The sequence below is a fragment of the Taudactylus pleione genome, unplaced genomic scaffold (assembly GCF_031769625.1).
Source record: "Taudactylus pleione unplaced genomic scaffold, aTauple2 ptg002478l, whole genome shotgun sequence".
In the NCBI taxonomy this organism is placed as follows: domain Eukaryota; kingdom Metazoa; phylum Chordata; class Amphibia; order Anura; family Myobatrachidae; genus Taudactylus; species Taudactylus pleione.
Genome location: NW_028286861.1, coordinates 4,526 through 140,034, shown reverse-complemented (window position 1 = coordinate 140,034; position 135,509 = coordinate 4,526). Strand labels below are relative to the sequence as shown.

Here is a 135,509-nt window from a genome sequence, read left to right as displayed (position 1 = left end):
CAGATTAATCAGGACTTTGTCCTGCCTGTATCCTCCTGCAGTCCTGGATAGCAACCCAGGGCAACCTGCCTTCCTACTATAGATAAGGGAATGATTTAGCAGAGAGTCTTCTCCAACAGCTAACAGGCTACAGAGCTCTATTGGGGCCTAGTAGACAGGGCAAGCAGAACTCCCAGCGAAAATTGGACGTGTGTTTAAAAGGTGGAGGTAATTCCATCTCTGGGTGGTGGGGTGCAAGTTCCACCACTGTCCACATTAGGGGTGTCGCACACAATTTTTTTTTCTTTCTGGAAAGGGTTCAGACTCTGGGATCCGATATATTTCAGGTTTTCAGTGCATGAGGGTTGTCAAAACCCAGGTTTCAGCTGACCTCCAATGTCCATTCCTTACTAGCCTCACTTTCTCACAAAATATTAAGTATTCCTTCCTGTGGTAGCAGGAGGGGCACCATCTGTCTACAGGTGAGGCATTACCAACAGTGGCGTAACGAGGCCAGGGTGAGCGGGGCACGTGCCCTGGGTGCCATGACAGGTCCGGAAGAGAGGAGCGCCGCCGGCCAGGGCAATGTAGAGTGTGTAGATGTGCTACACACTGGGATCGAGTGTGTGATTCCAGCACCAGCAGTCCAGTGAGAGGTGTCCCCAGTGGGACACATCAGTGGCCGGCGCTGGGACAGTGGACCTGATTCAGCGGGCGATCACAGCTGTGAACGCTAATTGGCAAGCATTTGGCTAATGCTTGCCAAAGCACCGCCGACATAAAGACTCCCACTGCTGCTATCTCACATCCGTCCACTGTCGGTCTTCTGTATAAACATCGGTACCATTGATGCACATCGACCACTCACGCAGCATTTACAGCTGGTCTGACCTGATGCAGACACTGCAAGTGTCTTAGCACACAGTGGGCTCTCAAGCTGCATATGCAATCGCCGTGGCTGATTTAGCAGAAGAATGCAGCAGAGGACTGGAGAGTGGGAAAGTAAAAGAGCTAACGAAGCTCTCCACTGCAGCCTCTCCCGCCAGACAGGTAAGCCTTCTATGAGGCCTTCCCGTCATTAACCCCTCCCTAGACCACCAGGTTGTCGGGCACTAGACCCGTGGTTGTAATCAGGCCTTAGGTCTGTGGCACTGATTAGTGGGCATCAGGCCCATGCTCCTGTAAGTGACCTTGGGCAATAGAACCAGGCCACAAATTTTTTTGGAGGGGGCGCCATTTTTCGATTTGCACTGGGCGCCTAAACTCCTCGAACACCCCTGATTACCAATTCCTAACTGGTAGGGAATAATCATGGAAGACTGTTTCAAGGATTGTGGGACATAACGTTTTGGGGCAAGAAAAGCATCCAAATCAGATCCAGTAGTCTGAACATTTAAAAAAAATTTTTTTGCAAAACAATAAAAAAAAAGGACACAGAGGAAATCATTTATCAATAACAAAAATGTATTTTTTTTGAAGCTTGCCATATTCTCTGTACATTGCAGTAATAATTGTTTAGAACTCACATTAATCTCCTTGTGGAAAGCAGTGATGGATTTTTGTAGGCATTTCATGGGAACAAGCATATCCTGAACCACGTGGTGCTGCTCATACAGCCTTCGGATGGTCTCGCCCTGGGTGAGCTTTAATAAGGAGATTTTTGGAGGAACCATCCAACCAAACAGGTACCGGAACACTGGGTGATTACCCAAAGGAATTATGGCCCTGATTCAGAGCCGGACGCTCTGACCAGAGCGCTCGCTCTGAATCAGGGCCCACCTCCATAATTATGGAGCGTCCTCCTGGACGCTCGCATAGCTGTGGGTCACCACCCACAGCCTATACAAGCGTGCAGGATGATGGTTGCGATGGTCTTGACCATCGTGACCATCGCCAGTGCGACCAGAAGCCTGTGGTTGAGTTTCTCAACCGCAAGGCCAGGAGTGATTTTGGCTCTATCAGAGCCAAAATCACTCCCACTGACATCACTAGTGATGTCAGTGGGGCCGACTTCTGACGGTAGGCGTCCCCTTGGGAACGCCTCCGTCTGGCAGGCATGCCCCTGGCACGCCCAACAAAGGGGGCGTGCTGTCAATCAACATCGACAGCACGCCCCCTTTGATCAGACACTACGAGCGAAGGAAAGTCCTACGCTCGTCGCGTCTCGCGCATGCGCACAATGGAGCTCCCTCCGTCGTGCGCATGCGCAGTGCACACCATCGACCCACTTGCGAGCGGACAGCCACTCGCGAGTGGGTCTGAATCAGGCCCTATGTCCTAAAACAAAGGGAGAACAAAAAGAAAAGTTTATTACAAATTTTTTGACACACGGTTAATAAATAATTTATTAATAAACGATAAAGCTCTTAATACTTCTGTAACGTTTTGGAACAGGCGATGTTTATCGACATGATATTACAAATCTAGTCCTACTAGCAGCACTGGTACAATCCTATCTTTCTAGAGCACTTGTGCACTGGCGGAGCTGGACACCTACCTGCAACTCCCAGAAGATACTCCGTGTGTGTCTGTGATAGTAATGCCGTAGGGGGATGTACTCTGTTCCACTTCGGTTACTCTTCAAATAAGACTTAACATGTTGGAAAAACCAAGGTTTCCAATAATTTCCAATATTATTGATCTTTAAAATGAAATAAAAAAAAGTTAAGGATTAGGTTTGGGTCAAAAAATAAGACAATTTATAAAAGAATATTAGATATGGGAAATCCCTAAGCAAAACATTACAATATGCTGGTATTACACCTCTCCAATGTTGAAGTAGACAGGACCCGATTCAGAATTAAATGTGAGTCAGTTTCACAGACAGATCTTACAATTTTTAGCAACAGGAGCTGAAATGTATCTATAGGTGATTCTGGGCCATGCAAATCTCAGTCACGTTTTACTAGAGGTTGAATGGGTGTAACTGGGTAGCAATTGGGCATTCGCATGTAGACGAGGTTTACAGAGGGGCGTGTCGTTGGCGTATATGCAGAATTGTGATCTAAGCAGTGTTGAGCATTTGCAGAGGTCCATCTGATAGCAGACGGATCTTTTACACCATTTATAGGACTGACGCTGATAGTGATGACGGCTACGTTCACGGTAGGATGGATAGGTGCAGTCGTATAGATGCGCCCAACTCTGAATATGGGACAAGATCCGGATTTATCTCCGGGCACACAATGCAGCTGCACTTGCAACCAACTAACATTAACTCTAAAACAAGTCCACAGTGAGTACATTTAACAAGTACATAATGGTAACCCATTCATAGTCATTGGATCTCACAAATAGTAATTGTAAAGCAATTCTATAAGCGGCTTTAAATTGTCAGAATACCCTTTAATAATTGTAATGCTCTCTCTGCATTGACATGTAGGATTTACTAAGAAAGCAGAGGCAGAAACTTGGGGGTAGATTTACTAAAACTTCTAAAAAGTGCAGGTGTTGCCTGTAGCAACCAATTAAGAGTGTAGCTATCATTTAACTAGTACATTGTTGGTTTTTCTGCACCTATGCTATTATTAACCTCAATAACCTTAATTTCCACTCATTTCCAGTCTATTCTGAACACCTCATATCTCACAATAGTGTTTTTATGTCCAAAAGGTTGCACCGAGGTAGCTGGATGACTATGCTAAGCGACACGAGTGGGCGGCACAAACACATAGTTCATCTAGGAGTGACACTGCAGTGGCAGACAGGATGGCAGTTTGAAAAACTAGGCCCCAAACAGTACATAATGCAAAGAAAAAAAAGAGGTGCAAGATGGAATTGCCCTTGGGCCCTCCCACCCACCCTTATGTTGTATAAACAGGACATGCATACTTTAACAAACCAATCATTTCAGCGCCAGGGTCTGCCACAAGACTGTGGCTGAAATGATTGGTTCGTTTGGGCCCCCACAAAACAAGCTGGCAATTAATCTGTCCCTGCACAAACTGGCTCTACGGAGGCAAGATGTCGTCCTCATCCTCCTCATCCACGATTCCTCACCCTCTTCAGTGTTGTGTACATCCTCATCCTCACAGAGTATTAATTCGTCCCCGCTGGAATCCACAACCACAGGTCCCTCTGTACGTTCTGGAGGCTGGTCTCCCTGGAAGAGTTGATAATTCATTTTATGAACATCTTCTTCTCCACATTTTGTGGAAGCAACCTCCTACGCCTTTCGCTGACAAGGTTCCCGGCTGCACTAAACACTCTTTCGGAGTACACACTGGAGGGGGGGCAACTCAGGTAAAATAGAGCCAGTTTGTACAGGGACCTCCAAATTGCCTCTTTTTCCTGCCAGTACAGGTACAGGACTGACATGCCTACTTGGATGCTGTCACCGATGTAATCCTTTAACAGACAGACACAATTCACAAAGACAGAAAAACAAGAAGAATTTTTTATTTTTTGTGGAGCGCACTTTGAGGGTTACACCACCCTTTAAGAAATGAGCCAGCCAGCCCTTTACTTATGGGACACAGGCGCACGCTTGGCGCTGCTCCTTTGTTGATGCACCTGCAACCACAGTGCACACAATTCACAAACACAGAAAAAAATGTTTTATTTTGTTTGGAGTGTACTTTGGGGGTTACAGCACCCTTTAACGGTCAAGCCAGCCGGCCCTTTACTTATGACACAGGCGCACGCTTGGCACTACTTTGTTGATGCACATGCGGCTACTGCGCACACAATTCACAAACACAGAAAATATTTTTTTATTTTGCTTGGAGTGTACTTTGGGGGTTACAGCACCCTTTAACGGTCAAGCCAGCCGGCCCTTTACTTATGACACAGGCGCACGCTTGGCACTACTTTGTTGATGCACGTGCAGCTACTGCGCACACAATTCACAAACACAGAAAATATTTTTTTATTTTGTTTGGAGTGTACTTTGGGGGTTACAGAACCCTTTAACGGTCAAGCCAGCCGGCCCTTTACTTATGACACAGGCGCACGCTTGGCACTACTTTGTTGATGCACGTGCGGCTACTGCGCACACAATTCACAAACACAGAAAATATTTTTTTATTTTGCTTGGAGTGTACTTTGGGGGTTACAGCACCCTTTAACGGTCAAGCCAGCCGGCCCTTTACTTATGACACAGGCGCACGCTTGGCACTACTTTGTTGATGCACGTGCAGCTACTGCGCACACAATTCACAAACACAGAAAATATTTTTTTATTTTGTTTGGAGTGTACTTTGGGGGTTACAGAACCCTTTAACGGTCAAGCCAGCCGGCCCTTTACTTATGACACAGGCGCACGCTTGGCACTACTTTGTTGATGCACGTGCGGCTACTGCGCACACAATTCACAAACACAGAAAATATTTTTTTATTTTGTTTGGAGTGTACTTTGGGGGTTACAGCACCCTTTAACGGTCAAGCCAGCCGGCCCTTTACTTATGACACAGGCGCACGCTTGGCACTACTTTGTTGATGCACGTGCAGCTACTGTGCACACAATTCACAAACATAGAAAATTTTTATTTTTTTTGCACTTGGGGGGAGCACCCCTGATGGACAGAGCACCCCCTGGACAACACTACAGCACCCCTTTAGGACTGGGACTCTGCACAGGACTTTGGAGTGGACACAGCCCCTATGGACAACTGACTGCACAACACAGTCCAGCCAGCCCCTATGGACTTTGGAGGAGTGGACACAGCCCCTATGGACAACAGCAGCACAGCACAACACAGCCAGCCCCTATGGACTTTGGAGGAGTGGACACAGCCCCTATGGACAACAGCAGCACAGCACAACACAGCCAGCCCCTATGGACTTTGGAGGAGTGGACACAGCCCCTATGGACAACAGCAGCACAGCGCAGCACAGCACAACACTACACTGCACTATACTACACTACACTACACAGCCCAGCCAGCCCTAACTCCCACCCTCCCTCTTGACTATCCACAGCCGAGTGAGAAAATGGTGCCGACGCGGGTACCTTATATAGGATCCAAAACCCGCAAGACCCGGAAGGCGGGACGATGACGTATTGCCTCGATTTCAGATCTGAGTCAGGCGGGAAAAGTCGAGTCTGACTCGGATCGGGAGGGGTTCGGATTTCAGAAATCCGAACCCGCTCACCCCTAATATATATATATATATATACACACAGCCACATATAAACGGAGATAACCATATATATATATATATATATATATATACACACACATAGCCACATATATACACAGATAACCATATATATATATATATACACACATAGCCACATATATACACAGATAACCATATATATATATATATATATATATATATATACACACAGCCACATTTATACCAACACTGAAATATAAGGAACATATGTGCTATTATTACCTTGTTATGGTACCACGTTATCCCTGAGCCGGGTGCTCTCCTGTGATGTACTTAACAACTACCTCCACAGCCTGCACTCTGCCTGTCTCCACCTCAGCACTCTCCCCAATCAGTTCCCTCTTACAGTCTCACTAATAGCTCGATCCCCACAGCTCCTGGACCTCACCTAACAGAGAGGAAGGAAAGGGGGGGTGGGGGTGTATTCAGCATGCGGGACTCGGGAGCCGGGCATGCTATCCTGATGGGAGATGGTCCTCGGGAAAATGGCTGCCACTCCTTAACTCTTGCACACACACCTGTTACTATACATATTCACACTCTAGTGCCCAGACCTCCCCCTAGTGCTTGCTTCAGCGTGACATGACCAGCTGCTGGATTCTATGGGGACGCGGAGCGCTGTCCAGCGGCAGCGGAGTCTGTGCTGCTAGGAGGTGACTTCTAGGGTGGGGCGATCGCCACAATCGCCCCCCCCCCTGGATCCGCCAGTGAGCCATGCTGCAGCACAGATGGTTAAATCAAATTAACTGGGATACTAATTAAGTCACCTGTGCTCAAGTATGGCTATCATTAAAACCAGGACTGTTAGTGTGCCTTGAGGACCGTGGTTGGGAACCCCTGGCTTAGTGAATAGACCCCCTTGTGCCAAACCACCACTGCTTCCACCGCCTATATTCCCAGCCCAGGGCTAAAACTGATCTCGACAGGACTTGGACATTGCGGTAGTAGACGGGGCTGACAAAGTGTTCTGCTGCTGCCTGCATGTAAATCACGCCATCTATTCAGCACCTAAATTAGACCCAAACAGAGCAGACGAAGATGGGTACCAGGCCAATCTCAGGCAGAACTGGCTAATACGCTAGATTGTAAGCTCTCATGAGCAGGGCCCTCTCTACCCTCTGTCTCAGTTCTGCTCCTTCTTTAGCTGCCTCATATGTTGTGGTTCTGCTGTAGGATTTTTTTTTTTTAATGTATGATTTGTTAAACCGACCGTCCGTCACTGAGAAGTTTTGTGTCTCCTTACAAATAACGGATAACCTCCGGAAAAAAGGGGGAGAAGGACAAGCGCCTGATAGTGTAATATACAGTATTAAGTAACAATTAGTCCAAATTAGGTATTCCGATGTATATGCGTGCCCAGGGGCGTTTTAAGAGAGGAGGGGGCCCGTGTGCACTCCTCGTGCGGGGCCCCCTCCTCTCTCCCTGGTGGCTGGCAGCCGACTGACGCGGCTGGCCAGCCACTGGAGCATTAGTAGACTCCGGGCACTAGAGTGTGCCCGGAGTCTACTGCGCATGCGCAGAACACCGGAAAAATGGCCGCGGTGGCCATTTTTACGGTGTTCAGAGCAGCAGTGACACCCGATGTGGGACCTCGGACAGGTAAGTTTAAAAAAAAATGTGGGTGCAGTGTGTGCGGTGCGGGGCCCCCCTGGACCCGGGGGCCCTTGTGCCCCGCACACACTGCACCCATTATAGATACGCCACTGTGCATGCCATGTATACACTTGTCAGTTAAGCATATAAAGCAAATCTAATGCTGCCCATCCACTAGGCGATTAAACCTAGTGATGGATCGATAACGACGGTCGTTATCGCTCTGTCGCTTGGTAATCGCCTGCAAATCGGGCAGTAAAATGTTAAAACGACCAGCGATACGCACGCCCGCTGGTCGTTTTTAACATCAGTCATCGCCCGAACATGACGGTCAATCTGACGACCGCCATCATGTTGCCAAGTTCGGGGACAATTGATCTGCATACACTGAATGTTCAGTGTATGCACTTCACCCCGCGGGAGACGACGACGTCGTAATCGTGCCGTCATCCCCGCATCGTGTAGTGGATGGACAGCATTAAACAATCAGCTTCAGGGCTTCCCACCAGGGAACAACTTCAGATACCTCCTTCCGCTTAGATATACGTTCGTCACCAATGATATCACAGCAACGATTTATGGATATCTGACGCGTATACTGCTGTACTGCCAGTTGCAGACGGTCTGTCTTCGCTCTTCAAATAAAGACTGCCTGCGTTGCCAGCTCTCTTATTTTCTCCTATCCCACAATTCTCCTTCTGGTTGTTACTGATAGGCAGAGGGAGGTTGGATCTCATCTCCTCATCTCACAGCAACAACAAAATGGCTGCTGTGGAGGATAACCTACAACTGAATGGACAGATGTTCCTCTGACGTTCCGGCCAATGATATGGCTATATTCTGGACAGATAACTTGCTAAGCCTGAATTTAGGAATCAGCGTTTGCACTGCTCTATAAGAAACCAAAAAGGCAATTGCAACTTGCACCAGTTAAAAGCCAATGGCCGATCAGTTAGTAAAAGTGCACGCAAAAGTACCGTATGCCATCGAGCCATGGGGTCTGATTCTGAGCCGCACTCCACGCCGATGTTCCCGGAGTACAGTGATTTTCTGCTACTGTGCATACGCAAAAAAAAACCCTAAGAACTCTTACAGTGCATGCGTTCCACTGTGTGTACTCAGAGAGGGGCAGATGACACGGAGAAGCAAGGTATCAGAATTGTACTGGAAATTTGCTGGGCGGTGACTGTGAGGTGGCTATTCACAGACACGGAGATGGTCCATCTTGTGAGCGTGTTATGGGAGTGTCAGGGGCGTGCCACTGAACTGATTGCACACACAGATGCTTAATCGCTCACATTGGCGGCCATTGGTGTGGATTAACAGATAGACAGTAAAAAGGTCGACAGTGTCTAGATAGACACCAGATGTTAGACAGTCAATAGGTCGACACTAAATGTCGACATGTAAGAAGGTCGACATGTACAAATCGGCGACAAAAATTGTCGCCACATGATTTTTTTATATTTATTTTAGCCATAATCTTCACCCTAACCCTCCCTCCTGGTGCTTAACCCTAACCGTCAGGGTAGGTGCCTGAGCCTAACAGTCCCTTCTAGTGCCTAATGGTGCATACACACTGTCAGATTTTTCTTTATTTAAAAAATCGTTCAATCACTCATATCTGAAGGAAAATCTGACATATCTACAAATAGAAAGTATGGTGGTCGCTCAAATCAGCTTAATGATATTGCCCAGGTGCTTGTAAAGGGCGGGGTTTACACTGAACCAGAGAAAAAAAAGGGATATTCCCTCCAGCACACTGCAGCAATATTGGCAAAAATACTTGAATCCTACATGATAACAGAAGTCAGAGGTATTAGTTGCATACATTTGCGTGAGGTCACTGGTACCTAGTGAATTAGGCTGCAGTCTAGCAGACGGCTTTCACTTTGAGATATTCCGTTTGACATTAGCTGAACAAGAATATAACACCAGAGCACAAATACATAATATTATTTTTTATTATTATTATTAATAATGAATATCCTGCAAGTAAACACGTCCGCTAACTAACGAGTGACATGCAATCAGGAAGCCTGATTAGAGAAGATAATTACTGGTTTCTGAATATCAATGCTACTCTTTGGGAAATATTAATTGAATAAGTCATGGTTTACTTAAAAGTAAGCGCCATCTGGAGACGCCTCGAAAACGCTTAGTCACAAAAAAATGAATAGATGTGAGCGATTTGTCTGAGTAAATAAAGCAATATAATTATACTAATGATTAAGGCTATTAGTAAAATAGCTGCAAACTACAGCAAAACATGATGCACCAAGCTATAAAGCATGCCCATCTGCTCTAATGATTAATTTGGCATTAAACAGAAGGATGAAGTCCACGCTTGCACTCTACGTGAACATAAGGCGTGGACAACATTGCACATCTGGGTCTGGTAGTGGAATGGACATATACAGATTATGGGGGCAACCATGCTGGCTGGACCAGTATGTACCTAATCATTTACTAGGAACCAGTGACATCATAAAGGCACTGCCTAATATTCATGAGGCCTGCCTAATATTCATGAGGCCTGCCTAATATTCATGAGGCCTGCCTAATATTCATGAGGCCTGCCTAATATTCATGAGGCCTGCCTAATATTCAGTGAACAAGTAGATCAGCATGCAAAATAGCTGCATTTGTCATGAGGTTATGTAACAACTGCACAGCATTCTCATACCCCTTTCAGGCATACACCAAAAACCCGGGTTTTCGCTATATGTGAACAGAAATGACCCGGGTCGAAGTCCTGGGTCCATGACCCTGCTCTGTACCAGGGTTTTCCCGGGTGAACCCCTGGTAGGCTGTAGTGTGAATACATCCAACTCAGGTTTCTAGACCCGGGTTTTAAGAAAACTTTCTCATTGGCTGTTCCGTGCACCTGCAGATGACATCAACTGCAGTCACCCGGACCACGACAGGGGAGCAAATTAATTTAAGTGTGTATTATTTTACGTTTAACTTTTTTATGTGAAAATTTTGTCTTTGTATAGACCAAGACTTATATTCATAATTATCTTATATTGTAATGTAAACATTTATTGGTTTTCAATAAAAAAAAAAACACATTGGAAACAAAGTTTGTGGCCTTTACTCTAAAAATGGTAATTTTTATACTATGTCATTACTGTGAATAAAAAAAATAAAAATAAAAATGTTCCTTTTAAATCCATACCAAATTTCAGGGCAGACCCGGGTTTAGTGTTAATGTATCCGACCCTGGAATTTCCCGGGTTTTGGTGTAGTGTGAATGGGGGTCTCATCGATTTTGTCCCTCACTATTCTACCTTCTCCATCCATCGACTTCAGCTTTGTCCCTCACTATTCTATCTTCTCCATCCATAGACTTCAGCTTTCTGCCTCATTATTCTACCTTCTCCATCCATCGACTTCAGCTTTCTGCCTCATTATTCTACCTTCTCCATCCATTGACTTTGTCCCGCACTATTCTACCTTTTCCATCCATCGACTTCAGCTTTGTCCCTCACTATTCTACCTTCTCCATCCATAGACTTCAGCTTTCTGCCTCATTATTCTTCCCTTTCCTTCATTATAAATCATTATTCTACCTTCTCCATCAATCGACTTTGTCCCTCACTATTCTACCTTCTCCATCCATCGACTTTGTCCCTCACTATTCTACCTTCTCCATCGACAATGTGCCTCACTATTCTATCTTCTCCATCCATCAACTTCAGCTTTCTTCCTCGCTATTCTACCTTCTCCATTCATCGACTTCATCTTTGACCCTCACCATTCTACCTTTTCCATCCATCGACTTCAGCTTTGTCCCTCACTATTCTACCTTCTCCGTCCATCGACTTCAGCTTTGTCCCTCATTATTCTACCTTCTCCATCCATAGACTTCAGCTCTCTGCCTCATTATTCTACCTTCTCCATCCATAGACTTCAGCTTTCTTCCTCATTATTCTACCTTCTCCATCAATCAACTTTGTCCCTCACTATTCTACTTTCTCCATCCACTGACTTTAGCTTTGTCCCTCACTATTCTATCTTCTCCATCCATCGACTTCAGCTTTCCTCCTCGCTATTCTACCTTCTCCATCCATCAACTTTGTCCCTCACTATTCTACCTTCTCCATCAATCGACTTCAGCTTTGTCCCTCACTATTCTACCTTCTCCATCAATCGACTTCAGCTTTGTCCTTCACTATTATTCTACTTTCTCCATCCATCGACTTCATCCTTCACATTTCTACTTTCTCCAACCCATCAACCTTAGTTTTGTCACTTAGGATTTTACCTTCTCCAACCCATCATCATCACCTTTGCCTCTTACGATTCTACCTTCTTCAACCCATAGACTCCATCAACCTTAATTTTGTCCCTCGCGATTCTACCTACTCCAACCCATCAACTTCAACATTGTCCCTCACAATTCTACCTTCTCGAACCCATCAACTTCATCCCTCGCAATTCTTTCTCCATACCAACAACTTCAGTTTTGTTGCTCACGATTCTACTAATTTTTCTGAAAACTTCTAAAACAAATTATAAATAACCAATACTTAAAATAAATTGTTTTTGCAGCAGTCACCTACAAGCAACTGTAGCAGCTATTTTGTCAACCGATACACAAGAACGCCGTTACGGAACCAGCGACACCACTGAGGAACTTCACAGCTATCCCGTATTGTACCTGTAACACTCTTTTGGTAGTGTCTACAAAGCACCACGCAATGACCCACAGATAGCACTACATGTAAGGAATGAGACTGTGCTTTTGTGCACAAGTTACTCTATGCTATAATCCTATCTCGCTGCGGATCTCACCTTTTCTGCAGGGTCTGTGCTCGCTTTGTCAAACTTTGAGGGTTTAGGAGCCACGATGGATAGCAGCTGAAAGAAACCAAAGTCAAGTAATCGTTATCACGAGATATAGGTCGCTTCCAGGTATTTTCAAATCAGAGGCCCTGCGCATTTTCAAGAAATCACACACTACAATTATCGGGGCGTTTAGTGGATATCGGGTGGGTCGCTCCGATAATTGCATTCTAGGGTGTAGAAGTTAATTTTATTTATTTTAAGTTAAAAAAAAAAAAAGTATCAAAATCTGCACTAATGGTTGTTTTGATGCCATCTAGTGGTCAGTGTTAGAAAATGCCAAGTCCAGACAAGAGATAACAGGCCTGATTCATTACGGATCGCAATATTGCGCACTCATGCATGCAGTTCAACTGCGATAACATGCAAATCCATTGCAATCGCAACGCAAACTCAGCACTATATAAGGACGCCCACTTTACATTGCACACATGCGTAATACTTAGCAGAATAGCGAAACCATCGGTACAATCGAGTACCATCGCAGACTCATGCACATTTGAACAAGCCCTGACCTTACTCAGAAATTGCTAACAACCACGCACACTTTGAGACCATGTATGGTAATGGACAATTTATGCACGCCCCTGCAACGGTGTGCGAACTGGCACACCTGCGTTTCCCTGACCACCACCCCCAGTCACCACCCAGAAACGGTGCTTCCTGTCAGTCTGCGTAGCCTCTGCGATCGCAGTCCCGATCACAAAAGCTAGTTTGTGCACTGCAAAGCATATGCATGCGCGGACGCAACAACCAGGCGACTGCGTGCGTAATCGCCGTTGCGTACGGTAATGAATCAGGCCCAATGTTGGGTTTGTATCATGGAGATGACCAATCCAAGCGCATTCCGTATCTGAAACCCCTAATCCTGGTTTCCCCGGTTAAAATTTTTTAATTCTGTTACCTACACATCTCAATTCATATGTTCAGACAATAGTAGCCGTTTAGCATGTATGGTACACAATACACGTACAGGACCAGAAAGCCGTTTAGCATGTATGGTATACAATACACGTGCAGGACCAGATAGCAGTTTAGCATGTATGGTATACAATACACGTGCAGGACCAGATAGCAGTTTAGCATGTATGGTATACAATACACGTGCAGGACCAGATAGCTGTTTAACATGTATGGTATACGATACACGTGCAGGATCAGATAGCAGTTTAGCATGTATGGTATACAATACACGTGAAGGACCAGATAGCATTTTAGCAGGTATGGTATACAATACACGTGCAAGACCAGATAGTTTAGCATGTATGGTATACAATACACGTGCAGGACCAGATAGCCATTTAGCATGTATGGTGTACAATACACGTGCAGGACCAGATAGCCATTTAGTATGCATGGTGTACAATACACGTGCAGGACCATATAGCCATTTAGCATGTATGGTATACAATACACTTGCAGGACCAGAGAGCAGTTTAGCATGTATGGTATACAATACACGTGCAGGACCAGATAGCAGTTTAGCATGTATGGCATACAATACACTTGCAGGATCAGATAGCCGTTTAGCATGTATGGTGTACAATACACGTGCAGGACCAGATAGCAGTTTAGCATGTATGGCATACAATACACGTGCAGGACCAGATAGCAGTTTAGCATGTATGGTATACAATACACGTGCAGGACCAGATTTTGGGAGTAGCCTCAGTCACATTCATTTCATCCTTGACCCTTCTCTCACTGGTTGTGAGCCACAGAAAGAGTACAGGGTGGGACACACTCCCACCTATAATGGTAGGACCATTTACCATGTATATAATTTAAAAGACTATTTCTGTGCAAACTATCACTCATTAACGTGTGGAGGCAGCTAAGTTACAACTATTTATTTTATGTACTTCCCACCAGTGTTCCTCTCACGGCCAGGTCTGTTACGCATTATTTTATGTACTTCCCACCAGTGTTCCTCTCACGGCCAGGTCTGTTACGCATTATTTTATGTACTTCCCACCAGTGTCCCTCTCACGGCCAGGTCTGTTACGCATTATTTTATGTACTTCCCACCAGTGTTCCTCTCACGGCCAGGTCTGTTACACATTATTCTATGTACTTCCCACCAGTGTTCCTCTCACGGCCAGATCTGTTACACATTATTTTATGTACTTCCCACCAGTGTTCCTCTCACGGCCAGGTCTGTTACACATTATTTTATGTACTTCCCACCAGTGTTCCTCTCACGGCCAGGTCTGTTACGTATGCACAGCAACCCAACAAAATATAGAGCTCCCTTGCTCAGGGACGAATAACTAATACGCCATTTGATACAATGATCTCTCAGCATTTGGCGCTTTCTCACCCGTAGGGCAGCCGATAAACTCTGGATGACGAAGACGACGGGAATTCCAGCATTTTTAATGGCCTCCACAGCTTCATCGTGTCTGGTTTCTCTCAGATCTACACCCGACACCTGGAAATTATATTCAGAGGCAAATTATACACCTCAAATACAGGTTCTGTGTCACTATTCTATCATAGGAAACATTTTTAACAACTGAAACACATAATCAGTTTTATTGCAAATTTAGTAATGTACAAATTAGTACCAACATTTAAAACAATGCAACTGGAAGGGGGGAATGATCTACATAATGGCCAGACAGGGAGTACAATAATAAAATGCAATAATTCTAGATACCATAGCTTAAACTAATATTTAAATTCACTAGTTGATAACGAAGGCAGAGGTTTTACGGTACTCTGTGTTCGTGGGATGCAATTCCCACACTTGTCTGGGGTAAAAGAATGGTGAGAATGGTAACATGATGGTAACAGGATGGTTGTAATGGTAACAGAATGGGTAAAATGGTAACAGAATAGTTAGATTGGTAACAGAATGGTTAGAATGGTAACAGAATGGTGAGAATGGTAACAGAATGGTTAGATTGGTAACAGAATGGTGAGACTGGTAACAGAATGGTTAGAATGGTAACAGAATGGTTAGAATGGTAACAGAATGGTTAGAATGGTAACAGAATGGTTAGAATGGTAACAGAATGGTTAGCACCTGTAAGTAACACCAGCGGCGATAGAGGCAGATAATTTATGTAATTGCAACTATTCTCCAACAACTTGGTTACCTCTCCTACGGTCTCTGCTATGACTATGCTAAATACTAACAATACAATTATGTCATACAGAAGATTATGGAGATCGTCACAAATATTGGGGGTTGCAAAAAAAAGCTTTGAAGGGCCGCAGCAGACTAAAAGAGCCCTGTATCAGAACATAAGTCATCCGACAGGTCCTTATACTCCTGGCAAGAGACACATGAAGAACATTGAACCTGGTAAACGTCTCAATTGACATATGTAATACTTTAATATTTACAGATATTTTCAAACTTCGCTGCTAAGCAGATGCATGTAACCACACCCTATAGAGTCCTGCACTACACGATTAAGCTTCCTTGCAATGCAAGATGCTACCTAAATGAAGTTTGTATATTCATCATATTCTAAAAGGTCCTCCCACAAGTCAAAAATATATTGTTGGGTTATTGGGCTTCGCTTCTGACTAATTTTTCCCTATTGTTTGTGCGCACTTGTGTGCCTATGGTCGGGGGATTAGATCATAGGCTCCACAAATTGTACTGTACAAATGGTTAGATTGAAAAATACAGAAACTGTACAGGAACAAATCTTTAAAGCCTTGAAACTTAGGGTAAGTTGGTAACTATGCCATGGAAGTCCCAGGGGTGAGGAACCGGTAGGCGTCCAGCTCAGTGGAATAAGACGGGAAGGCGACGTCACCAGGAGGAACAAAATTTACAGAACTGTTCCACAAACTATTAGTCCCATGGTGCATTTACAGTGCATCCGGAAAGTATTCACCACGCTTCACTTTTTCCACATTTTGTTACATTACAGCCTTATTCCAAAATGGAATAAATTCATTTTTGTCCTCAAAATTCTACACACAATACCCCATAATGACAACATGTAAAAAGTTTTTCGAGATTTTTACAAATTTATTTAAAATAAAAAAAACTAAGAAATCACATGTACATAAGTATTCACAACCATTGCTCAATACTTTGTTGATGCACCTTTGGTAGCAATTACAGCCTCAAGTCTTTTTTGAATATGATGCCGCAAGCTTGGCAACCTAACTTTGGGCAGTTTCGCCCATTCCTCTTTGCAGCACCTCTCAAGCTCCATCAGGTTGGATGGGAAGCGTCAGTGCACAGCCATTTTCAGATCTCTCCAGAGATGTTCAATCGGATTCAAGTCTGGGCTCTGGATGGGCCACTCAAGGACATTCACAGAGTTGTCCTGAAGCCACTCCTTTGATATCTTGGCTGTGTGCTTAGGGTCGTTGTCCTGCTGAAAGATGAATCGTCGTCCCAGTCTGAGGTCAAGAGCGCTCTGAAGCAGGTTTTCATCCAGGATGTCTCTGTACATTGCTGCATTCATCTTTCCCTCTATCCTGACTAGTCTCCGAGTTCCTGCTGCTGAAAAACATCCCCACAGCATGATGCTGCCACCACCATCCTTCACTGTAGTGATGGTATTGGCCTGGAGATGAGCAGTGCCTGGTTTCCTCCAAACATAACGCCTGGCATTCATGCCAAAGAGTACAATCTTTGTGTCTCATGGTCTGAGAGTCCTTCAGGTGCATTTTGGCAAACTCCAGGCGGGCTGCCATGTGCTTTTTACTAAGGAGTGGCTTCCGTCTGGCCACTCTACCATGTAAGCCTGATTGGTGGATTGCTGCAGAGATGGTTGTCCTTCTGGAAGGTTCTCCTCTCTCCATAGAGGAATGCTGTAGCTCTGACAGAGTGACCATCGGGTTCTTGGTCACCTCCCTGACTAGGGAGGTGACCAAGATCCCCCGATCCCCCGATCGCTCAGTTTAGATGACCGGCCAACTATAGGAAGAGTTCTTGTGGCTCCGAACTTCTTCTTTTTATGGATGATGGAGGCCACTGCTCATTGGGACCTTCAAAGCAGCAAATATTTTTCTGTACCCTTCCCCAGATTTTTGCCTCGAGACAATCCTGTCTCGGAGGTCTACAGACAATTCCTTGGACTTCATGCTTGGTTTGTGCTCTGACATGCACTGTCAAGTGTGGGACCTTATATAGACAGGTGTATGCCTTTCAAAATCATGTCCAATCAACTGAATTTACCACAGGTGGACTCCAATTAAGCTGTAGGAACATCTCAAGGATGATCAGTGGAAACAGGGTGCACTTGAGCTCAATTTTGAGCTTCATGGCAAAGGCTGTGAATACTTATGTACATGTGATTTCTTATGGAGCATACACATGGTCAGATTTGTCAGATCTGTCAGATGAACGATTGAACGATTTTTGACCGCATTAAAATGAATGGAATCGTCCAAGTCTGACTGCAAACACATCAGATGTCAGATATAGTTATCTGACCATCGGGAACGCGCATCATTCAAATCGTTCATCTGACAGATATGTCAGATTTTCCTTCAGATATGACCGATTGAACGATTTTTTAAATCATTATCGTTCAGATCTGAAGAAAAGTCTGACCGTGTGTATGCTCCATCAGTGTTTTTTTTTTAATGAAATTTGCAAAAAAATCTCAAAAAAACTTATTACACATTGTCATTATGGGGTATTGTGTGTAGAATTTTGAGGACAAAAATTAATTTATTCCATTTTGGGATAAGGGTGAACATAACAAAATGTGGAAAAAGTGAAGCGTTGTGAATACTTTCCGGATGAACTGTAGCTGTAAGTTTTGAACATTTCAATTTTGGAATTTACTCTTAAATTCTCCTATTCCCAATCCAACCACATCACCCGGTAGAATGAAATGATCGTGGCAGTTCTGCAAACCATACTGCAAATTTACAAATACAGTGCAGAATTGAAAAGGAAAAAGCTGGATAATGGGGCAATTCAATTAGCGGCCTGGCCGTGAAGTGCTGGCCGTGAAGTGCTGTCCAGGCCGTGAAGTGCTGTCCTGGCCGTGAAGTGCTGTCCACGGCCTGGCCGTGAAGTGCTGTCGCGACCAGCAACATCGCTAGTTTCTCCTTGCACCCCATAGAAAACTAGCGATGCTCAGCCTACCCTAATAGGTAAATAGGAACGCAGCCAAACATTGCGGGATGTGTACAGCGGCACAGCGTCTCCAATTCAATTGGTCGGTAAGACTGTATTGTTTGTATTTGCTATTACACTTACTTCTAGAATTTTATCTCCAGTCTTCAAGGCATTGGTTCTCCCCGCGGGACTGTCTTCCAGGACCTGCTTAATAAAAATCCCTTTCAGCTCCTCCCCATTTTTGAGGCGTTTTATAACGGTTTGCCCACCAACAATGCTGATTCCAAGGGAAACTTCAGGCTCTCTCCAAATTTCTACCCTGAAAGGAGATCAGAAAACAGGAGATGGTTGGACAACAGTAATGCAGTTATTGGAAGTGGTTAAAGACAGGGACGCACACTGACAGCTATGACATACACACGTGGGGCGCTCCAGTGGCTGAATGTTGGGGTCTCCTCTCCTTCCCCTTCTTCCCGTTCAGGTAGTTTCCTATAGATAGAATAAAAGTGACAAATGTAATACAGAGTACAAGACAGCAGTGCATCTTACTGCAAATGCCATTACTGCCATGCAAGTACCATGTACCAGTACATCCATGCCCTGCACCTGGGGCGAAGCTGGGAAGATAGAGAGCACTGGGCATCACAGGAATTTTTTGAAGTGGCCACTAACTGACTTCCATCGTTTTGTGCTGTTCTGCATAGCACGGCTATAGGCTACATGAGCTATCGTATACTACTGGAAAAGAAGGATACAACCGTATATACTCGAGTATATTTTTTGTGCTGAAAAAGTACCCCCATGGCTTATACTCGAGTGAAGTGTAGCGCTGACCGGACGGAGTTCAGTAAGTGCTACACACTGCCAAACACACAGCCGCCGGAGCCGGCAGCTGCGTGTTTGGTGTAATCAGCAGCGGCTGAGAGTCTGTCAGACTCTCAGTGGCTGCTGCTGCTCCCACTGCGGGAGCCATCTTCCGGCTCCCGCAGTGGGTAATGGGAGACACGTCGTCATGACGATGTCTCTACCATGCAAAGCGGCCGGAGGAGTGGATAGCGGCGGGACCAGGAGTGGGAGTTTCAGGTAAGTGATTTTTTTTTTTAATTCTTATCACGTCTCTCTCTATTGGGGGGGGACTACAGGGGGCACTACCAGGGGGCGTTTACTACAGGGGGCACTACCAGGGGGCGATTACTACAGGGGGCACTACAAGGGGGCGATTACTACAGGGGGCACTACCAGGGGGCGATTACTACAGGGGGCACTAAAAGGGGGGATTACCACTGGGGGCACTACAAGGGGGGGATTACTACAGGGGGCACTATAAGGGGTGATTACCACTGGGGGTACTGCCAGGGGGGGATTACTACTGGGGGCACTAAAAGGGGGGGATTACCACTGGAGGCACTGAAAGGGGGGATTACTACTGGGTGCACTACCAGGAGGGATTACTACTGGGGGCACAACCAGGGGGAATTACTATAGGGGGCACTACCAGCTGTTGCCATTTCCCACACTAGGCTTATACTCGAGTCAATAAGTTTTCCCAGTTTTTTGGGGTAAAAGTAGGTACCTCGGCTTATATTCGGGTCGGCTTATACTCGCCGTATATACGGTAATACAACATTAAAGGCACTGTACCATCATTAACGTAATGTCCAGACAAGTTATTATCCTGCTTTAAAGAGACACAGAGGAGAACACATTTGGTGCTTCTTACAAAGTTCGTACAGTGAATATAATGGAGAAAATAACTTCATATTAACTGCTGGCTCGTAAAATAAGTTATTAGACTTCCAATGAAAACCTGGGAAGAGTAACTGTGCAGCCTTTGGCTAATCACTATTGGTACCTGCGATATGGGACCGTTAAAGTGCCCCCCCTTCGTCTACACACAGTGAAGACCGACAATTTTGGGGCAATATTCATCACCGAGGCAATAGGCAAAAAAGTGCCTTGTGCCTCAGTGATGTCACTGATCATTAGGAAATAGCTAAATCAAATATGGGCTCTTCATGCAAAATGTTCCAGGCGCCCTGCAAGTGTGTAAGCGACATTAAAAAATGCACAGTACAGGCAACATTATTAACCATGACAAGGAATTAACGCTGCTACTACAGAAAAAAAAACTTCCAAAATACTAACAGGAAGCAAAATTACAACAAAACTCTACATCTATCTATGTTAAACAAAATTGAATCAAAGACGCAGTCTCACAGCTTTAACATTTAATGCGATCATGCCCAATATATTATTAAGTGTGACACCTACTGTATTTGCCTGAATGTATAACCGTTTATTAGATATCTAGATAGAGCCAGGAGCAATACAGGTTGAGTCTCCCATATCCAAAATGCTTGGGACCAGGGGTATTTTGGATATCGGAACATTCTGTATTTTGGAATAATTGCATGCCATATTAAAATATCTTAGCTATAGGGCCCAAATCTAAACACAGAATGCATTTATGATTTATATACACCTTATACACACAGCCTGAAGGTCATTTTATACCATATTTTCAATAATTTTGTGGCTCAAACAAAGTTTGTGTACATACATGAAATTTATTTATGTGTCATATACACCTTATACACACAGCCTATTGGTCAATTTATACTTTATTTTTAATAATTTTGTGCCTTAAACAAAGTTTGTGTGCATTGAACCATCAAAAATCAAAGTTTTCACTATCTCAGTCATGCTTAAAATATTCCGTATTTCGGAATATTTGGATATGGGATACTCAGCCTGTATCAGAAATGCATTCTAGAGAAGGCAAGGCAGACAGCACCACCTAGAGGAGACTAAAGAGCCAACAAATTACAACTAAGGCCCGTATTCAATTTGAGGCGAAAAGTCCAGACTTTTCGCCTGCTGGACTTTTCGCCTCCTTCACCTGTTTTCCAGGCAGAAAAGTATTGCGCGCGTGCCCACTATTCCCCGTATTCAAAGGACGCGAAAACGAGACCCGGCAAAACTGGGAGCGGCAAAAAAAATGGGAATTTTCGGGAAAACATCCTTGGACCCACCTAAAGATGAAGACATGGGGGTTCACTATGGGTACCCCCGTTTTTGCCTGCTGAAGGGAAGTCGGGTTTTTAAATAGCCGCGGCAGGTGCATAAATGCGGCTTTGAAGAAGGTGATACAGAAGAGGATTTAGCAATTTTTGGGGGGGAAAAAATAACTATGCCCATCAAATTTGGGGTACATGAAAATGGGTGCAAGCATATTTTTAACTCCCTAAAATGATTTTTTAAACATTCTTCAATAATATACCTGCCGCTACCACCCGCAATGCAGAAAACACCTTCCGCATATAAGGGAACCCCTGTGGATTTATTATCGCTATTTTAGAAGTGTGTTCGCTATTTTTTTACAACCAAAATTAAAAGTTCATTTTTTGGGGTGCCCCTTTTTTTTTTTTTTTACATACATTAATTTGAGGGGCCATTCCCAGTGGTGCAGGCTATTTTTTTTTTAAGCCTGCACCCCTAAACCCCAATTCTGCACTTTTTTTCACCAGCTAAAGGAAGGAGAAAACTTATCCCTGTTTTTTTACAAAGACTTTTCGCACCTATGAAAAGTCTTTGAAATTGAATACAGGGATAATGCAAACAGGCGAAAATGATAACGGGTTTTCGCCTCAAATTGAATATGGCCCTAAATGTGCAACTTTTTTAAAAAATGTTTCATTTCAGTAACTCTCCAATAGTCATTTTGCTGCAAATGGAGTACCCTCATTTTAAAGTAGGTGGACAAAGATTGGTACAGTAATTTTAATAAAGGAAATTCTGTTTGAACTAATAATGATGCACAGTGATTCAGTAAAAGTTGATGCACTAATGTAGGGAGGAAAAATAAAGATTACACTGAAAGGATGAATAGTTAACGTGCCCTATTTATACCAACTGTGCATACTGTACTTAGGGGCAGATTAATACTACATCACGCCATAGACCCAAAGCCAAATATTTATTTTATGCCTGATAACCCCCTACTTTACACCATTTATTCTGTATGACGCACAATAAGCCTCATGCTTCCAGTATTTGCTGCTGCATCTCCCCAAGTTCATTGTAATATTCTGCACACCAAGATCATTTACATTACTCTGGCAGTCTGAATGGGTCCGGACATTGTGTACAGCAAGTTCCACTGACAGGCGTCACTTGGAGACGTGTTGGGGGTGCTGTCCCTCCAGGAAGGCACCTGAGCAGGATATTTATTTGGATACGTGAGTGCCGGGGTTTGCCAAAAAGTCTATTATATATATATATATATATGTATATATATAAAAATTATCGGCACTCACCAGGTAAAGAGGCATAGAAAGGTTTAATTTACCATTAAAACAATAAGGTGCATAAGATCAGTCGACGTTTCGATCCCATTTAAGGATCTTTATCGAGACATAACAGCAGTTCCCAATAGCAAGACAGCCAAGTGCAAAGTCTATATATAATATATTTTTATATATATACATATCTTGGAGCTGTGGCTGTACATTGTTGATATGTCTGATTGTCGCTATCGTTGATATGTGCTATTGGCTTGAAAAAGGTCTGGATATGACCGAAACGTCGCTATGCTATTTCAACTTTTTGATAATATTGGAAAAAATCATCTTTTTGCTACATCTGACTGGTGAGTGCCTCCATTGGGATATAGATATATATATACACACACACATATATACACATATATATATACACACATATACATATATACACTCACATATATATATATATATATACACACATATATATATATATATATATATATATACATATACACACATATACACACACACATATATACACACATATACATATATACACACATATACATATATACACACACACACCTGTGAATGTTCAATGCAGCTCTTTATCACAAATATACATTTAAATTCCGGCAGGACCATTGTACGCGGACCCAAAAAGGGATGGGGCTTCAGAGGGTGGGTGTGGCTATTGTGCACTAGGGTGAATAAGAGGCACAGACAGTGTAATGGTTAGCGTTACTGCCTCACAGCACTGAGGTCATGGGTTCGATTCCCACTACAGCCCTAACTGTGTGGAGTTTGTATATTCTCCCTGTGCTTGTCTGGGTTTCCTCCGGGTACTCTGCTTTCCTCCCACATTCCAAAAATATACTGGTAGGTTAATTGGTTCCCAACAAAAAATGAATCCTAGTGTGTACATGTGATAGGGAAAATAGAGTGTAAGCTCCACTGGGGCTGGAAATAAATAAATAAATGAAATAAATAAATGGTTTCCACAGATTATTTTGTCCTGATTTCTCCTGGATAAATGTTAGGAAGTATGACATAAGGCAAGCTGTACCTTCGGTAGGGATTTCCATTGAATGCAATAGTGAGGGGGTATATTGTGCTTGTGTGGGCGCTTCCAGGGTCAGAGCAAGCCTAAACTATGACTGTGATGAGTATCCCTAGTATAAAACTCACAGGAAGGTCAATACTGGCAATGAAAGGGTGTCATCCCATTGAGTGCTCTGCCATCAATAGCTGAAGGTTTTGAACTATAGTCGGACAACAATTTATGGCTGAGACATCAATAGTTCGCAGCCACGCATGCGCAAGCCTCTGAAACCAATGGTAAAACTAGGGGTGTTAAAATGGTAATTGAAGGCTCCATAGCAAGAGTTTGTAAGGGGCCCTTTGTACCACCCAATGGTGAAAAATATATAACACACTTAACTTTGAGAAGGAAGATGAGCCCCCCTCAGCTCTGGGCCCCACTGCAGCTGCATCCTTTACACCTATGGTAGTTACGCCCATGGGTAAAACCATCTACCTTTGCCAGCTAACCATTGATGGTCAACCCTAATTTTTGCCACCTACATAGGAGACCCATGGGATTTCAGGTACCTTTACCATAAGGGTCTTGTGTTATTATTTATGGTCCAATTCCAGAATTTAAGCAAAGGCTTTGTTCTGTCTCTTTCTGTGTGATCGATCAGGATCTACGAGATCTGCTTCACTTTCCTGCCAGCCCTGATTATCACCTTCACCAGTCCACTATCTGCTCCCAAGGGAGATTACTACAATAGGGGCTAGAACAGGGCAGCCAGTCCGCTAATAAACTGCACTAGAAAAACATTGGCCCTCATTCAGAGGCGGTCGCAAGAAGCGATCGCTCTCTCTGAATGAGGGCGGCCGCTTCCTTTTTTTTTTAGTGTGGCCTCCTGGTCGCTAGCTAAGCTGTGGGTTACCACCCACAGCTTAGCAACCGACCAGGGTGATGGTCGCGATGGTGAACACCATCGCGACCTGCAACGAGACCCTAAGGTTGGGTCTTGGCAAACGCAAGCCCCAGGGAGCTTCCTGCTCTGATTGAGGTCAGTGCGGCCGCCCACAAAACGGCAGGAGTTCCTTAAGGAACGCCTCCATTTGTGAAATAACCCCTCGCCCCCAAAAAACAGGGTGAGCTGTCGATCAACATCGACAGCCGCCCCTTTTGTAGAGAGCTCTGGAGTGAGAGAGATTCTCTCTCGCTCCGGGGCTTGCGCACGCACAGCGCGGCACATGCTGCGCATGCGCAGGGCTAACCATCGACCAGGTTGCGAGCGCATCGGCGCTTGCGACCGGGTCTGAATGAGACCCATTGTTTCTTATTGTCAATAACAACTTTTTTTTTTTTTTCAACAGTTTCCAAAATTGGCCCCTACAGTGTATCACCGGTATAGGGGCATATTCAATTAGATGCAAAAAGTCCCGTACTTTTCGCTGACATCACTGGTTTTCAGTGCGAAGAAGTATCGTGCTCGTCCCCGTTTATCCCCGTAATCAAAAAGAAATCAGCGAAAACGGGACCCGGCGAAACTGTAACATGCGAAAAGTGCTGTCAGATTTGGGGAAATCAGCCTGACACCCCCCAAAAGATGCATCGACATTGGGGATCACTATAGATACCCCCGAATAGCTCTGCTGAAGGTATTTGGGGTTCTTAAATGGTCTCAATAGCTGCTATTTAGTGTCTTTGCATTAGTGGTGAAGAAAATTATTTAGCAGGTTTTTTTGGTGAAAATAAGTAGTCCCAGCAAATTTGGGGTACATGAAAATGGGTGCTAGCATATTTTAAAGTTGCTAAAGTGAACTTTTAATAAACGTAAAAAATCCACCTGCCGCGACCACCTGCAAACTTAAGAACACCTGGGGCATACTTGGGGACCCCCTGGAGTCTATTTTGCTAGTTATTAAGTTTGTAACTCAACTTTGGACTTTTTCACCCCCAAAATGAAAACACTTTTTTGGGGTGATCTAAAGTATTTTTTAAACTTTTTTTACGCAGTTTACCTTTGGGGGACTGTCCCAAGGGTGCAGGGAGGTTTTCCGAGGTTTGCACCCCAAAACCCCAATTCTGTACTTTTTTTTGACACCTATTCATAGGCAAAACTTTTCACAGGTTCAAATACATTGGAGTTTCCGCACCGGTGAAAAAGTCTCCAAAATTGAATACGGAGGAAACTTTTCGCATGGCAAAATGTCACTCGCGATGCAGTTTTCTGCGAAAAAGTTTTTCGCACCTAAGTGAATATGGCCTATAGAATGGTCGATGTAACCTCCATAGCTGCATCAGTCATGTACCCAGCATCCCAATGCACCCGATTTAGGGGACTGTCCCGCACATCAGGACTATTGTCCCAATTCCAGGAGAACTGTGCCCCACTAATGGATTCCCCTCAATGCTGTGTGTGTGAGGGACAGGTGGGTGGGCACAGCAAGGGTGTTTGTAGAGCAGTATAGAGAGGACTGGGAGTGACCCAGCACTTTGGAAACTCTGGGTATACCCAAGGGGCACATGGCCCTGTTCTATTCTCACACATGGTCCTGAATACTATAATATATAATCTGTGAGGATCTGCCACCTCTTTATCTGGCCTAAGTTGTGTTTTTTCTGTCATTTATGTACCTTGCAATGCCCAAATAATTCTCCCCCCACCTTCCCCCCAAAAATTATATTACAAAAATCATATAACTAGGCCATTCCTTCAAGCTATTGTATGAAGAGGCGATGATCACAAAGAAGGCAGTACAGCAGCAGGATTTACTGTAAACTGAGCATAGGGAAGAGAAGGCAAACAATGGCACCTCTCCTGAACGAGAGCTCAGCAAGCAGATTATACTAGCACCAACAGAAGTTGTTCAATAGCATGAATAATTATTATTATTATTAATCATTTCAGTTTATATTAGACAAATTATAGGGTTACAGTTCTTTTAAATATTTTTCTTACGGATACAACTTTGGTAAAATAGACGACAGCTCATTAATTCTCAGCTTGGAGGTTTGTCCTACACGCTCATGCTGTAAGCAGATCTACTTGTGTCACTCAGAGTCTTCAGATGCCCTCCTGATTAGGTCATAACAAAATAAAATAAAATTCTACCCAAGGGAGATGAGAGAGCATAAAACTCGATTGGCAAAAAAGACGTTAATGGCACTGCACGATACCCTTCTGAAACCGAATTTATCATTCCATTACCGAGTCAGAAGTAGGGAGCTCATTATATCGTAATAAAATTATACACCTTCTGAAATGTTGTTAACGAAAACACAATAATGTTTTATGTGCCATCCTTACAAAAGCCAAATAGATCAAGCCTCGGAAACCCTTGCCGCTCTGTTGCCTCTTCTAGATCGTCAAATGATTGATCAGACTTCAACAGAATACGCATAAATATACCGGCACCTCCAGATTTTATACCCAGTTTTTAAACTGAGAATATGCCAAGTTTAATTTCAGTCCAAAAAAAGAGTAATAAAAGTACAGAAGCCTTTGGCCCATTTTTATTAATGATGGAGGAGAGACAAAGATACAGTTACAGAAATTGGCTATTAATGGTTGGTGTAAGGTTCTATACCAGGGGTCTTCAACCTTGGCCCTCCAGCTGCTGTGGAACTACACATCCCAGCATGCACTGCCATAGTTTTAGCATGCTGTTATATCAAAAAGGTGGCAGTGCATGCTGGGATGTGTAGTTCCACAGCAGCTGGAGGGCCAAGGTTGAAGACCCCTTTTCTATACTATATTACTGGGTACTTTGCACTGAAATTTGTCTTTTTGTGATCAGTCTACAACAGAGGTTTTCAAACAGTTCCCGATTTCCAGGTCACCCAGCAGGTGCACAGGTGTACTCATTACTCACTGACACACTTTAAACGAGCCACAGTTGGAGCTAATTATTTCACTTGTGATTCTGTCAGGAGACCTGGCAAACATGACCCGTTTGGGGTCCTGAGGACCGAGTTTGAGAACCTGTGCTCTACAAAGATGATGTTCAAACAATTGCTTGAAGAGCCTTCAAAATACTACAAAACTTCTCCTACTAATAAAGTGTGTTTCAATGTTTTTATTTGGATGACACGTCAGGCCTGAGCCAAGTCTGTCCCTTACAGCCAATATAAAAAGGCTTCAGGGAGATAGATGTGTCCTCCTAAATCTATCCTCAATACGCCATGCAGCGCGACATGCCTGACGTGAGGGAGCCGTCAGGTCCTGTGCAGCACTGGTCGCATCGGTAGTCTTTTTGTGCCGAAAATGCAGATCCTACAATGTGACCCCTTCCACCTGGTACAAAAAGCTCTGCTCCTGGATTTCTCTCTTAATTGATGACTGCAGCTACTTGTGGTGAAACACCTGCCTCATCTTTTAGCTAGCTCTACACAGGTGTCTGTAATCATTAATTAAGAGAGAAATCCAGGAGCAGAGCATTTGTACCGGGTGGAAGGGGTCATGTTGGAGGGTAGGAAAATGCATCTAAGGGCCGTATTCAATTAGGCTGCGAAAAACCCGTTATTGGCGATACTTTATCGCCGATGACGTCATTTTCTCAGTTTTCACTTTTCCCCGTATTCAATTTCAAAGACTTTTCACAGGTGCGAAAAGTCTTTGGCAAAATCTAGGGATAAGTTTTCACAATAGAATAGGTGGCGAAAAAAAGTACAGAATCGGGGTTTTGGGGTACAAACTAAAAAAAAGTACCCTGCACCCCTTGCACTGTCCCCCCAAAAGTATTCTGTGTAAAAAAAAAAAAAAAAGAGTTCCACAGGACAGGACACTCCACAAAATGCAAAATGTATTTATTTTTGGGAGCAAAAAATAAAAATTGGGGTGACAAACCTTTTAAACTAGCAAAATAGACTGTGCGGGGGTCCCTAAGTTTGCCCCAGGTGTTTTTTGATTGCGGTTTGTTGCGGCAGGTGGATTTTTTCACTTTAGGGACTTAAAAATATGCTTGCATCCATTTTCATGTACCCCAAATTTGATGGGACTAGTTATTTTTCCCAAAAATTTTTTGTCAAAGACGCATAAAAGCACCTGTAGAGACCGTTTAAAGACCCCACATACCTTTAGCAGGGCTATTCGGGGGTACTCATAGTGAACCCACATGTCAGAGCATCTTTTGGAGGGTGTCAGGCTGATTTCCCCTAAAATGACAGCACTTATCGCAGATTTCCTTTTCGCTGGGTCCCGTTTTCGCCAAAATGCAACGGAATACGAGGAATCGCGTGGACAAGCGCGATAACTTTTCACTTCCAAAACCTCCTTTGGCTCCGAAAAGACCGGCAACTGACTTTTCGCCTCAAATTGAATATGGCCCTAAGTCGCAATGCAATGTCACTAGGAAGCACCAGGAGACTGTGCTGATTAATATAATATGTGACACTTGTATATCTGTGTCTGCGACTGAGAATGTAAACGGTGCTTGGCGTGGGAAAAATCAGTGGTCGCTGCATTGTCGCACTTTGCGCGCTGATTGAGACAGCCAGTCGCACACAGAAATACAAGTGTCACATATCAGACTAATCAGCACACTGTCTCCTGGTGCACCCTAGTCGCATCGCATTGCGACTTAAGGTGCCCACACACATACCGATGTCCTCACGATACGATTTTATGGCCAATTTCCTCATGAACTTTCACGGAAGCTCCCTTGCCGTCGTGATCACTATTTTGGAAAGAAGACACCCAATATGTGTTGCGATCTCACGATCTATCGGATCGTACACATCGTGAGATTGGCCATAACAAATCGTGAGTTTAAAAAAAAAAAAAAAACAGGCTCTTGACTATTAGTGGGAAATTTAAATAGCCATAACAATGGGAGGGGCTATCTAGGGAGTATAAAAAGCAGGCATCCTTTAAACTCTGTGTACATTCTGCTCTGCTACTAGATGAGGCTAGGTGTATTCCTGCTGAATCCTGTACATTGCTACTGTGCTCTTTGTATTTGGCTTGCCTTTTATAAAGGTTATTCTACCTGCAAGTGTGAGGTACCTACCTGCATTCTAACCTGTTCCTGAATTCTGTACTGATGCATCCCTATCGGTATAGAGTGTTGGTCGCTGAAGCTGGCGTCCTGGAGATTAGGAAGAGGGCCCAGCGAAGAAGGACGAGAGCATGCTGGACCAAGGAGTGGCTGCTACAAAGGGATACCCGCTCTCACATGTCCCTGCTGATGGAAATCAAGGAGAATAACCCGGACGACTATCGGAACTACCTGCGCATGGATGACGCCAGCTTCCAAGAATTGCTGCATCTGGTGACCCCCCACATCCAGAGACAGGACACAAGGTGGCGGAGGGCAATCCCTGCTGAAGACAGACTGGTGGCTACCCTAAGGTACCTGGCTACAGGAAGATCACTGGAAGACCTAAGTTTGGGACACTCATCTCACCTCAGTCTTTGGGCGTCATCATTCCGGAGACCTGCAAAGCCATCGTAAAAGTGCTACAGTACCAGTATTGCAAGGTAAGTTAAAAAAAAACACCACACATTGGTTTCTTGTGCAAAGAATAATTTTTATTTTTATTTTTTACTCAACATAAAGCAAAAAATTGCCTTCTTTTAGTACAATGTGCACTGACCTGCAGGCAACTGAAAGTGTGCACTAAACTGTGTGCAATATACTTTTTTTGTAACAAGTTCACAAAAGAACATTATCACCAAATTTTATGAATCCCAATAGGTAGCCGGCTGTATGTGATAGGGTGGGTCAGACGCAAGTTTGAACAGGCCAATACACATATGGCACAAGTGTACATTGTGGCCCCAGCTTCCAGCAATGTGCCATGTGCGTAGTGACCTTGTCCAAATAGCGTCATCACCACCCTATCCCATGCAGCAAGCACCTATTAGAATTCATAAAATTTGGTGACATTAAAAGCAAGACAGAAAAAACAACCAAATTACTTATCAAATAAATTTACATCTCTGTATATTGGGGCGACTCATCTGCATCCAGCAGAGCATTATACAAGGTCGTGCTGGTGCTTGGTGGGGGAGTAATATCTAACTGGGCGGGGGGGGGGGGCGGACATACCTATTTGGGGCAGGGGAAAATAGCATTGGATCTGCAATGTATGTAGAATTTGTGAGATTTTTGCTCATATAGCGACTCAATAGGTCGTGGGTTAACTTTAGAAAATTTCTTTGGATATCTGTATCCATATTTCTCAATGTGCTGTTCACATGAGCTGTGAAATCATCTATTGCATCTGGGGGTTTCTGCAGAAGCCGTTCTGCGTTTTGTAAAATATTGTCCTCACGTTCAGTAAGATTTTCCTTTCTCCCTTGTTTTTTTTTCTTTTTTTGGGGTTGTTGAGAAGATGAGGGTCCAGGTGGAAGTGGAGTTTTCACTTGTGTGCTATTCTCCGGATCACTGTCACCACCGAGCAGACTGAGGTCCGGTGTGGATGCTAAATCAGGGTGTTGGGTGGGAGTCTATATAGGAAAAAAAGATATGAAAAAAAATTATAGTCATGTTTTAACCCCTTTTTTACTATTTTTACAGTTTCCTAACATCGTGGAGGAGTGGACCAGCATCGCGGAAGATTTTGAACAATGTTGGAATTTCCCTAACTGCGGAGGAGCCATCGATGTGAAACACATCCGCATCAACCCACCTGCCAACACGGGATCATACTACTACAACTACAAAGGATTCTTCAGCATCGTTCTCATGGCAGTGGTGAATGCCAACTACAAATTTCTGTTTGTGGATGTCGGCAAGAATGGCCATGCTTCAGATGGTGGGTCCTTCAAAAAGACGGCTTTCTACCAGAGACTCGCCAACAAAACCCTCAACTTGCCCTCACTGGACCAGACAAAGCACGGCCTAAATTACGTTTTCGTTGCAGACGAGGCTTTTGCATTACATGAACATGTGATGAAGCCATTTGCACACAGGGGCCTGACCAGAGAGAAAAGGATCTACAACTACCGTCTATCCCGGGCACGACGCATTGTGGAAAATACGTTTGGAATAATGAGCAACCGCTTCCGCATTTTCCACACCACCATCAATCTACATGTGGAGAAGATAAACTGGGTCGTGATGGCGTGCTGTGTGCTGCACAACTTTCTGCGAAGAAAATCTACTCAACGAGGACCTGTCCCAGCTAGAGCAGAAGATGTAGGACCCCTGGAGGACATTGAACATTTGACATCTGTGTCTGCACCACCAATTACAACAACATCCACCGCACGTGCCAAAGAAGTGAGGGAGGAGTACATGACCTATTTCAATGGACCAGGTGCTGTACCATTGCAGGAGGACTGTCTGTGAACTACTGACTAAATTGGACATTTGGGATTTAACAACAAAAACATTAAGGATTTTGGTTTAAACTGTGTCACTACTTACCAAGACTTCTGCAACCTCCTCTTCTCCCTCACGCTCAGACATCAAGATGATAGATTCCCTTTGAGGCTCTTGTTCACTGATGAATGACATCATATGGTAGTACCACAGTGCAGGAGTATATATTTCATCTGTGCCCGCTCCTGATTTTTTGGAGTCATCCACCTTCTTTTTTTCTTTGATGTACACTGTCCTGAGATTTTGAATCTTTTGCCGTGCAGTTTTCAGGTCTGCATCAGATATGTATTTTTTCGTATACACCAAAAGTTCCTCTAGTGCGGCCAACTTGTGCGACTTATTGTGGTACTTCCGAGAACTGATCTTCCACAGACACTCTTTCGAGTGCAGGATTTCAATGAATCCTGTAACGAATTCACGTTCAGAATCCATGGACATTATCTATGAATAAGAAAAAAAAGGAGATTTAAATATTTGTGTATATAGTTTTGTTAAATGTAATGTTGTTATAGTTCACATTTTTAATGTTTTAATATTATTTTTTTTACAGGTTTTTAAAGGTTTGTTATGGTATTCTAATCATGCTTTCTTTTACAGGAATGTGATGTGTTTATTGTTTTTCTTTGTTTGACAGTATGGGTTTTCCACCTTTGGGCCTGTTGTTGTGGTAGAACTACAGATCCCAGGATGCCCTAAAAACAGTTTCAAAGGTGGGTGGCAGGTCATCCTGGGATCTGTAGTTCCACAACAGCTGGAGACCGAAAGGTAGAAGACCCCCAGCTTTAAATAATGTGTTTTTAAATGTAATGTATGGTGATTATTTTGTAAAATACGTGTTTATTTATTTTTTTGTTATATTACACACATTGGTGTGTAGTGGGAGCTTAAATGCATGACCCAGCCACCGCCCGCCTCAATACGGCGGGCGATGGCTGGGTCATGCATTTATTACCTGGGGGCACACATTGGTGGGCAGTGAGAGCTTAAATGCATGACCCAGCCACCGCCTGCCTCAATACGGCGGGCGGTGGCTGGGTCATGCATTTATTACCTGGGGGCACACATTGGTGGGCAGTGGGAGCTTAAATGCATGACCCAGCCACTGCCCGCCTCAATACGGTAGGCGGTGGCTGGGTCATGCATTTATTACCTGGTGGCACACATTGGTGGGCAGTGGGGAGCACATATTGGTGGTCAATGTGGTTGTATTTCAACTGTACCAATACTCACCAAAACTTGTCCAAAACAAGAATCCAGTGTGCAGGCTCCTCAATGTGCGACTGTCTTGCTCCATACACGATGCTGCACAAGATGGCGATGGGGCGTGTCCAGGCTTCTGTCAGTCAAATTCCGCATTGTGTGATGAATCGTACGATTCATCATGAGGGAAAAAACCCTCACGATCTGCTTCCATCGTGTTCATGGTTGGCTAATCTGCCCTACAGCACGGCAGATCAGAAAATGCGATGTACGACGAGCGAGGACGTGCATCGGCATCGTGCCCGTGAGTATAAACTCACGATTTGTACTTTTTTTACCCGATTCGTCGTCACGATTCGTCGAAATCGGCCAGATCGTGTAAAATGTCGCTATATGTGTGGGCACCTTCAGTGTCTTCCCTCACATGCTGCCTGCAGGAGAGAGAGCCAGTCCAGGCAGAGCAGGAAGGGGCGGGGACTCGGGATAGGGACTGGAAGGGTGCAGGGAGGCGGGGCTTCACACTCAGCTTGCTGGGGAGGACAGGCAAAGCAGGAAGGGGCGGGGACTCAGAGAGGGGGTGGGGAGAGGGGATTTATCTGTCTCATGATCATCCCCTGCAGAGGAGAAGTATGGACAGGTCATGCAGAGACACTATAAAGCTGGGATGATGTCGGCACGACATGTCTCTTACGAAAACAAATCGGAATGAAATATCGGCCGGATCGTACGATCGCGTGTACACCCAATCCATGCCCTCCCGTAGTCGCATGCGATATCGTCTGGTCGGCCATGCTACTCGGTCAACCAGATGATATAGTTTGCGGCGCCATTGCAGGTAATCGGGCGTTTCTAGAGAGGAGGGGGCCCGCGTGCAGTCTCCGACACGGGCCCCCTCCTCTCCGCCCGGCAGCGCACTGAGCTGTGCGCTGCCAGTGCCAGAGTTATAGACTCTGGGTACTAGAGTATGCCCAGAGTCTACAGTGTCTGCACAGATCACCGGGAAAATGGCCACGGTGGCCATTTATTCTGTACTGCGCATGCACAAATGACGGTAAAATGGCCGCCGCAGCCATTTTCCAGTCGTTTTACAGCGCCGGACCCCCGCGCCGACATGGGACTTCGGAGAGGTAAGATTATGGGTGCAGGGTGTGCAATGCGGGGCCCCCCTGGACCCAGGGGCCTGCATCCATTATAGATACGCCCCTGCAGGTAATGAAGAACGGAGCAAGGGATCATTCTTTTGTTCATTACATCTCTCTAATGTGCACTCGCGGTACTATATCTCGACCTGTTGGGCCAATCTATTGTCCAGGTACACATCGTCCAGGGTGTAACCACCTTAAGTTGTGCAGTCTTGCAGCCTCTGCTTTGCTCTCCTATGAGAAGGGGCACACATCTTCCGCTAGCCAGTAGTCACAGTGACTGACACTGATAGGGGGGCCCACAGCTTACCACTGATCCTAGCTGCAAACTGCTTTGTCCTCACAAGCAGACATGTGTCTGTGACTAATGCTAGGTACACACACTAGACGATATATTGCCCGTTCCCGCAGATCGGAGCCACATATCGGGTACATTGTCTAGTGTGTACCCATGATATGTGCGCTCCCGCAGGTCGTTAGCGACATCGCCCGTCGAGGATGTTGTTAGGTCCCATTGCACTAGGTATACATCGTCTAATTTGTACCCAGCATAACAAGCCGTTCACAGGCTGTATCATCTGCACTCTGCGGGCCCCCCTCTGAGTACGGGCCCAGCACATTAGTACCGGCAGTACCCCCCTGATGCTGGCCCTGGGACTAAATGTAATAATGAGTATAGCTAGGAAAGCCAATCCCGCCTCATTTTTTTAATCCCAGGATTCGGGATTGAAAAAAATCTCAATCCCGGTAATCCCGGGATTGAGTTTATCAATGAAAATAGGCCGCCAGCCCCACAGAAAAAAATAATTATTTCATGGCCTCCAAGCCCCATCATGGCCCCCATATACAGAACAGTCACAGGAAGCCAGCCAGCCCAGCCCTCACACTCAGCCCACACTGAGAAGAAATTGTGAGCGTCTGTGTGTGTGTTACTGTCACACATTGACTCACCCTCCTCAAGAAGAACAATTACAGGCACAGCATAGTCATTTTGCAGAGTACAGGACCAGGCAAGCAGTGTGTCACCGTGGTTCTTTCACAGTCACTGCAGTCCTCAGGCTCAGACAGAGAGAGTCAACCTCCACTTTGAGGCGTACGTCTGCGCAGCATGACCCCTATGACGTCACACACAGTTGCATAGCTGTAGGAGGCCCGGGGGCAGCGTCTGAGCCCTCTGGACTGGTGCTGCCCAGGGTGAAAAAAGCCGCACAGCCTGCACTGGAGCATTCCGCAGTGGCCACTGAGTTAATCCCGAAAATCCCGTGAGTCGAGGCACCAATCCTGGAATTTAAATCCCAGACTTTGTAACTGTAAATCCCAGGGTTCCCGCTGATACCAGGATTGGCTTCCCTAAGTATAACTGATCTCTATGTGGGCTTGAAGGGCATAGACAATGCCGGAGAAAATGGATGCAATTTTATGGGCCGGATTCAGATATTTATGCGAACCTGATGGTTTGCGCACATCTCCAAAGGCGGGGAAACTGCGCATGTGCAGAATGGTCCCTGTGTCCTTGCACGCAGAGATTGACAGGCTGCAGCCATTTTGGGGGATGTGATCGTCACGATGCTGATCTGATCCTGCAGGTGTCGGATCTGAGATGCCGACAAGAGGCGTCTTTTCCTTCCTCTGCAGACATTAGACTATTTTTGCACAGCAGCTGCGTCCAAAGTCACAGCTACTGTACAAAATCGTCCATCTCTGAATCAGTCCCTATGATCCCTTTTTTAAATATGACCTGTGTGTAAAGCCCACATTTATTAACCTAGGATTTGTTATCTGCCTGCTGCTACCATAACCCAACAAAAGTCAAACCCACCAGTGTTGAGAGGGTTGGCACCAGGGAGTGAAAGTTTGGGTACACACTAGGCGACCCGCCTACACAATGCCTGATCATCCGATGGAACGATATATCTACACGATCCGGTGAACGACCATCATGCACGAATGATGGAACGACCCCGATGTCGGTGTGTGGGAGCACACCTAGGGCCTGATTCAGCAAGCATCGCACCTGCGATTACGCACGCAATGGGATGATTGTTGCGTACTGCACATGCGTATGCATCACAGTGCACGAACACTCCACTGCGATCGGGACTGCGATTGCAGTTGTCGAAGCCGGATGATTGGCTGAGACAGAGGGCCTGATTCAGACCCGCTCGCAAGCGCTATGGGCTCGCGAGCGGGTCGATGTTTGGCCACTGCGCACACCGGAGCCGGCTCCGACGCGCGCATGCGCGAGACCCGGCTAGCGACGGGTGCTCTGTTGCTCCGAGTCTCTCACCAAAGGGGGCGAGCTGTCGATGGTGATTGACAGCTCGCCCCATTTGGGAGGCGGGCATGGGGGGTGGCTGGCCAAAGGGAGGCGTTCCCGAAGGAATGCCTGCCATTTGGGGGCGGCCCCAATGACATCACGAGTGATGTCAGTGGTGAGCTTCCGTCTCTATTTAGAGCCGGAAGCTCACTGGGCCTTGCGGGAATGAGACCCTACCGCAATGGTCTCGTCGCAAGCCAAGATGGTCGCGATGGTCTCGACCATCGCGACCATCACCCGGCCACTCGTAATAACTGTGGGTGGTCACCCACAGCTATGCGAGCGGCCAGGAGGCCGCACGAAGAGAAAAAAAACGCCCTGATTCAGAGCGAGCGCTCTTTCAGACAGTCTGGCTCTGAATCAGGCCCAGAATCTGTTAAAATTAAAGTCTGCATGACGCCATTTTGCGAAAAGTCACACAGGGCCATTTTGCGAATCCCACATAGTATCAGTAAATATACAGCACTATGTTATTATTTAGCATTGTGCGTTTCCTACGCAACAGAACACTGTTAAAAGTCCTTACTAAAACAATACACACATTTATTAATACACATAATATGACCAACCCCGCAAAACACGTACCACGGTGTACTCCACAAACACGTAGATGCACGACGCATACTAGCATCTTTTATCTAATATCCCCACACTTACATATTGCATACTAAAAACACTGAAAGGTTCCCCAGCATTAAGGCCGGGCTTCGGTCAGCGAAGTTGAATAGATGAGGCTTGGGACTTCAGTGAGGTGAATGGGCAGGGGATAAGCTAAGGACAGCCGGGGTTAGTGGGTTGAATGGGCGTGGCTAGGGACTATTGGGGGAGAGTAGGAATTAGACTTTGCAATGCTGCTAAAGCTGATGGGACAGAAAAAAAGTAATAAACTGTCAGCACTGGCATTTTCGTTCATATGGGCCTATTTTCATTTGGGGCCTGGAGCTGTAGCTCCACCCGCCCCATTGTTAATCCGGCCCTGTATATAATAGCTATAGAAAAACTTTCTATAGCTCCACCCCCATTTCCTGAATCTATTTTTCCAGTTAAGCAGCCCTGTTATGTATATATCGATAGATATAGAATATATTGTATCAGCGGTACTCTCCTTCAATATTCTAATGTCATGGTGACGTCCTATAGCTCCTACTGTACATAGTGACAGGACATAATAAAATCCTTAAACAGGTGGCATATTGCAAGTATAAAACAAACATGAGGCAAATTAACCCACTTTACCCTGCCTCATGTTTCTTTTATTTGTACAAGTGCCGTCTGTTTAAGGATTTCCAAATATAACAATTACATTGGGTGCCAGGATGCAGTAGTAAATATATATTTGCAATATGCAGTAATAGACACTCAGAGCCTGAATCAATTAGCACCGAAAACAAACGTTTCTATCGCCATTTGTGAAAACGGGCGTTTCCGCCCAAAAAACGACAACAGGCGAAAAAAAACTGGAGAAAAGTTTTCTCCATCCCAGACCAGGCAAAAATAATGCAAAATCCCTATTTTTACCTAAAAATGTGGGGATTTCTTTCAGAACCCTGTGGATACCCCCTAATCATAAATTACCGTAAAAAAAAATTGTAAGTTGCGCACTTTAGCCAAAAAAGAAGCTCAAATTTTGGGCAAAAATAAATAAATTTGAAAATGGTTTGAACGTATTGGGTCTGATTTTTCGATGGGCGATATGGATGCGTCAAGTGTTTTAAACATCGCACGCAGTCGCAGCAGGCGGTTTTTTACGTTTTTAAAACTGTGTTTTTACAACATGAAAATATACTTGTACCCATTTTAACGTACCCCCAATTTACATGGAACAGTCATTTCCTGGAAAAAAAATAGCTTTCAATCTTTTTTCAACGGTTTTTTTTTTGCCCAAAATTTGCAACTTACGATTTATTTTTCTGGTAATTTATCATTGGGGGGGGGGGGGAGGGGGTGATAACCTGGCAAAAAAAGAGTCGGTCTGTTTGCATTTTTCTCTGTCTAAATGAATTTACAAATACACAAATGTAGATCTAATCTGTCCTGCGGCTGGAATCATGACCCAATAGCCGTAGTATATAATATAATTGTACTAAAAAGAGGTTCATATGGCTAGGACTTATGAGAGCTGCCCCATACTATTAATGGTAGTGCCCAATGCTCCTTTTCCATTATTGTGCAAGTGCTGCAGCAGCTGCAGGAGACCTGAGTGGGCAGGCAGGAGCCGGAACTCTCAGCACACGGGCGGCAGTTGGCAGCTGCATGCGCTGCTGTATAGGGAACCACCATCCTGAGCGTCTCCTTCCAGAGGTCACCCGCAGGAGAAGGCTGTGTCAGAGATGTGAGGGTAGGATTTAAGGTGGAGCCAGTGAGAGTGACAGGCTGTGGGCAGAGATATCTGGCAACTGAGGGGGCGGGGCTGGAAGTTACACTGGGCCCTATCAACGCTGATGAGTGGTCAGACAGAAGAGGACGGCTTCCGGCTGTGAGACGCACCCTGAGGTACAGTGCCCAAACTCAGTTACTTATCCTCATTGTATAAACCATACATTCATTTATTGGTATTGAGGTAAATTGTTGTATCAATCAACTAAAAGATTAGTACATATAGTGCAATGCACATATCAATACAATTACAAAAATCAATGTAAAAAAATTACACTTAATTTACAAAATACCTTTAGTGCAAAATTAACTGTTGCGTCACGGTGACAACACTTTACAAAAAATAAGTTGCCTAAACCTAGTGACCAGTATGGGAATTTCTTCTTGAAAGGCTGTGGTAATTCGGGAAGGTTACCGCATATATGTGATACGATACACATTTTTTAAACATTTATTTATATATATATATATACTATACACACACAGTATATCGCATCGTGCATGCAGCACAGTTCAGAATTCAAACACCAACTGTCACTCCAACTGCTGCCACTCAACACTGGCAGTTGGTGTGGCTCCCCTACGTCAACAGTGAGGGAAGGGATTGCGTTACTACAGAGGTGAGAGAGGAAATGTCAAATGTGTACTACGGGGTGAAGGGAATGAGTTACAACATGGATGACGGTGGAGAATGTGTTACTAAAGGGGTGAGCAGGGGTAATGTGTTTTACTATAGAGGTGAGGGAGTGGAATGTGTTAGTACATAGGTGAGGGAGGGTAATGTCTTACTATGGCAATGATGCATAACTATTAGAGATGTGCGGGTTCGGATTTACTCGGTTCTTTTTGCCACATTACCGCAAGTTCGGATTAGTTTGGATTTATCTTATTGGCTATCAAAAACACGTCACAGCCGGATAGCCAATATCATGCCGTTTTTAAAATCCGAGTAAAACCGATCCGCACATTTAGGATTAATGTGTTACTGGAGAGGTCTGTTTCCATCTTGGAAATGGAAACAGTAAATAGCTACCTGAGCAAAGCTGGGTACATCTGCTAGTGTCTTTCCGCTGAGTCCAGAACGAGGCAAAACATTATCTTCTGTGCCAAGATGTCCGTGAAAGATGACATTTTGCCTCGTTCTGAGATTTGATTTTGGGGGGATGATCCGATCCATAACCGAACCCCTCATCTCTAATATTTATCTTTGATATCCTGAGTATATCTTGTAATCGGACAGAATAAGAATTACAATTGTAATGCAGCTATTACTATGTGTATCATAATTATCCTTCTGTATTTTCATCATTGTAATATGTGACCTCTTACAGGGAAACTAATTGTCTCAAACCCTTATTCGGGTCCAAGAACCAAGAGCTTGCACTCACATTCCTGACTGATTTGCCATTTCAGAGGGCGTTTAATAATATGTGAACTTTTGCATTACAATTTATAGTCTTAAAAAATGACTGTAAGACAGAATTTCTATCTGCTATAAATATTGCAAAATATAGTTAGTATATACGATATATATATATGATGACCAGGGCCCTATCTGTGTGGAGTTTGTATATTCTCCCGGTGTTTATATAAGGGTTTCCTGTGGCTGTTCTGGTTTCTTCCCACATACCAAAAACATACTGCTATTTTATAAATGTACCCCATGGCACTGTTTCCCACCTCCATTCCTCAGTGGCCCCTGACAGTGCATGTTTTATGGATCTCCTAGATGGTGCACAGGTGTATTAATTACTGGCTCACACAAAAGGTGCAAATTATTTCACTTGTGATACTGAAAATATCTGTAAAACATGCGCTGATGAGGTTCCTGTGTACTGGAGATGGGACTCAAAATCTTAGTGTGTATACATTCTGAGAGAGGGAATGTAGAGTGCAAGCTCCAATTAGGCAGTAAACTGATGACAGTGACAAATAATCTATTTGTACAGTAACACATTACTTTATACACTGTACTTATGAATAAAACAATAATAATCACGCAGAAAAAAAGCAGAGGGGGGACCTGCTGAGAACCCCAAAGAGGAGGCCGAAGCGCCGACAAACATTGAAACAGCAGAGGGGGACCTGCTGAGAACCCCTAAGAGGCGGCCGAAGCGCCGACAAACATTGAAACAGCAGAGGGGGACCTGCTGAGAACCCCTAAGAGGCGGCCGAAGCGCCGACAAACATTGAAACAGCAGAGGGGGACCTGCTGAGAACCCCTAAGAGGCGGCCGTAGCGCCGACAAACACTGAAACAGCAGAGGGGGACCTGCTGAGAACCCCTAAGAGGCGCCCGAAGCGCAGACACACACTGAAACAGCAGAGGGGGACCTGCTGAGAACCCCTAAGAGGCGGCCGAAGCGCCGACACACATTGAAACAGCAGAGGGGGACCTGCTGAGAACCCCTAAGAGGCGGCCGTAGCGCCGACAAACAATGAAACAGCAGAGGGGGACCTGCTGAGAACCCCTAAGAGGCGGCCGAAGAGACGACAAACATTGAAACAGCAGAGGGGGACCTGCTGAGAATCCCTAAGAGGCGGCCGAAGCGCCGACAAACATTGAAACAGCAGAGGGGGACCTGCTGAGAACCCCTAAGAGGCGGCCGAAGCGCCGACAAACATTGAAACAGCAGAGGGGGACCTGCTGAGAACCCCTAAGAGGCGGCCGAAGCGCCGACAAACATTGAAACAGCAGAGGGGGACCTGCTGAGAACCCCTAAGAGGCGGCCGAAGCGCCGACAAACATTGAAACAGCAGAGGGGGACTTGCTGAGAACCCCTAAGAGGCGGCCGTAGCGCCGACAAACATTGAAACAGCAGAGGGGGACCTGCTGAGAACCCCTAAGAGGCGGCCGAAGCGCCGACAAACATTGAAACAGCAGAGGGGGACCTGCTGAGAACCCCTAAGAGGCGGCCGAAGCGCCGACAAACATTGAAACAGCAGAGGGGGACCTGCTGAGAACCCCTAAGAGGCGGCCGAAGCGCCGACAAACATTGAAACAGCAGAGGGGGACCTGCTGAGAACCCCTAAGAGGCGGCCGAAGCGCCGACAAACATTGAAACAGCAGAGGGGGACCTGCTGAGAACCCCCTAAGAGGCGGCCGAAGCGCCGACAAACATTGAAACAGCAGAGGGGGACCTGCTGAGAACCCCTAAGAGGCGGCCGAAGCGCCGACAAACATTGAAACAGCAGAGGGGGACCTGCTGAGAACCCCTAAGAGGCGGCCGAAGCGCCGACAAACATTGAAACAGCAGAGGGGGACCTGCTGAGAACCCCTAAGAGGCGGCCGAAGCGCCGACAAACATTGAAACAGCAGAGGGGGACCTGCTGAGAACCCCTAAGAGGCGGCCGAAGCGCCGACAAACATTGAAACAGCAGAGGGGGACCTGCTGAGAACCCCTAAGAGGCGGCCGAAGCGCCGACAAACATTGAAACAGCAGAGGGGGACCTGCTGAGAACCCCTAAGAGGCGGCCGAAGCGCCGACAAACATTGAAACAGCAGAGGGGGACCTGCTGAGAACCCCTAAGAGGCGGCCGAAGCGCCGACAAACATTGAAACAGCAGAGGGGGACCTGCTGAGAACCCCTAAGAGGCGGCCGAAGCGCCGACAAACATTGAAACAGCAGAGGGGGACCTGCTGAGAACCCCTAAGAGGCGGCCGAAGCGCCGACAAACATTGAAACAGCAGAGGGGGACCTGCTGAGAACCCCTAAGAGGCGGCCGAAGCGCCGACAAACATTGAAACAGCAGAGGGGGACCTGCTGAGAACCCCTAAGAGGCGGCCGAAGCGCCGACAAACATTGAAACAGCAGAGGGGGACCTGCTGAGAACCCCTAAGAGGCGGCCGAAGCGCCGACAAACATTGAAACAGCAGAGGGGGACCTGCTGAGAACCCCTAAGAGGCGGCCGAAGCGCCGACAAACATTGAAACAGCAGAGGGGGACCTGCTGAGAACCCCTAAGAGGCGGCCGAAGCGCCGACAAACATTGAAACAGCAGAGGGGGACCTGCTGAGAACCCCTAAGAGGCGGCCGAAGCGCCGACAAACATTGAAACAGCAGAGGGGGACCTGCTGAGAACCCCTAAGAGGCGGCCGAAGCGCCGACAAACATTGAAACAGCAGAGGGGGACCTGCTGAGAACCCCTAAGAGGCGGCCGAAGCGCCGACAAACATTGAAACAGCAGAGGGGGACCTGCTGAGAACCCCTAAGAGGCGGCCGAAGCGCCGACAAACATTGAAACAGCAGAGGGGGACCTGCTGAGAACCCCTAAGAGGCGGCCGAAGCGCCGACAAACATTGAAACAGCAGAGGGGGACCTGCTGAGAACCCCTAAGAGGCGGCCGAAGCGCCGACAAACATTGAAACAGCAGAGGGGGACCTGCTGAGAACCCCTAAGAGGCGGCCGAAGCGCCGACAAACATTGAAACAGCAGAGGGGGACCTGCTGAGAACCCCTAAGAGGCGGCCGAAGCGCCGACAAACATTGAAACAGCAGAGGGGGACCTGCTGAGAACCCCTAAGAGGCGGCCGAAGCGCCGACAAACATTGAAACAGCAGAGGGGGACCTGCTGAGAACCCCTAAGAGGCGGCCGAAGCGCCGACAAACATTGAAACAGCAGAGGGGGACCTGCTGAGAACCCCTAAGAGGCGGCCGAAGCGCCGACAAACATTGAAACAGCAGAGGGGGACCTGCTGAGAACCCCTAAGAGGCGGCCGAAGCGCCGACAAACATTGAAACAGCAGAGGGGGACCTGCTGAGAACCCCTAAGAGGCGGCCGAAGCGCCGACAAACATTGAAACAGCAGAGGGGGACCTGCTGAGAACCCCTAAGAGGCGGCCGAAGCGCCGACAAACATTGAAACAGCAGAGGGGGACCTGCTGAGAACCCCTAAGAGGCGGCCGAAGCGCCGACAAACATTGAAACAGCAGAGGGGGACCTGCTGAGAACCCCTAAGAGGCGGCCGAAGCGCCGACAAACATTGAAACAGCAGAGGGGGACCTGCTGAGAACCCCTAAGAGGCGGCCGAAGCGCCGACAAACATTGAAACAGCAGAGGGGGACCTGCTGAGAACCCCTAAGAGGCGGCCGAAGCGCCGACAAACATTGAAACAGCAGAGGGGGACCTGCTGAGAACCCCTAAGAGGCGGCCGAAGCGCCGACAAACATTGAAACAGCAGAGGGGGACCTGCTGAGAACCCCTAAGAGGCGGCGAAGCGCCGACAAACATTGAAACAGCAGAGGGGGACCTGCTGAGAACCCCTAAGAGGCGGCCGAAGCGCCGACAAACATTGAAACAGCAGAGTGGGACCTGCTGAGAACCCCTAAGAGGCGGCCGTAGCGCCGACAAACATTGAAACAGCAGAGGGGGGACCTGCTGAGAACCCCTAAGAGGCGGCCGTAGCGCCGACAAACATTGAAACAGCAGAGGGGGACCTGCTGAGAACCCCTAAGAGGCGGCCGAAGCGCCGACAAACATTGAAACAGCAGAGGGGGACCTGCTGAGAACCCCTAAGAGGCGGCCGAAGCGCCGACAAACATTGAAACAGCAGAGGGGGACCTGCTGAGAACCCCTAAGAGGCGGCCGAAGCGCCGACAAACATTGAAACAGCAGAGGGGGACCTGCTGAGAACCCCTAAGAGGCGGCCGAAGCGCCGACAAACATTGAAACAGCAGAGGGGGGACCTGCTGAGAACCCCTAAGAGGCGGCCGAAGCGCCGACAAACATTGAAACAGCAGAGGGGGACCTGCTGAGAACCCCTAAGAGGCGGCCGAAGCGCCGACAAACATTGAAACAGCAGAGGGGGACCTGCTGAGAACCCCTAAGAGGCGGCCGAAGCGCCGACAAACATTGAAACAGCAGAGGGGGACCTGCTGAGAACCCCTAAGAGGCGGCCGAAGCGCCGACAAACATTGAAACAGCAGAGGGGGACCTGCTGAGAACCCCTAAGAGGCGGCCGAAGCGCCGACAAACATTGAAACAGCAGAGGGGGACCTGCTGAGAACCCCTAAGAGGCGGCCGAAGCGCCGACAAACATTGAAACAGCAGAGGGGGACCTGCTGAGAACCCCTAAGAGGCGGCCAAAGCGCCGACAAACATTGAAACAGCAGAGGGGGACCTGCTGAGAACCCCTAAGAGGCGGCCGAAGCGCCGACAAACATTGAAACAGCAGAGGGGGACCTGCTGAGAACCCCTAAGAGGCGGCCGAAGCGCCGACAAACATTGAAACAGCAGAGGGGGACCTGCTGAGAACCCCTAAGAGGCGGCCGAAGCGCCGACAAACATTGAAACAGCAGAGGGGGACCTGCTGAGAACCCCTAAGAGGCGGCCGAAGCGCCGACAAACATTGAAACAGCAGAGGGGGACCTGCTGAGAACCCCTAAGAGGCGTCCGTAGCGCCGACAAACAATGAAACAGCAGAGGGGGACCTGCTGAGAACCCCTAAGAGGCGTCCGTAGCGCCGACAAACAATGAAACAGCAGAGGGGGACCTGCTGAGAACCCCTAAGAGGCGTCCGTAGCGCCGACAAACATTGAAACAGCAGAGGGGGACCTGCTGAGAACCCCTAAGAGGCGTCCGTAGCGCCGACAAACATTGAAACAGCAGAGGGGGACCTGCTGAGAACCCCTAAGAGGCGTCCGTAGCGCCGACAAACATTGAAACAGCAGAGGGGGACCTGCTGAGAACCCCTAAGAGGCGGCCGTAGCGCCGACAAACATTGAAACAGCAGAGGGGGACCTGCTGAGAACCCCTAAGAGGCGGCCGTAGCGCCGACAAACATTGAAACAGCAGAGGGGGACCTGCTGAGAACCCCTAAGAGGCGGCCGAAGCGCCGACAAACATTGAAACAGCAGAGGGGGACCTGCTGAGAACCCCTAAGAGGCGGCCGAAGCGCCGACAAACATTGAAACAGCAGAGGGGGACCTGCTGAGAACCCCTAAGAGGCGGCCGAAGCGCCGACAAACATTGAAACAGCAGAGGGGGACCTGCTGAGAACCCCTAAGAGGCGGCCGAAGCGCCGACAAACATTGAAACAGCAGAGGGGGGCCTGCTGAGAACCCCTAAGAGGCGGCCGAAGCGCCGACAAACATTGAAACAGCAGAGGGGGACCTGCTGAGAACCCCTAAGAGGCGGCCGAAGCGCCGACAAACATTGAAACAGCAGAGGGGGACCTGCTGAGAACCCCTAAGAGGCGGCCGTAGCGCCGACAAACATTGAAACAGCAGAGGGGGACCTGCTGAGAACCCCTAAGAGGCGGCCGTAGCGCCGACAAACATTGAAACAGCAGAGGGGGACCTGCTGAGAACCCCTAAGAGGCGGCCGTAGCGCCGACAAACAATGAAACAGCAGAGGGGGACCTGCTGAGAACCCCTAAGAGGCGGCCGAAGAGCCGACAAACATTGAACAGCAGAGGGGGACCTGCTGAGAACCCCTAAGAGGCGGCCGAAGCGCCGACAAACATTGAAACAGCAGAGGGGGACCTGCTGAGAACCCCTAAGAGGCGGCCGAATCGCCGACAAACATTGAAACAGCAGAGGGGGACCTGCTGAGAACCCCTAAGAGGCGGCCGAAGCGCCGACAAACATTGAAACAGCAGAGGGGGACCTGCTGAGAACCCCTAAGAGGCGGCCGAAGCGCCGACAAACATTGAAACAGCAGAGTGGGACCTGCTGAGAACCCCTAAGAGGCGGCCGTAGCGCCGACAAACATTGAAACAGCAGAGGGGGACCTGCTGAGAACCCCTAAGAGGCGGCCGTAGCGCCAACAAACATTGAAACAGCAGAGGGGGACCTGCTGAGAACCCCTAAGAGGCGGCCGTAGCGCCGACAAACATTGAAACAGCAGAGGGGGACCTGCTGAGAACCCCTAAGAGGCGGCCGAAGCGCCAACAAACATTGAAACAGCAGAGGGGGACCTGCTGAGAACCCCTAAGAGGCGGCCGAAGCGCCGACAAACATTGAAACAGCAGAGGGGGACCTGCTGAGAACCCCTAAGAGGCGGCCGAAGCGCCGACAAACATTGAAACAGCAGAGGGGGACCTGCTGAGAACCCCTAAGAGGCGGCCGAAGCGCCGACAAACATTGAAACAGCAGAGGGGGACCTGCTGAGAACCCCTAAGAGGCGGCCGAAGCGCCGACAAACATTGAAACAGCAGAGGGGGACCTGCTGAGAACCCCTAAGAGGCGGCCGAAGCGCCGACAAACATTGAAACAGCAGAGGGGGACCTGCTGAGAACCCCTAAGAGGCGGCCGAAGCGCCGACAAACATTGAAACAGCAGAGGGGGACCTGCTGAGAACCCCTAAGAGGCGGCCGAAGCGCCGACAAACATTGAAACAGCAGAGGGGGACCTGCTGAGAACCCCTAAGAGGCGGCCGAAGCGCCGACAAACATTGAAACAGCAGAGGGGGACCTGCTGAGAACCCCTCAGAGGCGGCCGAAGCGCCGACAAACATTGAAACAGCAGAGGGGGACCTGCTGAGAACCCCTAAGAGGCGGCCGTAGCGCCGACAATCATTGAAACAGCAGAGGGGGACCTGCTGAGAACCCCTAAGAGGCGGCCGAAGCGCCGACAAACATTGAAACAGCAGAGGGGGACCTGCTGAGAACCCCTAAGAGGCGGCCGTAGCGCCGACAAACAATGAAACAGCAGAGGGGGACCTGCTGAGAACCCCTAAGAGGCGGCCGAAGAGCCGACAAACATTGAAACAGCAGAGGGGGACCTGCTGAGAACCCCTAAGAGGCGGCCGAAGAGCCGACAAACATTGAAACAGCAGAGGGGGACCTGCTGAGAACCCCTAAGAGGCGGCCGAAGAGCCGACAAACATTGAAACAGCAGAGGGGGACCTGCTGAGAACCCCTAAGAGGCGGCCGAAGCGCCGACAAACATTGAAACAGCAGAGGGGGACCTGCTGAGAACCCCTAAGAGGCGGCCGAAGCGCCGACAAACATTGAAACAGCAGAGGGGGACCTGCTGAGAACCCCTAAGAGGCGGCCGTAGCGCCGACAAACATTGAAACAGCAGAGGGGGACCTGCTGAGAACCCCTAAGAGGCGGCCGTAGCGCCGACAAACATTGAAACAGCAGAGGGGGACCTGCTGAGAACCCCTAAGAGGCGGCCGAAGCGCCGACAAACATTGAAACAGCAGAGGGGGACCTGCTGAGAACCCCTAAGAGGCGGCCGAAGCGCCGACAAACATTGAAACAGCAGAGGGGGACCTGCTGAGAACCCCTAAGAGGCGGCCGAAGCGCCGACAAACATTGAAACAGCAGAGGGGGACCTGCTGAGAACCCCTAAGAGGCGGCCGAAGCGCCGACAAACATTGAAACAGCAGAGGGGGACCTGCTGAGAACCCCTAAGAGGCGGCCGAAGCGCCGACAAACATTGAAACAGCAGAGGGGGACCTGCTGAGAACCCCTAAGAGGCGGCCGAAGCGCCGACAAACATTGAAACAGCAGAGGGGGACCTGCTGGGAACCCCTAAGAGGCGGCCGAAGTGCCGACCCACATTGAAACAGCAGAGGGGGACCTGCTGGGAACCCCTAAGACGCGGCCGAAGTGCCGACCCACATTGAAACAGCAGAGGGGGACCTGCTGGGAACCCCTAAGAGGCGGCCGAAGCGCCGACCCACATTGAAACAGCAGAGGGGGACCTGCTGGGAACCCCTAAGAGGCGGCCGAAGCGCCGACACACATTGAAACAGCAGACCTGCTGAGAATAGAGGCCAAAATATGATAATTCTGTCAATGTCCCAATATTTATGCACCTGACTGTATATTACAAAATTCTCCGGTGTACATCCCTTTGTCCCAATTTAAGATGATTACCAGCTGTATAACTTCATTTATTTGGGGAAATAATGCTCAACGTATAGCTTATAAGACACTGTCGACCTCGAGGGGAAGGTGGACTAGCGTTGCCTGATTTATATCTTTACTACCTAGCAGCTCAGATGTCCCAGATGAGGGAGTGGGTTACTCCGGTGGATCGGGGAGATCTTCCCTTGGCTCTCCTTGCAAAAGCGGGCCTGAAGCTTTCCCCCTTACAATTTTTGTTGGCTTGTACACCTCTCTCACGGTGTCCACCATTGCTGCAACAGGCTCGTAGAGTGTGGCTGGCCGGGAGAAGCTATTGGGGGAGACTCCAATTGATCTATGTTCCCCACTTTGGGATAATCTCTCTATTTCTGAGGTCAGGGGATTACAGGGTAGAGAGGCTTCGAGGTCATATGAAGTGGTAGCTATTGGGCAGCTGTACCAAGATGGGGTTCTTTATTCATTTACGTATTTGTCCTCCAAATATGGTCTCCCAGCTCACTTCTTTTATAGATACCTCCAGATTCAACATGCTCTCTGTGCAGTGGAGGGATGCAGTTCCTAACTTTAGTGAAGCCCCAAAGCGCCTATTGGTGCGTACTCTGCCCTCTAGTAGAACAGTTTCGGTAGGCTATTCCTTACTTTTGTCTTCTGGGGGAGGAGGGAGTTTGGCTGGCCTTAGAGCCCGTTGGGACAATGATCTGGGTACTGTCTGATGATGACTGGAAGATTGTTATCGGGTCTCCTCAGGTGGCTACGGCATATACAATATTTCAGCAGATACAATTGTATATTCTGCAAAGGGTTCATAGGACCCCACTTACACTTTTTGAGTTTGGAGGTTCTGCCGTGGACTCCTGTCCCAAGCGCCTTGCTCCGTCTGCTGATTTCTGGCATCTCCTCTGGTCATGCCCCTGTATTGCTTTGTTTTGGACTAGTGTGGTTACTGGTGTGCGAGATACGGGTATTCATGTACCTCTATTAACTCCACGTATCTGTTTATTTGGCCTGGACTTGGAGGATTCACTCTCTGGTTCCCATAAATTATATGTTAATAACCTTTTAATTGTGGCAAGGGTTTGTATTCCCCTCATGTGGATGGCCCCTGATCCGCCCACCTTTGCATCCTGGGTCGCCTTGGTTAATTTTACAACATCCCATGAACGCTATTTGTATCAGAAACGTGGCTGTCCGAGTAAATTTAATAAAGTCTGGTCTTTGTGGCAGAGATCCCGTCACGCCCTCTCTAATTAATAGTGATTATGATTTATTAGTTTTTGTGTTTGGAGTGCCTCGTCAGCCGTTTATTTATAAGTGCTTTTCACACAGTATTTTTGTAAGTCATACATGCAAGAGTGATAATGTAAAAATTGAGTGATTGTAATTGTTCACCCTCTGCTTTAAAGTATGTACTATAGAAATATTATTTAGATGTTTGCCGGAATGTCAGATACTCTGCTACTGTACTGATTTGTATGTAATGCTGTACAATACTGATCGTTTATTTCTTTATTATATGTACTTTGTTTTTCTTTTCTATTGATAAAAGAAAATTTATTAAAAATATTTGTTTAAAAAAAAAAAAAAGCACATTGAGGCAAGAAAATCCCTCAAGTATTTCCCAGAAGGTACAAAAACTTGTACCTTCTCACTGAACCATCCCTGCAACTGTGTTTATTTTATTAAAGACAGATGCATGCATCATGGATCTCCCCGTGTCTATTTTTTTTTTAACAAATGACGCAGCTCGAACGCATGATGCACCGCATACTGAAAAGCACAGCACGATCAGCATACGACGGATAATATGGGCTGCACATCTGATCATACGATACATTTTAAGAGTAGCGGGAGCGCGCATCGCATCGTATCCTACCTTAAAAAGTACACGATTTCCACACGATTCATCGTACGACGTGTCGCATATCGGGCAATCGGCTTGAAATCGCACTAGAGTATGGCCAGCTTTACATTAAGGATGACCTATGAGTAATCTCCTGTACACACAGTACGATAACATGTCAGATTTCAATGATAACGATCCTATCGTTATTGTTAAAATCTGACAGTTTCTGGGCCCTGCTAACGACCATACGATGGACGATGCGCGTCCACATATGTTAGTTGACGACGAACTACCGTCGTCTGTGCAAGCAGGCAGACCTGGCCGATATCGACCAGGTAAGCCTGTTTACTATAGGGACCAGTGATTGTTGATCGGGGGTCATTATAGTAGTGGAGGGTCTGCTGCATGTGCTGGATGCCCGACCCAGCACATGCAGAACATTCAGACGATCGTCTGATCGTTATCTGATCGTTGCTGTCGTACCGTGTGTACGCAGCATAGCAATTAGAATGTAACACAATGTAACATTGTATATCCTCAAAATCTAAACATATAGGCCCTCATTCAGAGGCGGTCGGAGGATGCAAGCGGTCGTTCAGAAACTGGGTGGCCACTTGCATCCTGACCGGCCGCCTGTTTCGGTCGTTAGGCTGTGGGTTTACACCCACAGCTCTAATGACCGCTAGGGTAATGACCATCGGGGCTTACGACGAGACCCTAGGGTAGGGTCTCACTTGTCATAAGCCCCGGAGAGCTTCTGGCTCTGTCAGAGCCGGAAGCTCTCCACTGACATCACTAGTAGACCGTACGGCCGCCTCTGAATGAAGCCCATAATCTCTGCCAGTATATAAAATATTCAGTTTAAAGGCATTTGGTGTATTCTTTCATCAGGACAATATATGCCCACGAACTGTGTTATGCACTACATAAGGAAAAGAAAAACAATTATTATAGTTCATGCTACCAGACTCTTACAAGCTGAATAGGCTACCTATTACAATAGGTTTATTCCTATTAGTGTGTACTAAGTGCAGGGGCGGATTGGAAAACTTAAGTGACCCTGGAAAATTTTCATAAAGTGGCACACGTTGGCTAACAGTGATAGCAACCAGCACTATTCACTACTTGCATGGACGGGCCTACACCAAGTAGAGCCAGGGGGTGAAATGTCTGAAGGAAAAAAAATTAACTATTTTTTGTGTGTACTAAATAAAAATACACCTTAATTGTATTGTGGTTTCTCTGCAACGGGGGAACCTCTGAAGAATAGATCCTTCTTGGACTGGCAGTGTTCGGTATTCACTATCCATGCAGGTGTTCAAATGGTGCGGAAGCCGCCCGATTGCCTAGGAATAAAGCCAACATCATCATCATGCAATAGCGATTCAACCAGATAATCCCACAATAACAGAAGTTTTGGGGCAGGGCAAAATTTGAGTTTCTCTGATCTAACAATTTTATATTAATAAAATATATTTGCTAATTTGGTGCCATTTGTATATATGGTTTTAAGAATTGATGTTTTAATGAAGATTATTGACCCGCCGGCCTTTTTTTCTAATCCTACCAGCGGTCCGGGATGCGGTCATAATACCGACTGTGGGTATTCCGCTGGTCAGAATGCCGGCGCAGGAATCCCAACACCTGACAGAATCTCGGCGCTGGAATCCCAAAGGTAAGTAGTGGCATTGGGGGAGGGTTAGGGGTTGGTTTAGGCGCTAGGGGGAGGGTTAGGTTTAGGGTGCGGGGGTGGGAGGGGGAGGTATAGGGGTAGGGAAAGGGGGGGTTAGGATACAGACCAACCGATGTCGGTATCCTAACCCTGTCGGGATGCCGGCGTTGGGATTTTGTCCGCCGGGATCCGTGCCCAACCAAGTGGTCCTAATGATCGGGTGGGGGCGGAGAGAGAGAGTGATATATGGGAGGGACACTGGGCTAGAAGAAGGGACAGTGAGATGGGGGTGCACCTGTCTAGACGGGAATGAAGGGCAGTGAGATTGGGGGTGGGAAGGGGGAACACTGGACTCAATGGGGTGGGCACTGTTACTGGGCTGGCTGGGTTTTTTTAAGAGGTGGAGCAGTGATTGGGGAGATGGTTGTGGAGGGAAAGGGGAGACAATGGGATTGGGGACGGTGAAGGGGTCAGTGAGATGGTGGGGGTTTGAGAGACACTTGGCTGAAGGGGGGTGGAGACACAGGGAAGGGAGTACTTACCTGGGTTGTTGAGCATGCCTGGTCCCCGCAAACTCACTGGAGCAGCATCCGTAGCCACAGCAGCCTCCAGAGCACCTCAGCTGGGATTTGGGAGGCAGGAGCTGAGGTCCAGGAGCAGAGTTGAGAGTGGAGTGGCATGGCATGGTGTGGCGGTCAGGAGAGCCGCACCGGGCCATGGGGAAGGGGTGTGGCCTAACTGCGGGAGGCATGGCCACACCCCCTTAGAGAAAAAAACAACACAGTTTTGCAGCGCCACGGAGGTGGGCTTTGTGAGACCCGGCACATAGCCAGTGGAGGGGGGTGCAATCAGTATGATTGCTCTCCCCACAGGCACTGGAGACTGCTGTGGCTGCTGCTTTAATGTAAGAGGGAGGGGGAGGCAGCACCGGGCCCCTCCATCAAGGCAGGGGTCGGGTAATTAGTACCCGCTCCCCCCCCTCTCGGGAGCACTGGTGGCATTGTGGCCCGGTGGGGTGGGACTGCCGAGCCGTCAGTCTAAGGCAGCTGTCTGAACAGAGGCTGCTGAATTCATTGGAGGCAGGCCTCTCTCCAGCTAAGGAACATGATATGAGGGCGGGCCTCCTCCCGATCAGTGCTGACCGAAACACTGGACCTCAATCAGAGCCGCTCGCAAAATGCGAGCGTTCGCTCTGAATGAGGGAGGCCGCTACTTTTTTATGAGCCGGCCTCCTGGCCGCTCGCTGGGCTGTGGGTGACCACCACAGCTCTAGCGAGCAACCAGGTTGATGGTCGCGATGATCAAGACCCTACCTTGTATACAGCCTGGCTACACCCCTTCATCATACGCTCCCAGCCTAGAGTCACCTTGTATACAGCCTGGCTACACCCCTTCATCCTACCCTCCCAGCATAGAGTCACCTTGTATACAGCCTGGCTACACACCTTCACCATACCCTCCCAGCATAGTCACCTTGTATACAGCCTGGCTACACCCGCTTGAGAGATATGGTAAGAACTTACCCTTGTTATCTCTCTTTCTTCGAAGTCCACAGGGTTGACCTTTAGGTATAGCTGGATCTGGATCCACGGGCACCACACAGTTAAAAGTTTTAGCTCTCAGGATGCACTTGGTCCATCCTCCTTTTTACCCCGCCCCCGAGCCACAGGCACCTCAGTTGATAAGTAGCCAAGGCCGGCGGAGGAACAACAGAAAGAAGGAAGACTGGAACACACAAGAACCATACTCACAGAAAGTGAGATGGAAAACCAGTGACCAGTAACACAGCCCATATGAAGCCAGGTGCGTCAAGGCGGGTGCCCTGTGGACCCTATGGACTTCGAAGAAAGAGAGATAACAAGGGTAAGTGCTTACCATATCTCTCATTTTCTTTTTCAGGGTCCATAGGGGGTCCACAGGGTTGACCTTGGGGATGTCCCAAAGCAGTCCAATTAAGGATGGAGACGCTCCTGCGCTGAGAGTAGAATCCAGTGCCCAAAGGAAGCATCCTGAGAGGCAAAGGTGTCAAAAGCATAGAACCTCAGGAAGGTCTGGATGGAAGACCACATAGCCGCCTTACACAGCTGACAGGCGAGGCACCACGGCGAGCTGCCCACGAGGAGCCCACAGACCGAGTAGAATGAGCCTTAACAGAAACTGGAACAGGCAGGCCCGTCTGTGTATAAGCCTCAGAGATAGCCAAACGAAGCCATCTAGCCAAAGTGTGTTTGTTTTCTGGCCATTCCCTCTTGTGAAATCCAAAGAGTACGAATAAGGAATCAGATTTCCGAAGGGAACCGGTCCGGTCCCATAAATTTTGAGAGCACGGACCACATCCAAGGAGGCCTCACCAGCTGTGAGGTCTGGTGACTGAAAGGCCGGTACAACAATTTCCTGATTAATATGGAAATTAGAAACAACTTTAGGTAGAAAACCAAGATGAGTGTGAAGCACCGCCCTGTCCTGGTGAAATATCAGAAAGGGAGGACGACAGGAAAGCGCCCCCAATTCTTATACCCTCCTGGCCAAAGCAATTGCTAGGAGAAAGAGTCTTAGTCGTCAACCACTTGAATTCCACCGACTCTAGTGGTTCAAATGGAGGGCCCAAAGAACTACTGCAAAATCCCAAGGAGCCACTGGGGGGACAAAGGGAGGTTGAATCCATAAGACACCTTGGAGGAAGGTGTGGATATCCGTTAGCGGAGCAAGTCTACGTTGGAACCATACTGACAGAGCAGAGACAAGCACTTTCAATGAGACCAGGGTCCAATCCAGCTTGAAGGAAGGCCAGGACTCTGGAAATCCAAAACACCTGGAGGTCGTAACCTCTGGGATGAAACCATTGGAAATACCTATGCCACACTCTGTGATAGATCTTAGCAGAAGCTGGCTTACGTGCTCTAAGCATCGTGTTGATGACAGAGCTAGAGAATCCTTTGGACCTTAGGAGGGATGTCCCAAGAGCCATGCTGTCAAAGACAGACGACCCAGGTCCGGGTAAAGGCAAGGACCTTGAGACAGCAGGTCCGGTCGTTGAGGCAGCAGGAACTGTGTTGATGGAGAGACTCCAAAGATATGAGTACCAATGACGCCTGGGTCAAGCTGGAGCCACTAGCCGGACAGTGCCTCCGTCTTGTCTGAAATTGCGAAGAACTTGAGGAAGAAGAGAGACTGGAGGGAATAGGTACGCAAACTGGAAGGTCCACTTCACTGATAATGCGTCTACAAAGGTTGCCTCGGCATCTCTTGTTCTGGACCCGTACACTGGCAGTTTGTGACTGTGCCGGGAGGCTATGAGGTCCACCTTTGGGAGGCCCCATCTGTTCACTAGGAGTTGAAATGCCACTTGGTGAAGAGACCATTCCCCGGAATACACGTCGTGACGGCTGAGGAAGTCTGCTTTCCAATTGAGAACTCCCGGAAGAAACCCAGCAGAGATGGCTGGAAGGTGACCCTCAGCCCACGTTTGAATGTGTGACACTCCTGTCATTGCTGCCCGACTTTGAGTGCCTCCTTGTGAGTGATGTAAGCCACTGTTGTGGCATTGTCGGACTGAACCTGTACAGGTTTTCCGTGAAGTATGTGCTGGGCTAGTTTGAGGGCCCAGTAGACACCTCGAAGTTCCAATATGTTGATTGGCAGGGTTGATTGGACTGATGTCCAACGGCCCTGAAAGGAATGCGGACTGGTCACTGCGCCCCAGCCCCGGAGACTAGAGTCCGTTGTTAGGATTACCCAGTCCGGGATCCAAAAGGGGCGAACCCTTGATTAGAATAGATGTCTGTAGTCACCAAGATAGAGACAGAAGCACCTCCGGAGAGAGCACCATCGTTTGAGCTTTGATCCGATGTCTTAACCTGTTCCATCTGGAGAGAACTAGCCTCTGCAAAGGCCTGTAATGGAACTGAGCATATTCCACCATGTCGAAGGTGGACAACATGGATCCCAGAACTTGCATTGCTGAGTAGATCGACACTCGGTGACTGTGAAGACATCTGTGCACTCGTACTCGAAGTGTGGAGATCTTGTCTGATTTCAGAAAGATTCTCTGATCCTGAGAATCCAGCAGGGCCTCCAGATGAATCATTCTATGTGAGGGATTCAGGGAGGCCCTTATTTCCAGATGATTAACCAACTGTACTTGTGAAGGAAAGCAATGATTAGCTATAGATGGCTTTTTAAGCCCCTCTGGGGATTCTGCTAATAGCAGGAAGTCGCCCAGATATGGTAGCAGTCGGACACCCTGACCATGCAGGTGGGCTGCTATGACAGCCATAATTTTTGGAAACACCTATGGAGCTGTGGACAGTTCAAAGGGCAGAAAACTGGAGATATCGGTAATGAGAGGGCGCTATAGGTACATGTATGTACTCGTCCTGAATATCCAGCGATACCATAAAGTCTCCCAGCTCCATAGCTAGGATGATGGAGCATATGGTTTCCACCCTGAACCTTAGCACCCTTAGGGATTTGTTCAGGGATTTGAGGATAAGCCGATGAGACCTATTCGGCTTCTGAACCAAAAAGAGTAGAATTATATTCAATCCCTCGCTGAGATAGCAGGACTGGCACAATTACCCCTGCTTGCAGCAAGTACTGTATGGCCTTCTGGATTTGTATAAAAACTGGTGGGGAGGCAGTCTGAGAAAGTAGAGGGCATACCCATGAGAGACCACTTCTCTCATGGTCTCCAAGCATCCGTGGTGGTTTGACACCAATACTGGGCGAACTGAAGAAGTCGGCCTCCTTCTCTGGGAACCCCTAGAGGGAGGCCCGTCCCACCAGGCTAAGGGGTTTATCCTCGGGTTTTGAAGCAGGGCGTCTGCTTGGTTCTGGTTTTGGGGAGCCCACGTGGAAGCCAAATGCCTAGAAAAGGATTTCCTTTAGGCTTTCCTTGAGGAGGAAAGGACTTAAAAAGATTTAGAGCCTGATTCAGACCCGCTCGCGAGCGCATAGCACTCACAAGCGGGTCGATGTTTGGCCCCTGCGCATGACGGGTGCTCCGTCGCTACGGGTCTGGTACCAATACAGGTCGGCTGTTGATTATAATTGACAGCTCGCCCTGTTTTGGAGGTGGGCAGGGGGGGTTGGCTTGACAAACGGAGGCGTTCCAAAGGGAACACCTGCCGTTTGTAGGCAGCCCTACTGACATCACCAGTGATGTCAGTAGGTGGACTTCCTGCTCTATTAGAGCAGGAAGTCCACTGGGACTTGCGATGGACGAGACCCTACCTCAAGGGTCTCGTCACAAGCCCGATGGTCGCGACCATCACCTGGCCGCTCGCAAAAGCTGTGGGTGGTCACCCACAGCTATGCGAGCGGCCAGGAGGCCAACACACACAAATAAAAGAAAAAGGCCCTGATCCAGAGCGAGCACTCTGAAAGAGCGTCCGGCTCTGAATCAGGGCCATAGTCCGAGGCCTTGTAGTAGAGGTAGCTGAAGGCAGAAATGCCGCTTTTGATACTACCAACGTGGTTACGATATTTGTCAATGGGTCAAACAAGATCTCCCCATTATAGGGTAATCCTTCAAGGCCTTTCCTGGAATCCACATCTGCCTTCCATGATCACAGCCACAGGGTACGGCAGGCAGACAAAGAGGCGGCCGAAACTGTGGAGGTTAGGAGACTGGCATCTAAGGTTGCTTCACCAATATAGGAAGCTGCATCTCGAATGTGAGCAACAAAAGACATCTGATTCCTAGAAGCTTCTGAGGGAAAAGTGTTTTCAAGTGCGTCAGCCCAGCTCTCTATAGGTTTAGCTACCCATGTGATAGCCATGGGTGGGCGGGCAACAGTCCCTTAAAGAGAGCATATCGATTTCAGGCAATCTTCCACCTTCCTATGTAGTTCAAGGAAGTAATTATAGGAATAGGCAACGTATTTTAATTAAACACGTAACATGGGAATCCACAGGGGGTGTTTCTGACTTTGCACAATGAGCCACAGAAAAAGGGTAACATGAAGTTAGCTATTTTTGTGGTTGAAACCTCTTACCAGACCGATTGCCAGGCTGCAGCCATGTGTTCAGCTAGCTGATCCGATATAGGGAAATCTGCTGAAGTCCCTTTCTGCCATTTAAACAGCGGGTGCTTGGATTTAGGGGCTGGCTCGTCATCTTCTATTAATAAGATGGATCTGACAGCTCGCACCAAAGCAGGAATATTATTTTTGACCGACTCTCATTCTCCTCCAGAAGGGAGTCAGGTTTAAAGAGATCAGCATCTTTTACCTCATCGGATGATACCTCAGAATCTGAAAGTTGCGTGGACTGTGACGATACCACAGGACGCTTAAAGGGGTTACTGGGAAGGGGCTTCTTACCCTGCAACATGGAGTGAAAGCCATTAGATGTAGCCACCAGACTCTGCACCGAGTTAGAAAGTACATCTACCCATGGTGGCAGTACAGGGGGCTTGTATCGCCTGAACCTGTTGAGGCAACCCCAAAGGGGACATTACTGCCTGCTGTGATAACCCCATAGGGGGAATTACAGCCAGATCCGCTATGCGGTCCGCAATAGTGGCTAGTACCTTGGAGAAAATTAAGCTCAGGAGGGCCCTAGCACCGGCTCTGTCTGATGGGCCAGGTGGAGTATAATACTTACTACATAGCCCATCTTGTATGAAATCCTCCTCACTTAAGCCTGCAGCACATAACTTGCAAGATAGCAGTATGTGAGTAGATGCCTGTTGTTACTCTTGCCTTTGCTAAACATAGCTGCAGAGTAAATTGCACACAATATGGCACTGGGTATAATGCAACCTCTGTGTTATTGTAGGATACTAGTAGCAATGCAAAATACTGGTCTTGTCTTATGCTTGGCTAAGCAGCATGAGCCCACAGCCCAAATATGGCACAGTGCAACGAACTCCTGTATGTGACAAACCTCACAAATACTTAGTTCTATAGAAGTGAGGCATTGGAAACCCCCTGAATACACCTGTATGTTAGGGTAATAGTCAGAGAAAAGATAAGGATAAATTCCATCCCATCATGGTACCATAATAATCTATGGTATTTAGTGTTCCCTCTAGCTCCGGCGGCAGGCAGGGCGCCCGGCGTCTATTCTCCGGCGGTGACCGGGTCACCGCATGTTTGTCCACCCGCGGGACACTGCGTCCCGCGGGTGAGAACGGCTCCCGCAGGCTGTTAGGGCAGGGTGCTTTTTGCCCTCCTCCTGGAGGGCAGGGTGCTTTTTGCCCTCCAGAAGGAGGGCAGGGCGCCGCGCCCCGCTAAAACAGCCTAGCGGGAACGCTAGGTATTCTAATGGTGCATACACACGGTCAGATGTGTCAAATGAACAATTAAACGATTTTACCAATGATTTGAACGATTTCTGACTGCATTAAAATGAATGGAATCGTCCAAATCTGACTGCAAAGACATCAGATGTCAGATATCGTTATCTGACAAGCGGGAACGCGCATCGTTCATCTGACCAACATGTCAGATATGTCAGATTTTCCTTCAGATATGAACGATTTTTAAAATCGTTATTGTACAGATCTGAAGGAAGATCTGACTATGTGTATGCACCTTAACCCTATATTAGTCTTCTTTTGCATCCTGAAGATAGTGCATTAAAGCACTGAAACGAACTGTGAGTGGAGTGGTTCTTTATGGATGAGTGCTGCACCTATGACATACTTATTGGATTTTATGTGAAGGCACCGTCTGCAGTTAAAGGTTTGGTATTTGAAGCGGCAGACCACGATATATATAAAGATACAGTCAAATCCTGCATACTCAATAATCAAATGAATGATGGGTGCTCAGTCATAGGTGATAAATGAAAAAGTCCAGTATGCACTAAAAACAAGTAGTGTGTGTTATTGTTTAACTGTGATGAATATGCCAGTGGCCACCGAAGCGGCCGTCGGGCTATCTATATATCATGATCAATTGCTGTTGTATCGGCTCCAGGCAGATGAAGTCCGTTAAGTATTAACTGGTATTTTCTGCATGTAGCACTTTGATTTGTGACTGAAGAATAATACTGGAGGCTGTTTTATGAGCATGCATTATATATAAATTACATTTTGGCATAGTTATTTGAAGTGCTGTTTTTTTTCAGTGCATACCGGCACTCTCTCTAATTCTATACTTCACCCCGCTGCTCTCATTATGTCATGTCTCCAACATGAGGATGTATGCAGGTATTGACTGCGGCACTCAGGGTTTCTCAAAAGAATAAAACAGCAGCCTTTGGTATGTCAACGTTTCAATGTTTAAACCAACATTTTCATCAGAAATAAAGAATAAGTGTGTATTCACCATTTATATGTGCTCCCCTTCACCATGCTCAGCCTCCTGCCGGGGGTCCTGTCAATAGGATAGAGCAGCCATAAAGAAAAATATAATATCAAAAAGTATAGTATGTAGTATACACCATATGAGGAAAGCAACACATATTCATGTCACTATCATTGATGTCAATGAGGGAATAGTCCCAGAAGAAACATATTGGCCAGAAGTATGTATGGGGACCGAACCAGGAGACTGCATCCATAGGCACCTCTCTCTGGTCTGCAACCCAGCCGTCCAAGCCAGTCTAACTGTCACAGAAAACATGAGTACGAAATACTTACATTTAGGCCCCAAGGAGCGACAACATCGAGTTTAAAATTCACTGTGCCTCCCGTCTAAGCAGCATCTTGCCCAGATCACCCCTATGTTTAAGTGGAGGGATGTGGTCTATCATTCTGTATTTTAGCGATGTAAGGGGATGATTATATTCTAGAAAGTGGCTTGCCACCGGTTGTTCACTAACACCAGTGCTGCCCGGATGGCTGATCTGTGGACCGCCATCCTTTCCTTTAATTTTCCTGTCCGGTCATAAAATAATAATAATAATAATAATAATAATAATAATAATAATAATAATAATAATAATACATAAAATAGAAATATAAAATTATTATTAACATAACATTGTGCTTAGCTGCCATCCTTTAGATGAATGAAGTGGTGCTGTACACACCTGTATTTCTATGGTCTGCACCACTTCTGATGGCAGACACCAGCCATGGGGAGGTGGAATATGCACACATGATGAGGTAGCAGAGGTACTAGATGGGGAAAGAAGCATAGGGACAAATGGAGATGGTTGCAGAGGTACAGATGACAAAGGGGGCAGAGACATAGCAGGGGGAAGTATCAGAGGCACAGATAGAGGAGGACAGAAGGAAAATGTGGCAAAGGATGGGAAACAGGAATGAGGCATACCTGTAAGGGGAGGGGCAGAGGCACAGCATATAACGGTGGCGGGGGCACACATTGGTGGCGGTTTAGGGGAACACGTGGGGTGGGTAGGTGGAGAGGCACAGGTGAGGAACGTCTGAGTGCCTCTATTTAGCCCAGCGAGGGGAAGTAGGGGGCGGAGGAGAAAGGAGGAGCTGTGGGGGACCTTGGGGTGGGGCATCATGCAGAGTAGTCGGGAGAGGAAAGTGAAACTCAGCCGGACAGTGAGACTAAAGTCCCCTGCAAGAGTGGGGGAGGAGAGCACACACCACCAATGCCCCCATCTAAAATCTGGCTGGGTCTAATGATCAAAACTGAGGGGCCACTGGTGCTAACGATCCCAGCCCAAGCGGCTTCTGACTCACAGACAGAGACATGTGGCTGTGAGCGAGAGGCAGGCTGCAGCTGCGATCATCAGCACCAGCAGCCCATCTGTCAGATCTGTGCCCTGGCGCTTCCTTTACTTTCCTTTATGGGAGTGTTTAGATCCCCTTCAATATATGTACTAGGAAGTAGCGTTCCCGCTAGGCTGTTTTAGCGGGGCGCGGCGCCCTGCCCTCCTTCTGGAAGGCAAAAAGCGCCCTGCCCTCCAGAAGGAGGGCAAAAAGCGCCCTGCCCTAACAGCCTGCCGGAGCCGTCTTCACCCGCGGGTCGCAGTGTCCCGCGGGTGAAGAAATTTGCGGTGACCCGGTCACCGCCGGAGAATAGACGCCGGGCGTATGCGCCCAGCATCTATTCTCTCTGTCTGCAGGGCTTGGGGGCTGCCCGGCGTGTCCGTAAGTGCCGGGCACGCCCCCAAGAGTGACGAAAAGGGGACGCGTCTTATAGACACGCCCCCTTTTTGATGACCACGCCCCCTTCTCGCTCCGGCCCTGCGTCACGCCGGAGCTAGAGTGAACACTATGGAAGTGACGTGGATTGAGTGCAGTAAGGAATGACATTGGACAGTAACTAATGTCAGGGTACAAATAATGAAAGGGATCTATCCACTACCCTTCCTTTATACCCCTCAGCTCCATCTGCCGCCCAGCTCATCTGTCAGCGTGGCCTCCCAGCACAACCGGCTGACTGACGTATGCTGCGTATACGCGCAGCAATTTAAATGAACGATTTGAACAATAACGATATCGTTCATATCGTTATCGATCATTTTTTGCCTACCAACGATCAGCGATGTGCGGGCACGTATGGACGATAGCGATACCGTCCATCGGCCATGCATGCTGGCCAACCTGCTCGATATCAAGCAGGTTACTATAGGGACCTCGCTATAGTCATTGGTGTGCTGGATGATCGATATCGATCATCCAGTACACCAGGACGATCAGCCAGCGATATCGTTATCGCTGGCTGATCGGTCCGTGTGTACGGAGCTTTGTAGAGCACTTTCCGGCCCACTTAGCTCCGCCCACCTCATTTGTCAGCCCGCCCCTCAGCCCCGCAGGATGACTGCAGACTGTAATATATGCCTGGCCTCACACTTTAGCCTGCCGTGTGTAATTTAATGTGGTCCGGCCCCACTGCAGGCTGCCTCGGCTCACCGGGAATCTTCCTGCTGACTCCAACAGCCAATCCACCCCTGGCAGAAGACACGCAAATGCAGAAGGTCAATGCAGCGATCTTTAGCATCTGTGAGATATGGCAGCAAAAGACCCACCAGAGTGCCCATTAACACTACGACACCAGACACAGCGCCTCACCTGGGCTCTTGACGTACAGTCAGGTGAATAAATATTGGGACATTGACAGAATTTTCATATTTTGGCCTCTATTCACCACCACAATGGCTTTGAAATGAAACAAACAAGATGTGCTTTAACTGCAGACTTTCAGATTTAATTTGAGGGTAATTACATCCAAATCAGGTGAATGGTGTAGGAATTACAACGGTTCTATTTGTGCCTCCCACTTTTTAAGGGGACAAAAGTAATGGGACAAACTAAACAATCCTAAATCTAACTTTCACTTTTAATACTTTGTTGCAAATCCTTTGCAGGCAATTACTGCCTGAAGTCTGGAACGCATAGACATCACCAGACGATGGGTTTCATCCCTGGTGATGGTCTGTCAGGCCTCTACTGCAAATGTCTTCAGTTCCTGCTTGTTCTTGGGGCATTTTACCTTCAGTTTTGTCTTCATCAAGTGAAATGCATGCTCAATCGGATTCAGGTCAGGGGATTGACTTGGCCATTGCATAACATTCCACTTTTTAGCCTTAAAAAACTCTTTGGTTGCTTTTGCAGTATGCTTCGGGTCATTGTCCATCTGCACTGTGAAGAGACGTCCAATGAGTTCTGAAGCATTTGACTGAATATGAGCATATAATAATGCCCGAAACACTTCAGAATTCATTCTGCTGCTTTTGGCAGCAGTCACATCATCAATAAATACAAGGGAACCAGTTCCATTGGCAGCCATACATGCCCACGCCATGACACTACCACCACCATGCTTCACTGATGAGGTGGTATGTTTTGGATCATGAGCAGTTCCTTTCCTTCTCCATACTCTTCTCTTCCCATCACTCTGGTACAAGTTGATCTTTGTCTCATCTGTCCATAGGATGTTGTTCCAGAACTGTAATGGCTTTTTTAGATGTTGTTTGGCAAACTCTAATCTGGTCTTCCTGTTTTTGTGGCTCACCAATGGTTTACATCTTGTGGTGAACCCTCTATATTCACACTTGTGAAGTCTTTTCTTGATTGTTGACTTTGACACATATACACCTACCTCCTGGAGAGTGTTCTTGATTTGGCTAACTGTTGTGAAGGGGTTTTTCTTCACCAGGGAAATAATTATTTTGTCATCCACCACAGTTGTTTTCCGTGGTCTTCCGGGTCTTTTGGTGTTGCTGAGCTCTCCGGTGCGTTCTTTCTTTTTAAGAATGTTCTAAACAGTTGATTTGGCCACACCTAATGTTTTTGCTATCTCTCTGATGGGTTTGTTTTGATTTTTCAGCCTAATGATGGCTTGCTTCACTGATAGTGACAGCTCTTTGGATCTCATATTGAGAGTCCACAGCAACTGATTCCAAATGCAAGTGTCACATCTAGAATCAACTCCAGACCTTAATTGATAATGAAATAATGAGGGAATAGCCCACACCTGTCTATGAAATAGCTTTTGAGTTGATAGTCCCATTACTTTTGGCCCCTTAAAAAGTGGGAGGCACATATAGAAACCGTTGTAATGCCTACACCGTTCACATGATTTGGATGTAATTACCCTCAAATTAAATCTGAAAGTCTGCAGTTAAAGCACATCTTGTTTGTTTCATTTCAAAGCCATTGTGGTGGTGAATAGAGGCCAAAATATGAAAATTCTGTCAATGTCCCAATATTTATCCACCTGACTGTAGCTAATTTGACACTGGAGTACTGGCAACATGTGGCGTGGTCCGGTGAGTCACGGTTCCAGTTGTTTCGGGCTGATAGTAGGGTTCAGATATGGCGCAAACAACATGAGGCCATGGACCCCAGTTGTCAACAAGGTACCGTCTAGGTTGGTGGTGGTTTCATAATGATGTGGGGTGTGTTCATCTAGCATGGGTTGGGGCCACCTGAAAATGTCACTGACCGTTAACCTCTACGTTGCATAGCTTTATGACCATCTGCAGCCCTTCATGGATTTCATGTACCCCCACAATGATGGAATATTCCAGCAGGATAATGCACCGTGTCATCGGTCCCAAGTCGTCTAGTATTGGTTCGAGGAGCATTCTGGAGAGATTTGACAAATGGTGTGGCCACCATGTTCTCCCAACATGAAATCAAATCTAGCATTTATGGGACGTGGTGGAGAGGTTCATTCCTGCATCTACAAATATCAGGGAGTTGTGGGAAGCTATCCAGACAGCATGGGTCACATCTCTCCAGAAGTCTTCCGTCCACTTGTGAAATCGATGTCATGTCGAGTTGCTGCACTTCACCAGTCTAGAGGGCTTTCTACACGATACTAGGCATCTATCCCATGAGTTTTAGCACTTTTTGTCAGCAGGGATTTATTACAGACATTGCTGCTGCAAGGGAGATCTGTCTCAGGAGATGTCAGATGCTGTTAGCTCTGTCACATGTAATCTAGCAATTCTAACAGTAGGAAAGACCAGACAGAGGCTCCCAGACTAAGCATATGTACATAAGGTAAACTTTCTAAGGCTGCACAATAGAGCTGGCCCTAGCCAATTTGGTGCCCTAGGCAAAGTTTTGACTGGTCTCCCTATCAAATAATCCCACCACCAATCTAAGGCCCCTATTTATCAATGAAGTATAACCCCTTTAGCGCTTGCTAAAGGGGTTATGCCATCTTTTCTAGAGAAAACAGTTATAATCAAAGATTACCGCTGTTTGTCATTATAGCTCTCGCTATCTTTTATATATACACACATTTACATATATACATATACAATATATATATATATATATATATATATATATATATTAGTAACAAAAGTCAGGTGGCACTCAGAGTCTCAGTAAATCCATGGTTGCATGGTTGTACAGTGGGGTAAGTGCATATTGTTTTATGTGTTTATATGCCTTGTTGTATGTGTTTCACTTTGTTATGTTGTCCTGAGGAAGGGGTGGATCACCTCGAAACGTCGACCATTGACCATTAAATCCCTCTGGTGAGGGTATTGGATTTACTGAGACTCTGAGTGCTGCCTGACTTTTGTTACTATTACATTTTGGGGGTGCTGTCCTCCTTGGAGGGCACCAGAGCAAGTATTGGGCTTCTTGCCCTATGACACAGATAGTGGGAGTGCCGGTGCGCAGTATTGTATGTATGTATGTATGTATATACTATACGGACAGAGGTCGGCGCCACAAAATATAAACGGCAAGGGTGCACATCCAGAGACCAAAGCTGACCCCAAACGCAGAGAAGCGCAGCACTCCATGAACTTCAAGGAAATGACCACAGCACAATGCATAATTTTACGAACATTAAGCGCCGTATTCAATCAGAGGCGAAATCGGCCGTTTTCGCCTTCGTTTGCGAATCGGCCGATTTGTGAAAAACTGCGAAAAACTGACATTTTTCACCTAAAAACTGGAGAAACCTTTTCTCCAGCCTAGGGCAGGCGAAAAAATTTACAAAATCCCTATTTTTGGGTAAAAATGTGGGGATTTCTTACAGAACCCTTTGGACAGCCCCCCTAATGATAATTTAGCGAAAACATATTTCGTAAATTGCGTACTTTGTCAAAAATCAAGCGCTGAAATTTCAGTCTAAATTTTTTTTCCCCGTAAAAAATGTGTTTAACGTCGGGTCTGGTATTTCGGAGGGCCATAAGGCTGCGCCAAGTGTTTTAAACATCGCACGTGGCTGGCGCAGGTGGTTCTTTAAAACCACTAAAAAACCACCTGTGCCGGCAACGTACGATGTTTAAAACACTTGGCGCATCTTTATGTCCCTTCAAAATACCAGTCCCAATACATTAAATGCATTTTTCACAAAAAATAAATAAATTTCAGCTGTCATTTTTCGCCAAAGCACGCAATTTATGTAAAAATGTTTTGCCAAAGTATCATTGGGGGGGCTGTCCAAAGGGCTCTGTAAGAAATCCCCACATTTTTACACAAAAATAGGGATTTTGCCCATTTTCCACCTTTTTAAAAATGAAGGAAAGTTTTCTCCATTTTTACATGATGGCGATAATATCGCCGAAAAATCGGGTGATTGAATACGGCCCTATGCCTTGTGCCGTGGTTATTTCCTTGAAGTCCACAGAGTGCTGCAATTACTTCATTTGAGATAGATGAGAGAGAGATCTCTATCTATATATATATATCTATTTGAGATACATTATATATATATATATATAGATATATATATATAATATGCAAATGGCCCGGCACTCTGCAAACCCTAGTCAGGGTATATACCTTGCTCCAGGTGCCCTCAGAGGGTAGAGATCACTCCCCTCAATGAAGTCGACAATGGATCAGCGGCACTCAGGAGTCTTTAAAAGTTAGTGAAGAAAAGGTGTCTTTATTTCGACGTTTCGGGGTCAAGTGACCCCGTCTTCAGGAACACACACAGGTTCCTTTTCTTCACTAACTTTTAAAGACTCCTGAGTGCCGCTGATCCATTGTCAACATATATATATATTATAAATATCTATAGATATATATCTATATATATCCCCAAAAAAACAAAGATATCATAGATATGTTTGTGTGTGTGTATGTATATCTATCTATATATAGATAGATATAAATACACACACACATATCTATGACATTGTTGTTTTTTTGGGGGATATATATATATATATATATATATATATATATATATATGACAGCTCAGCCCCCCTCTCTGCCAACATTGCCTGCCTACGCAGGTTACACTTACTTTTTGATGCAGGTAATGCTGCTGGGCAAGGGCTGGGCGCTGGGCAATGCGGGTGGAGCGCCGGCGGTTAGTCTGGGAGCAGAGCCGTGAGGTCACACATGGCTCTGCTCCGCAAAGGCACATGGGAAGAGTGGCCGTGACTGGGCATGCGCAGCATACCCTCCGCGGCCATCTTCTCTCCTACTGCAGCCAATAGCCAGAATGAGCTTCTATGCAGACGCTCATTCTTCTGACCTGGCTCACAGTCAGTCACCTGACTGGCTGACTACCGTACTGTAGTGCCCGATCGGAGCTGCAACGGGAGGGGAGGGGGTGAGGCAGCGTCGCGAAGGGTGTGGGGGCAGCATCAGAGCCCTGGAATGCCTCCCCGCCCCAAGGCGTTTCAGTCGCCCTAGGCATTTGCTTAGTATGCCTAGGGCCGGCTCAGTATTTGTGGGAAGGTACATAAAGCAGTTCATATTCTCTGTAGAGCAATCACAGTAAAATGCACTGACAGGTAGCCACTAGCCAGGGCAGGAGGAGACATCATCTGCAGGTTATGAGGAGACAGGCGCTAACACACATAGGACGCTGCATGGCATCTGACGTCACACCACTGTGCCAGTGCTCTGATTGGCTAGTGAGTGTCATCACGTGATGCGGTAGTAGCAGGGAAGGAGACAGGCGTCTCCGTTGTTATGGTGACCAGGCGCAGGTATGGCGGAGAAGAAGAAGTTTAGTGGAGCTCCCTTCGGCAGCCAGGAGGCCAGGTACAAATGTCCAGCCCAGGACGCACAGGCTGCGGGAATATAATGCTTTTGGGACAGTGGGAAACTAAAGCAAACAGAGACATAACAGCACACCTTGGTGTATGAGAAGGTCTATAATGTTACAGCCTAACTTTCTTTAATGTATCGTTAAGTCAGGGGCGTATCTACATCCAGCGCTATCACACACACACAGCAGCTGGCTGGTTAGTTCTTCTATCATGTATGTGAAACAATGTAGCTGCAGCATGACAGGACACGCTGTCCTGGAGCTGAGCAGCCTAAGCCCGTCCTCCCTCCTCCCTGACTGCTCTGTGTATCGTGTGTGTACTGCTGCTGCGGGGATCACTGATTTAGAGCAGACAGGCAAGAGGCAGCGTCTGCTCTTAGTCACAGGCAGCAGCTTCTATAGCACAAATCCTCCTCCCCAACGCATAAAATTGGCTGGCAGCAAAGTGTTAAACACATAAATTACATACAGTACTTGAAGTTGTCTCTGTCTCTGTCCTCTCTGTCACCCGTCCACTACACCCCACGCTGATTGGATAAGGTCCAATGGTGGGGGTGGGACAAACTTTAAATGACAGGCTACTGGACAAATGATTGCCTGTATAGTGATGAGTGGACTTGTGCTGTGTGTACACAGGAAGGGAAGTAGAAAGGAATTATGCGTTCCACCTGCACATGGATTCTACTTCCCTATGCTGAGTCTGCATGCTGCATCTGGTTAGACAAGCAACCTGCCAGCCAGGGAGCCCAGCAGCCAGCACCAGCCAGGGAGCCCAGCAGCCCGCTTACCAGTGACAGGGCCCAGCGGTCTTCCAGCCCACCAGAGACCTGCCAGCAATCTGCAACCCAAGTAAGTGGAGTGGGTAGCCCCTGATAGCTTTGTCCTTATAGGGCGGTATTCAATTGTTACGCCCCTCGCAGCCCCAGCGGGTTGCGAGCTGAAATGTGCGAAAAGTGACCTGTTTGGGCACCCAAACATCACTTTTCGCGGTCGCACCCAGCACTTTGGTCGGGGGAAGCTGCTTTACACGGCTAAACCTGAACACTTTGGGCGCGATCAGCGCGAAAAACTGCAACAATTGGAAAGCGCCCTGCGATCTCCTGTCACTTTAGACGGGAGATTGGGAGCACTATAACAATTGAATACCACCCATAGTGTAGTAAGGGGGATGAGCAGGAGGGTAACGGGGTAAGAAGTTTGTGCAGTAGTTAATTTCCTGTGTGCCTGTTATTCATAGCAGCCCCAGATAGCTTCATAAAGAGTTTTTTAGTTCTTTTAAAACTGATTAATTTTGTTTTTATTTGCAAATATTTAAGTTATAATTAGAAAGTATAATTATTCCTATAAAAAGGAGGGGAGCGGGAGGGGGGGCGCAGGTCCTTTACTTTGCCAGGGGTGCTCGGACCCCTAGATACACCCCTGCGTTAAGTAGATGGCTGAAATGAGCCCAAGGTATTTTAAAGGGGAGATAGACAATCATTTATAAAGAATAATAATGCCTACAATAGATAATATGGACAAATAATGTTTAGTAATTGAGTCCAAAATGTGGCAAAATATATGCAATAATGAGAATGTGACAACAGTGGGAATCACATAGATTATAATTGAAATGGCACCAGAATAATAGCAGCATCAATTATAGTAATAGAAGTTGCTTTCAAGTAGAGAACTGTTCTATAATGCCCAGATGTCTCCTGATAAAAAAAAGGTTTACACGGTACAATATTGGTGTAAGTCATTCATGTATAAGCAGCGCAAGAAATAAAGGATAATACTCTGTATTAAGTAAACACACCCCTATTTGCACTTTGGGCCTGATTCGTTACTGATCGCAACTGCGATTATGCACGAAGACGGCCGATTGTTGCGTTTGCATTGCAGTGCGCAAATGTCACTGCGATCGGACTGCGATCGCAGTGACTACACAGGCCTATAACAGAGTGAGTGTTTGGGAGTGGTGATTGGGGGGGTGGTCGGCAAAACTCAGACATGCCAGTGCATTTGAACGCCATTACAGTGGCGTGCATAAATGCCACTTCGATGGCATATGCAGCTTGGGATCTCACTGCGTGCGATGAGGTTAGCAAATTCTGACCTTGTGCAAGTGTGCGTGAGGGTCTGATGGTACTCGTTGCTACCGATGATTATGCAGATTTGCAAAGTATTATGGATGTGAGTAAGGAGAAGTGGTCATCCTTATTTTAGGCTGCGATGGCACTGAGATTGCAAACATTAGCATATTTTCGCTGTGCAATCCGTAATGAATCAGGCTCTTTGACCCTCCACACTGTTCCAATAGTTTGGCATTTTGACATTACACAATGACAAAGTCCATTTATACTGAACTCTACCAATAATGATGTAAATTTGCCTTGATGACCTTGAAAAGACACTTTGAAAATTTTTAGGTGAAATGCCAGTTTCATGTTTGGTAAACAGCGAATCGAATTTTAAATGGAAATATAATTTTTTATGTTGTTGATAAATGTGCACTATTTCCCTAGAGTCTATGTTTCTAAAGCATCATATACGGTTCTTTTACCAAAATAAAATGGGCAGACTAGATGGGCCAAGTGGTTCCTATCTGCCGTCAAATCCTATAGTGTATTTTAGCTAGTGGCAGGATTAGCAGTATGAAAGCTCCCACCCATGTTAATACATTTAAACGTGCAGTTGCAGATATGTTATGCAACTTAAAATTAGAACTAAATGTTTATAGAAAAATAAAGTGAAATTAAACCAACTTAGAAAAATATTTTTTTACCATGAAATGCTCTAGTGCTGTCCTTCTGTTGAGATCTTCCTGTCAGGTGTCATACAACAGGGCACAAAAAGCATTTTAAAAAATATATTTTTTTGGAATAACCGAAAAACTGAAATATGGTCTGGTAATTGATGTATATAATACTGCACCAACACTCATGAAGGGATACACCATAGTCTCCAGCTGATCTCTAACTTCGCACTATAGGGGCTTTATTTACGTAGTGGCAGGTTTTATAAGCTGACACTTCCAGGGCCGACGCTTCCATTAGGCAGCTTTAGGCAGCTGCCTAAGAGCGTCGGGACCTGATGGGCGGCCCGCTGAGGCTGTCTTGGAGAGAGGGCATTGCCTTCCCTCTCTTAGAAGCCACTATTGCAGGCTGAGACCCGGTGAATCCCAGTGGCGGCGCCCATTACACCCGCTCCCTCCCACCCAACCGCGGAGAAGACAAACTAAACAGACACACATAGAGGGGAATTCAATTAGAGGCGAAAAGCCATATTCACCTGTTTTTTTGTGAAAAATTTGCCTAAAAAAAAATTAGCCAAATTCAATTCCAGGACAATTTCGCCTAAGTGGAAACAATTCTCCAAAAATGATTCTCCAATCAATAGCTGGTGAAAAGAAATGCAAAATCTTTATTTTGGGGTGTAAACGTGGTGAAAAAACTCTGACCCCTTGGGACAGCCCACCAAAGGACAAATCTGCAAAAAAAACAGAAACAAAAACCTAAGAACACCCCAAAAAAGACATGTCATTTTTGGGGTGAGAATTTAAAAAGTGGGGGGATAAACATTAAAAGTATCGAAATAGACTTCTTGGGGGTCCCCAAGTATGGGTCAGGGGTTTTTGGGATTGCAGGTGCATGCAGCAGGTGGATTTTTCACGTTTTTTAAAAGTTCACTTTAGAGACATAAAAACATGCTAGCACCCTTTTCAAGCACCCCAAATTTGACTGGTTTACTTAATTTCACCAAAAAATACAGCTTTATGCCATTCTTCACCACTTTTACAAAGACGCTAATAGCAAGCAATTTACACAACTTAAGTACCCAAAATAGTCTTATTAGGGCTATTAGTACACATTTATATTGATTCCCTAGGTTAATGTATCTTTTTCTGGGGTACAGACTCATTTCCCCAATTCTTTCAGTATTTTTCGCCTGTTCCGCAGTCGCCTATTTCCGTTTTCGCCTGTCTTGCAATTGAATTAGGCGAAAAGCGGGGACGAGCATGGAATAAATTCGCCTCTGAAACAGGCGAATGAAGCGAACAGTCGGACAGGTGAAAACTACACCTCTACTTGAATATGGCTCACAATGCTAGAGGCTGCGGCAGCTGCCTGGGTCCTGTGCCGGCGATGTCATTGGCCGGCCCAGTCTGCTGCTCCGCCTCCAGTCTTCAATGTTCCCTGAGTCCTGGTGCTATGTATGCGCCCCTCCTGGACTGATTCCGGGGGTGGATGGGGGTGGATTGGGCTGCCGGGACGCCAGGTCAGTTCACACTCAGCCCGCCCTTCAATATCTGATCCCCCTCCATGCGATCAGGCAGCTGGATGCTTGATGGAGTTAAAAAAAAAAAAATGGCTGACGGAGCCTTTGCTCTGTCTCTAGCCCCTGCGCCGTCAGCCTCAGACTTCAGACCAGGCAGCAGATGTAATGCAGCACTGAGCCAGGCTGCCAGCGCCCAGCAGCAAACTGCCCAATATTATTGTACAGTACTGCAGCACCAGGTAGGCACCAGCAGAAATATATATAATTCTATAGTGTCCTGTGTGGGTGTATATATATATATATATATATATATATTAGTGTCCTAGTGTTCACTCTAGCTCCGGCGGCAGGCAGGGTGCCGGAGCTAGAGAGGGCAACGTTGTGCGCGCGCCCAAAAAGGGGGTGTGTGTATAAGACGCGTCCCCTTTTCGTCATACTTGGGGGCGTGCCCGGCACTTACGGACACGCCGGGCAGCCCCCAAGCGCTGCAGAGAGGGAGAATAGATGCTACCCGGCGTCTATTCTCCGGCGGTGACTGGGTCACCGCACATTTCTCCCCCTGCGGGACACTGCGTCCCGCGGGTGAAGACGGCACCCGCAGGCTGTGAGGGCAGGGCGCTTTTTGCCCTCCTGGAGGGCAGGGTGCTATTTGCCCTCGTATTATACGTGTGTGTGTGTGTGTATAGATATATATAAGCAACAACTCCGGCACTCCTTCACGCAGTGTAACTTGGACAAACAGCCCACACCTTGCTCCGGTGCCTTCCTTATTAGGAGGACAGCACCCCCAATACACACTGTACAAAAAAATAGGCAGCACTCGGAGACTGGATAAGACTCGTGAAACCCTCAGCCGAGGGACTTTTAATCAATCATAGGTCGACCTTTCGGAGTCTTGCACCCCTTCCTCAGGACAGCAGAATAACACAATACAAACAAACAGACATATTTATATCATAACTACTCACCACTAAACAGGCGCCATGCACACCTGAGCTCCGTCCAGCAGCCGCACTTCCGGTCGCGGCAAGTCCGCAAAAACCGGAAGTGACGTCACCCGGGCGGGACCCAGCGCCATGGCAACCTGCAATAACATACACAGTGCGATCGTGAACAAACTTAGTCATTATCATAATGCAATAGATCCATAAAGTGTATATATCTCAGCACATGTACACTGTGTAAAAAACATAAGATCTGCGTACAAATATCATGCACAGAAAGGATTATACAAACTTTGTTGTGTATAAAAAGTGATACTTACAAAAAGTGTAAAGTGAATACACATACATATAAATACTCAAATAAAATACACATTCTAACGTGGACATATAACTAAAGATAAAAAATGCATTAGTAACACTATAAAAAACATTTTGCCACTAATGACATTGCCTCTTATTGTCATCAATATGACAAGTAAAAAATCAATACTACATAATGGAGAAATGGAGCCATCTAGTGGGCAAAAAAACACCACTACTACCAAATTTAAATGCATATACAATCCTTAATGAACATATTCATGTCATAGAAGATCCACAACATTGGCATATAAAGCCATCCAAAATTACACAAATTTATAAGAAATTAATAAGACCCAAAGAGTCATTTAACCCTCGAGGAAAAAGAGTATCCAATCTACAGATCCACTGTGTCTCCAATTGCAGGAGTTTCCTTCCTCTATCACCACCCCTTAGTGACAAGGGTACATGGTCAATAATCTTATATCTGAGGGTCGCTATACTGTGTTTGTTATGCGCAAAGTGGCGTGCTACCGGTTGTTCACTACCATTAGTGGAGATAGCTGTTCTAATTGCCGATCTATGTTGAGCCATTCTGATTTTAAATTGGCATTCAGTTTTGCCTATGTAATATAGGCCACATGGGCATATAATAACATAGATGATGAATCTAGAGGTACATGTCAAAGGCCACTTAATTTTATATCTTTTCCCCGAGTATGGATGGAGTATGGTATCCCCGGTCTCAAGATATGAACACGTCGTGCACCCTAGGCACTTAAAACATCCATCTTTACGTGTCAAGAAATTGGGCTTAGGCATAGGTTTTAAAAAATTTGTCACATCAGTTTTAACCACCAGATCTTTGATATTTCTCCCTCTGGTATAGCTAGGTAATAGTTTAGTATTGTGCAAACACTTTAGCTCTGGATCAGATGTAATAATGGGCCATAACTTCTTAGCTCTTTTGTTGGTATATTTGCTCTTAACATCGTATTCATGGACCCATGGTAGCTGATTTAGCTTTTTGTCCTTAGGATCAATTCTCAATAACTCTTCCCTACTCAGACAATGCTTTTTGTCTAGCCTTAATCAATTCTTCCACCGGATACCCTCTCCTCTCAAATTTTTTAGACCTGATATCTAATTGTCACTTCCGGTTTTTGCGGACTTGCCGCGACCGGAAGTGCGGCTGCTGGACGGAGCTCAGGTGTGCATGGCGCCTGTTTAGTGGTGAGTAGTTATGATATAAATATGTCTGTTTGTTTGAATTGTGTTATTCTGCTGTCCTGAGGAAGGGGTGCAAGACCCCGAAACGTCGACCTATGATTGATTAAAAGTCCCTCGGCTGAGGGTTTCACGAGTCTTATCCAGTCTCCGAGTGCTGCCTATTTTTTTTGTACAGTGTATATATATATATATATATGTGTGTATGTATGTAAAAATGCGATGTCTGTCAGAAAACAGCTACAGGCGGCACTCCACGGTCTTTATAAATGAAGAAAAGTGACTTTATTCGCCAACGTTTCAAGACCTGGGCGGTCTTGTCATCAGGGTGCAAAAGTGTGACAAATAAGGAAGCTTACCTTAAATAGCGGTGTATTAACAATGGTGTCCATGAACATCCTCAATCCTGAATATTCAAAATATTCTCCAGTACAAACAGGAATTAGATAATCAACTTTTGGACACTGCAGTATATGAAAAATTAACATATGACCCTACTTTAATATATAAGTCGGAACTGGATTCCACTTTACACACGGCGGTACTTAATCAGCATCTAAGTTCTAATCTGCTAAACAACTGGTGCAACCATTTCCAAGAGTCCCGGTGATTTATACAGTCGTCCCCCCCCCCCCCCCCGCAGTAGAGAGAGACTTAACAAGAATAAAAAAAAAAAACACTTACCTGAAAATCCCGCTCCTGGTCCCGCCGCTGTCCGCTCCTCCGGCCGCTTTCATGGGAGAGACGTCGTCATGACGACTTGTCTCCCATCACCCACTGCGGGAGCCGGAAGATGGCTCCCGCAGTGGGGGCAGCAGCAGCCGCTGAGAGTCTGACAGACTCTCAGCCGCTGCTGATTACACCAAACACGCAGCAGCCGGCTCCGGCGGCTGTGTGTTTGGCAGTGTGTAGCGCTGACCGAACTCCGTCCGGTCAGCGCTACACTTGACTCGGGTATAAGCCGAGGGGGTACTTTTTCAGCACATTTTTTGTGCTGAAAAACTCGGCTTATACTCGAGTATATACGGTAGATCACCTGTGCTCAAGCATGGATATCCTTAAAACATGGACTGTATGGCGGAGTTTGGGAACCTCTATCATATGGTCAGGAAGCAATTAGTTACTTATGTAGAATCAGTCATGGCTTGCGGTCACTGGGCCTGATTCATTACGGATCGCAAATCGGCCGATGGTACGTACTTCGTATGCATTGCAGTGCGCGTACGTGAGTTAGCATTGCGATCGATACAAAGCCATCACAGACTGAAGGACAGGAGGGTGTTTGGGGGTGGTGATGGAGGAGTGGCTGGAGAAACGTTGGCGTGCCTGTCCGTTTGAACGCCGTTGCATGGACGTGCATAAATTGTCCACTGCGACGGCATACACAGCTTGAGTACTCACTGCGTGCAACGAGCAATTTATGAGTAAGGTCATACCTGCTGTAATTGTGCGTGAGGGGCCGATGTTACTCGATGTTCCCGATGTATACACAGCACTGCAAGGTATTACGGATGTGACATAGCGGTAGTGGGCGTCTTTATGTTGGCTGTGCGACGGCATTGCGATAGCATTCATTAGCATATTGTTTCAGCACACCTGTGTGCGTAATCGCAGCCGCGATTGCAATAGTTATCCGTAGTGAATCAGGCCCCACTGTTCTTTAATGTTTACACACTTTTTAGCCACGAACCAATGAGTGAACAACAAATAAATTTTTTTACATAAATAGTTACATTTAGATTTTCTATCTTATCCCATAGATTTGATGTATCTGCGGTTTATCCTGAATTTAAGAAACCTGGTTCCTACACACAAGTACCTTACTGCAAGAGGGCAACTTCAGAGACAGTGAGTACATATATGATACACCACTGGCTAAGAAACTCTAAAGAACATATTTCATAAAATATTAGGAGGGGAACATGCAGTAGCCAATGGCAACTACATAAATTAATTTGTGTCTCTAGAGTCCTGTAAAGTGATATCTGGTTGGTTGCTGTGGATTGAAACAGTTCATGCTCATTGCACCATGTTATTAAATAAGATCTAGTTGATGAAGTTGATTTTAGATTCAAGAAAGTTTATGAAAGATGTACAGTTCAAGGCTACATCCGAATAACAATAATGTCCTTTTAGAGGTCACAGGACACCACTTACCCCCTCTGTCCCTCATCTACCTAAGCCTCTGTTGATTGCAGGGCTGTATTTTATAGGGTAAGACTGGTTTTCTCTATATGTTTTTCTTGAGAAAGAAAACATTTTTCACGTTTTTTCTTATTTTTAAGTAAGAATGTGAATGTTGGACATAAATTGTATCTGTAAAAAGACTGTGATTTAATCCAGGCAAGACGTTTAGGGCCTGGAACCTATAATCCCTATAATCCTTTCGTTCTGGAGCGAGTTGCATCTACGCCTGGATGGAAAAGAGCAGAAGAAACAGAACGGCTGACTGTGATGCCACATGTCCTGTACAAGGAAACATGGGAGAGGAACCGTTTGCTGGTGAGGTGAAGCTGTAATTTACACTCTGGGAAACATGAATCAATTTTCTGAAACGTTTGTATGCTTGATTACTTTAGAAGCAAAACATGGGGCCGGGTCGATACAACATAAAGTCATTTCTGGAGCTAATGGAAAAGAAACCTGCCAGCGTGCGAGGACTGTGTAACACTAAAGATGTGCGATTCAAGGACGAATTAAAGGTAGAGCATGTTAAACAGTGATAGAGGAGTTCTAGGAATATGCACAATGATCCTCTACACATTGTGGGTCAGCCAAACTGTAGGCTAGTTCTAGGTACACACTGTGCATTTATGGGACCGATTAACCAATTCCCAGCCTAGTGCTGCCGGCGAACGGTCACAGTAATATAAGCATGCCCTGGCAGCGCCCCCTCTGTTTTACACGGTAGCTTGACCCGACGCTGGCGAAGCAAAGTATTTCCATTTTTGCATGTCCCCGTTGTCGGGTACAGTGTAACGCAATCTGAATAAATTACAGTAAGCTGCCATCTCCATAGAGATTTATAGGGGCGGGGGTAAGCCTCACACACTGATTTCACTGGTGCTAATCTGTTAATAATGTAATAAAAGCACAGAAAAGCCCTTTGGTGAAAACACCAGAGAAAGGACTTTTCTCATCTTAATAAATAGACACCTGAATCAGTTCTGTACCCCCTTCCTGGCAGTGTGTGAATGATGTCACATGCAGATGAATGTTTGCTATGTGATCTATTTTGTTCATGATTCCTGTTTCTGTCCTCCACACAGAATTGTACCCCAGGACCTGGAACTTACGGCAAAGCAGGGAATCCACACACTCATAGAAGAGAGGGCTTCAGAGTCTGCCAGCTCCAAGGGTATAATGGACAGCGAAACGACTAAATGTGGCTCAGCAAGCAGCAATGTAAGTGATTATGGGATGAGAGGGGCCGTGTGTCATTGCTTTCCTAATGCACTGCTCATATTTCAGGAATGTGTGCCGGGACCAGGAACCTACAACCTAAAATGCTCCATAGATGAAACCTTGAAGCACGTTGTGGGTAAAAGAGGACCTTATGACCTATTCACCGGGCCAAGATCACAGCACATCCTGTACGGACACTTTGCTACACCTGTAAGTATGCTACAAAGTGGAACGCTTCCATTAGAGGTCATTGAATGGAAGATGCTGACCACATATAGTATGTACATGTATAAAACTGAATATAAGAAATTAGGGAACCAGTATATGACGAACGGTACAGGAGGTATACAATAGTATATGCCTGTACTTTTTTATTTTCAATTATTATATAAATGGTATACTTCTCTTTAAGTATTGTTTGTGATTTATGGCTACCATGTAATGATCACAATATTCCCTTGTTTAAAAAAATAAGAAAAAGCAATCTTCTCTGTTCTGTGGCCAACTTGGAAATCCAGAAGACTCTGGGCCTGATCAGAGATGGGTGATAATGCACAGACTGCGACTCTGCATGCAGCGGCTGTGCAATAATATGCTTATGCCACAGGTGGCGTCTAGTTTAAAATGACGCCTACTGTATGCATTGCAGATCCGAGGGGTGCAGCATCGGCTCACTCTGTGGGAACATCTGCCATCTGAGTAACCCTGTGTTGCAAGACGCAGACACTGGCCACGGCGTGCCTCAAAAACGGGGCCGACACATCTGTTTTCAAGACCACCCAGTCCCCAAACTGCCGCAGCTTGTCATTCATGTTGTGGCTTAGGGGGCACTGCTAGCGATCTCTCAGAACGAGATCTGCACATGCACAGATCTCACACCATTGGGTTTGCGTACATCTCTGAATAAGGCAGATCTGACCATCAGGAGGTGAGGTTGAATAACTGCACCCTATACAATACAATACAGTACAATAAAATACAGCCACCCACAAGATTTTATGACCTCTTGATCAAAGACACTGCAGGGGTGGTAAATGAATAAATTGTATGTGGAAATTGCCAGATTTGGCCAACTTTATCTGGAGAAACTTGTAACATTGTAGGTCAAATTGGTGTTATTATTGTCCCACTTGGTGCAGTTATGGGTGGAATGTCTATAATTGTTTACGATTAGGGAACTAATACAGAAAACATTTGAATTTGTTTATTTAAAATATATTTATGCAGCAGGCTCCATAGGGTATCCACAGGGTTACCTTGGGTTATAGTCCTGGCTTGGCCATCGGGCACCACACAGTTAACTTTGTGCTCCCAGCATGCACTGGGCCCCCCTCCTATAACCCCGCCCCCAGGCCAAGGCACCTCAGTTTCAGTTGGTACCCGGCCATAGTCGGGTCACTGCATGGGGGCTGCTGGCAAAAACAGCCCCGAAGTTAAGAAGACTGCAAGTGCGGCTAGTGGGGACAGTCCAGCGGAAGCCCCCACTACCCCACCTACACCCCTGCTGGCGCTGAGCCACCGGTACTGAACCAGGGAACTCTGCAGGCTTTTCTGGGGGTCCCAGCTAGCAGGACTGTGGTCAGGTGCACAGGGAGCAACAAGGTAAGCACAGGGGGCGTCTGCGGACGGAGCCCACTGTGGCACAGTCCAGTGTCCTCAGGGCTGGGGGCTACCTGAGGGGTGCAGTTAGTGGAGCCAGGTACTCATCCTGCGCTACCACTAGACCACCAGGGATATGGGGCTGGAGCATTAAGGAAGCGCTCCAGCATCCTGAGGGTTAATGGCCTGCCAGAGAGGGTGCTTTTCCGGTTTTAGACTATGGGAAAGACCCCTCTCTCACTGCACCAGCTGCCTTTCTACTGAGGCTTGGCGCGCTGGTGCTTGGGATCCTTCCCCACGGCTCCGCCTACAGAACGCACGGTGGCCATCTTGGATGCACAGCAACGCTGAGTAGGAATGTGGAGCCTGGGTCCCCCACCATCCTACCTCTCCTACAGCTTAATGTTTGGTCAGGTAGCGCTATTCCCACTTCAGACTTAGCATCTGAGTGGTTGATGATAGCGCTGTTAGTGCAGGCATTTATTTCTGCACAGTATGTGACTTTATGCTAGCAAAGCTGTATATTTTCTTCTGTCATCCATTTTTACTGTCCCTGTTTTCTGCTCTGTTCTACCCTAATTGGTGCACACTACTGTCAGGGTGGATATTAAACCTCACAGTGGGTAGTGTTTTACTTACTGTAAGGGGTCATATACTAACATATCTGGTAGTGAGGATTCCGCACATAGTGCTACCCCCGGTTCACTGTTCCAGGTGTAACATGTGTGGGGGAGGGAGAGTTTCCGCAGGATGGGATATGCAGCACTTGTTTGTCCCTGCCTGTCACCTCCTGTAGTGGCCAGCACGTCCCAGGAGCCTCCTTGGGCGGCGCTTAAACTAGCTGTTAAAGCCTTGGTAGGGCGATTGTCCGCTCCTCCTGCGTTCCATCAATTGGGGTTCACGCATCAGGCGGCAGTCCCTTCCCCTGTACTTGGGGCACCGGGGCAGTTGATGGTGGCACAGGGTCCTCCTCCTCAGAGGCTGTCCCAAGAGGAACCTGCCTGGGTGAGCACTCTGGACCTGATTCAGACCCGCTCGCAAGCGCCGGCTCTGACGTGCGCACGCGTGAGACCCGGCTAGCGACGGGCGCTCCGTTGCTCCGGGTCTTGCACCAAAACGGGGCGGCTATCAATTTTGATCGACAGCTCGCACCATTTTGGAGGCGTGGCGTGGGGGTGGCTTCACAAACTGAGGCGTTCCCAAGCGAACGCCTGCCGTTTGTGGGTGGCCCCACTGACATCACCAGTGATGTCAGTGGGAGAGCTTCCGGCTCTATTAGAGCCGGAAGCTCTCTGAGGCTTGCGTCCACAAGACCCTACCACAAGCCCCGATGGTCGCGATGGCCTGGCCGGTCGCAATAGCTGTGGGTGGTCACCCACAGCTATGCGAGTTGCCTGGAGGCCGCACAAAAAAAAAACCGCCCTGAATCAGAGCGAGCGCTCTTTCAGAGCATCCGTCTCTGAATCAGGCCCTCGGTCCGCCACAGTACAGAACTTAACGGACGTTTTGCAGGTGCCCGCTCTACGGCCTGCTGAGAGACCATTAGTAGCGCCACTGTTACCACATTATGACGATGATGATGTCAGATGAAGGGGAGCTCCCGGAATCTGACTCGGAACGACCCACTTAAGCGGTTGAGTATAAGTGCAGGATTTATGTATCCGGGCTAATTAAAGCTTTCCGCAGGGTTATGGAGGATGACTGTCTCCCTGAGACTGCATCGTCTTACGCATACTTTAAAAGGTAAGGCGTCAGTTTTTCCTCTCTGGTCAGCTGGTGGACCATATGGAGGAAGCGTGGAAATTCCCAGGCAGAATGTTTCAGCCCCAAAAGAGACTCATATTCTTATCCCTTTGCAGAGGATTACTTCACTAAGTGGGACACCCCTCCTCAGGTGGATTCCCATGTGACACGCCTGATTAAGAGTGCAATCTTACCCATGCCGTCTATGTCCTCATTTAAGGACGTTTCGGACCGCAAGGTAGAGATTTACTTAACATCCATTTACTCTTTGGCCGGGGGATCCGCCAGACTGCTCATGGCGGTCTGTTGGGTGGCTTGGGCCATGGAAAAATGGGCTGATGCTTTTTAATCGTCATTCTCCTCTGATGCTTCTGAGGAGCAGACGGTGCTGGTAGTATCCGTGATTCTGCTACTTATATTAGCGAAGCAGCGTTGGATGTTAGCCTGCTTACTTCCAGGATTTCAGCAGCAGCAGTTTCGGCTTGCCGATCGTGGTGGTTACGTTCTTAGATTCCACGTCTGCATTCAAAGAAGGGCCTGGAAGGCTTGCCGTTTAATGGTCTGGTCCTCTTCGGCCCAGACCTGGATAAAATTGTAAGTACATTGGCAGCTGCAAAGTCTGCATGTCTGCCATCGCCTCAGGCTCCGTCTAGGACTGCTACTTAGGCTGAAAAGACGATCGTCCTCAAGGTAAGCAGAAGGTGCAGTCTTTTCCCAGGCCATCAGGAGCCACCAGGAAGACACCCTAGTCCAAGAAGCGACCTTGGAGTGCTAGACGCCTTGTCACCAAGCCTAGGGCAAACTCTCAGCATGAGTTGGGCCTCCCCTTGGGGAACCCCAGGGTGGGAGGCCGACTTCTTTGGTTTGCCCAGCACTGGTGGATGATTATCACAGACACCTGGGTCAGAGAAGTGGTTTCTCACGGGTACGCCCTCTCCTTCAACAGAAGGCCTCCCCATCAGTTTTGTTTCCTACACTCCGGAGGTAGGCCTTCATTCCACAAAGGCTCTGGAAATCCAGAAAGTGGTAAGTTCTATGCTCCAAGACGGGGTCATAGTTCCAGTCCCCCCGTCCCTCAGGGGGATGGGTTCTTATTCCAATCTCTTTTTGGTACCAAAACCGAACGGTTCTGTCCGTCCTATTCTCAACTTCAAGGCTCTCAACAAGTCTCTGAGGGTCCCTCGGTTCAGTATGGAGACTCGACGTTCCATTATATTAGCTATGGAACCTGGGGATTTCATGGTGTCCCTGAATATTCAGGATGCCTACCTGCATATCCCCATTGCTACGGCTCCTCAGAGGTTTCTCAGATTTGCTGTATTGGATCACCATTACCAGTTTCAACCGCTGCCGTTTGTTCTTTCCGCGGCTCCGCAGGTGTTCACCAAGGTAATGGCGGTCATGGCGGCTCGCCTGCGGTTACAGGGGGTTCGCCTGTTACCTTTCATGGACAACCTGCTTTTCCTAGCAGGGTCTCCGGAGGTACTTCGCAATCATCTGCAACTGACAATATCGGTGTTGCATACTCACGGCTGATCGATTGGAAAAAGTCCTCACTGATGCCATCTCAGAGGATGATGCATCTGGGAGCACTGTTGGACTCTCAGCAGCAGAGAATCTTCTTTACAGAGGAGAAGATCTCAGCCCTACATACCAGGTTACGTTCCTGTCTCCAGGGTCGCCAGGTGTTCATTCACTTGGCATTGAGATTACTGATTTCCATGGTGTCGACATTCGACATGGTGGAATATGCCCAGTTTCGTTCAAGACCTCTACAGAGGCTGATCCTCTTCAGATGGGATGGATCACATGGTCGGATTAAGGATTCTGCCTTTGAACCTCTATACACCCCTGCCTATACCTTCTGATATCCTGCCTATAAACCTCTAAGGACGACGCTATTTTGCGTACGCAGTTATACAGTAAATAAAGACTCCAGACCTAGAACCTGTGGTTCCAAAGCACAAAATATTATTCAAGCAAAAGTACAGTCAGTTACACGCTAGTTATAAGTACAAATTTAGCGCAAAGGAATTATACAGACCCAAGTACAGTTATACATACGCAGCGCTCTGGACCAGATGTAGGCATCAGCAAGAAACCCCTCGTCAATCAGCATTCAGCACGAAGACTCGAAACCCAGGGTCAGAGCACACATATTTATACCCTCCAGAAATAGACAACACAATAGAGAAGTTTGTTGCTAATACCATTGGTCCTAAAGGAGAGGGCATATGTTACAAGGCATTTAACAGGTTGGTTCAAATATACACAGTCCAGCCTCTAACAACTGGTGGTCTCTGGTTTCCCACCTCATGCAAATCCTAATGGTTGGTCATATAATGTTCATTTTGTTGCTTGAAGTCTCTGCGGTCCATAAGTTGAGAATGCCTGTTGCGATCTCTACATCGATGTTACCGGAATACTGTTGAGAGAGTATGCATCAGTACAATACCAAACATGGCTTACTTATCACATATAAAACCTTAGTTACAAAATAATCTTTATTTCATAGCAATTATAGTAAATGTGCATACTTGAATCTTATACCTTAAAGCTTTTGGAACCTTGTATGTGAATATGTAATGTGTGAGTATGTGGGGTTTGATGTAAAGACGCTAGTTAGGTTTATCTGATTTGGGGCAGATGTGCACGCATGCAGCTAATAAACAGCGTTCGCATGCAGGATATTGTGCATTCGCTACTGAGCGTCATGTTAGCAGCTTAACTGTGCATAATGTGCGGTGTTCATGCATGAGATTCCATACGGCAGTGTTCATTCCAGGAGTACTCAACTCTGAAGCGGACTTCCTCAGTCGACACGATGTACATCCAGGGAAGTGGTCACTTCACCAGGAGGTCTTCCAACTCCTGGTGGACAAATGGGGTTTTCCAGAGATAGATCTCATGGCCTCCAGATACAAATGCAAGCTAAGAGTGTACGGGTCCAGAACAAGAGACGCAGAGGCTCTCCTGGTAGACGCTCTGTCGGTTCGGTGGACCTTCCAGTTTGCGTACCTGTTTCTTCCTTTCTCCCTTCTTCCTCGGGTATTGAAGAAGTTCAAGCAAGAGGGAGGCATGATCCTGCTGGTGGCTCCAGTGTGGTCGGACGTCACTGGTACTCAGATCTTCAGAGTCTCTCCATAGACGCTCTGTTGCTGTTTCCTCAACGTCCGGACCTGTTGTCTCAGGGTCCTTGTGTTTACACGGATTTGAGTCGTCTGTCTTTGACGGCGTGGGTCTTGAGACATCCATGCTTCGGAAACCTGCTTCTGCCAGGATTTACCACAGGGTATGGCATACCTTCTTTGAATGGTGTCGCCCCAGGGGGTACGATTCCCAGGTATTTCGGATATCCAGGGTTCTGGCTTTTCTCCAGGCAGGATTAGATAAGGGTCTTCGTCTAGCCTCATTGAAAGTACATGTTTCCGCACTGTCTGTGTGGTTTCAGTGGAGGATTGCTCCACTCTCGGATGTTCGCACCTTTTATGCAGGGTGCTCTTCGCATACAGCCTCCCTTTGTGCCTACTGTGGCTCCTTGGGAATTGACCTCCATTTGAACTACTGGGCTCAGTGGATCTCAAATGGCTCACAGCTAAGACTGTGTTTCTCCTGGCTATTGCTTCCGCCAGGAGGGTGTCAGATTTGGGGGCTCTTTCTGGTTTTTCACAGCAGCAGGGCAGTGCTTCGGACTTGCCTTGGGTTCCTGCCTAAGGTGGTCTATAGTTTCCACATTAATGGGGAAATTGTAGTGCCGGCCTTTAACTCACAAGACCTTGTGGTACGAGCTCTACGGTTTTACCATACCAGTTCCCTTAGGAAGTCGGACACTTTGTTCGTCCTCTATGGTTTCCATAAGAAGGGTTGGCCGGCCAACAAGCAAGCGTTGGCCAGGTGGATTCGCATGGCGATTTCTGAGGCTTACAGTCATGAGGGCATTCCTGTTCCGCCCTCTGTTACTGCTCATTCTATGAGGTCTGTGGGTCCATCATGGGCAGCTCCTTTCTGCACAGGAGCGCCCCCACCATTGAGGATACTGCTTTGGGAACTCCCAAGGTATCCCTGTGGATACCCTATGGAGCCTGCTGCAGAAAATAAGAGAGATGGTAAGAACTTACCTTTGTTATCACTATTTCTGCAAGGTCCATAGGGTTCCACAAGGAGCCCACCCTGTCGCCCTGTGCTTCATATGGGTCTGGTTCTGGTCACCGATTTTCCGTCTCCCTGTTGTGAGAATGTGATTCTTGTGTATTCCAGACTTCCTTCTCTCTTTTTCTCTCCTCCTATGGCCTTGGCTTATTACTGAATTGAGGTGCCTTGGCCTGGGGGAGGGGGACCCAGTGCATACTGGGAGCACAAAGTTAACTGTGTGGTGCCCGATGGCCAAGCCATGACTATAACCCAAGGTATCCCTGTGGAACCCTATGGACCTTGCAGAAATAGAGATCTCAAAGGTAAGTTCTTACCATATCTCTTATTTTATATTATTTATATATATAATAATCTCACAAGTTTCACACTATGGGGCCGATGAGGGGTTGAATGTAAGTTGGATGCAGTTATACGCTACTGTGCGCACAGGAAACTAATGTGGTTGATCACCTGTTTGCAGAGCTGTACGCATTTATTTATTTACATTTAGAATATATAATGCTACGCTTTACAAAGAACAATTCAGTCCTTCACTGCCCCAATGGTTCTTACAATCTATGGTCCGTATCCCATGAACATACATACACACTAGGGTCCTTTTTTATCAGAAGTCAGTAAATCTACGCTATGTTTTTTGGAGTCTGGGAGGAAACTGGGAGAGCCGAAGGCCTTGGTCAGGAACTGAACTCCTGATCTTGGAACTGTGAGTCTGCAATGCTAACCACTATACCAACTGTGCTGTCCCATCTGTTCAGCCCACTGTCCCTATGCATTTGCTCGCTTTCATAGACACCATTGTTATGAATGCACCAGTCTGATAACAGCCATATCGCTGTGTACACACTACTCTGCATAGCACGCAATTCTGTTGATAGGCCTGCGAAGCGGTCATGCGACTGAGTTGCATAGGACTCAGCTATGGAGCATACACAGCACAAAAACACTCAGAAGCCAATTGCAAAACAAAGTTACGTTCAAATCTGCATCGGCCCTTACATTGGGTTTCCTGTTCTTTGGAGAACTGGACACAAACTGCCTCATCTTTTTTGCATTTACTTTATAAGCATAGATACTGTTTTACATACCATGCCTACCTATAAGATTAGTGCTTTGAGTGGACATCAGGGACATGAATATCCACAGGATTTTTTTTTTATGCAAAACTCGGCCTTTCTGCTATCAGTGCTGCTACGCCAATCATGTGCACAAAATTCTACTAGGGTCGACCAACAACGGCTCTGTTATCCATGGCTAATGGTTTCAAACCATCAGTAAGAAACCATCAATGATTGAGCCATCAATGGTTTAACTCTGCGCATGCGCTGAACACAGCCGGCATTAGCCATTTGGATTTTGCCATTGATGTTCACCATTGGTGGCCTCCGATTGACGGTAAAACTAGTTATGATCGACATCAGACCATCGATGGTTGCCAATCATCAATGGTCGATGGCCAACCCTAAATTCTGCTTCTAGTATTCCTGATTCAATACAGATGGAGGTTAAAAATATGACTGAATGTGCTAATAGAAGTGTATGAAATATATTCACAGTGCACATGATATAGCTTCAGAACATCACGTGCTAGACTCAACCCACCTACATTCTCCCAAAAAGGCAAAAACAAGTGGCCAGAATATGGTGGTTATTCTGTGTGTGTATTTATGTCTGTTTCATTATATCCCTAGGAATGTTATCAGACAGAGCTAGGATACTTTGATGCAAAGTCATTCATTGAAGATCTTGAAAATGATCAAAAAAAGAAACATGGCAAGTTTGGAACAATTCATCGCTTTCCAAAAACTCCAACGGACAGGATATTCTACAGCTCGCTTGCCCACTGTCCCCGGCCACTTGTCAGTATTCAGGATTTGATTATCCAGTACAAACCATTTGCAGGATGTCTGCTTCAAAATCTAGCCTGTATTACCATGGAAACTTGGATGGGTGTGAATGTATACAAATGCACCCTTTATGCAAATGTACACAACTATGGATGGGCCATATAATATGTTTCCATTACTTAATTGCATATTAAGACTTAGCATGATAAAATAGTATTTTGACTCCTGGCTGTAACAAGTGTTTTGTGCACTAACATTCCTGTAAGCTCAGAATTTGGGTTTAGTTTGCTGAATCCCATGGATCTAAATGAATCCCAAATGTTTGAGTTGCTGTTAAGGTCCATCCAAGTCTCCAACAGAATCCTGAATTTGATACATTCCTTAATACAAAATGTATGTACTGTACATATAGAACACAGCTTTCCAGAGCTGGTTATTTAAAAGGACTGCACATACAGTATGTTAAAGATGGAAGGAACTGAGGGGCTAAATAAGGCATTGGAACTGCTGTGCTGGTGTCTATTGGGCAGCATGAATCGTGCAGAAATGATATATTGGGGAAGCTTATACTTGGCCATCCCACTCTTGCGTCTCATATATAATTATAGTAGCCCACTGATGCTGGCTGGTGATCACGTACTTTCATGCAAGTGCTACACCACATATGCTACATAAAGGTAAATGAAGACACTAGGGGATATATTTAATAAAGTGAGAATTTTTAGAGGTGGATATGTTGCCCATAGCAACCAATCAGATTCTACTTAACATTTAACTAGAATCTAATAGTTAGAATCCGATTGGTTGCTATGGGCAACATCTCCACTTCTAAAAACTCACTTGAGTAAATGTACCCATTGAGCCCTATTATGAGTATGTTCCAATGCCGATATTCTCGCATTGGTCAATGTTTTTTCAACTTTGCATGCGTTTAAATTTCAGCTTGAGCGTCCCACAGTATGTGGGTACAAAGTCGCAGGACCCAATGATACCTTTGCATGGAATCAGAAATGTATTGGGCATTCCTGAACGGTAACTGGGAGGTGGCTCTTCTGACACAGGAAGATGCATCTTATGGGTGTGTTATGGGAGTTTTGCGGGTGTGTCGCAGGAGGGGTTTTGGAATCAGATGCTTAATTGCGTGCATTGGAGGCCACACTCTGACGGAGAATCTGCACCTAGCAGTGACGCACCAAGCAGTAATGTAGCACCTACAGATGCACAAAGTGGCTGTCTCAGTCCTTGCACATTCCTGCGCACGGCTGTACACCAAGTGCTTATTGTAGAATTAGCATAAAGTCACAGGTGAGACTGTGACAGAAGAGCGCAAACACGTACGCCACTTTGTCTGGCTCAGAATCAGTCCCTAGAGGGAGCAATAAAGTGCACATGGTTAGTGGGGTGATCTGTGACAGTCCTCCTAGTGACTAGCTTCCAGTATCAATACTAATGACACCTAGGCAATAACATCTGCAATGTTTATGTACGCGCAGCAAGAGTTCTTACAGGAAGTGTCTGTGCGGCCTGTTATGCCTGTGTTATACTAATATACTGTGTGTCACTGCATCTTGATCTATTGTTTTTCATGATAGCATTCCCCAGGTCCTGGTTCCTATGATGTAAAATCAGTGTTCGCTTCTGTGAGGCAGTCCTCGGTTCCCTTCCTGACCTCTGCTAAGCGATTTGACAGAAAGTCATGCAGAGTCCTCTTTGGAAGTAATGTAAGTTTATTGTGCATAGAATATAGATGTTCTTTTTATTTCTGCATTACTGGTGCTGACTCGGCCTAAGTTAGCTCTTCCTAAGATTTTGGGTTGCTCTGCACAAACTTACACAGTAACTCCCTGAGATCTATGGGTATTTCGCACTCACATTTACAGCAAGCTTTTTATTTTTTTGCTTTATAGTATAAAAATAGTTTCAAATACTTTTAGCATTTTCCTTCTGTTCGCCACGTTTATGAATATGGACCCTGAATTAGTACTGTCTTCAAATTGAAAGCTTATGTCTTAGACAGAGTATTAGAACCTCCGGATTATCCAGTCCCCTTGTTTCTCACATTCAGTTAATCTACTGTACTTGTCACATTGCAGAACCCAGTCGGCGTTGGTCGATACGATATCAACAAACCCACAAGTGGCAAAACTTACCGATCCGCATTTCTCTCAAAAACCGCACGCTCTTTCTCTGATCGGGAAAAAGAAAAAGCTTTCAAGTGAGTTACAATTTGGTTCTTTTGCATTCAATGGTTAACATACCCTAGTACAGTGGTTCCCAAACTTTGTTTGGTACATGGTCCCCTTAGGTCCTCAGCATTTTTTTCACAGCATCCCTAGGCCAGGGGGGAGCTATTTACTAAGATCAAGTGCATTCCAATTAGCTCCTAACTGCTGTGTTTGAAAAATGACAGCTAGGAGCTGGTTGATTGGTACTTTAGCTTTGTCCACTTTATCTCCATCTAAAGCTTAGTAAATAGACTCCTCCATTAGCTTCGAGGTTCTGTTGGAACCTTGTGCACTAATACAATGTGGGTCCTATGACGGGAATTCCTAACACGTTTTTTCTTGCACCCCATAGAGGTGCAAGCAAGAGTAAGCTAGACTTTTCATCAGTAATAACCTGCTGTGTGCACAGTTGGAACTTCATACTTAAATGAATCTCCCCCCAAAAAAACATAGGGGGAATAGCTGGGATGAGGGACAATGGGAGATATACCCACAAAGGATTGACAGAGAAACAGGTACATATTACATTTTGGAGATAGAGAGGGACAGATAGGGACACAGAGAGGGAGCAGAGATGCACACAGAGGATGTGACAAACTTGGGTGGGTGGACCAAAGTCAGGGCTGGACTGGTGAAGAAGAGACAACAATGAATTCTCCCATCAGGACAGGAATCTGTGCAGAGCGCTCATTCACCCTTGTTGTATTGGCAGCAAATATTTGGTGCTCATTAACCTCTTCTCACTTTGCTGCACAGAGAAGGAGGGAGGAGAAATGAGAAGACAGATGGGGCTGTACAGCACAGCCACACACAAGTAGTGCAGCCTGTGTAATTGGCTGCACTCTGACGTTCTAAGGCTAACAGGTAGCACATGGCCCAGCCTACAAATATGGTGGCCCAAGTAATTTATTTGCACCCCAGGTACCACAGAACCCAGTTTGGGAACCACATCCTTAGTATAATATATACTAACATGTGATTAGCAACCAGTGGGCTCACTGAGGCTAAAGAGCTCTAGATGCTGCCTTTAATTTATTCAAACTGTACTAGAAAAACTGATTGGTTGCTGAGTTACAGCAACTTTTGTGTTCTGTTATCTGTGCATCAGTCTCAGAAATGTCCCCCTCAGTAGTGTATTGTTTATACATCCTCTTAACATGTAAGTTGTGCCCTACAAGAAGATGGACTTGAATTCTCATTCTGACGGCCATTATATTTTCTAATTCCACTGTTTGTTGTTCTAGGGAACGGATCCAGAGATCACACAGTACTTTGCCTGTTCAGCCATTAGTAGCACCGGCTAATGGTCCTCTACTACAATCTACTACTACATGAGAGAGAGGATGAGGCTTACCGGACATCATTTTGGCTGAGAACTTGAAATGATGGATAATCTAATGTTTTATGTGTTAAGAGGAACTGTGGGAATTAATCATTAACATCTTAATGCAAAAATCTGTCTATTGCTATTAATTGCACACGTTACTCATTTTCATCAGGATAATTGTTATATATAGTGGTCTGTTTCTTATATGTTCCAGGAGATATTCAATAGTTATTACCTCTTGTTATTTTATGAAGCACTCCCAGGTTTTCCAACAGCTCAATTCATAACACTGTCCTTCAGTGTAATTGAGGGATTCAGCATGGATGGGTAAATGAATTAGAGTCCTATGAGGGAGTAGTCACTGCTGTTATCTTTCAATAATAATTGTTGGCAATGATATCCCCCTCCGATTAAATAACTTCACCATTGACACTATAACAGATTTATATTCAACTCATAGGGTGCTACCGCTAATAACTACAACATGATCATGTTCAATGAAATGAGAAAGGAAGTTATACTATGGTGGTGTACATAAGTAACCCACTAATTATATACTGCAATACAAATTTTAATGATATATTAAATAATAATATACTAAAAGCCCAACAAACAAGAAAAAGAGGTAAACAAAGGAAAGCCATAGTAAGTTTTTCAGCGAATAGAACTCACAGTATTATGCTTTAACACACTAGAAGGATCCAATTTTAAAACCACACTTTATATACATGAGTGCCTCCAACTTGAAGTATAAATGAATGACAGCACAGTAGAAGCAGATCTCACTACTTGTACTTATGTGGATGACAAAGGAAACGAATCTGAGGAATCTCCTAGTGGTGCAGGACATAACCCTGCTCTCTGGTAGGAAGATGTGCACTACTATGGTTGGAGAGAACAAAGATTTTATGCAGGGCTATATTTTATTGTTGTAAATGTGAGTGTTTTTTATGTGAAAAATATATCTGTAAAAGGCAGAATACCAGATCTGTTGTTTCCCTTCATTTTCCACCACAATCGCAACCAGAACCAGAACCAAACCCACCACTTATTAAATGTACCCCATGGTCTATAGAGGAGATAGTTCTCCTACACAAACTACAGGGTCAATGCAGAGTTGAACGCAACTCTACCGCAGATGCTCCCTCTTTACGTGCATGGAAAAGGATGCGTATGTTAGCCTGGAAGCAGAGCTGTACGCATCTGTGCTCTGCCCTGCCCACTATCCATATGCGTAGCTTATTACTTATCAACATCAGCTCACACGTGCACCAGCCTATACTTGGGGTAAAAGAATTGTCTGAATTAGCTGTATTTACGCTTCCATCCAACTTTGTATAGCCTGCAATTATGCACTGTAAGGAAATGCAAATATTCATACCACATAAATTGATATACAATTAATTAAAAAGGAGGACTTATGACTGTTAGAGGGAAATTAATCAGACCCTCTAAAGTAGGGGTGGGCAATAAGCGGCCCCCCAGCTGTTGTAGAACTACAAATGCCAGCATGCCCTACTAAAACTGTTACAATGCATGCTGGGATTTGTAGTTTAACAACAGCTGGAGGGCCTCTTTTGCTCTAAAAAGAGTGGACAAGTGAAGTTGCCCATAGCAACCAATCAGCTCCGAGGTAGCATTTATCTAGTATATTCTATAAAATGATAGGTAGAAGCTGAGTGGTTGCTAAGCCCAACTTATCCACTCTTTAGAATGTTTGATACATCACCCCCCAAGTCATCTACTATAGCATACACTACACACATCACATCTCACACACAGAGTTGTGGAGGCTTACGCTACTTCCCACAAGGTTGCCTTATAATTACATCTTTCTCACTTTCCTGTACCTCTGTTCAATTCTTTTGTATTTTTTTCCCTAGTATTTAAAGCTCTAATATAGGTGGCGTGATCCTGCAAGTCATATTGTAGGACATCAGAGCACCCATGAAAGTGTTACAGGAGCACAGAAGAGAGATATATGTGGAATCTTTAATAACTAAATATGCGAAAGTTGTAATATTCTGTTAAAAGGACTTACAGTTTGATGTGGTCTTTGATGGAACCAAGTAAACACCTGCTGTCACAGCACCAGCAATATACCCACTTTCTACTAGTAGTTTGTGCTGGCTCACATGGGGGATGGGTCTAGTGAATACCCCAGTATGGAACAGGGCCACCCTAAGGACATAATTTGCTTTGTTGTGAGCTATGCACATTCTGTGGCCCCCTGGCTCCTCCAGGCAGCAACTGAGAAGTTTGGGCCGAGGTGACAATAGAATCATGAGACATGTTGTTAGGGATAGGCCGGGGGTCAGGAGCTGGCAGCACAGCACTGGGAATCAGTACACAAACCAAAAGTCAGTCATTAGCAAGTGTAGGGTTCAAAGTTGTACGCTAATCTGATGTTCACGCAACTGAGCGATTATCGATGATCTACGCATGCGTCACAGCCACAATGAGCACACGTGGCGATTGAATTGCGATTACGGTGCAGTGATTTGCAAGTGATGGACAGGAAGCGAACATTTTGTGGGAGGTAACTGGGAGTGTCAACTAAAATGGAGGTATGTTCCGGGCGGTTCTCCAGCTGTGTCTGTGATCCAGTACGCAGATAACATGGCTCTGGTGGACATTCTGATTGGCCAAAGACTCACTCAGGGAGTCGATGTTTGCATTATCTGTGTCCGATGCAGCGAATGTGCACGCAATTGCGGCAGGTGTGATGGCTCAGGTGGGCATCTCAGTACAAGTCCCGGCCGCTGTGCCATTAGCATATTCTCACAAATCCTCAACTGTGAAAATCTCATCTGTGGCAGCAATAGCGCACAGCTCTGAGTCAGCATTCATTCATAGATCTCCGGGGAGCCAATACATGGAGTAATGACCGGTAATCATCAGAGACGAGATGGAATACAGCGAGACCTGCAGGAATGCCAGGCTTGGTACTGTCAATAAGAGAGAGGTTATTTCATTTAATAAAGAAAAATAATCCACCATCCATGCGCTTTACCGTCGCAAAACGGCATATAGCATCCGCCTGCATCGTAAATCTCTTCTTCCACCAGATAGAGATGAGAGGATACTTGTGATGTGGGCACTCCTGTAACTGCCTGATATCACATCGCATAGAACTGAGGGCCTGATTCAGATCTGGTCGCAAGCGCTGAGCGCTCGCAACGGGGTCGATGGTGGCCCACAGCGCATGCGCACAACGGAGCCAGCTCCGTCGTGCGCATGCGCGAGACCCGGCTAGTGACAGGCACTCCGTCGCTAAGGGTCTTGCAACAAAGGGGGCGAGCTGTCAATGTTGAGTGACAGCTCGCCCCCTTTGGCGGGCGGGCCGGGGGGGTGGCTGCCCAAACGGAGGCGTTCCCATGAGAACGGAGAGATTCCGTCTCTGTTAGAGCCGAAATCTCTCTGGGGCTTGCGGCCACGAGACCCTACCACAAGGGTCTCATCGCAAGCCCGATGGTCGCGATGGTCTTGACCATCGCGACCCTCATCATGGCCGCTCGCTGTAGCTGTGGGTGGTCACCCACAGCTATGCGAGCGGCCAGGAGGCCGTTCTAAAAAAAAAAAAAACCCCGGCCCTGATTCAGAGCGAGCGCTTTCAGAGCGACCGGGTCTGAATCAGGCCCTGAATTCCCCCCAAATTACTTCCCAGAAGTTAAACACCACAGCTCTAGAGCAAAGCAAAGATAATTAGCAGTTTAATCTCACTTTAAGATGATGAGCAACTGCATGGAAAGTCATATGGAAAGACTGAGCTGTACGCAGATAACAGGCAGATATAGATGTAGATGCGAGAAGATCACCCAATGAAATGTTTCTCTCACTGCACAATGAGAGATTCTATAATTATGGAAGTTACTAAACATAACAAACAGAGGTAACGGGCCTTACTCCGAGGTGGAGGCAGGAAGGTAGCGGCTGTAGGGTAATGCTGCGGCGGATGTGTGTTTTATAGAGAAGCTCACCGGCTGCAACGCGAATCCATGGCCGCACCATTGGACCTGCAGTGGGTCCATGGCTGCCAGTGTCACGGGCATGACCGCTGCCGTGAGCCCCCACCCCACAGTCATCGCCCAAGAGCCCCACTGCAATTGCATGGATCTTTATGCAATATTGATCTGCGATCCCTACTGGTAACCATCAGGACACACGTGTAGTGCTTCTCGGACGCATGCGCAATTGTGCCCAATGCTTTGCTCTGAATCGGGCCCACGGAATGATTTGTACAGGCAGATGCTGTAAGTATATTGGTGTACGAGCATTGCTCATATGCATTTCATAAATAGTCATAGGTGGCTACACACAACTCAATATTTATTATGACATAATAAAATATAGAGAAACAAACAAAGCACTTGATTAAACCATTATGCTTGTTGGCACTTCCCAATACACAAACATTACCATTATTTGGTTTCACATTTCTGAAAAAAAAAAACTCACATTCAGCCCCGGATAGAAATTCGGTCTTCATTTCCCAAACTTGTGTTCCGTTTTGGACCTCTTATCACAATTATTATGTCTAAATTACATGGGTCCTAAAAATCTGTGGCGTTGGACAACAATAGGTTACTCTGGGACTGCCAAGGTGTAATTGCACAAGGTTGTACAAGGTGCAGCTTCTAAAGAGTCTTTGCGTCAGTGATGGCACAATATTAGGCTCAGAGCCCCTACAAGCGGCTGGGAAAAGGCTTGTAGTATGGGTTTTTGTATACAGTCCATTTCTGTAGCTTATGTCTTTTGCCATCAATGACGTGCGGCTTTACAGATTTTATTATACACCTCTGGAAAAGCGTTTTTGCAGTTCAGTTTCTCTCGCAGCTTCTGATACAAAGAAGAGTCAAACATCTCCCAGAATTCATCACGGCTCATGTAACAGTCTGCATACAGCATTTGGAAGCTGAACAGAGAAAGAAATAATTATCATTTGGAGGCAAATAAACAACTACAGGATGTAAATATGCATTTGGTCTGCTTGTATATGCGCACCAATGGCCTGTGTCAGAAACGGATGGAAATCATACAGTTGCCGCGTCTTTGTACTCAGCAGCTGTGTGATAATAGACTAATGCCACAGGAGGCGTCTTCTGTAAATAGACGTCACCTGTAGGCTTCTCTGATTCGCTGATGCATCCGAGGACGTTACCTGTTGCCACCCCCAAATGCCAGCAGCAAGTCAATCATGCTGCAGCATGTGGGGCACTGCAAGCAACATCACAGCCCCAGATCTGCGCATGCGTAGTGCGGTCTCTGCGCAGATCTAAAAACATCAGAGATGTATGTAAACGGGTTTCCGTACATCTCATGAATCAGACCCCAAGTAAATTAATGTTGCAACATCAGTTAAAGCACCAGTTAAAGCAACCACAGGAGGGTTATAATAAACAAATCACACTCTATGCTTCCGGCAGCTGTACAACAGATGCTACAGCAATTAGGGGCCTATTCATCATCGGAGGCCGCATGGCCCCTGATGATTAAGTATTGATCTCGCTGCAAGGGATACTTAAGTATCCAACTCGCAGCGGGGAAAACTTAATTCATCATTTCTTCGGTGCGGGGACAACTGCTCTGAAAGGCAACTGTCCCCTCGGTTAGTATCGCAACTAGAGAAGTAGCTGCATTACTTACCTCCTCCACGTTGGCGCGGCTACGCATGTGCAAAGGTAGCGAGAAGGCGGCAGAGGGATCCGCTTGGATCCCTCTTCGCATCCCCGGAACTCCTTCCCATAGGAACCCATATGAAGGAGCGGGGGATCAGAAAACTAGCGCCATCTGAACATGGCGCTTGTTCTTGCAAGCAAGTTCCAAAAAGTTTTCGGAGTTTGCTGAATATCAGGTGGCCCATTTGGGACCCCTAATGATGAATGGCCCGGTAACTAAAATATGCGGAAACTAGCGTTTCCACATGATTACCGGGCCATTTATCGATGATGAATAGGCCCCAAAATTCTATCCATTTCCTCAATAGGCAGATCAGTGATTAAGGGTAAAATAGTGTAGTATTGCACATTTGTACTGGAATAATATAGTTTTTTGTGATACTGACCAAATAAGTCCAGGCAAATAATACAGGTAAAGTAACTGCCCAATGAGGCTACAACTGGAATTTATATCGGTAACTTACCCATGAGCATCTCTGACAAACATTTCTAACTGGCGCATTGAAGCCTTGGCATCAAAGTGCTTTGTCTTGGGTTCCCCATATGCTCCAATATCTACATAGGCTCAGCCTCATTGCCCTTGGGATGTACCATGCCTGGCTGACTTGGTAATATGAATGGACAAAGCCAAAGTGGGTAAACCTGTAATAAAGAAAAGAACATATGCCTCAAAATGTAATATACAGTTACAGAGCAGAAAGATAAATGTGCTGCAACCTGGGACTCAGGAGTCCTGACAAAAGCCCAAGAACCACGGTTTATTACCCTAGATTTACATGATTTAAAACCCAACAAAGGGGCTGATACAGGGTTAGGAACAAAGCAAAAAAAGGAATTTGAGCCTTGGAAAACCACATTGCACTGCAGACAGGGCAGATTTAGGGCCTGATTCAGAGCCGGTCGCTATTTGCGGTCGTTCGTTCAACAAAAAGGGGTGGCTATTCAAATGAACCGTTCGCTCTTTGCGGTCTGTTCACGCCTCTATGTCTGAACGAGCGAACAAAACTTGCGGTTGTAATTTTGAAAGAGACGCCCCCTGGCCGCTCGCATCATACGTCATGTCTGCTATTTATTAGATTAATCGAGTACATCGACCAGCGTATGAACTGTTTGCTATTCTTGTGGCTGGTGTTTGCTACCACAAATTTGCGAGCAGTTCTGGCTATAAAATAACCCAGTGACGTGGTCAATGACGCTCCAGTATTAATTATGCACACCCTTAAAACACCCGTTTTGACCTTTAAGCACGCCTGCGTTCGGATCTCCACTCCCCGTTTTCAAGCACCTTCCCCTGTTACCACCCACAAACGCCTCCTCCTGTCACTCATTAGCAGGCATTCGCTATTTAGCGAACAAACGATTTTCAGCCGCACTGACTGGTTCGCGCATGCGTATAACGATCCGTACGCATGCGCAGTTGGGCAAACATCGCTCGGAGCGAACGACCGGCCGCTTACGAGCGGCTCTGAATCAGGCCCTTAATCTGCAGAGAGATTTAGGGGTAAAATGTACTAAAGGTCGATTTTAATTCTAAATCAATCAAGATTGATTTTAGGGGCTAAATCACACATCTACTAACACTGAAAAATGTATATAAAAAATTGTCTGTTAGTAAATATGTGATTTAGTCTCTGAAACACAACATCGATATTGATCGATTTTTTTAATAGATTAAAAACGACCATAAGTAACTTTGGGGGTCATTCAGACCCGTTCGCGAGCAAAGGACGCTCGCAAACGAGTCGATGTTGCCCCACTGCGCATGCGCACGATGGAGGGAGCTCCGTCGTGCGCATGCGCGAGACCCGGAGAGCGACGGGCTCTCCATCGCTCCGGGTCTCGCACCAAAGGGGGCGTGCTGTCGATGTTGATTGACAGCACGCCCCCTTTGGTGGGCGTGCCGGGGGCGTGGCTGCCAGACGGAGGCGTTCCCATGGGAACGCCTACCGTCTGAAGCCGGCCCCACTGACATCACTAGTGATGTCAGTGGAAGCGATTTTGGCTCTGATAGAGCCAAAATCACTCCAGGGCTTGCGGCAGCGAGACCCTACTGCAGGGTCTCTGTCGCAAGCCCGATGGTCGCGATGGTCTTGACCATCGCGACCATCATCATGGACGCTCGCATAAGCTGTGGGTGGTAACCCACAGCTATGCGAGCGTCCATGAGGATGCTCCTAAAACAGGTAGGAGGGCCCTGATTCAGAGCGTTCAGCTCTGAACCAGGCCCTTTATCCCCTAGTTGGGAAGAGCACGTGCTAGCTCAAATTTAAATTCCAGTGTAAAAACAAAATTGCTCCTGGACATAGCTGCATCAAGCTCAACTCATAGGGCCTGATTGATCACGAATCGCAATTGCAACCACGTGCGCAGATTGGTCGATGGGGCGTACTGCACTTGCGTATGAAACGCCGTGTGCGTGATAGCATTGTGATCGCACAGTGATCACCCACGCAGAAAGAAAGCCATCGCAGAGTGAGTGATGGAGGTCAGTGTTTGGGGGTGGTGACGTGGGAGTGGTCGGAGAAACGCAGGCGTGCCAGTCCTTTTGAACGCCGTTGCATGGGCGTGCATAAATTAGCCACTGCGAAAGCATACGCAACTTGAGTACTCACTGCGTGCAATGCGGATAGCAATTTCCGAGTAAGGTCAGACCTGCTGTAATTGTGCGTGAGGGGCCGATGTTACTCGATGTTCCCAATGTAGACACAGGACTGCAAGGTATTACAGATGTGAGATAGTGGTAGTGGGCATCTCTATGCTGGCTGTACGACGGCTTTGCGATTGCATTCATTAGCATATTTTCACAGCAGACATGTGTGTGTAATCGCAATAGCGATCCGTAGGGAATCAGGCCCTTAGTCTAGAATTCTTGACACTAAAGCCAGGTACACATTACCCGACCCGCCAATGCGACACCTGATGGTACGATTGGAACGATATACCGGGCAGTTCGTACACACTGCACTATCCGGTGTCCCACCGACCGATACATTGTTCACCCTCTTAGCTTCGGCAGATGGCTCGCTCCATCTGCCATACATGCACGGTCAACGGAATGACCCCCATGTCGCTGTGCAGGGGTGCGCATAGTGCATACACGCTACACGATCCAGATGATATGTCCGTCCAATTCGCCATATCCTCCGAGAAATCGTCTAGTGTGTACCCAGCATTAGGGGTATATTTGCTAAAAGTTGATTTTAATTGATTTCGAAAATCACTCAAAATAGATTACCATCGATGTTGTGTGTGGGGCTAAATCACACATTTACTAATACTTAAAAACACAATAAAAATGTTGATGGATTTTGAATGATTTTCAATCGATTAAATATGATCTTCAGTAAATATACCACTAACACTGACTACAACTGAAATGAAATACAAACAGGATATACTGTATGTAGAAATATTGCACCAAAGATCCATCAACATGATAAGCTCTCACTAATATCTAAGTATATCACATTTAAAAGAGTTAGCAACAAATCAGGCTACAAATAAACACAGCAGCATTTGAGTCTTGCACACATGACGTGTTCAATAGTAGGAGTTATAGAAGCAGTTTCGGACTGGTCGGGGACCTTGCACTTTACAGATGCATGTGCCTACTATCTATAACCAGTCTCCCAGTGCTTCTTCCTCCCAATTGTCCTGCCACATCAGCCTGCATATGGACCGGACCAATGGTAACTACCCAATGAGGATGGTCTCCTGTTTGTTTCTTACCTACTCAGGGAAGGGTTTTGTCCTTTTACTCTGACAACTAGAAAGCCTAAATCATTTTAGTGATCTACAGGATTGTCTTGAGCCTTAATCCTTGCTTGATGCAGATAATGGCTGTGACAAATGTCAGAGTAAACTACCTGCAGATTAATCAGGACTTTGTCCTGCCTGTATCCTCCTGCAGTCCTGGATAGCAACCCAGGGCAACCTGCCTTCCTACTATAGATAAGGGAATGATTTAGCAGAGAGTCTTCTCCAACAGCTAACAGGCTACAGAGTGTGGCTCTATTGGGGCCTAGTAGACAGGGCAAGCAGAACTCCCAGCGAAAATTGGACGTGTGTTTAAAAGGTGGAGGTAATTCCATCTCTGGGTGGTGGGGTGCAAGTTCCACCACTGTCCACATTAGGGGTGTCGCACACAATTTTTTTTTCTTTCTGGAAAGGGTTCAGACTCTGGGATCCGATATATTTCAGGTTTTCAGTGCATGAGGGTTGTCAAAACCCAGGTTTCAGCTGACCTCCAATGTCCATTCCTTACTAGCCTCACTTTCTCACAAAATATTAAGTATTCCTTCCTGTGGTAGCAGGAGGGGCACCATCTGTCTACAGGTGAGCCATTACCAACAGTGGCGTAACGAGGCCAGGGTGAGCGGGGCACGTGCCCTGGGTGCCATGACAGGCCCGGAAGAGAGGAGCGCCGCCGGCCAGGGCAATGTAGAGTGTGTAGATGTGCTACACACTGGGATCGAGTGTGTGATTCCAGCACCAGCAGTCCAGTGAGAGGTGTCCCCAGTGGGACACATCAGTGGCCGGCGCTGGGACAGTGGACCTGATTCAGCGGGCGATCACAGCTGTGAACGCTAATTGGCAAGCATTTGGCTAATGCTTGCCAAAGCACCGCCGACATAAAGACTCCCACTGCTGCTATCTCACATCCGTCCACTGTCGGTCTTCTGTATAAACATCGGTACCATTGATGCACATCGACCACTCATGCAGCATTTACAGCTGGTCTGACCTGATGCAGACACTGCAAGTGTCTTAGCACACAGTGGGCTCTCAAGCTGCATATGCAATCGCCATGGCTGATTTAGCAGAAGAATGCAGCAGAGGACTGGAGAGTGGGAAAGTAAAAGAGCTAACGAAGCTCTCCACTGCAGCCTCTCCCGCCAGACAGGTAAGCCTTCTATGAGGCCTTCCCGTCATTAACCCCTCCCTAGACCACCAGGTTGTCGGGCACTAGACCCGTGGTTGTAATCAGGCCTTAGGTCTGTGGCACTGATTAGTGGGCATCAGGCCCATGCTCCTGTAAGTGACCTTGGGCAATAGGACCAGGCCACAAATTTTTTTGGAGGGGGCGCCATTTTTCGATTTGCACTGGGCGCCTAAACTCCTCGAACACCCCTGATTACCAATTCCTAACTGGTAGGGAATAATCATGGAAGACTGTTTCAAGGATTGTGGGACATAACGTTTTGGGGCAAGAAAAGCATCCAAATCAGATCCAGTAGTCTGAACATTTAAAAAAAAATTTTTTGCAAAACAATAAAAAAAAGGACACAGAGGAAATCATTTATCAATAACAAAAATGTATTTTTTTTGAAGCTTGCCATATTCTCTGTACATTGCAGTAATAATTGTTTAGAACTCACATTAATCTCCTTGTGGAAAGCAGTGATGGATTTTTGTAGGCATTTCATGGGAACAAGCATATCCTGAACCACGTGGTGCTGCTCATACAGCCTTCGGATGGTCTCGCCCTGGGTGAGCTTTAATAAGGAGATTTTTGGAGGAACCATCCAACCAAACAGGTACCGGAACACTGGGTGATTACCAAAAGGAATTATGGCCCTGATTCAGAGCCGGACGCTCTGACCAGAGCGCTCGCTCTGAATCAGGGCCCACCTCCATAATTATGGAGCGTCCTCCTGGACGCTCGCATAGCTGTGGGTCACCACCCACAGCCTATACAAGCATGCAGGATGATGGTTGCGATGGTCTTGACCATCGTGACCATCGCCAGTGCGACCAGAAGCCTGTGGTTGAGTTTCTCAACCGCAAGGCCAGGAGTGATTTTGGCTCTATCAGAGCCAAAATCACTCCCACTGACATCACTAGTGATGTCAGTGGGGCCGGCTTCTGACGGTAGGCGTCCCCTTGGGAACGCCTCCGTCTGGCAGGCATGCCCCTGGCACGCCCAACAAAGGGGGCGTGCTGTCAATCAACATCGACAGCACGCCCCCTTTGATCAGACACTACGAGCGAAGGAAAGTCCTTCGCTCGTCGCGTTTCGCGCATGCGCACAATGGAGCTCCCTCCGTCGTGCGCATGCGCAGTGCACACCATCGACCCACTTGCGAGCGGACAGCCACTCGCGAGTGGGTCTGAATCAGGCCCTATGTCCTAAAACAAAGGGAGAACAAAAAGAAAAGTTTATTACAAATTTTTTGACACACGGTTAATAAATAATTTATTAATAAACGATAAAGCTCTTAATACTTCTGTAACGTTTTGGAACAGGCGATGTTTATCGACATGATATTACAAATCTAGTCCTACTAGCAGCACTGGTACAATCCTATCTTTCTAGAGCACTTGTGCACTGGCGGAGCTGGACACCTACCTGCAACTCCCAGAAGATACTCCGTGTGTGTCTGTGATAGTAATGCCGTAGGGGGATGTACTCTGTTCCACTTCGGTTACTCTTCAAATAAGACTTAACATGTTGGAAAAACCAAGGTTTCCAATAATTTCCAATATTATTGATCTTTAAAATGAAATAAAAAAAAGTTAAGGATTAGGTTTGGGTCAAAAAATAAGACAATTTATAAAAGAATATTAGATATGGGAAATCCCTAAGCAAAACATTACAATATGCTGGTATTACACCTCTCCAATGTTGAAGTAGACAGGACCCGATTCAGAATTAAATGTGAGTCAGTTTCACAGACAGATCTTACAATTTTTAGCAACAGGAGCTGAAATGTATCTATAGGTGATTCTGGGCCATGCAAATCTCAGTCACGTTTTACTAGAGGTTGAATGGGTGTAACTGGGTAGCAATTGGGCATTCGCATGTAGACGAGGTTTACAGAGGGGCGTGTCGTTGGCGTATATGCAGAATTGTGATCTAAGCAGTGTTGAGCATTTGCAGAGGTCCATCTGATAGCAGACGGATCTTTTACACCATTTATAGGACTGACGCTGATAGTGATGACGGCTACGTTCACGGTAGGATGGATAGGTGCAGTCGTATAGATGCGCCCAACTCTGAATATGGGACAAGATCCGGATTTATCTCCGGGCACACAATGCAGCTGCACTTGCAACCAACTAACATTAACTCTAAAACAAGTCCACAGTGAGTACATTTAACAAGTACATAATGGTAACCCATTCATAGTCATTGGATCTCACAAATAGTCATTGTAAAGCAATTCTATAAGCGGCTTTAAATTGTCAGAATACCCTTTAATAATTGTAATGCTCTCTCTGCATTGACATGTAGGATTTACTAAGAAAGCAGAGGCAGAAACTTGGGGGTAGATTTACTAAAACTTCTAAAAAGTGCAGGTGTTGCCTGTAGCAACCAATTAAGAGTGTAGCTATCATTTAACTAGTACATTGTTGGTTTTTCTGCGCCTATGCTATTATTAACCTCAATAACCTTAATTTCCACTCATTTCCAGTCTATTCTGAACACCTCATATCTCACAATAGTGTTTTTATGTCCAAAAGGTTGCACCGAGGTAGCTGGATGACTATGCTAAGCGACACGAGTGGGCGGCACAAACACATAGTTCATCTAGGAGTGACACTGCAGTGGCAGACAGGATGGCAGTTTGAAAAACTAGGCCCCAAACAGTACATAATGCACCCACCCACCCTTATGTTGTATAAACAGGACATGCATACTTTAACAAACCAATCATTTCAGCGCCAGGGTCTGCCACAAGACTGTGGCTGAAATGATTGGTTCGTTTGGGCCCCCACAAAACAAGCTGGCAATTAATCTGTCCCTGCACAAACTGGCTCTACGGAGGCAAGATGTCGTCCTCATCCTCCTCATCCACCGATTCCTCACCCTCTTCAGTGTTGTGTACATCCTCATCCTCACAGAGTATTAATTCGTCCCCGCTGGAATCCACAACCACAGGTCCCTCTGTACGTTCTGGAGGCTGGTCTCCCTGGAAGAGTTGATAATTCATTTTATGAACATCTTCTTCTCCACATTTTGTGGAAGCAACCTCCTACGCCTTTCGCTGACAAGGTTCCCGGCTGCACTAAACACTCTTTCGGAGTACACACTGGAGGGGGGGCAACTCAGGTAAAATAGAGCCAGTTTGTACAGGGACCTCCAAATTGCCTCTTTTTCCTGCCAGTACAGGTACAGGACTGACATGCCTACTTGGATGCTGTCACCGATGTAATCCTTTAACAGACAGACACAATTCACAAAGACAGAAAAAAAAGAAGAATTTTTTATTTTTTTGTGGAGCGCACTTTGAGGGTTACACCACCCTTTAAGAAATGAGCCAGCCAGCCCTTTACTTATGGGACACAGGCGCACGCTTGGCGCTGCTCCTTTGTTGATGCACGTGCAACCACAGTGCACACAATTCACAAACACAGAAAAAAATGTTTTATTTTGTTTGGAGTGTACTTTGGGGGTTACAGCACCCTTTAATGGTCAAGCCAGCCGGCCCTTTACTTATGACACAGGCGCACGCTTGGCACTACTTTGTTGATGCACATGCGGCTACTGCGCACACAATTCACAAACACAGAAAATATTTTTTTATTTTGCTTGGAGTGTACTTTGGGGGTTACAGCACCCTTTAACGGTCAAGCCAGCCGGCCCTTTACTTATGACACAGGCGCACGCTTGGCACTACTTTGTTGATGCACGTGCAGCTACTGCGCACACAATTCACAAACACAGAAAATATTTTTTTATTTTGTTTGGAGTGTACTTTGGGGGTTACAGAACCCTTTAACGGTCAAGCCAGCCGGCCCTTTACTTATGACACAGGCGCACGCTTGGCACTACTTTGTTGATGCACGTGCAGCTACTGCGCACACAATTCACAAACACAGAAAATATTTTTTTATTTTGTTTGGAGTGTACTTTGGGGGTTACAGAACCCTTTAACGGTCAAGCCAGCCGGCCCTTTACTTATGACACAGGCGCACGCTTGGCACTACTTTGTTGATGCACGTGCGGCTACTGCGCACACAATTCACAAACACAGAAAATATTTTTTTATTTTGTTTGGAGTGTACTTTGGGGGTTACAGCACCCTTTAACGGTTAAGCCAGCCGGCCCTTTACTTATGACACAGGCGCACGCTTGGCACTACTTTGTTGATGCACGTGCAGCTACTGCGCACACAATTCACAAACACAGAAAATTTTTATTTTTTTTGCACTTGGGGGGAGCACCCCTGATGGACAGAGCACCCCCTGGACAACACTACAGCACCCCTTTAGGACTGGGACTCTGCACAGGACTTTGGAGTGGACACAGCCCCTATGGACAACTGACTGCACAACACAGTCCAGCCAGCCCCTATGGACTTTGGAGGAGTGGACACAGCCCCTATGGACAACAGCAGCACAGCACAACACAGCCAGCCCCTATGGACTTTGGAGGAGTGGACACAGCCCCTATGGACAACAGCAGCACAGCACAACACAGCCAGCCCCTATGGACTTTGGAGGAGTGGACACAGCCCCTATGGACAACAGCAGCACAGCGCAGCACAGCACAACACTACACTGCACTATACTACACTACACTACACAGCCCAGCCAGCCCTAACTCCCACCCTCCCTCTTGACTATCCACAGCCGAGTGAGAAAATGGCGCCGACGCGGGTACCTTATATAGGATCCAAAACCCGCAAGACCCGGAAGGCGGGACGATGACGTATTGCCTCGATTTCAGATCTGAGTCAGGCGGGAAAAGTCGAGTCTGACTCGGATCGGGAGGGGTTCGGATTTCAGAAATCCGAACCCGCTCACCCCTAATATATATATATATATATATATATATATATATACACACAGCCACATATAAACGGAGATAACCATATATATATATATATATATATACACACACATAGCCACATAAATACACAGATAACCATATATATATATATATATATATATATATATATACACACATAGCCACATATATACACAGATAACCATATATATATATATATATATATATATATATATATACACACAGCCACATTTATACCAACACTGAAATATAAGGAACATATGTGCTATTATTACCTTGTTATGGTACCACGTTATCCCTGAGCCGGGTGCTCTCCTGTGATGTACTTAACAACTACCTCCACAGCCTGCACTCTGCCTGTCTCCACCTCAGCACTCTCCCCAATCAGTTCCCTCTTACAGTCTCACTAATAGCTCGATCCCCACAGCTCCTGGACCTCACCTAACAGAGAGGAAGGAAAGGGGGGGTGGGGGTGTATTCAGCATGCGGGACTCGGGAGCCGGGCATGCTATCCTGATGGGAGATGGTCCTCGGGAAAATGGCTGCCACTCCTTAACTCTTGCACACACACCTGTTACTATACATATTCACACTCTAGTGCCCAGACCTCCCCCTAGTGCTTGCTTCAGCGTGACATGACCAGCTGCTGGATTCTATGGGGACGCGGAGCGCTGTCCAGCGGCAGCGGAGTCTGTGCTGCTAGGAGGTGACTTCTAGGGTGGGGCGATCGCCACAATCGCCCCCCCCCCCCCCCCCTGGATCCGCCAGTGAGCCATGCTGCAGCACAGATGGTTAAATCAAATTAACTGGGATACTAATTAAGTCACCTGTGCTCAAGTATGGCTATCATTAAAACCAGGACTGTTAGTGTGCCTTGAGGACCGTGGTTGGGAACCCCTGGCTTAGTGAATAGACCCCCTTGTGCCAAACCACCACTGCTTCCACCGCCTATATTCCCAGCCCAGGGCTAAAACTGATCTCGACAGGACTTGGACATTGCGGTAGTAGACGGGGCTGACAAAGTGTTCTGCTGCTGCCTGCATGTAAATCACGCCATCTATTCAGCACCTAAATTAGACCCAAACAGAGCAGACGAAGATGGGTACCAGGCCAATCTCAGGCAGAACTGGCTAATACGCTAGATTGTAAGCTCTCATGAGCAGGGCCCTCTCTACCCTCTGTCTCAGTTCTGCTCCTTCTTTAGCTGCCTCATATGTTGTGGTTCTGCTGTAGGATTTTTTTTTTTTAATGTATGATTTGTTAAACCGACCGTCCGTCACTGAGAAGTTTTGTGTCTCCTTACAAATAACGGATAACCTACGGAAAAAAGGGGGAGAAGGACAAGCGCCTGATAGTGTAATATACAGTATTAAGTAACAATTAGTCCAAATTAGGTATTCCGATGTATATGCGTGCCCAGGGGCGTTTTAAGAGAGGAGGGGGCCCGTGTGCACTCCTCGTGCGGGGCCCCCTCCTCTCTCCCTGGTGGCTGGCAGCCGACTGACGCGGCTGGCCAGCCACTGGAGCATTAGTAGACTCCGGGCACTAGAGTGTGCCCGGAGTCTACTGCGCATGCGCAGAACACCGGAAAAATGGCCGCGGTGGCCATTTTTACGGTGTTCAGAGCAGCAGTGACACCCGATGTGGGACCTCGGACAGGTAAGTTTAAAAAAAAATGTGGGTGCAGTGTGTGCGGTGCGGGGCCCCCCTGGACCCGGGGGAACTTGTGCCCCGCACACACTGCACCCATTATAGATACGCCACTGTGCATGCCATGTATACACTTGTCAGTTAAGCATATAAAGCAAATCTAATGCTGCCCATCCACTAGGCGATTAAACCTAGTGATGGATCGATAACGACGGTCGTTATCGCTCTGTCGCTTGGTAATCGCCTGCAAATCGGGCAGTAAAATGTTAAAACGACCAGCGATACGCACGCCCGCTGGTCGTTTTTAACATCAGTCATCGCCCGAACATGACGGTCAATCTGACGACCGCCATCATGTTGCCATGTTCGGGGACAATTGATCTGCATACACTGAATGTTCAGTGTATGCACTTCACCCCGCGGGAGACGACGACGTCGTAATCGTGCCGTCATCCCCGCATCGTGTAGTGGATGGACAGCATTAAACAATCAGCTTCAGGGCTTCCCACCAGGGAACAACTTCAGATACCTCCTTCCGCTTAGATATACGTTCGTCACCAATGATATCACAGCAACGATTTATGGATATCTGACGCGTATACTGCTGTACTGCCAGTTGCAGACGGTCTGTCTTCGCTCTTCAAATAAAGACTGCCTGCGGTGCCAGCTCTCTTATTTTCTCCTATCCCACAATTCTCCTTCTGGTTGTTACTGATAGGCAGAGGGAGGTTGGATCTCATCTCCTCATCTCACAGCAACAACAAAATGGCTGCTGTGGAGGATAACCTACAACTGAATGGACAGATGTTCCTCTGACGTTCCGGCCAATGATATGGCTATATTCTGGACAGATAACTTGCTAAGCCTGAATTTAGGAATCAGCGTTTGCACTGCTCTATAAGAAACCAAAAAGGCAATTGCAACTTGCACCAGTTAAAAGCCAATGGCCGATCAGTTAGTAAAAGTGCACGCAAAAGTACCGTATGCCATCGAGCCATGGGGTCTGATTCTGAACCGCACTCCACGCCGATGTTCCCGGAGTACAGTGATTTTCTGCTACTGTGCATACGCAAAAAAAACCCCTAAGAACTCTTACAGTGCATGCGTTCCACTGTGTGTACTCAGAGAGGGGCAGATGACACGGAGAAGCAAGGTATCAGAATTGTACTGGAAATTTGCTGGGCGGTGACTGTGAGGCGGCTATTCACAGACACGGAGATGGTCCATCTTGTGGGCGTGTTATGGGAGTGTCAGGGGCGTGCCACTGAACTGATTGCACACACAGATGCTTAATCGCTCACATTGGCGGCCATTGGTGTGGATTAACAGATAGACAGTAAAAAGGTCGACAGTGTCTAGATAGACACCAGATGTTAGACAGTCAATAGGTCGACACTAAATGTCGACATGTAAGAAGGTCGACATGTACAAATCGGCGACAAAAATTGTCGCCACATGATTTTTTAATATTTATTTTAGCCATAATCTTCACCCTAACCCTCCCTCCTGGTGCTTAACCCTAACCGTCAGGGTAGGTGCCTGAGCCTAACAGTCCCTTCTAGTGCCTAATGGTGCATACACACTGTCAGATTTTTCTTTATTTAAAAAATCGTTCAATCGCTCATATCTGAAGGAAAATCTGACATATCTACAAATAGAAAGTATGGTGGTCGCTCAAATCAGCTTAATGATATTGCCCAGGTGCTTGTAAAGGGCGGGGTTTACACTGAACCAGAGAAAAAAAAGGGATATTCCCTCCAGCACACTGCAGCAATATTGGCAAAAATACTTGAATCCTACATGATAACAGAAGTCAGAGGTATTAGTTGCATACATTTGCGTGAGGTCACTGGTACCTAGTGAATTAGGCTGCAGTCTAGCAGACGGCTTTCACTTTGAGATATTCCGTTTGACATTAGCTGAACAAGAATATAACACCAGAGCACAAATACATAATATTATTTTTTATTATTATTATTAATAATGAATATCCTGCAAGTAAACACGTCCGCTAACTAACGAGTGACATGCAATCAGGAAGCCTGATTAGAGAAGATAATTACTGGTTTCTGAATATCAATGCTACTCTTTGGGAAATATTAATTGAATAAGTCATGGTTTACTTAAAAGTAAGCGCCATCTGGAGACGCCTCGAAAACGCTTAGTCACAAAAAAATGAATAGATGTGAGCGATTTGTCTGAGTAAATAAAGCAATATAATTATACTAATGATTAAGGCTATTAGTAAAATAGCTGCAAACTACAGCAAAACATGATGCACCAAGCTATAAAGCATGCCCATCTGCTCTAATGATTAATTTGGCATTAAACAGAAGGATGAAGTCCACGCTTGCACTCTACGTGAACATAAGGCGTGGACAACATTGCACATCTGGGTCTGGTAGTGGAATGGACATATACAGATTATGGGGGCAACCATGCTGGCTGGACCAGTATGTACCTAATCATTTACTAGGAACCAGTGACATCATAAAGGCACTGCCTAATATTCATGAGGCCTGCCTAATATTCATGAGGCCTGCCTAATATTCATGAGGCCTGCCTAATATTCATGAGGCCTGCCTAATATTCAGTGAACAAGTAGATCAGCATGCAAAATAGCTGCATTTGTCATGAGGTTATGTAACAACTGCACAGCATTCTCATACCCCTTTCAGGCATACACCAAAAACCCGGGTTTTCGCTATATGTGAACAGAAATGACCCGGGTCGAAGTCCTGGGTCCATGACCCTGCTCTGTACCAGGGTTTTCCCGGGTGAACCCCTGGTAGGCTGTAGTGTGAATACATCCAACTCAGGTTTCTAGACCCGGGTTTTAAGAAATCTTTCTCATTGGCTGTTCCGTGCACCTGCAGATGACATCAACTGCAGTCACCCGGACCACGACAGGGGAGCAAATTAATTTAAGTGTGTATTATTTTACGTTTAACTTTTTTATGTGAAAATTTTGTCTTTGTATAGACCAAGACTTATATTCATAATTATCTTATATTGTAATGTAAACATTTATTGGTTTTCAATAAAAAAAAAAACACATTGGAAACAAAGTTTGTGGCCTTTACTCTAAAAATGGTAATTTTTATACTATGTCATTACTGTGAATAAAAAAAATAAAAATAAAAATGTTCCTTTTAAATCCATACCAAATTTCAGGGCAGACCCGGGTTTAGTGTTAATGTATCCGACCCTGGAATTTCCCGGGTTTTGGTGTAGTGTGAATGGGGGTCTCATCGATTTTGTCCCTCACTATTCTACCTTCTCCATCCATCGACTTCAGCTTTGTCCCTCACTATTCTATCTTCTCCATCCATAGACTTCAGCTTTCTGCCTCATTATTCTACCTTCTCCATCCATCGACTTCAGCTTTCTGCCTCATTATTCTACCTTCTCCATCCATTGACTTTGTCCCGCACTATTCTACCTTCTCCATCCATCGACTTCAGCTTTGTCCCTCACTATTCTACCTTCTCCATCCATAGACTTCAGCTTTCTGCCTCATTATTCTTCCCTTTCCTTCATTATAAATCATTATTCTACCTTCTCCATCAATCGACTTTGTCCCTCACTATTCTACCTTCTCCATCCATCGACTTTGTCCCTCACTATTCTACCTTCTCCATCGACAATGTGCCTCACTATTCTATCTTCTCCATCCATCAACTTCAGCTTTCTTCCTCGCTATTCTACCTTCTCCATTCATCGACTTCATCTTTGACCCTCACCATTCTACCTTTTCCATCCATCGACTTCAGCTTTGTCCCTCACTATTCTACCTTCTCCGTCCATCGACTTCAGCTTTGTCCCTCATTATTCTACCTTCTCCATCCATAGACTTCAGCTCTCTGCCTCATTATTCTACCTTCTCCATCCATAGACTTCAGCTTTCTTCCTCATTATTCTACCTTCTCCATCAATCAACTTTGTCCCTCACTATTCTACTTTCTCCATCCACTGACTTTAGCTTTGTCCCTCACTATTCTATCTTCTCCATCCATCGACTTCAGCTTTCCTCCTCGCTATTCTACCTTCTCCATCCATCAACTTTGTCCCTCACTATTCTACCTTCTCCATCAATCGACTTCAGCTTTGTCCCTCACTATTCTACCTTCTCCATCAATCGACTTCAGCTTTGTCCTTCACTATTATTCTACTTTCTCCATCCATTGACTTCATCCTTCACATTTCTACTTTCTCCAACCCATCAACCTTAGTTTTGTCACTTAGGATTTTACCTTCTCCAACCCATCATCATCACCTTTGCCTCTTACGATTCTACCTTCTTCAACCCATAGACTCCATCAACCTTAATTTTGTCCCTCGCGATTCTACCTACTCCAACCCATCAACTTCAACATTGTCCCTCACAATTCTACCTTCTCCAACCCATCAACTTCATCCCTCGCAATTCTTTCTCCATACCAACAACTTCAGTTTTGTTGCTCATGATTCTACAAATTTTTCTGAAAACTTCTAAAACAAATTATAAATAACCAATACTTAAAATAAATTGTTTTTGCAGCAGTCACCTACAAGCAACTGTAGCAGCTATTTTGTCAACCGATACACAAGAACGCCGTTACGGAACCAGCGACACCACTGAGGAACTTCACAGCTATCCCGTATTGTACCTGTAACACTCTTTTGGTAGTGTCTACAAAGCACCACGCAATGACCCACAGATAGCACTACATGTAAGGAATGAGACTGTGCTTTTGTGCACAAGTTACTCTATGCTATAATCCTATCTCGCTGCGGATCTCACCTTTTCTGCAGGGTCTGTGCTCGCTTTGTCAAACTTTGAGGGTTTAGGAGCCACGATGGATAGCAGCTGAAAGAAACCAAAGTCAAGTAATCGTTATCACGAGATATAGGTCGCTTCCAGGTATTTTCAAATCAGAGGCCCTGCGCATTTTCAAGAAATCACACACTACAATTATCGGGGCGTTTAGTGGATATCGGGTGGGTCGCTCCGATAATTGCATTCTAGGGTGTAGAAGTTAATTTTATTTATTTTAAGTTAAAAAAAAAAAAAGTATCAAAATCTGCACTAATGGTTGTTTTGATGCCATCTAGTGGTCAGTGTTAGAAAATGCCAAGTCCAGACAAGAGATAACAGGCCTGATTCATTACGGATCGCAATATTGCGCACTCATGCATGCAGTTCAACTGCGATAACATGCAAATCCATTGCAATCGCAATGCAAACTCAGCACTATATAAGGACGCCCACTTTACATTGCACACATGCGTAATACTTAGCAGAATAGCGAAACCATCGGTACAATCGAGTACCATCGCAGACTCATGCACATTTGAACAAGCCCTGACCTTACTCAGAAATTGCTAACAACCACGCACACTTTGAGACCATGTATGGTAATGGACAATTTATGCACGCCCCTGCAACGGCGTGCGAACTGGCACACCTGCGTTTCCCTGACCACCACCCCCAGTCACCACCCAGAAACGGTGCTTCCTGTCAGTCTGCGTAGCCTCTGCGATCGCAGTCCCGATCACAAAAGCTAGTTTGCGCACTGCAAAGCATATGCATGCGCGGACGCAACAATCAGGCGACTGCGTGCGTAATCGCCGTTGGGTACGGTAATGAATCAGGCCCAATGTTGGGTTTGTATCATGAAGATGACCAATCCAAGCGCATTCCGTATCTGAAACCCCTAATCCTGGTTTCCCCGGTTAAAATTTTTTAATTCTGTTACCTACACATCTCAATTCATATGTTCAGACAATAGTAGCCGTTTAGCATGTATGGTACACAATACACGTACAGGACCAGAAAGCCGTTTAGCATGTATGGTATACAATACACGTGCAGGACCAGATAGCAGTTTAGCATGTATGGTATACAATCTACGTGCAGGACCAGATAGCTGTTTAACATGTATGGTATACGATACACGTGCAGGATCAGATAGCAGTTTAGCATGTATGGTATACAATACACGTGAAGGACCAGATAGCATTTTAGCAGGTATGGTATACAATACACGTGCAAGACCAGATAGTTTAGCATGTATGGTATACAATACACGTGCAGGACCAGATAGCCATTTAGCATGTATGGTGTACAATACACGTGCAGGACCAGATAGCCATTTAGTATGCATGGTGTACAATACACGTGCAGGACCATATAGCCATTTAGCATGTATGGTATACAATACACTTGCAGGACCAGATAGCAGTTTAGCATGTATGGTATACAATACACGTGCAGGACCAGATAGCAGTTTAGCATGTATGGCATACAATACACTTGCAGGATCAGATAGCCGTTTAGCATGTATGGTGTACAATACACGTGCAGGACCAGATAGCAGTTTAGCATGTATGGTATACAATACACGTGCAGGACCAGATTTTGGGAGTAGCCTCAGTCACATTCATTTCATCCTTGACCCTTCTCTCACTGGTTGTGAGCCACAGAAAGAGTACAGGGTGGGACACACTCCCACCTATAATGGTAGGACCATTTACCATGTATATAATTTAAAAGACTATTTCTGTGCAAACTATCACTCATTAACGTGTGGAGGCAGCTAGGTTACAACTATTTATTTTATGTACTTCCCACCAGTGTTCCTCTCACAGCCAGGTCTTTTACACATTATTTTATGTACTTCCCACCAGTGTTCCTCTCACGGCCAGGTCTTTTACACATTATTTTATGTACTTCCCACCAGTGTTCCTCTCACGGCCAGGTCTGTTACGCATTAGTTTATGTACTACCCACCAGTGTTCCTCTCACGGCCAGGTCTGTTACGCATTATTTTATGTACTTCCCACCAGTGTTCCTCTCACGGCCAGGTCTGTTACGCATTATTTTATGTACTTCCCACCAGTGTCCCTCTCACGGCCAGGTCTGTTACGCATTATTTTATGTACTTCCCACCAGTGTTCCTCTCACGGCCAGGTCTGTTACACATTATTCTATGTACTTCCCACCAGTGTTCCTCTCACGGCCAGGTCTGTTACACATTATTTTATGTACTTCCCACCAGTGTTCCTCTCACGGCCAGGTCTGTTACACATTATTTTATGTACTTCCCACCAGTGTTCCTCTCACGGCCAGGTCTGTTACGTATGCACAGCAACCCAACAAAATATAGAGCTCCCTTGCTCAGGGACGAATAACTAATACGCCATTTGATACAATGATCTCTCAGCATTTGGCGCTTTCTCACCCGTAGGGCAGCCGATAAACTCTGGATGACGAAGACGACGGGAATTCCAGCATTTTTAATGGCCTCCACAGCTTCATCGTGTCTGGTTTCTCTCAGATCTACACCCGACACCTGGAAATTATATTCAGAGGCAAATTATACACCTCAAATACAGGTTCTGTGTCACTATTCTATCATAGGAAACATTTTTAACAACTGAAACACATAATCAGTTTTATTGCAAATTTAGTAATGTACAAATTAGTACCAACATTTAAAACAATGCAACTGGAAGGGGGGAATGATCTACATAATGGCCAGACAGGGAGTACAATAATAAAATGCAATAATTCTAGATACCATAGCTTAAACTAATATCTAAATTCACTAGTTGATAACGAAGGCAGAGGTTTTACGGTACTCTGTGTTCGTGGGATGCAATTCCCACACTTGTCTGGGGTAAAAGAATGGTGAGAATGGTAACATGATGGTAACAGGATGGTTGTAATGGTAACAGAATGGGTAAAATGGTAACAGAATAGTTAGATTGGTAACAGAATGGTTAGAATGGTAACAGAATGGTGAGAATGGTAACAGAATGGTTAGATTGGTAACAGAATGGTGAGACTGGTAACAGAATGGTTAGAATGGTAACAGAATGGTTAGAATGGTAACAGAATGGTTAGAATGGTAACAGAATGGTTAGAATGGTAACAGAATGGTTAGCACCTGTAAGTAACACCAGCGGCGATAGAGGCAGATAATTTATGTAATTGCAACTATTATCCAACAACTTGGTTACCTCTCCTACGGTCTCTGCTATGACTATGCTAAATACTAACAATACAATTATGTCATACAGAAGATTATGGAGATCGTCACAAATATTGGGGGTTGCAAAAAAAAGCTTTGAAGGGCCGCAGCAGACTAAAAGAGCCCTGTATCAGAACATAAGTCATCCGACAGGTCCTTATACTCCTGGCAAGAGACACATGAAGAACATTGAACCTGGTAAACGTCTCAATTGACATATGTAATACTTTAATATTTACAGATATTTTCAAACTTCGCTGCTAAGCAGATGCATGTAACCACACCCTATAGAGTCCTGCACTACACAATTAAGCTTCCTTGCAATGCAAGATGCTACCTAAATGAAGTTTGTATATTCATCATATTCTAAAAGGTCCTCCCACAAGTCAAAAATATATTGTTGGGTTATTGGGCTTCGCTTCTGACTAATTTTTCCCTATTGTTTGTGCGCACTTGTGTGCCTATGTTCGGGGGATTAGATCATAGGCTCCACAAATTGTACTGTACAAATGGTTAGATTGAAAAATACAGAAACTGTACAGGAACAAATCTTTAAAGCCTTGAAACTTAGGGTAAGTTGGTAACTATGCCATGGAAGTCCCAGGGGTGAGGAACCGGTAGGCGTCCAGCTCAGTGGAATAAGACGGGAAGGCGACGTCACCAGGAGGAACAAAATTTACAGAACTGTTCCACAAACTATTAGTCCCATGGTGCATTTACAGTGCATCCGGAAAGTATTCACCACGCTTCACTTTTTCCACATTTTGTTACATTACAGCCTTATTCCAAAATGGAATAAATTCATTTTTGTCCTCAAAATTCTACACACAATACCCCATAATGACAACATGTAAAAAGTTTTTCGAGATTTTTGCAAATTTATTTAAAATAAAAAAAACTAAGAAATCACATGTACATAAGTATTCACAACCATTGCTCAATACTTTGTTGATGCACCTTTGGTAGCAATTACAGCCTCAAGTCTTTTTTGAATATGATGCCGCAAGCTTGGCAACCTAACTTTGGGCAGTTTCGCCCATTCCTCTTTGCAGCACCTCTCAAGCTCCATCAGGTTGGATGGGAAGCGTCAGTGCACAGCCATTTTCAGATCTCTCCAGAGATGTTCAATCGGATTCAAGTCTGGGCTCTGGATGGGCCACTCAAGGACATTCACAGAGTTGTCCTGAAGCCACTCCTTTGATATCTTGGCTGTGTGCTTAGGGTCGTTGTCCTGCTGAAAGATGAATCGTCGTCCCAGTCTGAGGTCAAGAGCGCTCTGAAGCAGGTTTTCATCCAGGATGTCTCTGTACATTGCTGCATTCATCTTTCCCTCTATCCTGACTAGTCTCCGAGTTCCTGCTGCTGAAAAACATCCCCACAGCATGATGCTGCCACCACCATCCTTCACTGTAGTGATGGTATTGGCCTGGAGATGAGCAGTGCCTGGTTTCCTCCAAACATAACGCCTGGCATTCATGCCAAAGAGTACAATCTTTGTGTCTCATGGTCTGAGAGTCCTTCAGGTGCATTTTGGCAAACTCCAGGCGGGCTGCCATGTGCTTTTTACTAAGGAGTGGCTTCCGTCTGGCCACTCTACCATGTAAGCCTGATTGGTGGATTGCTGCAGAGATGGTTGTCCTTCTGGAAGGTTCTCCTCTCTCCATAGAGGAATGCTGTAGCTCTGACAGAGTGACCATCGGGTTCTTGGTCACCTCCCTGACTAGGGAGGTGACCAAGATCCCCCGATCCCCCGATCGCTCAGTTTAGATGACCGGCCAACTATAGGAAGAGTTCTTGTGGCTCCGAACTTCTTCTTTTTATGGATGATGGAGGCCACTGCTCATTGGGACCTTCAAAGCAGCAAATATTTTTCTGTACCCTTCCCCAGATTTTTGCCTCGAGACAATCCTGTCTCGGAGGTCTACAGACAATTCCTTGGACTTCATGCTTGGTTTGTGCTCTGACATGCACTGTCAAGTGTGGGACCTTATATAGACAGGTGTATGCCTTTCAAAATCATGTCCAATCAACTGAATTTACCACAGGTGGACTCCAATTAAGCTGTAGGAACATCTCAAGGATGATCAGTGGAAACGGTGCACTTGAGCTCAATTTTGAGCTTCATGGCAAAGGCTGTGAATACTTATGTACATGTGATTTCTTATGGAGCATACACATGGTCAGATTTGTCAGATCTGTCAGATGAACGATTGAACGATTTTTGACCGCATTAAAATGAATGGAATCGTCCAAGTCTGACTGCAAACACATCAGATGTCAGATATAGTTATCTGACCATCGGGAACGCGCATCATTCAAATCGTTCATCTGACAGATATGTCAGATTTTCCTTCAGATATGACCGATTGAACGATTTTTTAAATCATTATCGTTCAGATCTGAAGAAAAGTCTGACCGTGTGTATGCTCCATCAGTGTTTTTTTTTTAATGAAATTTGCAAAAAAATCTCAAAAAAACTTATTACACGTTGTCATTATGGGGTATTGTGTGTAGAATTTTGAGGACAAAAATTGATTTATTCCATTTTGGGATAAGGGTGAACATAACAAAATGTGGAAAAAGTGAAGCGTTGTGAATACTTTCCGGATGAACTGTAGCTGTAAGTTTTGAACATTTCAATTTTGGAATTTACTCTTAAATTCTCCTATTCCCAATCCAACCACATCACCCGGTAGAATGAAATGATCGTGGCAGTTCTGCAAACCATACTGCAAATTTACAAATACAGTGCAGAATTGAAAAGGAAAAAGCTGGATAATGGGGCAATTCAATTAGCGGCCTGGCCGTGAAGTGCTGTCCAGGAAAGTTACATCGCGACCAGCAACATCGCTAGTTTCTCCTTGCACCCCATAGAAAACTAGCGATGCTCAGCCTACCCTAATAGGCAAATAGGAGCGCAGCCAAACATTGCGGGATGTGTACAGCGGCACAGCGTCTCCAATTCAATTGGTCGGTAAGACTGTATTGTTTGTATTTGCTATTACACTTACTTCTAGAATTTTATCTCCAGTCTTCAAGGCATTGGTTCTCCCCGCGGGACTGTCTTCCAGGACCTGCTTAATAAAAATCCCTTTCAGCTCCTCCCCATTTTTGAGGCGTTTTATAACGGTTTGCCCACCAACAATGCTGATTCCAAGGGAAACTTCAGGCTCTCTCCAAATTTCTACCCTGAAAGGAGATCAGAAAACAGGAGATGGTTGGACAACAGTAATGCAGTTATTGGAAGTGGTTAAAGACAGGGACGCACACTGACAGCTATGACATACACACGTGGGGCGCTCCAGTGGCTGAATGTTGGGGTCTCCTCTCCTTCCCCTTCTTCCCGTTCAGGTAGTTTCCTATAGATAGAATAAAAGTGACAAATGTAATACAGAGTACAAGACAGCAGTGCATCTTACTGCAAATGCCATTACTGCCGTGCAAGTACCATGTACCAGTACAGCCATGCCCTGCACCTGGGGCGAAGCTGGGAAGATAGAGAGCACTGGGCATCACAGGAATTTTTTGAAGTGGCCACTAACTGACTTCCATCGTTTTGTGCTGTTCTGCATAGCACGGCTATAGGCTACATGAGCTATCGTATACTACTGGAAAAGAAGGATACAACCGTATATACTCGAGTATAAGCCGACTTTTTCAGCACATTTTTTGTGCTGAAAAAGTACCCCCATGGCTTATACTCGAGTGAAGTGTAGCGCTGACCGGACGGAGTTCGGTAAGTGCTACACACTGCCAAACACACAGCCGCCGGAGCCGGCAGCTGCGTGTTTGGTGTAATCAGCAGCGGCTGAGAGTCTGTCAGACTCTCAGTGGCTGCTGCTGCTCCCACTGCGGGAGCCATCTTCCGGCTCCCGCAGTGGGTAATGGGAGACACGTCGTCATGACGACGTCTCTACCATGCAAAGCGGCCGGAGGAGTGGATAGCGGCGGGACCAGGAGCGGGAGTTTCAGGTAAGTGATTTTTTTTTTAAATTCTTATCACGTCTCTCTCTATTGGGGGGGGGACTACAGGGGGCACTACCAGGGGGCGATTACTACAGGGGGCACTACCAGGGGGCGATTACTACAGGGGGCACTACAAGGGGGCGATTACTACAGGGGGCACTACCAGGGGGCGATTACTACAGGGGGCACTAAAAGGGGGGATTACCACTGGGGGCACTACAAGGGGGGGATTACTACAGGGGGCACTATAAGGGGTGATTACCACTGGGGGTACTGCCAGGGGGGGATTACTACTGGGGGCACTAAAAGGGGGGGATTACCACTGGAGGCACTGAAAGGGGGGATTACTACTGGGTGCACTACCAGGAGGGATTACTACTGGGGGCACAACCAGGGGGAATTACTATAGGGGGCACTACCAGCTGTTGCCATTTCCCACACTAGGCTTATACTCGAGTCAATAAGTTTTCCCAGTTTTTTGGGGTAAAAGTAGGTACCTCGGCTTATATTCGGGTCGGCTTATACTCGGCGTATATACGGTAATACAACATTAAAGGCACTGTACCATCATTAACGTAATGTCCAGACAAGTTATTATCCTGCTTTAAAGAGACACAGAGGAGAACACATTTGGTGCTTCTTACAAAGTTCGTACAGTGAATATAATGGAGAAAATAACTTCATATTAACTGCTGGCTCGTAAAATAAGTTATTAGACTTCCAATGAAAACCTGGGAAGAGTAACTGTGCAGCCTTTGGCTAATCACTATTGGTACCTGCGATATGGGACTGTTAAAGTGCCCCCCCTTCGTCTACACACAGTGAAGACCGACAATTTTGGGGCAATATTCATCACCGAGGCAATAGGCAAAAAAGTGCCTTGTGCCTCAGTGATGTCACTGATCATTAGGAAATAGCTAAATCAAATATGGGCTCTTCATGCAAAATGTTCCAGGCGCCCTGCAAGTGTGTAAGCGACATTAAAAAATGCACAGTACAGGCAACATTATTAACCATGACAAGGAATTAACGCTGCTACTACAGAAAAAAAAACTTCCAAAATACTAACAGGAAGCAAAATTACAACAAAACTCTACATCTATCTATGTTAAACAAAATTGAATCAAAGACGCAGTCTCACAGCTTTAACATTTAATGCGATCATGCCCAATATATTATTAAGTGTGACACCTACTGTATTTGCCTGAATGTATAACCGTTTATTAGATATCTAGATAGAGCCAGGAGCAATACAGGTTGAGTCTCCCATATCCAAAATGCTTGGGACCAGGGGTATTTTGGATATCGGAACATTCTGTATTTTGGAATAATTGCATGCCATATTAAAATATCTTAGCTATAGGGCCCAAATCTAAACACAGAATGCATTTATGATTTATATACACCTTATACACACAGCCTGAAGGTCATTTTATACCATATTTTCAATAATTTTGTGGCTCAAACAAAGTTTGTGTACATACATGAAATTTATTTATGTGTCATATACACCTTATACACACAGCCTATTGGTCAATTTATACTTTCTTTTTAATAATTTTGTGCCTTAAACAAAGTTTGTGTGCATTGAACCATCAAAAATCAAAGTTTTCACTATCTCAGTCATGCTTAAAATATTCCGTATTTCGGAATATTTGGATATGGGATACTCAGCCTGTATCAGAAATGCATTCTAGAGAAGGCAAGGCAGACAGCACCACCTAGAGGAGACTAAAGAGCCAACAAATTACAACTAAGGCCCGTATTCAATTTGAGGCGAAAAGTCCAGACTTTTCGCCTGCTGGACTTTTCGCCTCCTTCACCTGTTTTCCAGGCAGAAAAGTATTGCGCGCGTGCCCACTATTCCCCGTATTCAAAGGACGCGAAAACGAGACCCGGCAAAACTGGGAGCGGCAAAAAAAATGGGAATTTTCGGGAAAACATCCTTGGACCCACCTAAAGATGAAGACATGGGGGTTCACTATGGGTACCCCCGTTTTTGCCTGCTGAAGGGAAGTCGGGTTTTTAAATAGCCGCGGCAGGTGCATAAATGCGGCTTTGAAGAAGGTGATACAGAAGAGGATTTAGCAATTTTTTGGGGGGAAAAAATAACTATGCCCATCAAATTTGGGGTACATGAAAATGGGTGCAAGCATATTTTTAACTCCCTAAAATGATTTTTTAAACATTCTTCAATAATATACCTGCCGCTACCACCCGCAATGCAGAAAACACCTTCCGCATATAAGGGAACCCCTGTGGATTTATTATCGCTATTTTAGAAGTGTGTTCCCTATTTTTTTACAACCAAAATTAAAAGTTCATTTTTGGGGGTGCCCCTTTTTTTTTTTTTTTACATACATTAATTTGAGGGGCCATTCCCAGTGGTGCAGGCTATTTTTTTTTTAAAGCCTGCACCCCTAAACCCCAATTCTGCACTTTTTTTCACCAGCTAAAGGAAGGAGAAAACTTATCCCTGTTTTTTTACAAAGACTTTTCGCACCTATGAAAAGTCTTTGAAATTGAATACAGGGATAATGCAAACAGGCGAAAATGATAACGGGTTTTCGCCTCAAATTGAATATGGCCCTAAATGTGCAACTTTTTAAAAAAAATGTTTCATTTCAGTAACTCTCCAATAGTCATTTTGCTGCAAATGGAGTACCCTCATTTTAAAGTAGGTGGACAAAGATTGGTACAGTAATTTTAATAAAGGAAATTCTGTTTGAACTAATAATGATGCACAGTGATTCAGTAAAAGTTGATGCAGTAATGTAGGGAGGAAAAATAAAGATTACACTGAAAGGATGAATAGTTAACGTGCCCTATTTATACCAACTGTGCATACTGTACTTAGGGGCAGATTAATACTACATCACGCCATAGACCCAAAGCCAAATATTTATTTTATGCCTGATAACCCCCTACTTTACACCATTTATTCTGTATGACGCACAATAAGCCTCATGCTTCCAGTATTTGCTGCTGCATCTCCCCAAGTTCATTGTAATATTCTGCACACCAAGATCATTTACATTACTCTGGCAGTCTGAATGGGTCCGGACATTGTGTACAGCAAGTTCCACTGACAGGCGTCACTTGGAGACGTGTTGGGGGTGCTGTCCCTCCAGGAAGGCACCTGAGCAGGATATTTATTTGGATACGTGAGTGCCGGGGTTTGCCAAAAAGTCTATTATATATATATATATATATATATATGTATATATATAAAAATTATCGGCACTCACCAGGTAAAGAGGCATAGAACGGTTTAATTTACCATTAAAACAATAAGGTGCATAAGATCAGTCGACGTTTCGATCCCATTTAAGGATCTTTATCGAGACATAACAGCAGTTCCCAATAGCAAGACAGCCAAGTGCAAAGTCTATATATAATATATTTTTATATATATACATATCTTGGAGCTGTGGCTGTACATTGTTGATATGTCTGATTGTCGCTATCGTTGATATGTGCTATTGGCTTGAAAAAGGTCTGGATATGACCGAAACGTCGCTATGCTATTTCAACTTTTTGATAATATTGGAAAAAATCATCTTTTTGCTACATCTGACTGGTGAGTGCCTCCATTGGGATATAGATATATATATACACACACACATATATACACATATATATACACACATATACATATATACACACACATATATATATATATATACACACATATATATATATATATATACATATACACACATATACATATATACACACATATACATATATACACACACACACCTGTGAATGTTCAATACAGCTCTTTATCACAAATATACATTTAAATTCCGGCAGGACCATTGTACGCGGACCCAAAAAGGGATGGGGCTTCAGAGGGTGGGTGTGGCTATTGTGCACTAGGGTGAATAAGAGGCACAGACAGTGTAATGGTTAGCGTTACTGCCTCACAGCACTGAGGTCATGGGTTCGATTCCCACTACAGCCCTAACTGTGTGGAGTTTGTATATTCTCCCTGTGCTTGTCTGGGTTTCCTCCGGGTACTCTGCTTTCCTCCCACATTCCAAAAATATACTGGTAGGTTAATTGGTTCCCAACAAAAAATTAATCCTAGTGTGTATATGTGTGTGTACATGTGATAGGGAAAATAGAGTGTAAGCTCCACTGGGGCTGGAAATAAATAAATAAATGAAATAAATAAATGGTTTCCACAGATTATTTTGTCCTGATTTCTCCTGGATAAATGTTAGGAAGTATGACATAAGGCAAGCTGTACCTTCGGTAGGGATTTCCATTGAATGCAATAGTGAGGGGGTATATTGTGCTTGTGTGGGCGCTTCCAGGGTCAGAGCAAGCCTAAACTATGACTGTGATGAGTATCCCTAGTATAAAACTCACAGGAAGGTCAATACTGGCAATGAAAGGGTGTCATCCCATTGAGTGCTCTGCCATCAATAGCTGAAGGTTTTGAACTATAGTCGGACAACAATTTATGGCTGAAACATCAATAGTTCGCAGCCACGCATGCGCAAGCCTCTGAAACCAATGGTAAAACTAGGGGTGTTAAAATGGTAATTGAAGGCTCCATAGCAAGAGTTTGTAAGGGGCCCTTTGTACCACCCAATGGTGAAAAATATATAACACACTTAACTTTGAGAAGGAAGATGAGCCCCCCTCAGCTCTGGGCCCCACTGCAGCTGCATCCTTTACACCTATGGTAGTTACGCCCATGGGTAAAACCATCTACCTTTGCCAGCTAACCATTGATGGTCAACCCTAATTTTTGCCACCTACATAGGAGACCCATGGGATTTCAGGTACCTTTACCATAAGGGTCTTGTGTTATTATTTATGGTCCAATTCCAGAATTTAAGCAAAGGCTTTGTTCTGTCTCTTTCTGTGTGATCGATCAGGATCTACGAGATCTGCTTCACTTTCCTGCCAGCCCTGATTATCACCTTCACCAGTCCACTATCTGCTCCCAAGGGAGATTACTACAATAGGGGCTAGAACAGGGCAGCCAGTCCGCTAATAAACTGCACTAGAAAAACATTGGCCCTCATTCAGAGGCGGTCGCAAGAAGCGATCGCTCTCTCTGAATGAGGGCGGCCGCTTCCCTTTTTTTTTTAGTGTGGCCTCCTGGTCGCTAGCTAAGCTGTGGGTTACCACCCACAGCTTAGCAACCGACCAGGGTGATGGTCGCGATGGTGAACACCATCGCGACCTGCAACGAGACCCTAAGGTTGGGTCTTGGCAAACGCAAGCCCCAGGGAGCTTCCTGCTCTGATTGAGGTCAGTGCGGCCGCCCACAAAACGGCAGGAGTCCCTTAAGGAACGCCTCCATTTGTGAAATAACCCCTCGCCCCCAAAAAACAGGGTGAGCTGTCGATCAACATCGACAGCCGCCCCTTTTGTAGAGAGCTCCGGAGTGAGAGAGATTCTCTCTCGCTCCGGGGCTTGCGCACGCACAGCGCCGCACATGCTGCGCATGCGCAGGGCTAACCATCGACCAGGTTGCGAGCGCATCGGTGCTTGCGACCGGGTCTGAATGAGACCCATTGTTTCTTATTGTCAATAACAACTTCTTTTTTTTTTTCAACAGTTTCCAAAATTGGCCCCTACAGTGTATCACCGGTATAGGGGCATATTCAATTAGATGCAAAAAGTCCCGTACTTTTCGCTGACATCACTGGTTTTCAGTGCGAAGAAGTATCGTGCTCGTCCCCGTTTATCCCCGTAATCAAAAAGAAATCAGCGAAAACGGGACCCGGCGAAACTGTAACATGCGAAAAGTGCTGTCAGATTTGGGGAAATCAGCCTGACACCCCCCAAAAGATGCATCGACATTGGGGATCACTATAGATACCCCCGAATAGCTCTGCTGAAGGTATTTGGGGTTCTTAAATGGTCTCAATAGCTGCTATTTAGTGTCTTTGCATTAGTGGTGAAGAAAATTATTTAGCAGGTTTTTTTGGTGAAAATAAGTAGTCCCAGCAAATTTGGGGTACATGAAAATGGGTGCTAGCATATTTTAAAGTTGCTAAAGTGAACTTTTAATAAACGTAAAAAATCCACCTGCCGCGACCACCTGCAAACTTAAGAACACCTGGGGCATACTTGGGGACCCCCTGGAGTCTATTTTGCTAGTTATTAAGTTTGTAACTCAACTTTGGACTTTTTCGCCCCCAAAATGAAAACACTTTTTTGGGGTGATCTAAAGTATTTTTTAAACTTTTTTTACGCAGTTTACCTTTGGGGGACTGTCCCAAGGGTGCAGGGAGGTTTTCCGAGGTTTGCACCCCAAAACCCCAATTCTGTACTTTTTTTTGACACCTATTCATAGGCAAAACTTTTCACAGGTTCAAATACATTGGAGTTTCCGCACCGGTGAAAAAGTCTCCAAAATTGAATACGGAGGAAACTTTTCGCATGGCGAAATGTCACTCGCGATGCAGTTTTCTGCGAAAAAGTTTTTCGCACCTAAGTGAATATGGCCTATAGAATGGTCGATGTAACCTCCATAGCTGCATCAGTCATGTACCCAGCATCCCAATGCACCCGATTTAGGGGACTGTCCCACACATCAGGACTATTGTCCCAATTCCAGGAGAACTGTGCCCCACTAATGGATTCCCCTCAATGCTGTGTGTGTGAGGGACAGGTGGGTGGGCACAGCAAGGGTGTTTGTAGAGCAGTATAGAGAGGACTGGGAGTGACCCAGCACTTTGGAAACTCTGGGTATACCCAAGGGGCACATGGCCCTGTTCTATTCTCACACATGGTCCTGAATACTATAATATATAATCTGTGAGGATCTGCCACCTCTTTATCTGGCCTAAGTTGTGTTTTTTCTGTCATTTATGTACCTTGCAATGCCCAAATAATTCTCCCCCCACCTTCCCCCCAAAAATTATATTACAAAAATCATATAACTAGGCCATTCCTTCAAGCTATTGTATGAAGAGGCGATGATCACAAAGAAGGCAGTACAGCAGCAGGATTTACTGTAAACTGAGCATAGGGAAGAGAAGGCAAACAATGGCACCTCTCCTGAACGAGAGCTCAGCAAGCAGATTATACTAGCACCAACAGAAGTTGTTCAATAGCATGAATAATTATTATTATTATTAATCATTTCAGTTTATATTAGACAAATTATAGGGTTACAGTTCTTTTAAATATTTTTCTTACGGATACAACTTTGGTAAAATAGACGACAGCTCATTAATTCTCAGCTTGGAGGTTTGTCCTACACGCTCATGCTGTAAGCAGATCTACTTGTGTCACTCAGAGTCTTCAGATGCCCTCCTGATTAGGTCATAACAAAATAAAATAAAATTCTACCCAAGGGAGATGAGAGAGCATAAAACTTGGCAAAAAAGACGTTAATGGCACTGCATGATACCCTTCTGAAACCGAATTTATCATTCCATTACCGAGTCAGAAGTAGGGAGCTCATTATATCGTAATAAAATTATACACCTTCTGAAATGTTGTTAACGAAAACACAATAATGTTTTATGTGCCATCCTTACAAAAGCCAAATAGATCAAGCCTCGGAAACCCTTGCCGCTCTGTTGCCTCTTCTAGATCGTCAAATGATTGATCAGACTTCAACAGAATACGCATAAATATACCGGCACCTCCAGATTTTATACCCAGTTTTTAAACTGAGAATATGCCAAGTTTAATTTCAGTCCAAAAAAAGAGTAATAAAAGTACAGAAGCCTTTGGCCCATTTTTATTAATGATGGAGGAGAGACAAAGATACAGTTACAGAAATTGGCTATTAATGGTTGGTGTAAGGTTCTATACCAGGGGTCTTCAACCTTGGCCCTCCAGCTGCTGTGGAACTACACATCCCAGCATGCACTGCCATAGTTTTAGCATGCTGTTATATCAAAAAGGTGGCAGTGCATGCTGGGATGTGTAGTTCCACAGCAGCTGGAGGGCCAAGGTTGAAGACCCCTTTTCTATACTATATTACTGGGTACTTTGCACTGAAATTTGTCTTTTTGTGATCAGTCTACAACAGAGGTTTTCAAACAGTTCCCGATTTCCAGGTCACCCAGCAGGTGCACAGGTGTACTCATTACTCACTGACACACTTTAAACGAGCCACAGTTGGAGCTAATTATTTCACTTGTGATTCTGTCAGGAGACCTGGCAAACATGACCCGTTTGGGGTCCTGAGGACCGAGTTTGAGAACCTGTGCTCTACAAAGATGATGTTCAAACAATTGCTTGAAGAGCCTTCAAAATACTACAAAACTTCTCCTACTAATAAAGTGTGTTTCAATGTTTTTATTTGGATGACACGTCAGGCCTGAGCCAAGTCTGTCCCTTACAGCCAATATAAAAAGGCTTCAGGGAGATAGATGTGTCCTCCTAAATCTATCCTCAATACGCCATGCAGCGCGACATGCCTGACGTGAGGGAGCCGTCAGGTCCTGTGCAGCACTGGTCGCATCGGTAGTCTTTTTGTGCCGAAAATGCAGATCCTACAATGTGACCCCTTCCACCTGGTACAAAAAGCTCTGCTCCTGGATTTCTCTCTTAATCGATGACTGCAGCTACTTGTGGTGAAACACCTGCCTCATCTTTTAGCTAGCTCTACACAGGTGTCTGTAATCATTAATTAAGAGAGAAATCCAGGAGCAGAGCATTTGTACCGGGTGGAAGGGGTCATGTTGGAGGGTAGGAAAATGCATCTAAGGGCCGTATTCAATTAGGCTGCGAAAAACCCGTTATTGGCGATACTTTATCGCCGATGACGTCATTTTCTCAGTTTTCACTTTTCCCCGTATTCAATTTCAAAGACTTTTCACAGGTGCGAAAAGTCTTTGGCAAAATCTAGGGATAAGTTTTCACAATAGAATAGGTGGCGAAAAAAAGTACAGAATCGGGGTTTTGGGGTACAAACTAAAAAAAAGTACCCTGCACCCCTTGCACTGTCCCCCCAAAAGTATTCTGTGTAAAAAAAAAAAAAAAGAGTTCCACAGGACAGGACACTCCACAAAATGCAAAATGTATTTATTTTTGGGAGCAAAAAATAAAAATTGGGGTGACAAACCTTTTAAACTAGCAAAATAGACTGTGCGGGGGTCCCTAAGTTTGCCCCAGGTGTTTTTTGATTGCGGTTTGTTGCGGCAGGTGGATTTTTTCACTTTAGGGACTTAAAAATATGCTTGCATCCATTTTCATGTACCCCAAATTTGATGGGACTAGTTATTTTTCCCAAAAAATGTTTGTCAAAGACGCATAAAAGCACCTGTAGAGACCGTTTAAAGACCCCACATACCTTTAGCAGGGCTATTCGGGGGTACTCATAGTGAACCCACATGTCAGAGCATCTTTTGGAGGGTGTCAGGCTGATTTCCCCTAAAATTACAGCACTTATTGCAGATTTCCTTTTCGCCGGGTCCCGTTTTCGCCAAAATGCAACGGAATACGAGGAATCGCGTGGACAAGCGCGATAACTTTTCACTTCCAAAACCTCCTTTGGCTCCGAAAAGACCGGCAACTGACTTTTCGCCTCAAATTGAATATGGCCCTAAGTCGCAATGCAATGTCACTAGGAAGCACCAGGAGACTGTGCTGATTAATATAATATGTGACACTTGTATATCTGTGTCTGCGACTGAGAATGTAAACGGTGCTTGGCGTGGGAAAAATCAGTGGTCGCTGCATTGTCGCACTTTGCGCGCTGATTGAGACAGCCAGTCGCACACAGAAATACAAGTGTCACATATCAGACTAATCAGCACACTGTCTCCTGGTGCACCCTAGTCGCATCGCATTGCGACTTAAGGTGCCCACACACATACCGATGTCCTCACGATACGATTTTATGGCCAATTTCCTCATGAACTTTCACGGAAGCTCCCTTGCCGTCGTGATCACTATTTTGGAAAGAAGACACCCAATCTGTGTTGCGATCTCACGATCTATCGGATCGTACACATCGTGAGATTGGCCATAACAAATCGTGAGTTAAAAAAAAAAAACAGGCTCTTGACTATTAGTGGGAAATTTAAATAGCCATAACAATGGGAGGGGCTATCTAGGGAGTATAAAAAGCAGGCATCCTTTAAACTCTGTGTACATTCTGCTCTGCTACTAGATGAGGCTAGGTGTATTCCTGCTGAATCCTGTACATTGCTACTGTGCTCTTTGTATTTGGCTTGCCTTTTATAAAGGTTATTCTACCTGCAAGTGTGAGGTACCTACCTGCATTCTAACCTGTTCCTGAATTCTGTACTGATGCATCCCTATCGGTATAGAGTGTTGGTCGCTGAAGCTGGCGTCCTGGAGATTAGGAAGAGGGCCCAGCGAAGAAGGACGAGAGCATGCTGGACCAAGGAGTGGCTGCTACAAAGGGATACCCGCTCTCACATGTCCCTGCTGATGGAAATCAAGGAGAATAACCCGGACGACTATCGGAACTACCTGCGCATGGATGACGCCAGCTTCCAAGAATTGCTGCATCTGGTGACCCCCCACATCCAGAGACAGGACACAAGGTGGCGGAGGGCAATCCCTGCTGAAGACAGACTGGTGGCTACCCTAAGGTACCTGGCTACAGGAAGATCACTGGAAGACCTAAGTTTGGGACACTCATCTCACCTCAGTCTTTGGGCGTCATCATTCCGGAGACCTGCAAAGCCATCGTAAAAGTGCTACAGTACCAGTATTGCAAGGTAAGTTAAAAAAAAACACCACACATTGGTTTCTTGTGCAAAGAATAATTTTTATTTTTATTTTTTACTCAACATAAAGCAAAAAATTGCCTTCTTTTAGTACAATGTGCACTGACCTGCAGGCAACTGAAAGTGTGCACTAAACTGTGTGCAATATACTTTTTTTGTAACAAGTTCACAAAAGAACATTATCACCAAATTTTATGAATCCCAATAGGTAGCCGGCTGTATGTGATAGGGTGGGTCAGACGCCAGTTTGAACAGGCCAATACACATATGGCACAAGTGTACATTGTGGCCCCAGCTTCCAGCAATGTGTACTTGTGCCATGTGCGTAGTGACCTTGTCCAAATAGCGTCATCACCACCCTATCCCATGCAGCAAGCACCTATTAGAATTCATAAAATTTGGTGACATTAAAAGCAAGACAGAAAAAACAACCAAATTACTTATCAAATAAATTTACATCTCTGTATATTGGGGCGACTCATCTGCATCCAGCAGAGCATTATACAAGGTCGTGCTGGTGCTTGGTGGGGGAGTAATATCTAACTGGGCAGGGGGGGGGGCGGACATACCTATTTGGGGCAGGGGAAAATAGCATTGGATCTGCAATGTATGTAGAATTTGTGAGATTTTTGCTCATATAGCGACTCAATAGGTCGTGGGTTAACTTTAGAAAATTTCTTTGGATATCTGTATCCATATTTCTCAATGTGCTGTTCACATGAGCTGTGAAATCATCTATTGCATCTGGGGGTTTCTGCAGAAGCCGTTCTGCGTTTTGTAAAATATTGTCCTCACGTTCAGTAAGATTTTCCTTTCTCCCTTGTTTTTTTTTCTTTTTTGGGGGTTGTTGAGAAGATGAGGGTCCAGGTGGAAGTGGAGTTTTCACTTGTGTGCTATTCTCCGGATCACTGTCACCACCGAGCAGACTGAGGTCCGGTGTGGATGCTAAATCAGGGTGTTGGGTGGGAGTCTATATAGGAAAAAAAGATATGAAAAAAAATTATAGTCATGTTTTAACCCCTTTTTTACTATTTTTACAGTTTCCTAACATCGTGGAGGAGTGGACCAGCATCGCGGAAGATTTTGAACAATGTTGGAATTTCCCTAACTGCGGAGGAGCCATCGATGTGAAACACATCCGCATCAACCCACCTGCCAACACGGGATCATACTACTACAACTACAAAGGATTCTTCAGCATCGTTCTCATGGCAGTGGTGAATGCCAACTACGAATTTCTGTTTGTGGATGTCGGCAAGAATGGCCATGCTTCAGATGGTGGGTCCTTCAAAAAGACGGCTTTCTACCAGAGACTCGCCAACAAAACCCTCAACTTGCCCTCACTGGACCAGACAAAGCACGGCCTAAATTACGTTTTCGTTGCAGACGAGGCTTTTGCATTACATGAACATGTGATGAAGCCATTTGCACACAGGGGCCTGACCAGAGAGAAAAGGATCTACAACTACCGTCTATCCCGGGCACGACGCATTGTGGAAAATGCGTTTGGAATAATGAGCAACCGCTTCCGCATTTTCCACACCACCATCAATCTACATGTGGAGAAGATAAACTGGGTCGTGATGGCGTGCTGTGTGCTGCACAACTTTCTGCGAAGAAAATCTACTCAACGAGGACCTGTCCCAGCTAGAGCAGAAGATGTAGGACCCCTGGAGGACATTGAACATTTGACATCTGTGTCTGCACCACCAATTACAACAACATCCACCGCACGTGCCAAAGAAGTGAGGGAGGAGTACATGACCTATTTCAATGGACCAGGTGCTGTACCATTGCAGGAGGACTGTCTGTGAACTACTGACTAAATTGGACATTTGGGATTTAACAACAAAAACATTAAGGATTTTGGTTTAAACTGTGTCACTACTTACCAAGACTTCTGCAACCTCCTCTTCTCCCTCACGCTCAGACATCAAGATGATAGATTCCCTTTGAGGCTCTTGTTCACTGATGAATGACATCATATGGTAGTACCACAGTGCAGGAGTATATATTTCATCTGTGCCCGCTCCTGATTTTTTGGAGTCATCCACCTTTTTTTCTTTGATGTACACTGTCCTGAGATTTTGAATCTTTTGCCGTGCAGTTTTCAGGTCTGCATCAGATATGTATTTTTTCGTATACACCAAAAGTTCCTCTAGTGCGGCCAACTTGTGCGACTTATTGTGGTACTTCCGAGAACTGATCTTCCACAGACACTCTTTCGAGTGCAGGATTTCAATGAATCCTGTAACAAATTCACGTTCAGAATCCATGGACATTATCTATGAATAAGAAAAAAAAGGAGATTTAAATATTTGTGTATATAGTTTTGTTAAATGTAATGTTGTTATAGTTCACATTTTTAATGTTTTAATATTATTTTTTTTACAGGTTTTTAAAGGTTTGTTATGGTATTCTAATCATGCTTTCTTTTACAGGAATGTGATGTGTTTATTGTTTTTCTTTGTTTGACAGTATGGGTTTTCCACCTTTGGGCCTGTTGTTGTGGTAGAACTACAGATCCCAGGATGCCCTAAAAACAGTTTCAAAGGTGGGTGGCAGGTCATCCTGGGATCTGTAGTTCCACAACAGCTGGAGACCGAAAGGTAGAAGACCCCCAGCTTTAAATAATGTGTTTTTAAATGTAATGTATGGTGATTATTTTGTAAAATACGTGTTTATTTATTTTTTTGTTATATTACACACATTGGTGTGTAGTGGGAGCTTAAATGCATGACCCAGCCACCGCCCGCCTCAATACGGCGGACGATGGCTGGGTCATGCATTTATTACCTGGGGGCACACATTGGTGGGCAGTGAGAGCTTAAATGCATGACCCAGCCACCGCCCGCCTCAATACGGCGGGCGGTGGCTGGGTCATGCATTTATTACCTGGGGGCACACATTGATGGGCAGTGGGAGCTTAAATGCATGACCCAGCCACTGCCCGCCTCAATACGGTAGGCGGTGGCTGGGTCATGCATTTATTACCTGGTGGCACACATTGGTGGGCAGTGGGGAGCACATATTGGTGGTCAATGTGGTTGTATTTCAACTGTACCAATACTCACCAAAACTTGTCCAAAACAAGAATCCAGTGTGCAGGCTCCTCAATGTGCGACTGTCTTGCTCCATACACGATGCTGCACAAGATGGCGATGGGGCGTGTCCAGGCTTCTGTCAGTCAAATTCCGCATTGTGTGATGAATCGTACGATTCATCATGAGGGAAAAAACCCTCACGATCTGCTTCCATCGTGTTCATGGTTGGCTAATCTGCCCTACAGCACGGCAGATCAGAAAATGCGATGTACGACGAGCGGGGACGTGCATCGGCATCGTGCCCGTGAGTATAAACTCACGATTTGTACTTTTTTTACCCGATTCGTCGTCACGATTCGTCGAAATCGGCCAGATCGTGTAAAATGTCACTATATGTGTGGGCACCTTCAGTGTCTTCCCTCACATGCTGCCTGCAGGAGAGAGAGCCAGTCCAGGCAGAGCAGGAAGGGGCGGGGACTCGGGATAGGGACTGGAAGGGTGCAGGGAGGCGGGGCTTCACACTCAGCTTGCTGGGGAGGACAGGCAAAGCAGGAAGGGGCGGGGACTCAGAGAGGGGGTGGGGAGAGGGGATTTATCTGTCTCATGATCATCCCCTGCAGAGGAGAAGTATGGACAGGTCATGCAGAGACACTATAAAGCTGGGATGATGTCGGCACGACATGTCTCTTACGAAAATAAATCGGAATGAAATATCGGTCGGATCGTACGATCGCGTGTACACCCAATCCA

At 46.0% G+C, this 135,509-nt stretch overlaps 2 long non-coding RNA genes across 4 annotated transcripts; one reads left to right on the top strand and one right to left on the bottom strand.

Moving 5' to 3' along the window:
* Positions 1–18,812: 18,812 nt before the first annotated feature.
* LOC148431294 (uncharacterized) lies at positions 18,813–69,483 on the bottom strand. Its single transcript, XR_015877221.1, has 5 exons — positions 69,408–69,483; positions 60,863–60,910; positions 52,136–52,260; positions 19,007–19,078; positions 18,813–18,908 (listed from the first exon to the last, which is right to left on the bottom strand). It is a non-coding gene; the product is annotated as an uncharacterized LOC148431294 (long non-coding RNA).
* LOC148431293 (uncharacterized) lies at positions 68,862–78,997 on the top strand. 3 transcript variants are annotated; one of them, XR_015877219.1, is made up of 6 exons: positions 68,862–68,931; positions 69,575–69,787; positions 77,430–77,517; positions 78,013–78,171; positions 78,249–78,371; positions 78,939–78,997. It is a non-coding gene; the product is annotated as an uncharacterized LOC148431293 (long non-coding RNA). The 3 variants fall into 3 exon arrangements; XR_015877220.1 differs by lacking the exon at positions 68,862–68,931 and having other exon boundaries at positions 69,549–69,787; positions 78,067–78,171; XR_015877218.1 differs by lacking the exon at positions 68,862–68,931 and having other exon boundaries at positions 69,549–69,787.
* Positions 78,998–135,509: the final 56,512 nt, after the last annotated feature.